At 46.9% G+C, this 115,000-nt stretch overlaps 4 protein-coding genes and 3 pseudogenes across 7 annotated transcripts in view; 3 read left to right on the top strand and 4 right to left on the bottom strand.

Moving 5' to 3' along the window:
- LOC136663685 (myosin-16) overlaps positions 1-8,058 on the bottom strand; it is a 38,930-nt gene extending 30,872 nt beyond the window's left edge. The window contains exons 1-10 of the mRNA XM_066640537.1: positions 7,849-8,058; positions 7,517-7,660; positions 4,977-5,133; positions 3,939-3,966; positions 3,583-3,679; positions 3,355-3,447; positions 3,160-3,223; positions 2,840-2,938; positions 1,653-1,756; positions 401-539 (exon numbers count right to left, since the gene is read on the bottom strand). Of these exons, the coding sequence (XP_066496634.1) occupies positions 401-539; positions 1,653-1,756; positions 2,840-2,938; positions 3,160-3,223; positions 3,355-3,447; positions 3,583-3,679; positions 3,939-3,966; positions 4,977-5,133; positions 7,517-7,660; positions 7,849-8,058 (1,135 nt within the window). The remainder of the gene's footprint in view (positions 1-400; positions 540-1,652; positions 1,757-2,839; positions 2,939-3,159; positions 3,224-3,354; positions 3,448-3,582; positions 3,680-3,938; positions 3,967-4,976; positions 5,134-7,516; positions 7,661-7,848) is intronic.
- LOC136633773 (5S ribosomal RNA) lies at positions 4,806-4,922 on the bottom strand (annotated as a pseudogene).
- A 5,754-nt stretch (positions 8,059-13,812) lies between the features above and the next one.
- On the top strand, positions 13,813-23,563 carry KPNA7 (karyopherin subunit alpha 7). The gene is made up of 10 exons (XM_066640429.1): positions 13,813-13,878; positions 14,499-14,630; positions 15,432-15,517; positions 17,434-17,702; positions 18,552-18,634; positions 19,914-20,177; positions 20,573-20,806; positions 22,362-22,544; positions 22,893-23,042; positions 23,480-23,563. The coding sequence occupies exons 1-10, from the start codon at positions 13,813-13,815 to the stop codon at positions 23,561-23,563; spliced, it is 1,551 nt and encodes a 516-aa protein (XP_066496526.1).
- On the bottom strand, positions 19,567-19,688 carry LOC136634064 (5S ribosomal RNA; annotated as a pseudogene).
- Positions 23,564-43,055: 19,492 nt separating the features above from the next.
- On the top strand, positions 43,056-93,222 carry SMURF1 (SMAD specific E3 ubiquitin protein ligase 1). 4 transcript variants are annotated; one of them, XM_066640522.1, is made up of 19 exons: positions 43,056-43,183; positions 71,269-71,307; positions 71,996-72,104; positions 73,239-73,372; positions 73,488-73,553; positions 75,196-75,271; positions 76,374-76,618; positions 78,563-78,647; positions 78,887-79,033; positions 80,009-80,210; positions 80,745-80,848; positions 83,175-83,289; positions 83,992-84,015; positions 85,387-85,565; positions 86,119-86,256; positions 87,038-87,158; positions 87,939-88,140; positions 88,782-88,857; positions 90,029-93,222. In XM_066640522.1, exons 1-19 carry the CDS (start codon positions 43,129-43,131, stop codon positions 90,126-90,128), a joined length of 2,217 nt encoding a protein of 738 aa, XP_066496619.1. In that variant the 5' UTR covers positions 43,056-43,128; the 3' UTR covers positions 90,129-93,222. The 4 variants fall into 4 exon arrangements, with proteins under 4 accessions (XP_066496619.1, XP_066496618.1, XP_066496621.1 ...); XM_066640521.1 differs by having other exon boundaries at positions 88,773-88,857; XM_066640524.1 differs by lacking the exon at positions 83,992-84,015.
- Positions 69,437-69,559, top strand: LOC136634174 (5S ribosomal RNA; annotated as a pseudogene).
- Positions 93,223-101,297: 8,075 nt separating the features above from the next.
- LOC136663911 (urotensin-2 receptor-like) lies at positions 101,298-102,413 on the bottom strand. The gene has a single exon (XM_066640876.1). The coding sequence runs from the start codon at positions 102,411-102,413 to the stop codon at positions 101,298-101,300; it is 1,116 nt and encodes a 371-aa protein (XP_066496973.1).
- Between the last annotated feature and the right edge of the window lie 12,587 nt (positions 102,414-115,000).

Raw genomic sequence — 115,000 nt, 5'->3', positions numbered from 1 at the left:
GCAGTCCCAGCTGTGATTAACTGAGCTGGAGCTGTTTAACAACGCTTTTTACTGTCATGTCTTCCCTTATCCCAACAATGCATCTTGGAAATTATAGTCCAGTAAAAGGGCTGGGAATTCACTTTTTACCCTGCCCTTCATACTACATCTCCCAAAGTTCTTAGGGAGTAATTATTAAAACAGTTAAACCTTTTCTTGGTCTTGGCCATAACTGAAGTATAAAAAAATCAAGACACAAATAAACCCAGTGGAAAAGGTCCAGATAATGTCATGCTTGGCCAACCAACAACATCTCCTTGTTGTGGGGTCAAGGAAATGATCCTGTGGGAGGGAGTGTAACATTCAATAAGGTGGCCACTTGGTTGGTGCGCAGACTCTACTAGCGCCAAGGAAAGTTTACCCTCGGTGGAGTCCACATCTGCTTGTTCCTCTCTTGGCTTCTGCTTGAATTTCATGTTGCCGAAATGCATGATCCCACCAGTGAGCTTGTAGACGCCGGTCTTCTCTTCATTTGTGAAGCCAAGGACATCAAAGGCCATCTGGTGGAAAGGGAACAGGAATGAAGTGGCCAGCCTAAAGCGCTCATTTTTAAGAAAACGTGATAGCTAGCACAGTGGACTCCAGAAATCCTTGGTTCAAATTCCACCTTCGACCTGAACTTGTTAGGTTGCCGTCAGCAAGCCACTCTGTCCTATCCATGGTCTTTTCCATCTGAAAAATGCGGGTAATAGTGGTCTTTCACCTCCTTCTTCTCCCATCACATACAGTGGGTCCTCATTATCGCGGGCTTTCAGTTCCCAGAATCCCCAAGGATACCAAAATCCACACATTCGGGCACTAAAACCCTCTGAACACAACCGAATCTGTGCTCTGGTCGTGGCTGGAGAGTGTTCTGAGAGCCATGGAGGCTGTGCACAGTCTCCCTGACCCTCAGAATGCATTGTACAGAAATTTTAACGCAACTTCCCGTTTCTTGGTTTTTATGCCCTTATAAAGCATTCTGAGGCTCAGGGAAGCTGCAGAGGGCTTCCCCAACCATCAGAATCCCTTATACGAGCATTAAAAAGTCACCGGAAGTTGAGTTAAAATGCCTGTATATGGCATTCTGAGGGTCAGAGAGGCCGCACACAGCCTCCCTGGCCCTCAGAACACCTTCCAGAAGTGACTGGAGTACAGCTCCAGTTGCATTTGGAGGGTCCAGGTTGGGCCACCCCGTGGTTTCAGAACTTGCAGATAATCAAATCTGCAGGTACCAAATAAATAGATAAAAAGGGCCAACCCATTTAATATATCACACAAAACATCTAACACTGCGATTTTCAACCATTTTCACTGCATGGCACACTGACAAGGCACTCAAATTGTCAAGGCACACCATCAGTGTTTAGACAATTGACAAGGGACACTACACTTGCTGGTGGGAGGTTCACATCCCCCAATAGCCCTACTAAACAATGACCCTCCCCCCAACTCCTGTGGCACACTTGCAGACCATCTGTGGCACACCAATATGTGGTGGAACAGCGGTTGTAAATTGCTGATCTAACACATCAGCTTTAACTATGAGGCTAAACTAAATAGAGACGTAATTGACTTATATTACATTTCATCCTCAAAAGCCTTGATGTCCAAGGTGCAGGATGCATGCTTACGTCTGTCAGCTGCATTTCTTCTCCATCATCCATGTTGTCAACAACCGTCACCCCCTGGCTTGTCCACTGGTACTCCTTGGGATCAGGCACGCAAAGCAAGGATTCTGTTGGAATGAATGTGTGTCAGAATGTGACCGGTGTGGTCTTTTTGCCATCATCCACTCAGCCAACCCATGCCATCAGTGACATCTAGATCACTGATCTAGCCTGAACTTGCGGATCGCGGACCTGGCCACAGTAACCCATGCCCTAGTAACATCTAGATTAGATTATTGCAATGCGCTCTACGTGGGGCTGCCTTTGAAGACGGTCTGGAAATTACAACTAGTACAGAACGTGGCAGCTCGTGTGGTTGCTGCGGCACGTCGGTGTGGCTGCCGGTTCTGTTCCGGGCCCAATTCAAGGTGCTAGTTTTGACTTTTAAAGCCCTTTACGGCTCGGGTCCGGGGTATTTGAGGGACCACCTCCTTCCCTACAATCCTGCCCGTGTTCTTAGATCATCTGGGGGGGCCCTTTTGACTGTGCCGCCACTAAGAGATGTGAGAGGGGCGGCGGCCAGGAAGAGGGCCTTCTCGGTGGTGGCCCCTGAACTGTGGAATACCCTCCCCTTAGAACTGAGAACTGCTCCCTCATTGCTAACGTTTCGGCGTGGACTGAAGACCTTTTTATTTCAAAAAGCTTTTAATTGTTGACAGGCTGGCTGGCGTTCTTGCTTCTTGCTTTTTATATGAAAATCCACAGGGTTTGTTTGTTTTTAGATTTTTTAATTATTGTAAATTGTTTTTTAATGTTGTATTTTTAAGGTGTTGTAAGCCGCCTTGTGTGCCCGTTGGGCAAAAAGGCGGGGTATAAATTAATAAAATAATAATAATAAATAGTTCAAACACCAGTTCACTGACCATGAGAAAAGATGGTCATCGAGTTAATTGTCCCTTCCCCGTTCAGATGGCTGTGTCATGCCTACCAGTGCACACAGGATGTACACCCAATAAGGTACCATCCCCTTGATGTGCGGCCAATTCTATATGTGGCTAACAGTGGAAGAACAATGACCGAGGAGTGTCAGGAGCTGCCAGTCTGGAAACACCCAGGTGAGAAGGGGCCAATTGGATGGACAAGTCCACCTATTGCACGCTGGAGCTGGGACTGAGTGTGCACACACAGGGCATACAGTGGAAGTGCCTTACCAACAAGGTTGCCTATCTTGTTGGAGAGGAGCTGGTAGAAGATGTGATAGCCTCTTTCAGCAGGCTGCTGAGAAATGACCCGAGATTTCTCGAGAAGATCTGGAACACACACAGAAAAAGCCCAGGCTTGGGTGAGAAGGTGGACGTCGATTCAAGGTTATGATGCACTTTAGAAGGCAGCTCCTCTCCAAGCTGGTGCTTATGCCCTAATTACAATCCTGCACTGAACATGGGGCTGGAGTAGATGCTTTCTCCCTCTGTGGTTCCTGCTAAGTTTGGGATTCTGTTCTTGCAGAGATGGACCCAAGGCAGATACTTACAGCTCTCAATGTCGGCCCCAGCCAGCTTTCCTGTGCTGCCAAAATGAATTCGGATGAATTTACCCTGGGCAAGAAGAGAGAGATGAAAAGGTTTGTTGAGCAAGACTGCAACAGGGCCAGCAAAGGGACCAAGAGACAAAAACAGGGACTTGGTTGGAAAACTCATTTCTGCCACTTTCAGAATCCGGGACTTACGAAACGAGAGGAATTGTTGTTCCTGGTCGTCTTGGCGTTCCCAAAGGCTTCTAGAACAGGGTTTGCCTGGATGATTTGATCCTCCAGAGACCCCTGGATAAGAGAGGGGGGAAAAACCACAGTGACCACGGGACATTTCTCGACAGCGAATCATGACCACATCCTTCTGGACAACAACAGCAGGGGACCACGTTCTGATGGTGAGTTTGCCTGACTACAAGCCCTCACCTTCCCATCCGCAGCGACTTTGCCGGTGCCACTGATGTTGGCGAAGTACTGGATGACCTTCTTCGTGTTCTCAGTCTTGCCAGCCCCGGATTCTCCACTGCAGGGGAAGGGGGAGATGAAGCGGAACAGAACTTGGAGGCCATCAACCGCGTCATGTACTTAGCTCAGGCTGCAGTCCTAAGCTCAGTACAACAATTGGCATAAGCTTTCCCGGTCTACTCCTGCCGTCGTCCCCTTACCACCCCTCATGTCAAGATCACTAGACTGTAAGCTCCTTGGGGCAGGTCCCACATTTTCACTCTATGTCAAGTGCCGCGCATGTGAATGATGCTGTATTAAGAAGAAGAGGAACTTACGTGATCAGCATAGACTGGTTCTCACGTTCTGTATGGGGCAGAATAGGACGGAGTATTAATAAAAGGCCTTGATATTCCTTTAGAGCCAAGTCACAGCCTTGGGGTGACTCCAAAGAGCCCCTCTCCTTCCCTTTCCACACAGCATACTCCTTTCTTTGTCTGCTTCCAAATGTGAAAACTAGGGGTTCTGGAAAGTGGCAGTGGTAGGGTTAACCCTAACCCTCAGTTGATGCGCAACCATATGGTTGAGGCACCAGAAAGCAATATTTGGGAGGTGGGGGCACAGAAGGCGCAAAGTGCATTTAGGAGGGGGGCTTTATCCCAAATGTTACATTTCTGACGGAGAAATTATATCTCACATTAGTGGTTCCAACACATTCTTTCTGAACAAAGTCTTACTGATCCGAATGGAATTCACTCCCAAGGAAGTGCAATTGAGACCTTTAGAGACTTCTTTTGATTTCAAGTTCAGGATTCAGCAATGGGGGGCGGATGACAAGCAACCCAGGGTGGGAGGGTGTTGCCCACCCAGGGAATAATCTCTTTGGCCAGGATGACAGATCTAACCCTGGTTGGCAACCTCCAGTCTCGAAAGACTATGGTATAAGCCTACAGCACCTGTTATTCCCATGCAGTCTCCCATCCAAGCATTAACCAGGCCTGACTCTGCTTAGCTTCCGAGATCATGGTATAAGCCTACAGCATCCGGTATTCCCTTGCGGTCTCCCATCCAAGTACTAACCAGGCCTGACCCTGCTTAGCTTCCGAGATCATGGTCTAAGCCTACAGCACCAGGTATTCCCAGGCGGTCTCCCATCCAAGAACTAACCAGGCCTGACTCTGCTTAGCTTCCGAGATCATGGTATAAGCCTACAGCACCCGGTATTCCCAAGCGGTCTCCCATCCAAGTACTAACCAGGCCCGACCCTGCTTAGCTTCCGAGATCAGACGAGATCAGGGATGTGCAGGGTAACAGTTGCTGTCTAACCCTGGGACAAGGCAAACGGTGGAGGTCGAGAAGCCCTTCTCAGCACTCACCCATCAGCATGTCGTGGTAGGCGTTGTCAGAGACGGAGAAGAGGTGAGGAGGCATCTCTGTCCGCTTCTTGCCCTTGTACATCTGGGCCACCCGGGCGCCGTAGATGGGCAGCCATTTATAAGGGTTGACGGTCACACAGAACAAGCCTGAGTAGGTCTGGAAGGAGCACCAAAGACAACAGAATAAGCTTCCTGTGATGTTAGTTAAGGTCTCGCCCTGCCCATGTGTTCCACTAATGAGAGACCCTGGTTGGGACCTAGGAAGACAACTTCACCGTCATGTCCAGGATGTGGGACTCCCTTCCTGGAAAGACCGTTCTGGGTCCGCCCTTGCAGGTCTTCCACCACTTGGTGAAGACCTTTTTCTTCCAGAGAGCTTTGAACTTAACAGAGGTTGTGCTTTACCTGCTTTTAATAATGTGCTCTGCTTTTAATGCAGTCTGTCTTTTGTGCTAATTGCTGACTTGCTACCCTTCTGTTACTGGTTGGTTGCGTATTTTAATATGATTCTATTAAGCTGCCTAGGGCATCACTGTATGACAGGCAGGGTTGAGTTGTCCAGAATAAATAAATGAATGCATATAAAAAATGGTGGGGTAGCCCCCATTGGTGGGGTAGGCCCCCAATTAGTGCGGGCCTAGATTTAGAGCTGAGGGATGAGGGTTCAAATGCCAGTTCTGTCTTTTCACTGTCTGTCTGCAGCAGCTTTGCTCTCTCTCTCTCTCTCTCTCTCTCTCTCTCTCTCTCTGTGTGTGTGTGTGTGTGTGTGTGTGTGTGTGTGTGATGAATGTGTAAACCAGCCTCGAGTTTTCAGTCTATAAGATGGGAACAAGAGCAACCTACCTAATAGGGTTGTTGTAAAAATCCATGACAGAAGAATGGCAAAAAATAAATCCTATGCATTTTTAAAAGCCCAATCATCAAACAAAGGGGTGGCAAAATGTCTTCCCCCCCCCATCTCAAAGAAAATTCAGCAGCATTTTTCTTCCCTGCATCAAAATTGAAAATGAGGGCACAAAAAAAAGTCTTTGCTAATATCAAAGCTGCTGTTTTGGTTCTGAACAGCCCAAATTGGGGACATTTGCCCTCCATACAAACATTCCCAATCAAAACCTGGGAAGAAAAGAAGAACAGTGGACGGTGGTGTAGCTGGAGGTGGGGTGGAGCAGCCAGTCCGGCAGGGAGGCTCAGCGGGGCGGGCAAGCGGCCCCTCCCTTCGGAGCCATTCCCGGAGGGGGGGCAAAACAGCTGTACGGTCCCTGCTTCGGTCTCTTGCCCTTTCAGGATAAGATTCTTCTCCCCCTCCCTTTCTGCAGATGTTTTATTAGCCCTCTAAAGCCTCGTGAATGCTCTTGTCCTTCCACTACATCTCATCCAGCACCTCGAAGAGCCTCAGAGGTATGGATTAAATTTCACAACCCCTGCAGATCAGTGTCACGACCCGATAATCCAGGAAGCTGAGCAGCTACGGGGTCAGTTGTGAAAAGATGGCAAACACAGATGGCAAAAACAAGATGGTTCATATAGCCTTGGTCCTGATCTTGCGGCCAGCTGTTCTCTAGGTGACTTCTTTTCCTCCAGATGAGCCTCAGGTCAGCAGCAGCTCGGGTCAGAAGGCAGCCCAGAACTCTCAGCTATCAGAGAGCCCACTGGGCTGGGTTGGCCCCTGAAGACTCAGTTCTGCCTGGGTGATATAGCCTGAGAATGGATGATGGCCGGATCCCAAAGGATCTCCTCTATGGAGAACTCGCGCAAGGAAAGCGCCCTACAGATAGACCACAGCTGCGATACAAGGACATCTGCAAGAGGGATCTGAAGGCCTTAGGAGTGGATCTCAACAGGTGGGAAACCCTGGCCTCTGAGCGGCCCGCTTGGAGGCAGGCTGTGCAGCATGGCCTTTCCCAGTTTGAAGAGACACTTGGCGAACAGACTGAGGCTAAGAGGCAAAGAAGGAAGGCCCATAGCCAGGGAGACAGACCAGGGACAGACTGCACTTGCTCCCAGTGTGGAGGGGATTGTCACTCCTGAATCGGCCTTTTCAGCCACACTAGACGCTGTGCCAGAACCACCATTCAGAGCGCGATACCATAGTCTTCCGAGACTGAAGGTTGCCAACGTGTGGAGCAACAATATTCTGGCAGTGAAATTGTGCCATTCTATACATGTCTACTCAGAAGCACACGCCACTGAGTTCAATGCTGCCAGGCGTGCCAGAAGGCTGTGTGACAGGTCGTCCCGGCAGATGCGCCTGCCCAGAGTGTCCCTGTTGCCCAAACGAGGAGGACTTCATGTGGAGCCCAGGTGGAACGGAAAGGTCCACTCGTGGGGCAGGTGGATCCACCCAAACCCCAGATCCAACCCCTGGGCCGGGGTTCAAGCGGCCCTGGACTACACAAATGGCAGGACCCCCAGATCCACACCCACCACCATGTGGCTCCAGTTCAGGTTCTTGAAACGAATTCTTTAGATGCCAGAATGTCCACATGCCCCATCCGACTCTGATGCCCGCATCCCCCCCCCTCCCCTGGCATCTCACTCACATAGATCCTCATCAGGATGTAGCGCTGCTTCAGATTGTCCAAGACGCTGGCCTCGTTCAGGAAAGTCATGTCAGCCATATCAGTGGCTTGGTAGAACTTGGGGGGGTTCATCTGCTGGACATCATCCTTCTTGATAGTGACGGTCTGTGGGAGCAAAGCCTTCTCTGTCAGTCCATGTTGGGCTGCACCATCAGCCACACCTTGGCCAAGCCACCACCCATGTCCTTGTAGCTGATGCCCCCTCCCCAGTTTGGAAAACACAGCTGCCTTCCACAGCAAAGGAACAAATTAAGTCTCTCTCAGCCTGGAGAGCACCTCTCCCCTCATGTCACCTGATTGGTCACCGTCTTCACAGTGACTTGGTTATCAGCCTCCGATTGGATCTCCCCAGCCACGAAGCCCTCCTTTTCGTCTTTGATCCAGCACGACCTCTTGATGTCGTACGGCTTGCTCATGGCCTCAATCTTCTCTTTCTCGCTGGGAGCCAGGAAAACCATGGGATCCACGTCGTCCCCACATTCTCCTTTATACGTACCGGGCATCCTGGCTTTGGTTTAGGCACAAGGCAGCACCAGGGAGCAAAAGAGAGGCTCGGAAGGCCTGCTACTCACGAGGCTTCTGCGGGAGGAAGATTGAGCACAAAATCAAGACAAAGGGAATGCACTGTACTCTTTCACGCGGGCATCCATATAATGACATAAGAACACAAGAAGGCCCCCACTGGATCAAAGCACCCACCTAGTCCAGCTTGCTGGATCTCACAGTGACCCACCAGATGCTTCAGGGAGCGTACACGATAACAAGACACCTGCATTCTGTTGCATCTAGCATTCAGAGACAGCCTAGGTTACAAATACCCATTGTGGTTTGTCACCTGAGATGGACCTTTCCTCCATAAAGTTGTCAAACCTTCTTTTAAAAGCATCTAGGCCAGACACCATCCCCACCTCTTGTGGCTGGGGGTTCCACAGATTAATCACATGCTGGGTAAAAAAAAAAAAAATTTCTTTTTGTCTGTTCTAACTCTCCCGACATTCCATTTTAGTGGATTGTCCTCTCATCCCCTGTGCATTCATTGTCCGAAAGAACAACCATCTGGACTTTTCCTGAATATCTCCTTCCAGGATGCGGCATACTTACTGGACAGACTAGATCGGGCGAGACACCTCTTGTTTACAAGGGACTGGCTGGGGCTTTTTATACCTAAGCAATGTGTCTGAGATAGCACCTGCTCCTTCTGAGCACCAAGGGCAGGGTCTAAGGAAATCTGATTGGCTCTCGAGCGGATCCCAGAGGGGAGATCAAGTCATACCCAGTTTCTTGGGGATTTCTTCTTCCTTCAGTTGGCCTTATAGGGCATCTTACAAACTTGGCCGCACGGCTCAAGGGACCAAAGACAGCCAAAATAGAACCGCCCGTGCAAAAGCCCCTTGCAAAGGAATCGTTTCAACCAAGGCTTCAGTTACGTCCCTCGGTAAGAAAAGTCAAGCTGGTAACTGGCAAAGAAGGGGGCAGGATAGATTCTGGTTACTGGGCTCAGTCCTGGCCTTCAGAGCTGTGGGCCCCAACTGGAAACATTTTTTGCAGGACCCACAGGATAAAAATGTGAAAAATAAAATAAATCTTCAATCCAGGAATTTGCTTGTTTGAAGTTATTGAGGGACGAAAACAAATTTAGTGTATTTTTTTAACAACTGGGAATTTTTGTTGATTATCAGGACATGTTGTTGAACTTACCATACAAGCCTATGCATGTCTACTCAGGAGTAAATCCCACTGAGCTCAATGGGATGTACTCCCAGGTAAGTGTGCACAGGATTGCAGCCGCATTGTATTAAAACCGGTGTGGTTTTAAAAACTTGCTGCCTGTTAATCAACCCAAAAGATATGCTTAACATAAGAACAGCCCACACTGGATAAGGGCATCGGCCCATCTAGTCCAGCTTCCTGTATCTCACAGCGGCCCACCAAATGCCCCAGGAAGCACACCAGATAACAAGAAGACCTGCAAGGCCTCCTGGGAATTGTAGTTAAGAACATAAGAACAGCCCCACTGGATCAGGCCATAGGCCTATCTAGTCCAGCTTCCTGCATCTCACAGCGGCTCACCAAATGCCCCAGGAAGCACACCTGATAACAAGAGACCTGCAAGGCCTCCTGGGAATTGTAGTTAAGAACATAAGAACAGCCCCACTGGATCAGGCCATAGGCCCACCTAGTCCAGCTTCCTGTATCTCACAGCGGCCCACCAAATGCCCCAGGAAGCACACCTGATAACAAGAGACCTGCAAGGCCTCCTGGGAATTGTAGTTAAGAACCTAAGAAGAGCCCCACTGGATCAGGCCATAGGCCCATCTAGCCCAGCTTCCTGTATCTCACAGCAGCCCACCAGCTTCTCTCCTACATGTCACCTTGGGCACTCCACACAACCTCAGAAATTCTGGTCCAGGTACCTCCATCAAATGAGGTCAGGAGGATAGCAAGAGGAGCAGGGCCTACTCAGTAGTGGTGCCAGTTTTGTCCCTAGAATAAACCCAGAATAAACCCCAGAGAGTCCTGCCAGGTCCTGACTCTATATACCTTCAGCCACTAGGCTAATACCTTTGCATGCAGAAAGTTCCACATTCGGTCCCCAATCTCTAGCCAGGATTGAGAACAATCCGTCTGACATGCTGCTTCCTATGTGCAACCCGGTTTTCCCCAGAAAGCCTTTGGACTAAGCTGATTCTGATTTTAATCTCCTCTCTGTGGGACTGTTTGTTTCTTTTTTGCTTTTACTGACTGTGTGGATGCAATGTGCTGTTCTCTGACTTCCTGTTTTTGCTTTAATTGTCCTGATATTTTTTACTTCCCAGTGATCATTTTTAGTTGCATTCCTATTTTACATTTTTGCAGGCATGTTTGGGAGGTCTTGAACACACAGAGCTCAATATTTTCAGGCAATTAAGCGAGCCAAGTAAATGTCCCTGTCTTGAAAAGAATCACTTTCATTCAAACAAAACAAAGCAGAAGATGTCAAGCTATTTCCATTCTTTACTGCAGAAAAAAGAGCAAGATAATCTTAACTCAGGCAAGCGGTGGCTGAGTCCTAGTTAATGCATTCCACTGATTAGCAGGTGGGCAAACTTTCAGCTTTAGGGATCTTGGACCTTTAACAATTTTGTCAGACATTTCAGCAGGTGCAGCTTGTCAGCTGGCAGATGTACCTGCTGAAATTCTCTCTTCTACACAATTGTTAAAGCTCCAGGATCCCTAAAGTTGAAAGTTTGCCCACCCCTGCACTAAGGAAGAGAAGCCTCCTTCGGTGACTCAGCTGGATTTGCTCACAGGGAACAGGGCTAATTAGCAGCCCCAAATCAACCAGCAAAGAAGGTCTGTCATGACTTTGCAGAAGGAATGACAGAGGAAGCCCTGCAAGGGAACGAGGAAGGGAGCGTCAGACAGTTATATTAAGTGGTGGGCCAGGCAAGCAGCGCCTGTGTTTGGGGGCTTTCTATTCCTCTCTCAGATATCTATATATAGAGTAATGCTGGTGCATCTGTTTGATGGTGGGCCTCACCTGCATTCTCAGCTGTTGTGTGTCCTCCGACTTGGGAAGGGCTGCTGGGGTATTATTCCCACGGGCGTCCTGCCCACAGTGGAGGCTGGCTCTTGGTCCAAAGAAGGGCACAGCATTCCTTCAGGGTTCTATTTACAGAAGGTGCTTTGGTTCTCCATTAGAGATAAACGGAGGGGTAATGGTGGTAAGTGTCGTGGGTCAGGCCATTGGGGTGTCTGGTGCAGGACACTGACTGGCCGCACTCTCTGGGGTTCAAAACAGGGGTTTTGACACTTTGCCAGCCCTACCTGAAAATGGCAAGGAACAACTGGACAAGTTTCTGGAGGAAAAATCCATTACGGGGTACAAGCCATGATGTGTATGCGCAACCTCCTGATTTTAGAAATGGGCTATGTCAGAATGCCAGATGCAAGGGAGGGCACCAGGATGAGGTCTCTTGTTATCTGGTGTGCTCCCTGGGGCATTTGGTGGGCCGCTGTGAGATACAGAAAGCTGGACTAGATGGGCCTATGGCCTGATCCAGTGGGGCTGTTCTGATGTTCTTATGTTAACTGTCGCATGCAGAAAAGCAGGTGATTGACCATTGAGCTACAACCCCTCCCCAAATCCAAGGGGTGGGAACCCCTCCAATTCTTAGATCCAACTAGATCTAATGGCCACCTCTTGGGAACCACCTCTCTCACTCTTCCCTTTTAAATCCTCCTGTCCACCTAACAACCACCTACTCCTAGACACATCTACTCAAACATAAGGCCCATTGACTTACTCAGGTAAATATTCCTAAGCATACAATCTATGCACGTCAGCTCAAAAGCAACTCAGATGCTCCTTGTAGAGAACTGGAAATCTAAGGGGCCACTTTGGAAATCATTCTCAATAGTTGGTACAGATAAATTTACTGGGTGAAGATGAACTTCCAGGGAACACATAGGTGATGAAAGGATGGGCAGGAGGTCTGGTCTAGAGGATAGAGCCTCCGTCTGCCTGAAGATAACATCCACAAGGTCGCCAGTTCGAGGCCACCGGCACCGTGCGACCTTGAAGCAGCTGACAAGCTGAAGCCGAGCTATTCCATCTGCTCTGAGCGTGGGAGGAGGGAGGCCAGAATGTGCAGCCAGATCAGAATGAAACACCTTGAATGTAGTCGTTCTTGAAAGAAAGAACCTTCTTTCAAATTGTAAAAATCCCTATTTAATAAGGGATTGAAAATAAAGCCTGCCTATGTAAACCACCTTGAATAAAGTCTTGAATAAAGACCAAGAAAGGTGGTATATAAATACCTGTTGTTGTTGTTATTATTATTATTATTATTATTATTATTATTATGAGATGATGCATTGCCTCCAACTCTGAGGTTTTTCAGAAATCGGAATTGCCCTGCAAAGAGCTCCCACAGTTTGCAAGCATGTGTAAATATTGGGAGATAAATGTTGGAGCAACTCCTTCTGGTTAGGATTGCATGTAAATAAGTAAAAATATTTTTAAGTCTTGTAAACTTTAAGTGGGTCCTCACAGAGTGTCATTTTAAAAAGTGGGTCCCAGTGCTATAAAGTTTGGGAATCACTGGCATAGTGGTTCTTTCCTCACTTCACACCTCCTCTACAGAGTATCCTACAACACCTCCCCCAGGAGCCACACCTATACAGCTTCATCACTGCAGTTCACATCTGATCAGCCCCCATGAACGTTTTGCTGCCTTCTAAAGGTCTTTTCCCAAGTCAACACAATGTGGACCAAGAAATTTGGATCAAATGCTAATTTGCCAGGGAGCCAACCAGGGAGGTGGGGTGGGGCTAGGTGATGAAATAGACTAATTTCCCCCAGGAGATTTAAAAGGGACACTTGCAAAGCTTTGGTTGAGGGCAGTTTGTAAAGGGGGTGAAAACAATCTCCTACCAAGAAAGAACTAGTGAGTAGCTGCTGATGTGGTTGCTTGTTGGATATTTAAATAGCATTTACCTTTTATGTGTTCTTGCCTTTAATGTTTTAGAGTTTAATTTAATTGGTGTTGCAACTAGGTAAGCTAGAAGGGGGGATAATTCAATTTTCTTTTTATCTATGTTTACTCAAGCTTTACTGTAGAAAACAGTCTATAGAATTGTAGCCTTCAGGTGGCTTAGATTGGTGTTCTTCAGCCTTGGGGTTGGGCCCCCTGGCTGTGGCAACTTTTGGGAATGAAAAAGGTTGAAGACCATTAGATGAGAGTCTACCAGGAAGAACCTGGTGGACCACTTCAGGTACCAGGAGATGGTGTTCCAGTCCTGCTCAGGTTACTGTGGGGATTTGATGCATTTACAGAGGAAGCAGTCACCACAGATTACAAACCCTGATGGTTATATGCAACCTCCTGGTTCTAGAAATAAGGCTACCTTGGAATGCCAGGTGCAAGAGAGTGGCAATAGGTTTTGTGCTCCCTGAGGAATCTGGTGGGCCACTGTGAGATACAGGAAGCAGGTCTAGGTGGGCCTTCAGCCTGATCCAGCAGGTCTCATGTTCTGAAGTACTATGGCTGAATCATGTTCTCTTTAGCCTGGGTATTTACTACTGACAAGACTGCTATCAATAGAAAGAAACTGGAATTTCAGGACAGTAGAGGATGACAGGGCTGAATTGTCTACCTTGACTAGCTAAGCGGATCAGAGCCAAACTCTGGAGTGAAAACTGTTGTCTGATCACTTAGGTGTACGTGTGCTTCCTGCCAGCAAGTCTCCATACCAGTGTCTAGACAGCTGTGACCATGCCAACCACAGATGAGCAAGAGAAACGGATGAGGCAATTCAAAAACAAAGGCAAAGATCTTGTTGTAAGTACGGGGCTCTTAACCACCAGGCGAGTCTTGAGGAAACCTGGTTTGTTCCAGAGAATGCATCGAGTGTAGCATAAACCTGGTGTCTGGCACTCAGAACCTCCATATTCAAGGGCAGTCTACCTCTGGATGTCTGATGCAAGAAATAAGTGGTGACAAAGAGATGAGAATCCCCACAGATGCCAGGATACAATTTATTTCAGGGCTGCCCTACCTCTTTTTTTTTCAAAAAGACCTGGGCTCCCATTTGACCACCCTCTGGAGCTCTCTTCTAGGTAGGTAGACCTGGGCTCCCATCTGGATTTGGAGCCCAGATCTACCTGCCAGGTAGACCTGGGCTCCCATTCCAACTGGTGCCTGATTTGCTCTGCATCCTGGTGGGTGCCCTTACCCACTGACAAATTAATTTTATCATATGGGGGGGGGGACGACAAAAAATTTATGGACCTCAGGTGTCAAATGACCTAGCTACTCCACTGCCCAGATGTTGCAGGTCTTAGTCCAACTCCCAAACCACTACCCCATCCTGGCTCTCTACAGCAATGCAAGTTGGCTGCTATGGAGTTTACTACCTTAACACTGGACTGTCTTCTTCCCCCTTCTCCACACTCGCACAGGAAATGAGGAGGCAAAGGACAGAGGTTAGTGTTGAACTTCGCAAGGCTAGGAAAGATGAACAGATCTTGAAGAGAAGGAACATTGGCTTCACCATGGAAGGGAGCCTGTCTCCAGAGATAGAAGACGCTGCGGTGTGTATGTGGTGGGCACCCACCCAAACTGTGGGGAGGGCGCATAGCAGCAATGGTTATATTAATTGGTACAAAACAGCGGCCAGGTTGTCTATGGGGTGGGGAGGAAGGGGTCTCATGAGCATGTAGTTCTAATGTTCTGAGACCTGCATTGGTTTTTGTTTTGCCAAATCCCAATCCACTGGGCCTTGTAAACCAGTCCAATCAATCAGAGTTGCCAATCAGCCAAGTTACTGTCCAAAGTCAGGTTCCAGGTAGGTCAGTCCTATCCGTCAGGGTATCCAAATCAAAGTCCAAAGCCAAAGTCCAGTCACAATCCAGTCTGATTCCCAATTCCATAAACCCAGTCAATCAGTCTCCTCTCCTACCTCCAACCTGCACTCCTTCAAAACCCACCAAACCCTTTCTGCCTCAGGTGCTCCCTATATACCCGAGAGATCTCCTTATGCTGTAGTGGCTGCAGCTGTGCAGCACCCCTCCAGCTACCACCTGGGCTTTATTCCTGCATTTACTCAGAGCAAGGGGCACTGTGGACACCACACCCTGTCTCCTCGGTAATATCTTCCGCAATTCCAATACAGTTTTCTACTTGTTTTCAGGTTCAGTTCAATGGTGCTTGTGGTTTAATGCCTCATAGAGTGTGCAATTAAGTATCAAGATGGCGTTTGAGGATCTTCTGTCTCTGTAAAGCTACTTCTGACCAAGATGTTAATGGAGGGGGGATCTGGCTTGACCATATACTTCTGTGATTGGTGATTTCTATTGGGGTGGATTAGGAATCCCCTCTTCTCCTTGATGCAGGTGGCTCTGCTTTCTCTGGAGGAAATTGTCGTTGTGCTGCAGTCCGATGACCCTCGCCTTCACTTGAAAGCCGCCCAGGCAGCCAGGTGTGTTAAATAATAATAATAATCATACATACATACAGGTATTTCTATACCATCTTTCTTGGTCCTCAGATTTCTCCTTAGACTTTATTCAAGGCGGTTTACATAGGCAGGCAATTTAAATCCCCGTAGGGGTTTTTACAATTTGAAAGAAGGTTTCTATCTTTCAAGAAACCACAACATTCAGATGTTTCTTTCTTGATCTGGCCGCAACATTCTGGCCTCCATCCTCCCACGCTCAGAGCAGATGGAATAGCTCGGCTCAGCTTGTCAGCTGCTTCAAGGTCTTGCGTTTGTGGTGCCGCTGGCCTCGAACTGGCGACCTTCGGATGTTATCTTCAGGCAAATGGAGGCTCAACCCTCTAGACCAGACCTCCTGCCCAGACCAGACCTCCTAAACCAGCTTCCCTTTCAGGTATTATCTTCCCAAAGCCATTGAAGGGGCTAAGAACTAAATGCCCCGCTTGCCTTGTTGCATGCTGCTGGCTCTTGGAAAATAAGCCCCGGCTGGATCAGGTCAAAGGCACATCTAGTCCAGCTTCCTGGATCTCACAGTGGCCCACCAGGGGAGCACGCAAGAGACCTGCATCCTGTTGCCACTCCCTTGCATCTGTCACGTTGTGGATAGTCCCCCTCCAAAACCAGGAGAGTGTGTACGCCCATCATGGCGTGCGGCCTGCGATGGTCTTTTCCTCCATCAAACTGTCCAGTCTCCTTTCAAAGGACTCTTGGCCAAACGCCATCACCATATTCTGTGGCAAGGAGTTCCACAGGTCAATTGCACACAGGGTAAAAGAAATGCGTCCTTTTGCCTGTTCCCGTTCTCCTGCCACTCAATTGTAGTGGATGTCCCCTGGTATTGGGGTTGAACAAGAAGGGAAATGGGTGGACATGAGAGTGAGAAAGGGAAAATGAGGGATCCATCCACGACTGGCTATAATGTCCACTAGAGGGTCTAGGGGACTACCAGCTTGTTCAAATCATGTGGGGGAGATGCTTTGTACACAGTCTCTTTGCCCACTGAGTGGGGAGTCACATAGCAGTTGGCTTGACCGGGGTCAACACGAAGCTGGCTATGGTCATTTCTTTGGGTGGACTGGCATTGGGCTTCCCTGCTTGGAGACAGCATGGCACCCATTCCTTGATTCAGAGGGGAGATGGTGAAAAAAGTGTGGAGGAAAGGACGATGGTGGGATCTTCAACACTGTAGCGCCCCACAATCCCCTTCATCTCCGTTTCCTTGTTTTTTTGGATCTAAGGAGCAAGAGAGGCAGAAGCTGGCATGCCATCGGCTAAAGGGGGGCACAGCATTTAGCTCACCAGCTTGGGTACAAAGAGCGTGGGGGCCAGTCTAAGCTTTTGGCTTATTAGCAAATGTTTGGTTGGTTCTTGTAGCGTTTATGTACGCAGGCGCTAGGCTTTGGGATGCTTTAGCAGTGTTTGGCAACAATGACCGCGGGCACTCCTGCGGCTGCGCAAGAGCAAACTCTTGGCCTGGAATACGCTAAGTGTCTGAAGCCCAGTAGCCTGTCAACAACAGGATCATATCTAGGAATGTGTATTGTGGATAACCTCTAGAGCAAGCTGGTCACCTACCCTTCAGTAACTCTCATCGTATTGCAACGCATGTTTAAGAAAGAATAAAGCTTAGCAGAGGCGGGGCAAAGAGATCAGATCAGTCCCAGCTTCAAGGCAGGTCTGTTCCAGCTCTTAGCCTTCTTTCTGCATCTCGCTTCCACACACGTCTGTCGTTTCATTCTTTGCTCTGGCCTCTATGCCACACCAAGCAGCCCTTGGCTCCCGAGGTCTCGGGCTGCTTCCCGAGTAGCATTGCTACGCTGCTACAGGTTCTGTGGGTGCTGTGTGCCCACCAGGCACCCCATTGAGAGAGTCTCTGCCTGTGTTCCCTCTGTCCACAGGAAACTGCTGTCAAGGCAGAAGAACCCACCAATAAATGAAGTCATTGAAGCTGGCATCATCCCGCAACTGGTGGCGTTCTTGGACCAACATGATGCCCCGGAGCTGCAATTTGAGGCTGCTTGGGCACTCACTAACATCGCCTCTGGGACCTCTGATCAGACGAGAGCTGTGGTAGAGGCAAATGCAATCCAGGCCTTTGTGCTCCTTTTGTCTTCTCCATGTTTGCATATCTGTGAGCAGGCGGTCTGGGCTCTGGGTAACATAGCAGGTAAGCAAGGTGTGCTTTCTGACTCCAAAATGGCTGCCAATGGATGGCCAAGTCTTAGCCCAGAGTTCTGTGGAATCAAACCTTTTTTTTTTAAAAGCTTTTTGCATAGGACATATAACTTGGAGGGCTGATGAAGGAGATGGCCATTGGCAGCCAGAGCTTAGGGAGAAGATGGTCCCCTGCTGTTGTTGGCAACCTTCAGTCTCGAAAGACTCTGGTATCGCGCTCTGAAAGGTGCTTCTGGCACAGCATCTAGTGTGGCTGAAAAGGACAAACCGGGAGTGAAAATCCCTTCCACACTGGGAGCAAGTGCAGTCTGTCCCTGGTCTGTCTCCCTGGCTATGGGCCTTCCTCCTTTGCCTCTTTGCCTCAGTCTGTTGGCCAAGTGTCTCTTCAAACTGGGAAAGGCCATGCTGCACAGCCTGCCTCCAAGCGGGCCGCTCAGAGGCCAGGGTTTCCCACCTGTTGAGGTCCATCCCTAAGGCCTTCAGATCCCTCTTGCAGATGTCCTTGTATCGCAGCTGTGGTCTACCTGTAGGGCGCTTTCCTTGCACGAGTTCTCCATAGAGGAGATCCTTTGGGATCCGGCCATCATCCATTCTCACGACATGACCGAGCCAACGCAGGCGTCTCTGTTTCAGCAGTGCATAGATGCTGGGGATTCCAGCACGTTCCAGGACGTTCCATCCCCTGCTGTATGTAGGCCTGACGTCCCCTGCTGTATGTAGGCTTTAAGCATCTTAACTAGACAGTTTCAGCTGGCTTAAAGCTACAACATGGTATAACCTCTTGCATTTCTGTTGATGACCAAAGAATAACTTTCTGCTGAAAGTGTTGTGTTCCTCACAGGGGATGGGCCTATGTACCGAGATGCTATCATCGGGGTCAACGCAATCCCTCCCCTTCTGTCTCTGGTGGCTCCCAGTACTCCGGTATGTATGTTTTGGCTCAGCTCGGTCTGGTTGTCTTGAGCAGGACCAACCAGTTTGCTTCCAGTGCCATGAAATGAACCTCATATGTTCAGATAATGACACAGCCTGGTGTCATTCAGCTGTAACAGTGATTTTTTTTTCATCCAGTGTGCCATGAATGGCCCACAGGTGTCCCATGGGAGTTTGCAGGAGGGTTGGTTAGTAGGGCCCTTGGGACATGTGAGCCCCCCGTTGGCAGCACAGTGCACCTTGTCAATTGTCCAAAAACTGATGGTGTACCTGGACGATTTTAGCACCTTGTCAGTGTGGCTGTGAGATGAAAAGGTTGAAAACGGTCGCACTGTAAGTTGGGTACAGAATGTTCCAAGAGCTACAAGTGAAGCTGTTTAGGAGATGTGGCTAGGTGATAAAGCACCTGATTTCCCTGTCCCGGGTTCAATCCTTGGCATCATCAGGCAGGGCTGGGAAGAAACTCGGGTGGGGGGGAGAGCTGCCATTGTCTTCTGAGTGACCCATTGCGTTGCCACTCTGTGGTGAAACCAGACAGACTCGCAACATTATGCAGCACCAGGTTAAAAACATATAAAGGAGGTATTATTTTGTGCCAACCCTTGTTATAACCTCCATAACTGGTTGGCTGGCAACCTTCAGTCTCGAAGGACTATGGTATAAGCCTACAGCACCCGGTATTCCCAGGCGGTCTCCCATCCAAGTACTAACCAGGCCTGACCCTGCTTAGCTTCCGAGATCATGGTATAAGCCTACAGCCCCCGGTATTCCCAGGCGGTCTCCCATCCAAGTACTAACCAGGCCTGACCCTGCTTAGCTTCCGAGATCATGGTATAAGCCTACAGAACCCGATATTCCCAGGCGGTCTCCCATCCAAGTACTAACCAGGCCTGACCCTGCTTAGCTTCCGAGATCATGGTATAAGCCTACAGAACCCGATATTCCCAGGCGGTCTCCCATCCAAGTACTAACCAGGCCTGACCCTGCTTAGCTTCTGAGATCAGACGAGATCAGGCATGTGCAAAGTAACAGTTCTTTCCTAAAAGTAACTCAAGGGCTGAGGATCAATGGGCCTTAACTGTGTGCTGTTGGAGAGACTAGGAAACTTTAATATGCTTGGAACCTTGCTGCTTTCAGGTTCTGAGGGGGTTAGGATTGTCATATGGGATTGCACTGCCTGTTAGCAAACGCCCTACTGTCCAGTTCTTAAAAACCTGGCTTCTTCTAGGAAATCTGATTGGCTGAACACATTGTCATCTTCTGCTTTCAGGTTGGCTTCTTGAAAAATATCACATGGACGCTGTCCAACCTCTGCAGGAACAAAAACCCCTGCCCGCCCCTGGAGGCTGTGAAGCAGATACTTCCCAGCCTAATCTGCCTCCTCCAACACAACGAGAAGGACATCCTTTCCGATGCCTGCTGGGCCATCTCTTACCTGACGGACGGGTCCAATGATCGCATTGATGTCGTGGTGGAGACGGGAATCCTGCCCCGGCTGGTGCAGCTAATGGCCTGCTCAGACTTGCCCATTCTGGTAGGGAGAGGGGCATTTTGGGAACGCCATGCTGGGTGACCTTGTCTGGTCAGCCAAGGAAAAATCTTTGCCCTCTGACACGGGTTGGCAGTTGAGATGGGTTGCAGGTGAATTTAAATTGGATGCCAATTCCAGAGTCCCAATCTGAACTACAGATAGGACCCTGTTTGTGGATGGCAATAGGAGAAAAAGATTGTAATGGGTGGCAAGCATTTTATGGGTCATCTGGGAACACTTTCCAAATGCTCTGGTGGCCACCAGTGACTGAAAGACATGTGCCCCCAGAACAGAAGTTACTTCCTCAGCCCACAGATGAGATTATTGTCAGGTGACCTAATCATCCTTTTTTGGGAGGGCTGTCCCATTGGTCAAATGTCTCACTTCCCTGCTTCTAGAGTCCGGCTCTGCGGGCCATTGGCAATGTTGTCACTGGGACGGATAAGCAGACGCAGATGGCCATTGATGCGGGGGTCTTGTCGGTCCTGCCCCACCTTTTGCGGCACCATAAGCCGGCCATACAGAAGGAAGCTGCCTGGGCCCTGAGCAACATTGCAGCTGGGACTTGCAGTCAGATCCAGCAGATTATCACATGTGGGCTGCTCCCTCCTCTGGTGCACCTGCTGGACAAGGTAAGGTTGGGAGCTGCTGGGCCTCTGTGACCGGACTTGGGGTGCCTGCTGATTAGCGCCGTGCTGGTGTGCCACAGAAAAGATGCTAAACAGGGTTTGCTTTCTTTAGCTGGAGTCTTGAGGACTAGGAAGCTGCTTCATTCGAAGTGTGTCTGGGCAATGCAGATTAAAATCCCAGAAGCTGGATGCTTGCATAGACTTCTGGGGTGGGGCTACAGTGTCCTTGATTGATCCTTATCCCTTCCCATGCATACCAAGATAGCAATAAATTGTCGCATTATGCAGGCTGGCTGCGCTTTTGCATAATGTAAACAGTTGGCAAACTTTACCTGCTTCTGGTATAGCATCTCCACTTACTGCAGAGTAGCTGCAGCCCCGCCTATGATTGCTGACTGCAGGTACAAAAGCCTGCTAGAACTGCTGCTGATTTGAAGCCATTTTTCATGTGCCCCGAGAGCTGGTGTAGCCGAAAAGGCACAAATGAAGTTGTCAACCGGGACTTCCTTTTGTTGGCAACCTTGTCTCTGCTGTGAACCTGCTAGGTGCCCTGGGACAAGTTGCTCTCCCCTTAGCCTTGGTCTTTCAATCTGTAATATGGGGCTAGGAACATAGGAGGCTGCCTTCAGTGGCCTGACTCTGTAGGTGTAGGCCACTCTTCAGTGGCCACTCTAGGAGGTGGCACCTCTTCAGTGGCCTGACTCTAGGTCAGTATTGTTAACATGGAATGGCAGCAAGACTCTTTCCCATCCTGATCATATCTGGAGATGCTAAGATTTGAACCTTTGACTAAAAGCGCCATGCTCTACCATTAATAGGTGGTAGGGACTATCTTGAGGTAATGCTTTTGAGTGTACAAAAGTGCTAGACAATTGTTAAGTAATGACACTTAGTATTTCACATATAATTCAAACACAAATACTGGTGGGTAGTTTGATGTTTTATTAATACAGTTCAGAGGTGTAGATTTCAACAGTAATCTTGGTTTACATCAACAGTTGTCTTAAATTTTGTATCCTATTGCCTAATGCAGGAGTGTCTAAGGTCTGTGGGCAGGATGCAGCCCCTGGAAGCTCTTTATCAGGCTCTCAGTACTACTATCGGCTGCTGAGCTGGGTTGAGGTGTCACTGCTGAATGGGCAAGCCATATAATAATTGGGCTCTCCCATATCTTGAAAATATGATCAAGACTTGCATATTTTCTCTTCTATTTGCAGCTCCTTAGTAAGTGCTTATTTCTGGCCATGACCAGCTTTATGACATCACTTCTGGCACTCAGCAGGCATCATAAATGCCATCCAGCCCACTATATGAAATGAATTTGACACCCCTGGTCTACTGTATTATATAATACACACCATCTACTACAACTACATAGTGTAAATTGTGGCTAAACTAGGTCAAAAACAGCAGCGTTTTTGAAATCTTTGATATACATTTATTACTAGTTCAATATATATATATAATAATAAACATTGAACTAATAAACATTGAACTAGTCAAACTTTGAACAATTGTGTGTTACACAGTGTGTAATTTTAAAAATTGCCTTCTCCAGGGTGACTTTAAAGCCCAAAAAGAGGCTGTCTGGGCAGTTGCCAATTTCACCACCGGGGGCACCATAGAGCAGGTTGTAGAGTTGATCCAGGCAGGTGTTCTTAAGCCCTTGCTCAACTTGTTGGCCATCAAAGACGGCAAGACCATCCTGGTGATCCTAGATGCCATCTCCAACTTTTTTGCGGTAAGATCCCTTTTGTTTAGTTCTGGGTTTGGCTTCCACTTCTAATGGCCTGCCTTGACTGCCTCTCTGATAGAGGCATGAATAATAGGGTTGTCTACCCAGCTTTCTTTGATGGAATTGTGAAGCCGTGTGGGCACAAAGGCCAATGGGTTGGTTAGAAGTGCACCTGCCGACCCAATGCCTTGAATAGACTTGGTCCCTGATTGGTACAGGGGACTGAATCCATGGGACAAAATGGGTTCCATAGATGTGCTATTGCTGAGTGGGCAAAGCAATGTTGGGGTGGTGGCAGCAGTGTTGGGTGCAGAATGCAGTCGTTGCATGCTGTCTTCCTTCTCCCCTTCCCAGTCGGCTGAGAAGCTAGGAGACACAGATAAACTGTGTCTCCTGATGGAAGAGCTTGGAGGCCTGGAGAAGATCGAGGTGCTGCAGAATCATGAGAATCCTTTAGTTTACCAAGCTTCTCTGCGCCTCATTGAGAAGTATTTTTCTGATGAGGTGAGTTGTGGCTGGCAGGAGAGGTCTAGCAGTGCCCTGATGGGGGAATTCTCTCCCTTAGCAAATCAGTCTGAAATTATCACAACTATCTGAATAGGCACCACCCACATCCTGTTTTTGGTTGCTGCCTGCTTAGTGTGTTTGTCAACTGACTGCCTTGAGAACGTTTGGGGGGGCAGGGTACAGTGGGGCTTCAGTATCCACAGGGGATCTGATCCAGGACAGATCCATGGCTGGAGGGCCTAGGGGTTGCATCCAGGAAGTCCTGAGGCCCAAACGTGGATTTAATTATCTGTGGAATTTAGTGTGTGTGTGTGGGGGGGTGGAGTTCTGGAACAGATCCCCCATAGATACTGAAAGCATCTACGTTGCGTTGTGTTGATGGAGACTAACTCAAATTCTCATCTCTTATGTCCCTTCTGTGCATCTGTTGCTAGGATGAGAACCTGCATCCAGAAGTAGACCAAAAAAGGAGAACTTTTCCTTTCTCAGTAGAAGATGAAGAGTTCTACAACTTCTGAAGGACGGTCCGGACTGCCACACATCTCACTCACCCGGTGGGGGGCTACCAAAGCACTATGGGGAAGTACCAAAGCTCTTGTTCTGTAATTCTGTCTGTGGTGATAAAACGGTTCATGATTTGTACTACTGGTCTGGAGTCTCCTCTTTGCATCCAGATGCGAGAGAGCCTCGCCACACAAATCCTCTCCACTATTCTTTGCGGGGAGTTGGATAAGATTGGCTGCACCACGTGCGCTAAGAGAGCGAGGCAGACAATTCCAGCTTGTCGTAAGGGGAACTTTCTCGTGCTCTGCTGCTTTTGGTGGAGGTACGCTCAAAGCTTTAGGAGTTAAGCTTCTAAACAGTTGGGAATTAAGTTGCAATTGGATTCTTGTAATGAGAGATTTCCCGGGTTAAGTAGTCAAGAAAAAGTACACGTGCCCCGCAGTTGCGTGTTAAGTGTGATCTCTGGCACCGTTGCTTAGCCAAAAAGCAGTTGCAGGAGACCACAATCTGGGGGAGCTGGAGAAAAGGAAGAGTAAAAAAAGAGTGACTTCACTCTTCCCTCCATTGCTGTCCCATTCAAAATTACCTATGCATGCAGATTCTTCAGCTGTGTGGGCAGGAGGGAAGAATATATCTTGGATTTAGGTACTATACTACTGATGCAATTGGGGCCTGTTTTAAGTCGGTTGGGCCCTGCACCTAAGGGTCCCCTGCGCTAGGGTAATCTACTGTAGCCTTGTCAAACACACACACACACACACACACACACAGGAGCAGCAACCATTTTAATTTTCATCTGAATTCTTAAAGTCAATAGTATTTGTACTTTGAAATGCTAATTATAGAATCTACAATGTGGACCCCTGCAAAAGTTTCCAGTTGGGCCCTGCAGTTCCTGTGAATATGTGCAGCTGTGGTTTGCAAGCCAGGATATGGAACTAGGAGGTGTAGGCAGGCCAGAGGGGGGACAAGACACCCCTCGCCACATAAATAGCATGATCTTTTACTTGCCCTGTTGGTAGATCTCTGTATTTGAAAGAAAAGTATGTTTCATCATGCGGTGATGATGATAAAAACATGTGCACATCTATCAGGTGCAACAGAGCTTACTCTTCTGAAATATACTCCCCCCCCATGTGGACTACAATTTTAGATTAAAGAGGAAAGGTAAGGAGGGACTGACCAGAGTGAGGCTCGTAGGTGTTGTGGATGTCTATTTAAACAGCATCTGAAAGGTTTTACCCAACGGCGGAAACTGAGCAGGGATGGGAAATAAGGACTGTCCTTGCTGAACAAAGGCCATCAAAGCATATGATGGGGTGGGGGAACAGGGTTGTGTGTATGAGAGAGAACTGCCGCTGGATTGCATCAATGCAGCACAATGTCACCCTCTTGCCTCCCTTGTTTTAATTGCTGCAGCATTTAAACACAGCAGACAGTCTGTGTACACTGTCTGGCCTGGCGCTTTAAGTAGTCTTAATGACAGACAGGAGACAGAAGGATCTTTCTGCCAGGGCTGGCTATTAAAGAGCTGGAGCTGTGACATGACCAATGTGTCCCTGATTGGCTACTCTTCAGAAAACAGGTGCGGGCTAGAGATCTTGCTTGAGCCAGGGCTCTGAACTAACATTCTAAAGGTTGTATGGGGCAGACTTGCAAATGTGGCATAACTTTCCTCTAGCGTGGAGTTCTGAAAGAGGGGGAAAAAAGCTCTGCAAATCTGTAGCAGAAGTCAGTCAGGGAGATTGGTCAGTACCTGTGGTGTTGTAACAGCACTCTCCCACTTCCTACAGATGTTTTGCATGGGCTAGCAAATCAACAGATAAATACTTGAGCCCTGTAAGCAGACCAAGCAGGGAGCAGTGGGTGGGACAATATCTGCTGGTTGTCCCCATGCGACTGCTAAAGTAGATTGGACCCTCAACCCGTGACTAAGCTGCTGGATCTCTGAGCTTGCTAAGGAGGAAGTACTGGATGTAGTGACTTGATAACTGGTTCAAGTCAGTACATGGTTGGCAACTTTCAGTCTTGAAAGACTATGGTATAAAGCCTACAGCACCTGGTATTCCAAGGTGGTCTCCCATCCAAGTACTAACCTGGCCTGACCTTGCTTAGCTTCTGAGATCAGACAAGATTAGGCATGTGCAGGGTAACAGTTGCTACATCTTTCATTCAAACAGCAATACCATTTGGACACTAGTAAAGCAGGCCATTTTTGTCTCTTGGGCTGTTTTTGCCCTCTGATTGGTGCCTTGGTACCTTAATGGATCTTGCTGCTGTCTTATTGGTAGAGGTGGAGGGAAATGGTGATAACAGACAAAAAAATATCACCCCTTTCTGCACTTTTTAAAAACTGAAATCTACACAACAAACATTTAATGGGGGGTGCATGGGTAATGACTGTAGCTGCATCGGCTGGTACTATAATACCTATATCACCTACCCAGTACACTCCTAAACCAATTATAATGTAAATTTTGACTAAAAACAAACTGAAAGTCATGGGAAAAAATAAAACTATTTTCTCTTACTACTTATTGCTCCTCCAAGGAAAGCTTCACCTGTGGCACAGGTGAAAAAAAATTGCCGCTTTCCCCTTCCATTATTCAGTTTGCTGGCCTCCTGACTTCTCCTGGGAAGCACCAGTCTGTCTCTGTACTGTAATCCAACTCCACCAGTTTCACGTTGCACCTGGGGCCGCGGGCAGGAATGCCTCAATTGTGTCAAACAGCTCTTAGTGCTCTCCCACCTCCTCCATCGTCACCTTGCATCAGGCCCAAAACCTCATCAGAGGGGTGTGGGAAGGAGTTTAGGGAATGAAAAGAAATCAGCCCAAAGCGAAGGAACAGTGGCAGGAACTGCATAGCATCTATTTAGGTGGGGCTGCCGAAGAATTCTTAGTCCTAGGCAGTTTGTCCCGTTGAAAAGACTATACTGCAAAGAGGAAGGATTGATTTTATTTCACATTTCTATAGCGCCTTTACCTCCAAGGAGCTCAGGGTTGCATCCATAGTTCCTGCCTTCCTTTTGCCCTCACAACAACCCTGTGAGGTTGGAGAGGCTGAGAGAGAATGACTGGCCCAGGGTCACCCTGGCCAAGCAAGGACTGGGCTCTTCAGGGGTGTTTTCCAGAGGTGGGAGGGGCACACACAGGGCCTATGAGAGGAATTTTATCAGGGGGTACAAAGTTTCTTTTGGGCCTCTTCCCCAAGGAGGAGGAGCACAGTGGAGGCAGGTAGAATGGAGAGAAAATAAGGGAAGGGGAGGATGCCTACAGCCAGAATAGTCTTTGGAGTCCAGGTGCACCAGGTCCACCTGACCATGTGGCACTGGCATTTAAATAAAGTAGTATGGAAAACCAAGCACACTCCCAAGTCTCTCTGAAATATAGAAAATCCATTGCAGAAATTAGCATCACTGTATTTAGGCTCACACTAAGATGGAAAGTGTCCTGTGTGCACCAAAATGAACTTCTGTAGCCCTGCAGCTGGGTCCCTGAGCTCCTAGCCACTACTTCATGGTTACTGTATCCACAACCTGAAGAGCTGCTGCATGAGGCCAGTTTCCTCCCAGATTTGCCACTGTGTTAAGGAGGGTCATGGATACTTTCCTGGGCCTGGTGTGTATGGATTGCAGCAGCAGTTAACACTGCATGCACATGGTTGTGCCCCAGCATGATGCGCTGGCAGTTAGTGCAGGTAAGATAGGAAAATGTCAGGTCCCAGGAAATTTCTGGACCCCCTCCTTTGGCTTCTGGGCCCCCTTTCTGAACCTGGGTCCAGGTACAAATTACCCCCTTTACCCCCCCTCTCCAAGGTCCTGAACACACACACAGCTTCATGTCTGAGTAGGGACTTGAACCTGGATCTTCCAGGCCTAAGTCCAACTCCGGAACCACTGCACCAGCCTGGCTCTCATAAATTTCCATTTTTAGGAGTGTCACTTGAAAGAAACAAAGCAGCTTCATAAAGATTAATAAAATCACTCGCACTCAGGTTTATACATGCACCCAGGTGGTAAAATATACTTTATTATATATTTTGTATAGCTATAAATATATTGTAAACAAGCGCATCGGTTTACCGAGCTAAACAAGCGCATCGGTAAAGCAGCTACCACGTTTTCCAGACTCACAAAGAGAGTCTGGTCCAACAAGAAGCTGACGGAACATACCAGGATCCAGGTCTACAGAGCTTGCGTCCTGAGTACACTTCTGTACTGCAGCGAGTCATGGACTCTTCGCTCACAACAGGAGAGGAAACTGAGCGCTTTCCACATGCGCTGCCTCCGACGCATCCTCGGCATCACCTGGCAGGACAAAGTTCCAAACAACACAGTCCTGGAACGTGCTGGAATCCCTAGCATGTATTCACTGCTGAAACAGAGACGCCTGCGTTGGCTTGGTCATGTCGTGAGAATGGATGATGGCCGGATCCCAAAGGATCTCCTCTATGGAGAACTCGTGCAAGGAAAGCGCTCTACAGGTAGACCACAGCTGCGATACAAGGACATCTGCAAGAGGGTTCTGAAGGCCTTATGGATGGACCTCAACAAGTGGGAAACCCTGGCCTCTGAGCGGCCCGCTTGGAGGCAGGCTGTGCAGCATGGCCTTTCCCAGTTTGGAGACACTTGGCCAACAGTCTGAGGCTAAGAGGCAAAGAAGGAAGGCCCATAGCCAGGGAGACAGACCAGGGACAGACTGCACTTGCTCCCAGTGTGGAAGGGATTGTTACTCCTGGATTGGCCTTTTCAGCCACACTAGACGCTGTGCCAGAACCACCTTTCAGAGCGCGATACCATAGTCTTTCGAGACTGAAGGTTGCCAATACAATACAAATATATTGTATCTATACTTGGTATTTCTCTCTCTATCGGTTATTTTATATGGTTTTCTGAACTTCCAAGCTGACTTGAGCTTCCTCTTCCAGGACTGGAATGGCAGGGCATTATTAAACCTTTAAAATAAAACATAACTCTTTGGCTGTTTGGTTTTGAATTTCCAGGTGGTACATGGTAAAAAAAATGCAGTCGTTGATATACAGCAGGGGTGTCCAAAGTTTTTGGCAGGAGGGCCACATCAGCTCTCTGACACTACTTCGGGGGCCGGGGATAAAACGAATTAATTTACATTCAAAATTTGAATAAATTTACATAAGTTTACATAAGTGAATATATTAAAGATGAACTTATATGAATGAATGAAGGTCTTGCAATAGCTCAGGCTGGCCTTTTCTTTGCCTCCGCTACTGCATCACAGACATGAAAAAGCAAGCAGTGGAGGGAGCCCTCATCCCACAGCTCACGCGAGAGGTCAAACAGTCGCCCTCACACTGAGAGCAGTTGCTTCGGGCCAGTGCGGGCTCCAACAAATCTCCAGAGGGCCAGAGGCTCATTGGAGACTGGGGGTTCCCTGAGGGCTGCATTGAGAGGCCTCGAGGGCTGCAAGTGGCCCCAAGGCCGGGGTTTGGGCACCCCTGATATACAGACCCAAAGACCAGAGAGATGGGGTGTAGTAGGAACTAAGAGACTGGGCTGCAGCTCAGGAGTTCCCTGGATCAAACTTGCCTCCACCACAAACTAACTGAGTGGCCATGAGCAAGTCTCTCCATCCCAGGCTCAGCTACAAAAAGGAGATAACAGCACTTAGTATACAGGGCTTGTGTAAGGATAACATGTGCAAAGCACTTCACACACTCAGTAAGTGCTATACAAATACTAAATAGTATCAAGGATGACTGTTAGGAGCATACAAATCTGGAAGGGGAACTAAAGGGCTTTTCCCTTGTCTCCAGCTGCTTTAATTGCTCTATCTCGTCATTAGAGGTTGTCACTCTGTTCCAGAACCACCATTCAGAGCATGACACCATAGTCTTCTGAGACTGAAGGATGCCAACAAGAAGAAGACTGGGTCTGAGCAGTAGTAGGTCCTGACACAAGCCTGTTGCCCCAGTTTTAAAGAGAGCATCCCTTAGAACAGGGATGTCCAAAGTTTTTGGCAGGAGGGCCACATCATCTCTCTGATGGGGCTGGGGGAGGGGGAAGAATTAATTTACATTTAAAATTTGAATAAATTTACATGAGTTTACATAAATGAATATATTAAAGATGAATTTATATGAATGAATGAAGGTCTTGCAGTAGCTCAATGCCTATAAAAGGCATTGCACAAAGCCAGGCTGGCCTTTCCTTTGCTGCCACTACTGCATCACAGACGTGAAACTGCAAGCAGTGGAGGGAGCCCTCATCCCACAGCTCACGCAAGATGTCAAACACAGTTTTGAGAGCAGTTGTGTCGGGCCAGTGTGGGCTCTAACAAATCTCCAGAGGGTCAGAGGCTCATTGGAGACCGGGGGGGGGGAGGGGGCTCCTTGCTGGCCACATTGAGAGGCCTCGAGGGCTGCAAGTGGCCCCAGGGCCGGGGTTTGGGCACCCCTGCCTTAGAATATGCTCAATGCTCTCCTTTGTATTCACCTTGCAGGAGGAAAATCAGAAGGGCTGGGTGAGGAGACATTCAGATGAGCTTGTCTGCTGCTCCTGATCTTATTAGCCATTTAATTATTTGATTGTGTTTGTAAACTGCTTTGTGAACCTCCTTTTGAAAAGTAGTCTGCTGGGCCCTCCTTGTCTGTGGTCAGCATCCACAGATTTCAGTATCCGCAGGTGCCAAGCCTACAGTTGGAGGGCCTCAGAGGATGTCCTGGCCAGATCCCAATTTGGCCCCATGCCTAAGGGCACACCAGGCTATGGTAAGTTACTCTAGTCCTGTCAAATATACACAACAATACATTGCAACTGACACCTAACACCACAATTTTAGGTTCTATAGAGAAAAGCAACCGTTGTAATTTTTTCCTGAATGCAGAGAATGCTCCCCTCCCCTGCGAACCTAACTGACAGCCAGGGGTCCAGATGGACGGGGCAAGGCTCTGAGTTCAACTGAGAACAGGCAGGCTAAGAGTGAAAACACAAAAAAGTTTATTAAGGAAAATGTATGGGGGGAAAAAAGAAAGGAACAATGGGAGCGCAATCATGACACTGGTCAAAACTAAATCCACCCCTCCACGTTTCTCCTGCAGCAAGACAGGGAGGAAATCAGCTTCAAGGAACCCCCACCTTCTGGCTCTCCCTGTTACATCAGGTGTGGTGACTTGATGTCTGGAAAGCATCTCGTTCAGAATGGGAGCTGCTGGAGGCAACTGGTTTTGCTTTCATTAGGTGCCTGCAATATCATGCAAGCATCTCAGAATGGTAATGAATGACGGGAAACAGAAAGCTGGGCAAGCTAGCCAAGGCTGGATGAACCAAATGGGAGAATGGATGGTCGTGCCAAAGTTTCAAGGAGGAAGCAGACATAACCTTGAACTTTTGAGAAGCTCTTACATTCCTCCAGTTCTAATTAATTTTGCCCTGTTGGCCAAACAATTTTTTTAAGGTGTTTTTTCCATTTTTTCCCCCCTACTTGCTCACAGCAATCCAGTTATGCAGGTCATCCCATTTTATTGATGATGAGGGTCTGAGGCCTCCAGCTAGGCAGTGAAGGAATTGAAAATGGGGCCTTCCAAGTTTTGGTTCATATCTTCATTGCTTAAGCTACAGGAGGGGAGATCTTGGGTGGATTTCAGGAAGGATTTCTTAAGAGTAAGAGCAGTAACAGAGGAGCCAATTACTAAGTGGTGGGCTCTCGCTCACCGGGGGTCTTCAAGCAGAGAGTTGAGAAGCACCTTTTGGAGATGCTCATTATTTTTCCTGAATCAGGTGTGGGGAGTGGACTTTATGGCCTTTGAAGGACCTCCAACTCCAAATGAACCTCCATAGAAGAGGACCTCCACAGAAACCTCCAAATGGTTCTATGATTTATATGCAGTGGTTCCCAAACTTATTAGCATCTGAAAAAAGTTTCCCTTGACCAGCAGCTCAAGCTTCTTCAGTTATAATGGTGATTGGGCAGCAGTGCTCTCCCAAAGCAGCAGATTGTTTAACCCTTGATGCACAGAGCCCAGTGGTTCTCAAACATTTTAGCACCAGGACCTTAAAAAAAAAGTTTCACTTTATCAGCCGCTCAAGCCTCTGTGGTTATGGTGACTGGGCAGCAGTGCTTTCCTTCCACCCCACCCCCCCCCCCAAGAAGCAGCTTGTTTAACTCTTGATGCACATATCCTAATCAACCATGTCAGTTTCACAAACCACCCAAAATTGGGCTGTGACCTACTGGTGTGGGCCACAGACCCACAGTCTGAGAGCCACCGACATAGCCTAATCGACCCTGTCGGTTTTACAAATCACCAAACCGTGGGTTGTGACCCATTGGTGGGCCTGGATCTACAGTTTAGGATTTATAGCATTTCTGCCCCACAAACCTACTTGGCTTGGGAATCTCAGGGTCAAAAACTAGACATGGCTTCAGTTAAGCTCGTGGGGTATTTTTTCCTCTGTAAATATCACATCTGCAGGGTGGAGCTCAGACGTGAACCATGGCAGGGAGATGATGGTTGAGGGCTCTTGAAACACGTTTCTGATCTGCCGTGTACACTCTCTGCCCTAGTGGGAAACATTCCCTCGGGAGCCAAGGTCAGTTTCTCCACTTGAAAATGAAATATCAAAAATGCTTAAAGCCCTCCGTACAGCAATGGATGTCTTCCAGCTTTCCTCCTCAGACTTTGCCCTTTCTCCAACGGCACCGGCAGACTTCCATGAGCCTTATTTACAGTCTGCTAAACAAATAGGAATTAATTTTCCCTTCAAACCCGCCCCCCCCCAGTGTAATCTGCAGTCTCTCTGGTTCTTGTTCATGCAGTGTCACCATCTCCCCCCTGACGGAACTGTCTTGGATAGGATCACAGATGATCTTGCATTATGTTTCGTGAAGCCACTGCCATCCCTTCCTCAGCAAACAGATGTCTGCAGCTCTTGATACTGATAACAAGAGACTGACAATATGGGAGACAAATACAAACCAGGAGGGGGGAAAAAGTAAACAAGACTGCTGCAAGATTAGTACAGCCGACTGCCATTAGGCATTGATTAGCCAAACGCCTCTGGGCTTCGGAGCTGGGTAATTTTGCAAGTCCCTGGACACAAGGGGCAACCCTTCTTCTTTTTTGCCCTTGCCCGGGAAAGTCTCCATCCAGATGAATCTCATGCTTGTATGCAATCTTACAACCATGTCCACAAATAAGTCCTGTTCCTTGCTTCTCTCCTGCAGGGGTTCTACCATGTTCTTGAGATCCTTGTATCCTTAGAGCAGGGTTTCTTAACCTGGGGTCCATGGATAGGCTCTTGGGGGGGGGAGTGTCCTGCACCTAAGGGCCCCTGCACTAATCTACTCTAGTCTTGTATGCAATTTTATATTAAAATATGCTTACTGGTAGATCCATTTGGTCCATTATTGAGATGGCTTTCCATCCTGCTATAGAGATATCAAGTCTCAAATGAATGTTATTTCTACATCTCAGATTCTTTAGGCCTTGGGGGTGAGCCTGGGGCCCTGCAAAAAAAGGTTTCCAATTGGGCTCCACAGCTCCTAAGGCTCCACAGCTTCTATGCCAATATGGGCATCTGGAAAAGACAGCAAACTTTGGAGCAGAATAAGAAGCTAATACCTTTGTACTGTTAGACACGGCTGGCCCAAGACCTCCTGGTGCTTGACAGGCCATACCAAATGCTGCCCCTCCCTGATGTGGTGATGCACCAGTCTCTGCTCCTTCCACTTCCTGAAGAAGCTCTAGCCCACCAATCTGCTCTCCTCCACACTTTCTCTTCCACTTTGACCCTTTTTTCCTCTCCGAGGAGCAGAGGGGGGAATAGGTGGCCAGAGGTGGGCACACCTCATCAATATGCTGAGGCTTCAGTCACCCTCATGGGCAGGCTGGTCCTGTCTAGGGTGGAAGCACCTTAAGATCCAGTCCTGATTCCATCATGGTGATGACTGGAGGTACAGCCAGAGCTGAAGCCTGCAACCGCTGCGCAAAGCAGAAGCCCGAGCGCTGAACCGCTGCCCCGTCAGCCACATTTGTTGAACCGTACTTTGAAAGAAAAATCTATACGTCGGTTTGGTTTGGTTGGAAAGAGAACGTTTGTAAAAATACCCTCTCGCAGCCTATCCGAGGAGCCTGGCCTGCCAGTTTCATCTACGGTCAGCGGTTGATGATCTGAGCTGAAGCGCTCTCCGGAGTGTGGTGTAATCCAACTGCACATCAGCCGGCTTCTCGCTTCCAGTTCGATAAATCAACGGGATTGGGTAACTAGGTCACTTGCTTGCCTGTAGGAAAATGCGGGGCCGTGCGCTGCTCGAGACGGCGTATTCGTTCTCTCTCTGGGTATCCGTAGCCTTGGCTGGCCTTCTCCCCCGCAGCCAGGGACAACAAGGCAGCCGTGCTAACAATGATCTTGTAACCAGATTTTTTTTATTTAACAAGTTCATACCCTGCCCTTCCTCTAAGTGTGCTTGGGGAGAGGGTTGCCCTATATTTATCCTTCCAACAATGTTGTAAATTAGGGTTACTGAGGGATTGTGACTCTCCCCAATCACTGAGTAATCTTAAACAAATTGGGATTTAAATCTGGATCCCTTTGAACCAAGTGGGTGCACTTTACACCCACACTGCTCTTGTTTTGCATGAATTCTACCCACCCACCCCCTTGCCACCAGTCTGAGACAGCAATCCTATGTACACTCACCTAGGAGTAAGCCCTGCTGAACACAGTAGGACCTACTTCTAAGTAAACATGTTTAGGATCGCATTGTGCAATTATTGTTATGCAGTGATTTGCAACAGACTTTGACTCTGCTCTGGGCAGAGGGGGTTATTCATTTCATCCTCTTCTTTGCAACCCTGCAATGTAGGCCAGACTGAGAAACAACAGCTGGCAAAAGGGTTTCCAGCAAGTTCACTACATGAGCAAGGATCACAACATGGCACTTGTCACCAATCCATCTTCAGGTAGACCCAACACATCTCCACCTGGCCTTGGAAACGTGCAAAGCATCTTCACAGGAACCCTGTGAGGTAGGTTGGAATTACTCTCATTCTGCCAGTGGTAGGCTGCCTCATCTTGCAACAGTAAAGTCCATAAATTAAGTCATGCTTTGAGATTTGCTTTGGTCTGTCCTGAATCACCTGCTGCTCAATTTCATTGGATGATTCCTGAATTTTAACCATGGTTGACACCATCTCTGCTTGGGATCCCTACCAGTTACTGGTACTTCTCTGGTACATCCAAAACTAAACTCCAAAATTTAGCCACACCCCTGCCCCAGATGCAGGGGCTTTCTCCCCATGGAGGCTGTACATTGTTACAGACGCAGCCCAAAACTGCCTTTACGAATGTCTGGTTTGGGCTGGTGTCTTCCTACATCATGTCTGAGCCCGTGCACCCACTGGTCAGAGGCCAAACACTTTTGTTTCAGGATGTCCTTGGGATCAAAGGCACTGCAAGATTCAAAGAAGGATCAGACATTGGTATGACAAGTATGTCGAGGGCGATGACAGTGAGCGTTAAGATAAAAGACGAGCTTCGGAAGCAATGTAGAAGTCACGTTTCTGGAGCAAAAGCCAACAATGGGATAGTGAGCTTGTCAGTGGGGCCCTTTTGCTCTGCTGTGATGCTTAAAAATGCAAAACTGAGAAATCCTTGCCTTGCATGGCCAGCAATGATGATTTATGACATTTAGAGCCCAACGTTTTGGGGGTGATGGAGCTCAAGGTGGCAGAGGCAGTGCTAGGCCTTGACTGGGTCGGATGCTGGCTGGAGGCCCATGACCACCCATGAACCCTCCTCAAATCTACCATCCTTTCATTCTTCCCCACCTCTCCCTTCTCACATTTTCTCCACTGCCCTTATTTGCTCTGTCCTATTGTTCACCAAGATAAGAATGCAGAAGCTGCTTTCTACTGAGCAGTAATAATCAAAGATGGTGGCTGGGGGGGCCTTGACCCCCAGTGCCAGGCTGCAGAGGGGTGTCCACGAGGCCGTCCCATGCCCTTGGTACACCACTGCTACTGAGTGAGACCCTGGCCCAGCAAGTGACTGACAGCTGCTCAGTAGCTGTTAGCTGTGCCAGTCTATGGGACCAGATCTCTAAGTACCAGTCACTAAGGAACAGAGTCTGAGGAAGGCTGTTGCCTCCATTGCGCTGTGTGGGGGCTTCCTAAAGATGACTGGACTGGACAGACTTGTGGTTGGATGTGGTAGGGCTCAGCTGAGCTGCAATGGCTAAATGGAGCCTCTAGTGATAGTCTACTGCACAATGTCAGTTGCTTTGGGGAAAAATAACCAAGAAGGACTGTTGCCTCCATGGCCCACTTGTGGGTTTCTCAGGGGCGTCTGGTTTGGCTGCTTATGGGAAACAGGACTAGATAGTTTGATCCAGCAGGGAGTCTCTTGATGTTCTCAGAAACTCATTTTTCCCAGACAAAAAGTAGGGGGGAAAGAAACAAAAAAAGGAAGAGAACTTGTCCAGATTGTTTGCTTTCTCTGGCTGTTTCTGTGTGTGGACTTTGGTTGGCTGGTTTGTCCAGTTTCAAGACTGATGCTTCCCTTGCCATTTATATAATCTGTCATTTTCTTTCCAGCACTTTGAAGTTCCATTTGTCGGTGTGGGAAGCTGCAAGCCTGCGGTTACAGTCGCCGACGGTTATGAAATGCAGGCAAGTGGGAATATGAAAACCGCATGTTTATCCGGAAAACTAAACAGTTTCTCTTTAGAAGGAGCACTGCCCTCTGATGGGAAAATCCGGTCAAACCTGTTCCTGGTTCCTCCAGTGTGAGATGGATAAGAAAGGGGTGGAAAAACATGGCCGAAATGCTCTTTCTGGTCCTAAACACACCATAATGAATCATCGTAGGTACAAAGAGTTGTTGGATGTATCTCAAAAGAATGTTCCTCTACAGCAAAGGTTCTGGAATTTTTAGGAAGTGTTGACTCTCATTCTGGCTGTGAAGCCCTTATAACAAATCCTTGCATCTGGCCTTGTGAGGTAGCCAACTTTGAAAACCAGGAGGCTGCGCAAACCCATCACGGCTTGTTACCTGTGATGGACTTCTAGAAATCTGTCCAATCCCCTTTTAAAGGCATCTAGGCCAGGTGTCATCACCACATCCTACGGCAAGGAGTTCCACAGACTAATTAGTAGTAGTAGTTGGCAACCTTCAGTCTCGAAAGACTATGGTATCGCGCTCTGAAAGGTGGTTCTGGAACAGCATCTAGTGTGGCTGAAAAGGCCGATTCAGGAGTGACAATCCCTTCCACACTGGGAGCAAGTGCAGTCTGTCCCTGGTCTGTCTCCCTGGCTATGGGCCTTCCTTCTTTGCCTCTTAGCCTCAGACTGTTGGCAAAGTGTCTCTTCAAACTGGGAAAGGCCATGCTGCACAGCCTGCCTCCAAGCGGGCCGCTCAGAGGCCAGGGTTTCCCACTTGTTGAGGTCCACTCCTAAGGCCTTCAGATCCCTCTTGCAGATGTCCTTGTATCGCAGCTGTGGTCTAATAATAATAATAACTTTATTTCTACCCCGCCTTTCTCCCCGAAGGGACTCAAGGCGGCTTACAACATATTAAAAACAATTTAAAAGCAAATAAAAACATATTAACACATACTAAAAACAGCAGTCAGAGTAAAAATAGGTAAAAAGAGCATAGAGCAGCAGCAAGTCATAAAAGAATCAGGCCTGTAAAAAAAATATTAAAAGATGTTAAAAAATGTTAAAATGTTAAAAGGCCAAGAACTCAGAAGGCTTGCTTAAACAAAAGGGTCTTCAGGCCTTGCCGAAAGGTCTCAAGAGAGGGAGCCATTCTTAAGTCAAGGGGAAGGGAGTTCCATAGCGTTGGTGCCACTACTGAGAAGGCCCTATTTCTTGCAGCCGCCCCACGTACCTCCCTAGGCGGCGGCACTTGTAAAAAGGCCTTCTCTGATGACCTGAGAGGGCGAGCCGGATTGTACGGGAGCAGGCGATCTCTAAGATACCCTGGTCCAGAGCAGTATAGGGCTTTAAAGGTCAATACCAGCATCTTGAATTGGGCCCGGAAACGAATGGGCAGCCAGTGCAGCCGCTGGAGAAGCGGACTGACAGGGTCGAACCGCCTACCTCCAGTAACCACACGGGCCGCCGCATTCTGCACTAGTTGCAATTTCCGAACCGTCTTCAAGGGCAGCCCCACATAGAGTGCGTTACAGTAATCTAATCTCGATGTCACTGAGGCATGGATCACCGTGGCCAGGTCTGCACGATCCAAGTACGGCCGCAGCTGGCGCACCAGCCGAAGCTGAGCGAAGGCCCCCCTAGCCACAGCCGCCACCTGGGAATCCAGGAGCAGCTGCGAGTCCAGGTGGACCCCCAAGCTGCGGACCTGCTCCTTCAGAGGGAGTGCAACCCCATTCAGGGCAAGCCGATAGTCCAGCACCTGCATCGAGGATTTCCTAACCAGGAGAGCCTCTGTCTTATCCGGATTTAATTTCAGCTTGTTAGCCCCCATCCAGATCCTCACTGCCTCCAGACAGCGCTCTAGGTCCTCAACCGCCACCCTGGAGTCTGGAGGAAAGGAGAGATAGAGTTGGGTGTCATCAGCATATTGATGGCACCCCACTCCAAACCCCCGGATGACCTCTCCCAGCGGTTTCATGTAGATGTTAAATAGCATGGGGGACAGAATTGAGCCCTGTGGCACCCCGCATCTCAAGGGCCAGGGTGTCGAACAGGCATCCCCCAGCACCACCATCTGGGACCGACCCTCCAAGTAGGAGCGGAACCACCGCAAAACAGTGCCTCCAGCTCCCAACTCGGCCAATCGGCCCAGAAGGATACCATGGTCGATGGTATCGAAAGCCGCTGAGAGGTCCAGCAGGACCAACAGGGACGCACTCCCCCTGTCCAGTCCCCGGCGTAGGTCATCCACCAAGGCGACCAAGGCGGTTTCCGTCCCAAAGCCCGGCCTGAAGCCAGATTGAAAAGGATCCAGATAATCCGCTTCATCCAAGACCCTCTGGAGTTGGGATGCCACCACCCGCTCAATTACCTTGCCCAGAAACGGGATGTTGGAGACTGGCCGGTAGTTATCCAACACAGTGGAATCCAGGGAGGGCTTCTTCAGGAGGGGGCGAACCACCGCCCGTTTCAAAGCGAGTGGTAACGTCCCCTCCATCAAGGAAGAGTTGACCACCCTCCCTGTCCACTCAGCCAGCCCACCCCGGGCAGCTCTTATCAACCAAGCTGGGCAAGGGTCGAGCAGGCAGGCAGATGGCCTCACACTCCAAAGGAGTCTGTCCACATCCTCAGGCTGTACAAACTGAAAAGAATCCCACAACACAGGACAAGCAGTTGCCAAGGGGACATCGTCAGACACTGTCAATGTGGCATCCAAGTTGTGACGAATACGATCGATTTTATCTGCAAAATGTTGCGCAAACACGTCACAGCGGCTGACCGTGTATTCCTCCTGGTCTACTGGGGGGGCCTGATGGAGGAGGCCCCGCACCACACGGAACAGCTCTGCCGGACGGTTGTCAGCAGACGCAATGGTAGCAGAGAAGAACGATCTCTTCGCTGCTACCACCGCCACGGAATAGGCTCTGTAATGGGCTCTACTCCGTGTCCGGTCGGATTCATCCCGAGTTTTCTGCCACCGTCGCTCTAGACGCCTGCCCTGCCGCTTCATCCTTCGCAGCTCCTCAGTGAACCAAGGAGCCGCTCCGAGTCTGCGACGTGGCAGAGGTCGCTCCGGAGCAATCTCATCCACTGCCCTGGTCATTTCCCCATTCCAGAGGTCAACCAGGGCCTCAGATGAGACGCCAGTCTTGGCAGTGGGGAAATCCCCCAGAGCCCTCAGGAAACCTTCAGGATCCATTAGCCTCCGGGGGCGGACCATAGAAAACGGTCCCCCGCCTCTGCGGAGGTAGGAAGTCGCAACAAGCCTAAACCTTACCAGGAAGTGATCTGTCCATGACAACGGAGTGATCTTGATCTCCTCTACGTCCAGATCACTGCCCCCATGCCCAGCTGTAAACACCAGGTCCAGCACGTGTCCTGCAGTATGTGTTGGGGCCAAGATCTTCTGGGACAGGCCCATGGTTGTCATGGCGGCCATGAAATCCTGAGCTGCACCTGACGCAGGTGCCTCGGCATGCACATTGAAGTCCCCCAGCACTAATAGGCGGGGGGCCTCCAATGCCACCCCCGAGATCACCCCAGTCAGCTCAGGCAGGGAGACTGTTGGGCAGCAGGGCGGACGGTACACCAACAGAATCCCAATCCTGTCCGGTCCTCTCAACACAACATGCAGGCACTCGAACCCAGCAAACTGCTGGACAGGGCACCTGGCAAGGGAGATGGACTCACGATAGACCATTGCAACTCCCCCTCCCCGTCCCTGCAATCTTGGCTGCTGCAACACCTGGAAACCTGGAGGACAGAGTTCAGAGAGACTAACTCCTCCTGCCATGTCCAACCAGGTCTCCGTAATACATACCAGGTCGGCTTTCTCATCCAGGATTAAATCCCGGATGATGCAGGTTTTATTATTCACCGACCTGGCATTCAAAAGCAGCAGCTTCAGATCCAGGGACTCACCGCCAAGACCACCAGGCATCCGAGAATTAGGGGAAGGACCAGAAGGAGAGATGATCTGCCTATGATGAACTCTCCTTCTCCTGTAACGGCCTGTCCAACTCCCACCGCCATATCTCCCGTGGCCCGTCACTCTCTTGATAGTGGTCTACCTGTAGGGCGCTTTCCTTGCACAAGTTCTTCATAGAGGAGATCCTTTGGGATCCGGCCATCATCCATTCTCACGACATGACCGAGCCAACGCAGGCGTCTCTGTTTCAGTAGTGCATACATGCTAGGGATTCCAGCACGTTCCAGGACTGTTTTGTTTGGAACTTTGTCCTGCCAGGTGATGCTGAGAATACGTCGGAGGCAGCGCATGTGGAAAGCATTCAGTTTCCTCTCCTGTTGTGAGTGAAGAGTCCATGACTCGCTGCAGTACAGAAGTGTACCCAGGACGCAAGCTCTGTAGACCTGGATCTTGGTATGTTCCGTCAGCTTCTTGTTGGACCAGACTCTCTTTGTGAGTCTGGAAAACGTGGTAGCTGCTTTACCGATGCGTTTGTTTAGCTCGGTATTGAGTGTCGGAGATCGTTGAGCCAAGGTACACAAAGTCATGGACAACCTCCAGTTCATGTGCAGAGATTGTAATGCAGGGAGGTGAGTCCACATCCTGAACCATGACCTGTGTTTTCTTCAGGCTGATTGTCAGTCCAAAATCTTGGCAGGCCTTGCTAAAACGATCCATGAGCTGCTGGAGATCTTTGGCAGAGTGGGTAGTGATAGCTGCATCGTCGGCAAAGAGGCATCGTCATCGTCATGCAGACAGCATTGTCGTCTGCATCGCAGACATTTCAGCTGGACTTTGGACTTTGCTCTCAGTCTGGAGAGGTTGAAGAGCTTTCCATCTGATCTGGTCCGGAGATAGATGCCTTCTGTTGTAGTTCCAAAGGCCTGCTTCAGCAGGACAGCGAAGAAGATCCCAAACAAGGTTGGTGCAAGAACACAGCCCTGCTTCACACTGCTTCGGATGTCAAAGGGGTCTGATGTGGAGCCATCAAAGACAACAGTGCCCTTCATGTCCTTGTGGAAGGATCTGATGATGCTGAGGAGCCTGGGTGGACATCCAATCTTGGGGAGAATCTTGAAGAGGCCATCCCTGCTGACCAGGTCGAAAGCCTTCGTGAGATCTATGAAGGCTATAAAGAGTGGCTGTCGTTGTTCCTTGCATTTCTCTTGCAGTTATTATACAGTTATTATTATACAGTTATTATACAGTTATTATATTATTATGTTATACAGTTATTACGTTATTATACAGTTATTATATTATTATTATATTATTATGTATATTATTATACAGTTATTATACAGTTATTATACAGACTAATTATAAGCTGGGCAAAGAAATTTTTTTTTTCCTCGGAGCTGGGGTCCAAGTCCCCCAACCAGGCCTGATCGAAGCTCACTGTGCTAGCCATGTTGGAGTTGTCACTCTCTCTTTCAGCCCCGCTATCTCATGTTGTGGAAGAGAACATGCATGCTGAGTTCCTTGCAAAAAGGGCATGATATATAAATGGGTGCATGAAAATAAAGTAAGTAAGTGAGGGTCCAATCCTATCTAATTTTCCAGTGCCAGTGCAGCTGTGCCAATGGGGTCTGCACTCATCCAGGGGGGGCAGTCACTGGGGCCTTTTCAAGGTATGGGAACATTTATTCTCTTATCTTGGGGCTGCATTGTGGCTGCAGCAGTGCTACAAAGTTGGATATTTAAAATGTGGATAGGATTGCAGCCTTTGGTATGTTAGAGGAATTAAAAAAAAAAAAAAGAAACAGGTCAGCAACTGCTTCAGAAGGTTAGGAGGGTTCTTCTTTATTCTAAATAAAATTTTAAACTTATTGTAAACTTTTAATTTAGTTACTCAGGGCCCAATCCTATCCAACTTCCCAGCGCCAAATCAACTGTTCCAATGGGGTGTGAGCTGCTTCCTGCAGTGGGCGGACAGTCACAGAAGCCTCCTCAAGGCAAGGGAACATTTGTTCCCTTATTTTAGGGTTGCCTTGCGGTTGCATTGGTGCTGGAAAGTTGTACAGGATTGGGCCTTCAGTTAATTAATTGACTTAATAAAATATTTTGTTATAGGAGGGTTCAAAAATTTTTTCCTGCTTGATGACGTCACACCTGGGACATGACATCATTCCCACATTAGTGACATCACTTCCAACAGGTCATTCCAAAAAGTGGGTCCCGGTGGATGGTACTAAAATGTTTGAGAACCGCTGTTCTAAAAATTTTCATGCTGGATGATGTCATCCTGCTTGATGACGTCAAACCGGGGGCATGACATCACTCCCAGGCTGGTGACATCACTTCCGGCGGGTCATTCCAAAAAGTGGGTCCCGGTGGCACCAAAATGTTTGAGAACCGCAGTTATAAAAATGTTCCTGCTTGATGACATCATCCTGCTTGATGACGTGACAGCTGGGGCATGACATTACTCCCAGGCTGGTGACATCACTGCTGGCGGGTCACAAAAAGTGGGTCCCGGTGGGTGGTGCTAAAACGTTTGAGAACCTCCGCTCTAAAAATGTTCCTGCGTGATGTCATCCTTCCCGATGACGTCACAGCTGGGCATGACGTCACTCCCAGGCTAAGGCCCAAGAAAGGCGCTGCAATGCCCGGCCCCTCCACCAGGGGCGCGCGCGGGCGCCTCGCAGACGGGCTGGCAGAGCTGGAGAAAGCCCCGCCCGCGAGCACTGCGGGCAGGGACGGAGCTCCCGACCTTCCCAAGATGGCGCCGGCGGGGCGCTCTGACGTCACGTCCCCTCCCCGCGGAGGCCGCCCCGCCCGAGGCATGACGGGAGAGGCGGCGCGAGCGCGGCTGAGCGCCTGGCTGACCGAGGCGGCGGTGGCGGCGCGAGCTCGCGCAGTCGTCGTTCGCGTCCGGCGGGCGCCGCCGCTGAGGGGAGCGGAGGGCCGGCGGGGGTCGGGTGGGGGCGCGCGGCTGACCCGCCCCGCCGCCCGTCCCCGCCCGAGGGGAGCGATGTCGAACGCGGGCACGCGCAGGACCGGCTCCAGCATCAAAGTCCGCCTCACAGGTACGGCCTGGCGCCGCGCGGGCCCCGCGGGGGGCGGCCGAGCCTCGGCGCGCGCTGATTGGCCCGTCGCCGCGCGCCCCTGGAGCGGCTGTTCCCTGCGCGCGCCCCTCCCGCCCCGTCCCGGGCTCGCCTGCAGGAGTCCCGGCGGGGGCGCCCCGCCCCAGGCGTCTCCTCGGAAGCAAGCCCCGTTGCGGCCCGTGGGGCTTGCTCCCAGGTAAGGCTGGACAGGGTGGCAGCCCCAGTCCAGCCCTATGCAGGTCTACTCACAAGTAAGCCTCATCATAGTCCATGGGGCTTACTCCCAGGCAAGGGTGGACAGGGTGGCAGCCCCATAGCCGAGCGCTAGGCACGTCTACTCAGAAGTGAGTCTCATTATAGTCCATGGGGCTTACTCCCAGGTAAGAGTGGAATAGACTGGCAGCTCCTGAGTCCAGTCCTTTGCATGTATGCTCACAACTTACTCCCTTTAAATTCAGTGGGATCTCCTCCCAGGTAAGGGTGGCTAGGATTGCAAACTCCTATGCATTGGGCAGAAGGAGGTGAGTCTCACTGTAGTCCATGGGGCTTGATCCCAGGTAAGGGTGGACAGGGTGGCAGCTCCAGAGCCAACCCTATGCATGTCTGCTCGCTGGTTACTCCCATTAAGTTCAGTGTGATCTGCACCCAGGTAGGGGTTGATAGAATGGCAGCCATACTTCTGAGTAGACATGCATAAGCTTGGGCTGTAACTCTCATAGTCCTTGGTTGACTGCCAGGTAAGGGGGAATAGGATAGCAGCCTCGGAGTCCAATTCTATGCTTGTCTCCTTAGAAGTAGGTCTCATTTTAATCAATAGGACTTACTTCTGGGTAAGTGTGGATAGGATTGCAACCCTGTACTTACTTCCCCCTGTAGAGGGAGGGAGAGGTAGGCAGAGAGCCCCCAGGTGGGCTGTCACTCCCTCCTTTACATTTGGGGTGTGTGGCCCCCCTCCTCCTCCTGAACTGAAATGGGGGGGGGGGAAGATCTAGTGTTGCCCTTAGGGATTCAGTTGTTCCACTTAGTGCCACCCCCTCCCCCCAGCTGTCTTAATTTACTAAATCTGGAGTGCTAACTACCTCTTTCCTCCCCTCTCCACTCCCACTTGGGGGGGTGGGTGATGATGATGATGATATCACCATCAGTGTTTGAGCATCCCTTATCAATCTTTCCAAAAGAGGGAACTTCTTTGGGCACCAACATGACTGTGTGTGTCTGTATGTGTTTACTTTTTGTCCTAAAGAAATAAAATCACAAGCTGTGTTTCATGCACAAAGTTATTTTAAAATGTTGTATAAAAATTACCTTCAGGCTATGTATATAAGGGGGTATATGAAACATAAATGGACTTTGTGTTTAGGCTTGGGCTCCATCACCAAGATCTCTCGTTATGTATGTGCAAATATTCTGAAATACAGAAAAAAATCTGGTATCCAAAATGCTTCTGGTGCCAAGCACTTTGGAGAAGGGATACCCAAACTTATATACCGCTTTTCAACAAAACAAGTTCAAAAAGTGGTTTACAGAAAAAAAAATCAAATAATTAAATGACTCTCAGTCTAAAAATGATGTAGAAGAAACACTAACAAACAACCATGAGAAAAGACCCTGTGCTGGCATGAAAAGGGACAGTTACTCTCCCCCTAAGAGGAGCACAGCTTGAAAAAGTAATTCTTGCCCAGTTAGCAGGGGAAGTAGGTTAGGTGTTACCCCTTTTCTTCCTCTCTTCCCTTCTCCATTTCCTGTTGGAAGGAAGGAAAGGTGTGTGTGTGTGTATAAGTAAAGGGGTTTAACTGTTTTAATTCCTCCCCCTTCCTCATTTGAGTTCTGCTGTTCCAGCTTTGCAAGAAAATTCTCTTCAGCTGGACGGAATGTGCCTCTCCCCCTTTGCTTTTCCTCTCTCTCTCTCCCCCCCCCTTCTGTTAGAGTCTCAGGGGATGGATCTTAAAGGGGGAAGTGGGATTTGCTCTTTTCTTCCTGCTGGTTTATAGGAAATGTAGGGTCTCTTCTGTTTCTCTTGGGGCAGTAAAGCTTGTTAAGGATTTGGTGGTTTTCTTTGGTGTTGTATAGAACTGGGGCTTTCCAGACTTGTTTCTTCTCCAAAGGACAACTTGTGTAAGCTGTGCTGAATGGGGGTCTCATTTTTTTCTCCAGGGTGCTCCTGTTTCTTAATGTCTGACAGAGTAAATCCATACGCAGCGACTGTGTGCAGACACCATAGTGTATCTCTTTGAAAATGGGTTCTGGCCAGCCAGACTTTTGGGGGCCTGAAGCCTGTGTTTCATTAGAGACTTGTTGGAATGGGCTGCTGGAGGAGTGTAAGTTGAAAGCTTTGAGGTGATTCTTAATGTGGCAGGGGATTTAAACTATGGGTTTCCCCACCGAGGACTGCTTTATATGTTGGAGCAGGGGGAGACACAGATGTCTATTTCAGAAGAAGTATATATGTGGTGGGGAACTTCCTCCTGTCACAGTTCTCCCTCACCCAAGTGTTCCTGTTTTTGAAGAGAAGAATTTTGCTTCCATATGGCTTATTCTTAAGACACCTTACAAATTCCCTTGCTAACTGGGCAAAGAGACACATTATGAAGTGGTGCTCTCTCTCCTGCTAAATGTTAGAGGACAACTGTCCCTCCTCACCCCACCATGGTGTCTCTTCCAGTGGCATGATGATGATGTTTGAAGCAGCCCAAAGTAGTAAGTGATTCAGTGGCAGAGAAATTACACAGATGGAAGTGACACAAGCTGGAAACATATGCCCTTTCTCCTGCTCTCAATTTTATCCAACTCTTGCTTACCAACCATCTTCATTCCAGTCTGCGCATTTTGTTATCCCCATGTACAACTTGCATTTTTCTTTCAAGCTACTCATAGGTCAGGTGAATGACATAGAATCACTTCATGCACAAAGAATTTCATGCAAGGAGATAACTTCATTAGAGGAAGTGGAGTGATGAGTGTACATGTGTGCTCTATGAGTATCTCCAGTCTTGTATTGTTACATGGGCCTATTTTGAATGCTGGTGTAGCGGCAAAGAGCTGTGAGCCAGGAAATCCCTGGTTCAAATCTTATTTCAGCCATGAATTTGCAGGTACCCTTACCAGCCCATAGGCGTACACCTTTGATCCCTCTTGTGTATATGTAACGCTGGGCAGAAACGACTTAAGCAAACAACTGTGTTTCAGCCGATGCCCCTGTTTGCAGTATGGCAGGCAGTAATGCTAGATGGTTTTGCTGGGTTTTTGCAAAGGATTATGGAGATTATAAAGTGCTTTGCACACTCAAGTGCTATTTGTGCATATTCTTTTGCTGCATATGCTCATTGTAGGGTGTATGGATGATGTGTACATTGCAGAGCATGTGCTGTTTTTCTCAGTGAAGAAGATATTTCATCCATGAAATTCACTGGTGAAGTGGTCAGTGGAATCCAGACAATGCTTAACTTCCTGTCTGTCTCACACACACACACACACACCCCAATTCTGAATGAAGCTTAACTGCCCCAGGGGGGTGTCTGCTGATCCCATAAAAGATGACTGGCAAAGGCCTTGATAGATTGTTCCTGCGGGAAAGTGCCTGCCTCGAAGCCCAAAACGTCTCTCATCCTACTGCCTCTTGCCAAATGTAATTCAGTAGCCAGCCTCTCCCTTCAGGGCATGAGTGTGTTCTGCTTCATCGTGAATTCATTCCTATCAGAAAATTAATGTTCCCATTTACTAGTGTACATGCTGAAGAAAATTGTTCAGCACCTGGCAATGATTAATCATAGTTTTTTTGTCTATTTTGCTTTCTTTTCAGTTAGTTGCAAGTTAACCATTGCATTCTTCTCATGAAGGAGATATTGACTGGAGATGCGTTTGATCTCCCCTTGTACTTTCCTGTTGTGTCAGCTTTTTCATATTTCCCTGCTCTTCTTTGATTCCTTGATTAATCCAATGGCATTTTAATAAATCTTTCTTCAAGCATGACAACATATTCCAAAGGCAAATGTTTGCTCTGAATAGAAACAGAAATACTGATGCTTTCAAAAGTTTCACGTAGAAGTCATTGTGTTTTGACTTTCTTCTACTTTGGTCCTACTATTTTGTATTGTTGTAGAGTTTTTTTGGATATTATATGTTAGTACAGGTTAGTACAGGCACCCACCCACACTGGTACACGTGGGGATAGGTTTCTGCTGCTACCACAGATAACCAAAACCATGGATACCAGAGAACCCTACTCAAATTCCCCCCCCCCCAGGTTTGCCAAAGGAAATTTTTTTTTGTTTTGCTTTGGAACTGGAAGCAGACAGTGAGAACCTAGACTAGCAATCTGCTAGCTAGAAGAATGCTATAGGAGATGATTGTGAGAATGCCAACAGGAAATCTACCACAGTCCACTTCCTGTTAGTATTTTTCTAGCAGCTATAAATCTGGGTTCTTGCTGTTTGCTTCCTGCTCCAAAGTTAAAAGAAGAAAAAGCTGCCTTTTGCAAAATGTTTGCAAATGAAAAGAAGTGAGTCCTGAGCACGATGGGGGCAGGGGAATTTGAGAACCATGGATATGGGACCTGCAGACATGGGAGGGGGTCCCCTATGTATGTCGGGCCAAGCAAATGTGAGCCTTGTTGTCTCCAGATCAGTGCATGACTTTGTTATTTCAAAGCCAATGACTTCTTAGCATTAATAGAGTGCTGCTTTATAATGCCCACAGCACGTTGTTATCTTAGAAATCCTTAAAACAGCCCTGTATGATGGTTGGTATTATCCCCATATTGTAAACCATGGGGTTAGAATAACTACTTAATATCGACTTGGCTAAAACTGACTTGTGAATTTGTCACTGAGGCAAAATTTGACTTGGGAATTTCTCAGCTTAGCCACTGTGCAACACTACTGAATTAATGTTTGGCAATAACATTTGTATCTTTAAATGTTACTGTGGCCCTGTGTAGCTTGCAAGCTGACTAAACTCACAGTTGCGTGAAAAGGTAATCCGATTAATTTTCTTGAAACTTATTTTCAAGCACTGTGCTTTTTATAGCATTAATTATGTTTCATCGCATATATCTGAGAGGATTTGCTGTCGTCAGTCTCTTTCTAGTGATGACAACTGTTTGAATTATTGATTTCGCTCACACCAGGTTCTGAAAGGCAACAGGTGTATATCTGAGAAAGTGTTACTGCTATTTCAGGATATAATTTGTTAAGCATCTCAAATGCGTCTTTCTGGATGTAGAAATGCCTTGAATGTGGAACTAGTCTTTAAGTCTGTTTAGTTTAATGGGATTTCAAATTAGTGTAAGGAATATGCTCAGTTTTAAGAACAAATATGGTTAGAGCTGATATATGTGAAACTTTTACAGAGCTGCATAAATGAAGGTCTGCCAAAAGGAGGTGTTTAATGGGGTACTTTGTCCTGTTGTTCTGCAAGGGAACTTCTAAGAGTTGATTCAGACATTCATATTTACCATATTCTGTAAATTTTAAAGATCTGTCTATATTAAAACAAAGCAAATACTGTATTGTTGTAGTTGTGGACGGCCTGTGTTGGCAGTAGGTTGGACTTGATGATCTTGTAGGTCCATTTCAACTCTATAATTCTGCGTGCAAGGGCTTCTTCATATTTATGGTATTGGGACTGAAGAATCACTCTGCAAATGAGAGGTGATTTTTCTCTAATTTTTGTTTTTGTGTGTAACTGATATTTCATTTTTTTCCTACATATTTTCCTGTTCAGCGGATCAGACATAATAGGTAAAGGTACTTTGCCATTTTGTGCTGAAATAATAATAATAGCTAGGTATTTATATACCGCCTTTCTGATCATCGGATTACTCCTCTGACTTTATTCAAGGCGGTTTACATAGGCAGGCGTTTCTAAATCCCTCCAGGGGATTTTTACAATCATAGAGGTTCTCTCTTTCAAGAACCAACAACATTTCAGAATGGATCTTCCTGGTTTGGTCTCACTTCTGGCCTCCCACGCCGGCTGACAAGCAGCTGCATCTCTTTCATGGAGGGCAACCAAGATGCTTCTTGCTCACACCAAGAGCAGGTGGAATCACTCAGCTGGGCTTGCCAGCTGCTTCAAGGTCTCACCATTCTCAGCTGGTGTCCTCGAACTGGCGACCTTCTGATGTTATCTTCGGCCTAACAGAGGCTCTACCCTCTAGACCAGACCTCCTGCTAGAAATGAGAGGCTAGCAGAGCAGTGAATGATAAAACGTGAAGATTTGCCATTGGAAAGACTAGAAGTAGTTGGGAAGGCAGATTAAAAATAACTACATTAGTAGTATATGCAAAAATAGGGTGATGTGGTGCTTCTCAAACTTCTAAAATTCTTGTGTGGGCTTCTACTCAGTCTTACCTTCTCAGTCTATTTCATAGTTGAGTATGTGGAGATTCTCACATGGGCCAAGTGAGACACCTCTGTTGGGAGTGAATGATTCCCTGAATCTCAGAACTCTTATGGGGGGATGGAAAACCTACAGTTTGAGAACCTGGAGGGTTATGTGTTTGTGTCCAAAGCAAGAATCTTTAATTTATGATGGGTAAGGAACAGAGTAAAACAATTTCAGAAGGAATGGTGGTGTGATGAAAATATTAGTGAAATGCTTATGGCATAATTGCTAATATGTGTGGTTTGAAGCATGGAATGAGTGTGTGGAAGATTGGGATGAGCATGTATGTAAGATATAGTTGATCGGAAATTGTAGATTTTGGACTATACGAAGAAACAAATATTCTATATTCTTATCCCCTGGGGGCTGGGGATAAGAATAGGCCCTCAGTTTGGCTGTACTTGTCGTAAGAGGCGACTAAACAGCCACTGGGTAGATGGGACTCGTCAGCCTGGGAAGGCAGCTCATCTGAGAGAAGGAAAACTCTGATCCCAAACCTCCACTGCCTTGTGGCTACATCCAGTTACGGAAAAGGCTTCAGGAGTCAACCTCGAGGCAAAATCTGGAGCCAGAGTCCCTGAGGCAGTTCCTGGCTAAACACAGTCATGTTCTGGCAATTCTTGCGACGCCGCTGGAACCAACCATATTGGCCTCTGCCTTTCCATTGGACCATTTCAGCGACGTGGAGAGGGGGGATTTGCTGCATGGGTAACAGCCTATCCTCCATACCTACTTTACCCAGGCTTCGCGCACTGGAGAGGACGCTCTGTTCCAGAACCACCATTCAGAGCATGACACCATAGTCTTCCGAGACTGAAGGATGCTAACAACAAAAGAAGAAACAAGCAATAACGTGGATCAAGTTTTTTTTTAATTGTCCTCTTGAATGGTGTGTTTTATTAGTGACACAAGAATGATGATGCATCAAAACTTGCTATTGTGTGAAATTCAGTTTTGGATAGTTTTGTACTTCATTTGTTTTGTAATTCCTTCTGCGTAAATCCGAAACCTACAGAAACCGTCTGGCTTCTTCAAAGTAGCATAGCTCTTATGTTTTAAAAGTGGTTTGTTTATGGTTGACTTATAAAAAGAGAAGCAAGAGGTGGCAGCCAGACTTTTGGCATCTCTTGCTTAATTTTCATGATGAATGCAGCATTGACTGAGGCAGCCAAGTTAACTGCCTGATCAGTGACACTGATATTGATTGACCCAGACAATTTTGTTTGTCCCTTTCAAGAATCGTGAATAACAAGAAAGGGTTCTTTCTTGTCAGAAATGAAGCTTGTGTGACATGTTTGTTTCTGGAGTTTTTCACAAAACTGTGGTTCTATAACCATTGTATTCTTGTTCAGAGATTTTAGATTTTTAATTCTAGAACAGATGCAGTTGGACTCTGGCTCCTTGGACAAGTTGTGTTATTTCTGTAGTTCCATTTGTACAATGAGAATAATTTGTCTAATCTTTTAGTATTATATTCCTTTAGATGAATGTCTTATAGCTGTTATAGAGCACATAGCTTCTTATCTCCTTTCTGTTTTTTTTTAAACGCAGCCTTAATTGCTGTACTGATATTTTATTGAGAGAGGTCAGTTGCCTCTGTTTAAAATTTTGCTTTACTTTCTTCCTGAAATAGAAAAAATAAGTATGTGGGTTTTTACTCTTTAAAACATAGCAGCTTCTGAATATCAAAGCACTTAATGGTGAGATACTTTCCTTCTTTTTTATGTAACTTCCATATGTAGAACTAATAATAATAAAGTAATAATACAGGTATTTCTATACCGCCTTTATTGGTCCTCAGATTTCTCCTTAGACTTTATTCAAGGCAGTTTACATAGGCAGGCAATTTAAATCCCCGTAGGGATTTTTAAAATTTGAAAGAAGGTTTCTATCTTTCAGGAAACCACAACATTCAGATGTTTCTTTCTTGATCTGGCCGCACATTCTGGCCTCTATCCTCCCACGCTTGTCAGCTGCTTCAAGGTCGCTCGGTGCCGGTGGCCTCGAACTGGCAACTTTCGGATGTTATCTTCAGGCAAATGGAGGCTCAACCCTCTAGACCAGACCTCCTGCCCTAATGAGGACCTGTTTTAAATATATCATTGTGTCTGTGTGTTTGGAATATGGCAAGAGAATAGAGGTTTGAGTAATTTTAGGAACTATCTATCAGTTGATGGTGTTAGGTAGGTTATAGTTTTTCTCTCTTGTGTGAGAGAAATTATCTTAAATTCTAGAACAGAACAGTTACCTTGATCAGCCACACTTAATCGTTTAAAGCCAGAATTCACATTGACTTCTATCAAGGTCACTGGTTGTCCAGCAGATACAAATCCCTCTGGCCATCCGCTTTAGAGCTGAATGAGTGACATTAAAATAAAATCTCTTGGTGTTTTTTGTTTTTTTTAAAGATACTGGTTGGAATCCAAATAACTGTGGATCAACTCAACATGACTGAGGAGACATCTGTTTCTTAGGGATGTGGATTTTTCAAACAGCAGCCTCTGTCTCCCACCACTTAAAAAACTGCTTTTGAAAGTAAGGGAACTTTCAAAAGTAGCTTGTGATATGGCATTATTGTGTCTGCTATGCAGAGGGTAAAACAAGTCAAAAATCCCCAGGGGCATGCCTAAAGTACTGCTTTGGATCCCTGCCACTGGTTTTACTAACACAGTTAATACAATTTAAGTGTTTATTTTGCATTTCTGTACATTGTTTATAGGCACAACAATGTGTGATTGTTCAAGAAACTGCAATGATACATAAAGGGTGTGGTGGTGCTTAAATCCAGCTGTGTTCACCTGTGTTATAGTTGAGAGGAAATCTAGCTGGATCAAGCATGTCTATAGCATCTGTTTCACAAACTAGAAATAACTTTTGTTGTGTGGTGGTGGTTCTGATGAGGGGCCTGTTGCACTAAAGCTATGAAGACTCGTGATGTTTGATGTGATAATCTCCTACACTTTTGGATGTCAAATTGCTATAAAGTGCAAGTTTGCGCTTGTGTTAATGTTCTAGTAAACTATCATGGAAACTAATGTGTGAATTTTCACAACTTTATTTTATCTTTGTATGCATTCCTTCATGAGTCTGTCAGAGCTTCATGCAAATAGGAGTTGTGTGCTGTATAAAATATATGTAAGCTATGTATTTTAAATATTATAGTTCCCTTTAGTAAGTGCCCTGTACAGAATTTATGAAGAGAGAAAGCTGATATACTTGATAATCTTTGTATGCAAGGAAAATGTGGCCTGTGATGTTTGGCACATTAGAAAATAATTCTGGTGGTACCCATTTTATTACAATCAACTAAAACACTTGTTGAAAAACAGTTTAGAAATACAGTATTCTTAATAATAATAATTTCTGTGATTTAACTTCTTATGTGGAGTTAATTTAAAATACAGTGATGCCTCGCAAGACGAATGCCTCGCGCAATGAAAAACTCGCAAGACGAAAGCGTTTTGCAATTTTTTTGGTGACTCGCAAGACGAATTTTTCTATGGTCGTGCTTCGCAAGACAAATTTTTTTGCATTTTTTTTGTTTTGGTTTGTTTTAAATCTCACAACCGTTAATACCCAGGATGCATTTAGGTTTTGTGCTTGAAATTTTTGAAATCCTCTGTACAGTATGTATGCCTTTAAAGAGCACTTAATAAACACTTTGTAAACCAAATTTGACTTTGTTCTGACTTTTTTTGCTCATAGGAACGCATTAATTAAATTTCAATGCATTCCTATGGGAAACCGCACTCCGCAAGACGAAATTTTCGCAATACGAAACGACTCGCGGAACGAATTAATTTTGTGTTGCGAGGCATCACTGTATTGGACTATGCTGCATTTGAGATGCCTGATTGAATTTTATGTCCTCATACTTCGAGCTGTAGTGTATTTGCTGAACAGGTTATTTTGTCTAAAACTGACTGTTATGGTTGAAGACAACTGGTAGTTTAGCTCAATTTGCCCCAAATCAGGCTGCGCAAGTATGCATTCTGTTAACCTTTTGGGCAATCAGGTTTACTACTGTGCAATTAGGTAGTTTGTTTTCACCCTAAAATTTCATGTTTAAGCAGTGAGGAAAAATGTTGAGGCTGGGCAGCTGAGAAGTGCTGGTATATTTCCACCATGTATATATCTTAACATTGCCAGACATCTGGTTTCAAATCAAGCTAGCACAATATTTAATAATTTGTAGATGGGTAGGCTTTGTAAGTAAGACTCTTGATGAGGTTTCTAGTTTCTCTGGTACAACCAGAACTTTAAATACTTCAAATGTTATGCTGTAGGACTTTAGTTGTAGCACTATATTATACAGTATTACTTCCATTCATTCCAGATAGGCAAAATTCTCACTCTGTTAATATATACTGGAATGATGTCTGATAAGGAGCTATTTTACACTAACTTTGTGTTTTGTTTTGTTTTTAAATAATTAAGAATATGGAGAAAGGGGCACAGCTTCAATTAAAATTTTAATTCTGGGATTCTGAGTTGTTTGTAAGATTTATCACATTTGTTAACAAAATTCAGACCATGTCACATCTCTGTATTCCTGAGAGTTTCAGCAGGAGCGTTTCAGTTGTGCTGTATCTTTGTGGAACACCTGTCTGCTTTTTAAATTGCTTTTTGTTTCAGGGAAGAATAGCCTTCTATAGCCTTTCCAGGTTTCATTCCAGGATGTAGCCTAATAGCCTTAAATGGCCTCTTACAGTCTTTGGTGAGAAGAGCAAGAGTCTGCAGCTTATGCTTGGGTTTCAAGCCAGGAAATTGTCATGTCTCATAATGGATGAGCTGAGAGCAAGCATTAAATATTTTAGGATTTCTGGGCGATACAAGTCCAAGCTCTCATCTGTATCAGTGTTGTTTATTTATGGCTGAATTCACTAGCCTTGCAGTTTGGTTGGGCATGAATGTTGGAAACAGCCTGGTCAAACCAGTAAGCAGAGACTTGCAGACAAACGGTCAAGCCTGATAGACAGTTAAATGGGTAGTGGTCTGAATATCCTGAGCACAATCTGTTTTTGATAACTCCTGTGTGTTTTCATCTACTAGAGCTCAGATGGCAACTTTTTCATATTTAAGCTTGTTTTGTCTGTCAGCCCTGGTGACTGTTAGTGTTGGCCTGTGTAAACGGCACATATTTGGATAGGAAGACATTATCTTGGCTGTTGAAATAAATGCTGTCATATTTGAAGAACAAAAGAGCAGCACATAGGCTGATACAGCTTTCGTTTGGAATAAAAGTCCCCTTTCAGAATGGCATGTGCCTTTAATTGGGCTGCCTTATGTTGTGTGCAATTGGCTAAGATTTCAGACTTCTTTAGAAGTACAGGATCCTTCATTTGTAGGGAAAGTAGCTAAAATGCTGGCTTACTAAGGAATTGCTATGTAATAGCCCAATCCTATGCTTCCCAGTGACCAGGGCTGCAGCAGGGCTGAAATGGCTACCTCTGCATCCACCTGGGCTGAGGAGCAGCACTGGGGTTGACTCGGGGCAAGGGAGCTTGTGCTCTCTTACATCGTGTAAGCCCTTGGTGGCCCCAAGGGGTTTCCGCAGATCTGCGCCTGCTACTGAGCCAGCGCAGATTCAAGGTGTCCCGTGTCTAGTCTCCCAGACCAGACAGGGAGTTAGGATATGGCGGCAGAGCCTGTCCCCCCATCTCCGTCCCCTCCTACCCAGCCCCTGCCCAGACTTACCTCTCCGCTTGTCTGGAGCTCTGGGTGGCAGTCGCCATCCTCTGCCTGGCGCTAGCCCAGTGTGGGCTTGCACTGAGCCTGCTCCAACACTGGACCAGCGTAGACTGTCACGGATGTGCCTTATGACCAGCGCAGCCTGCATTGAATTGGGCCCTCAGGCTGCAATCCCATCCTCACTTACCTGGGAGTAAGCCCCATTGACTGTAATGGGGCCTTCTTCTGAGAAGACATGGAGAGGATTGGGCTCTTAATATGGGCAACTCTTTTTTTCCCTTCTGAATGCTAATTGTTTTAACATGGAGTTTGTTAGTGCACTTTGGGAGCTGTTAAACTCAGTTTTCCGGGTTGCCCAGTGAAGCCATTGGAGTTATTAACAGAACTCATCACCTTGGCATGCACTCATCACCTTCTTAACACATTTTGACTTCCTACCTCTCTGGCTGAATGAATTAACCCCCACCCCCAGCAGTTTCAAACTGCTGAGTATAAATACAAGCATTTCAGTGGTGCTATATCTTTGTGGAACACCTGGCTGCTTTTTTAATTGCTTTTTTGTTTTAGGGAAGAATTTAGTACCTTGGAAGGGTTTTCCATCACAATGGATTCTTTGGATTTCTCTGTGTTAAATTAAAGGGAGCTGTGCTAGATTAGCATAGCTGTTGATCATTCTTTGCAATAGCCTCATTTGTGCTCTGTCTGCGCCCTGCAAACAGCAGTGTGTTCCTAGGTTACAGTGTTGCTAGTCTCCTTGGAGCCTGCCAGGTCAGCATAAACAAACCAGGTTTCATTCTCACATTTGGATTACCATAACCAGTGTACTTCAGTGGAAGAAGCACTTGTATGAGTAGCATGTGATAAACCAGAATATGGAGTGCGTATATCATGTTTGACTAGCAGCATTGTCGCACAGATATTTTCATGTAAATGTGACAACTAACTCTTGAAGTAGATTGAAGCTGATCTTTATGAGCAGGAACCTGTTTGCCAGCCCTAAAAGCTGACAGACCTCATGATTATGGTCCAGAGGTGTGTAGATGATGTGGTGCTCTCTAATGTGCTGGCTTTATAGACATGACCATAAAGAACTAATAATGGTTGGCAACCTTCAGTCTTGAAAGACTATGGTATAAGCCTACAGCACCCAGGTTTCCCAGGCGGTCTCCCATCCAAGTACTAACCAGGCCTGACTTTGCTTAGCTTCTGAGATCAGATGAGATCTGGCATGCGCAGGGTAACAGTTGCTGTAATTAGGTCAGTGCTTACATTGTGGGGGTGAAGGCAGGTCTTCAAAACATACTCTCCCTTTTACCCCAACCAAGTACTTATTCCACAAATAAACACGTAGAGATTCTAATCCTAGCCCAGGCTACTCTGCAGAACCTTTTCCAATGGTTGTCATTAGCAGTTGGTGCTGCTATTGGGAAGGAAGAGCTTTCCAAGTGCTGGGCAAACTCCATTGCACCCAGAACTGAGCTGTGAGCTCTTCTCCACCCCCCTTCATTTTTAAAACTTAGTTTAATGTCACTTTTTAGTTTGTTTGGCGTTCTTAAGTAAGGGTACAGTCACCCCGACAAAACCGATGTGGAGTAGTGAGCCTGCCAGAGGATGTTTGGTCAGCTGAGGTAAGACTCGTAAAAACAAAAGCACTGCCTTGATTTTATCCTTTCATGTGCCCCATCCCAGTGTTTCACAGTTTTGAGAATAGCTGAATTACTTCTGATTACTTCTGAATTGATTACTTTGAATAGTCTTATGGTTCTGCTAATCCTCTCTTATTTAGTAGGGGGAGAGTAACTGGCCCTCCTCACCCCAGTAGTGTCTTTTCTAGTGGCTGTCTGCTGGTGTTCTTTTGCATCCTTTTGGATTGTGAGCTCATTTGGGACAGGGAGTCATTAGATATTTGATTTTCTCTGTAAACCATTTTGTGAACTTTTCATTTAATAGCAGAATATTAATATTGTATAATAATAATAATAATAATAATAATTAATAATTAATAATAAATTCATTGCTGGTTTTGTTTATTATTATTATTATCTCTGTTTTGGCAGTCTTCAACTGCTTCCTTCTCAAATGCAAACAGTCTACCCTTGAGGAATCTGTTTCTTGAAAGGGAAAGTCGTTACAATATATTGCACAAGTCTGACAGTTGTACATTCTTGACAGTTAAAAACTGCTTGGAACTTTGCACTGGCTTACTTGATCTTGAATGTTGAAGTATTGGTTCAATACTGAATAGGCTGATGGGTTCTGAGATAGGCTGATGGGTTCTGAGCTGTCTGTGACAGATCAGGAGAGAGATCTTGGGGTGGTGGTGCACAGGTCGATGAAAGTGTTGACCCAATGTGCGGCGGCAGTGAAGAAGGCCAATTCTATGCTTGGGATCATTAGGAAGGGTATTGAGAACAAAACGGCTACTATTATAATGCTGTTGTACAAATCTATGGTAAGGCCACACCTGGAGTATTGTGTCCAGTTCTGGTCGCCGCATCTCAAAAAAGACATAGTGGAAATGGAAAAGGTGCAAAAGAGAGCGACTAAGCTGATTACGGGGCTGGGGCACCTTCCTTATGAGGAAAGGCTACGGCGTTTGGGCCTCTTCAGCCTAGAAAAGAGGCGCCTGAGGGGGGACATGATTGAGACATACAAAATTATGCAGGGGATGGACAGAGTGGATAGGGCGATGCTCTTTACACTCTCACATAATACCAGAACCAGGGGACATCCACTAAAATTGAGTGTTGGGCGGGTTAGGACAGACAAAAGAAAATATTTCTTTACTCAGCGTGGTCTGTGGAACTCCTTGCCACAGGATGTGGTGCTGGCGTCTAGCCTAGACGCCTTTAAAAGGGGATTGGACAAGTTTCTGGAGGAAAAATCCATTACGGGGTACAAGCCATGATGTGTATGCGCAACCTCCTGATTTTAGAAATGGGTTATGTCAGAATGCCAGATGCAAGGGAGGGCACCAGGATGAGGTCTCCTGTTATCTGGTGTGCTCCCTGGGGCCTTTGGTGGGCCGCTGTGAGATACAGGAAGCTGGACTAGATGGGCCTATGGCCTGATCCAGTGGGGCTGCTCTTATGTTCTTATGCTCCCTGGGGCATTTGTTGGGCCGCTGTGAGATACAGGAAGCTGGACTAGATAGGCCTATGGCCTGATCCAGTGGGGCTGTTCTTATGTTCTTATGGTTATCTTTTAGTAAGAATAGCATAGTGTTTTAGAATTTATGTTAATAAGGTACTTAACTCACCTCAATGCTTAGGCCAGGTAAAACATTGGTATGCTTGCTTTTCAAGAAAGTAGTCATGGTTGTTATGAACTAACTTGTGTGAAAATTCTTAATTTTCCCTTAATTTTAAAAATTAATCTTTAATTTTTTTAAAATGGAAGTTATATGATTTGAGGCAAACCACCTTTACTCTGTTCAGCTCTTTCAAATGAGGGCAGGGTTGTCAAATGTTCTGCACTAATTGCCATAGCAAGGAGGTAGTCCCTAAACCTTGGTTGCTTTATAGATCAAATTGGCGAACTGTGCTCAAAAGTCTGTTAGAAGTTTGTGCAATGTTTCAGAGTACTGCTTTGTGTTCCTCGCTTCTCAAGGCTCTTGAGTTGCGAAGTGCCACACATCTTCCATCTGTAGTCTCTGAACAGTCTTCAAGCCATTCTTTGAATTCTAAAGCACCCTCCAAAGTTAGTGATTTGGTAAACTGAGCAAAGAATTAGGCTTGGGAAGCAATCAGATTTCAACTTCGACCAAGATTGTGTCTGTGACCTTGGGCAGTGCATGCCAATCCTTAATTTCATCAGCCCATATGGATGTTTGTTCAGCACTATGCTGAATTGCATCTTTAGGTGATCTGAAAGTGTTAAACATGCAAAATATTTTTGGCAGGTGAAATTCAGTTTGGAATCTTGAGTTATGCGTGCCAGTGGGAGGAAGAATATGATTCTCCTGTACGTGGACATTTTTTAAAATTATGCAAGCAGTAAGCATTAAAAACAGTTTGGGTTGTTTTTTTAAAAAACTATATACTGTGGATCTTTTCCTCAGACATAGAATAACATTGGGGCTGTTCTCAGGCAGTTGAAGAAAGTGTATAATTAACAAAGATGACCCTAGTTCAGTGTGCAATAGACATTCAATGGGGATTTGACTTTCCCTTCTCCTTTCTGAGGATCCCCTAGGGAGCATGGTTGAGAGCTTGGGTTCAGTTTAGATTTGACACACTACTTTGTTTTACTCTAAATTTATCCTTTTTTGAAAAATGATTAGAGATCATAGGATACAAATAACCAATGCACAATTAACAGACTTTTGCTTTATTTTTGTCATCCTGGAGGAGAAAACAGTGTACGTAATGTGGGCAGACATGTGGGTTTAGACCAGAGTTTTTCAACCTGTGCATGTAAAACACTGCTTTTCTCAAGTATCGCTTCCTCTAGGGATAGGTACTGGGTAAGAGAGTGAGCAACTCAACACGTAATTATTTCTACAGCAATAGAATAGTGCCGCTGACTCCCTGTCCCTTTCCTGACCTGCAGCTCTTTTGAAGGGCATGATCTGGAGTGCTGCCCCACACTTTGCACTGTTGGCACGCTGGGCATCTCCATCCCTGGTAGGGTTAGGGCAGGCAGAACAGTGCTATGCACTGGCAACAGTGGCACTTCACTTACTGTATATAATCAACATCACCGTATTGCACCCACCATCCTATGAAATGACTGCCAGTGCGACCGCCAGTGGTTCTTGTACCGCTGGTTGAAAGGCACTGGTTTCAAGCAGCTTGTTTGCTTTTGTTTCCCATTTGGCCTCAAGATGTGACTTCTAAGTTCATGGTTATCTCCATGGTACAGCATGGGGCAGCAGTAATCATAACCATAGTGTGGTGTTAATCTGTGGATTCAAACAGCTGTGAACCACAATTCGTGCTATCTGTGATTTCAGATTCCAGTTTAGCCCCACATGAATCAGGGCATGTGGGCATGCTTGGATGCAGTTGTTAAAGCAAGCCCTTGTTTTTTATTCTGTCTAGACCCAGTCACTGTGGCATTGGTAACTGATAAAAATTTGAGGAGTGCAAAATATTTGAAAGTCAGGGCTGGAAAAGCCTTGTATACCTGGATACCGAGGCACTTAAACTTAGTTCTTGTGCCTAAGAATATTGACCAAATTTGGCTGTTCATGCCAAGGTCTGTTACCTAAAATGTGTATTTTAGGAATTTGAAACAATAACAATAATCAGTGAGACACACTAGAATTCAGTCCCCTTCAGTGGTTTTGCACAAAATCTATTGACATTTGATGCCCCCAGTTTTGTATTTGTGTGAGTTGCCTGAGACCAATGTTTAACCGTCAGTTATGAGCAAAGGAGAAGCAGGAATGAAAGCCAAGGCCTTGGCTAGCTCTGTAGGGTGAATTTTATGGCAGTAATTTGTAAAGCGATATTAAACGAGATAAAAAATACTCTTAGCCTGAAATTATTTTAGGCAGTTCCTTGTTCTCCTGGAGGAAGGGAGCTTTATAAAAAAAACAAAAGGAAATAAAAAAGCCTTTTCCTCATGTCTAGTAGCAAATGGACAGTACCTGCAATAGAATGTCACATAAACGCATGAATTGGGGATAGAAATAAACTCTGCTGCTTCAGAGAATGAGGCTGCTAGGTAATTCAGGATATATACCATGCAAAGCATTAAGTTCATTTGGATGAGAAGCAACTATTTACCAGGTATCTGCTAAAGCTTAATCCCAGACCAGTGTGCCATGGAACTTAATGCGTGTAGGTCAGACAGTGCTTCTGTCTTCAGGTTTTCTTTAACTGTTTAGGGAGGTTGCTTAGTCTTGCCTACTGGCTGTGCTGTGTCCACGGGAGTAATTTTTCTCTCTTCAGACTGTGAAGAAACTGCCGTTTGGAAAATTAGCTTTTTAAAGTCAGAACACAGAAATAGCTCTGGGAATACAGTGTCCTGTTATGTGTAGCAGTGACAGAAAAGATTTTCCCTTCTAAATAGGTCACAGATGATCCCTGAGTTTAGGGAATTGCATGTTTATGCAGATTTGAAAGCCATTAAAGGAAGTTCTCATGCACTAAGATAGCTTCAGCTGAGGTTCTGAAGTAAGAGTCATATAGAAAACTAAAAATAAGCATTTCTTGGAATGCTGTGAGGAAATGCTGCATGTAAAAGGTGTGTGTGTCTTGTGAAAGAGTGCAGAGATCCCAAAAACAGCTTGAATGTCTTCCAGTGAGTTTTCCCCTCTAGAATCGAGATGTGATCTTTTTGTTGAGTCCTTAGTGTACTACTTTTGTGCAGTACTTCAAGAATAGTTGTCCAAACCCTCCATTATGGAAGCTTCACCTAGGCGTGATAAGTTAAAGATGGTAAGTACATTTATGCCATCACAGCTGCCAAATGCTTTCCAGTTCTTGGATCAGGACCCTTTTCTTGCCTCAGCATTGAAATGCATTCACAGAACTTACTAGCCCACTTGGAGTGGTCCCTCGCAGCCTACCCAAACTTGTTTGGTACCTTGATGGCTGGGAAGGAAATAAAACAAATGCTTCTCTGCAAAGCTGTTTGTAGGCAGTCCTTGTCAAAAGAGGCTCCGAGACTCCTGTAAAAACGGCCAATGTTGGCCTTCTTTTTTTCTTGTCATGTCAGACAGCCATTTCCCTTTGCAAACCCCTGAACCAGCTGAATGTAAACTTCCTCTTGACTAGTCTGCTGACAATGAGAATGCGGGAGCCTCATGGCATCCTGTGCGTTGCAGAGGATTCTTGGGTGCATTCCCTGGAATACAGTCATTTCACATGTAGTGCTGGCCACACCTCTTGAACTCCATAGTTTCCTCTCATTGAATGGAGAGCGCAGCCTGGAATGCACCAAGCACCCATGGAGAAATGTTTGGTAAGCTATCAAGGTACCTCTCAGAATTCTACTTGTCTTTTCCCTACCAAGATGGCAAGGGCAGGGTTGGACTGCTGGGGTGTGTGTTAAGCTGGACTGCTGGGGTGTGTGAGTGTTTATGTTGAATCACATTTGGATAACTGGGGCACTGAAATATTACTCAAGACACGTACCACCAGTGAAGGACATCTTTTCTTCAGGTTCAGGCTTCTTTCCATCTCTTGCTCATCCCTCTACCACTGCCCAAATATTTTATTAAACAAGAATTTCCCAGCATGCATGGGCCAGAGTTTTGTTTAGAACCAGCTCCTTTATTTGCTAATATGGCTAGATCATTTTGGTGGAGGCAGTAGTTCTCTATAATAAAATAAACCTTCTTTCTGGGAGTTTGTTAACAAGAGAACATTTGTCTCTAAACCTCTCTCATTTTAGTTCATCATTTGATGACTCCCAAATACTGTTGCATGTTTGGGTTGTGAGAACTTAAAATTTTTTAAATCGGGAACTAGCAGTTGCTCCAGACAGAAACTAGTCTGTTTGGTCAGTTTCTGTTTTGCAGTGACTATATCCTGTGTGCTGCTGGCTTAATGCTGTTTCTGATCTTTTTGCCTTTCTACAACCATTCTCTCTACTTCCTCATTGGAGTCTCTGAGCTCTTTTGTGTGGAAAAGTTCCCAAGGAGCTGATTGCCACTAGTCCTAATGGAACTGTGCCAAACCTTGTTTGAGACTGGGTCCAACTCCACTGTTTTCCTTGTACTCCAAGCAGTGCTGCTGACTTTTGTGCTCCTCTACTCTGCTGTCAACTGTTCTGCCTTGGCTTGCAGTACTCTCTTGTTTCTGCATTGGTATTGGGGAAGCCACACATAACCATGTTTCATTCCAGGGAGAATTTGGGGGGGGGGGGGGAATACCAGGCAGCTGTCTGACTGGGACCTATCTAAGTGCTGTTTAACTACTTGACCTCACAGTACTTTTGAGCAGGGATACCACCTACTCAGTAACAGGGGAATCAATGCATTTTAATGCAGCTTTCCTGTGAAATTTATTATGTGAATATAGTAATAAAGTGTGGAGTACACAGGTTCTCCCCAGAAACCAAGGAAGGTTGTCTATTTTGTCTAGAAATTAGTCTATGTTAGAGTGAATGTGCATAACCCAGATGTTGCTGTGGGATGTTGGCACACTCATGGGGAGGACTGTAGCTCAGTGGACTGTAGCTCAAAAACTCAGTGCTTTGCAAGTGTCAGGAGAATTGACTGCTGACTCACTGTTGAGAGAATCTGAACGATAGAGTTAGAACATAAGAACATAAGAACATAAGAACAGCCCCACTGGATCAGGCCATAGGCCCATCTAGTCCAGCTTCCTGTATCTCACAGCGGCCCACCAAATGCCCCAGGGAGCACACCAGATAACAAGAGACCTCATCCTGGTGCTCTCCCCTACATCTGGCATTCTGACTTAACCCATTCCTAAAATCAGGAGGTTGCGCATACACATCATGGCTTGTACCCCATAATGGATTTTTCCTCCAGAAACTCGTCCAATCCCCTTTTAAAGGCGTCTAGGCTAGACGCCATCACCACATCCTGTGGCAAGGAGTTCCACAGACCGACCACGCGCTGAGTAAAGAAATATTTTCTTTTGTCTGTCCTAACCCGCCCAACACTCAATTTTAGTGGATGTCCCCTGGTTCTGGTATTATGTGAGAGTGTAAAGAGCATCTCCCTATCCACTCTGTCCATCCCCTGCATAATTTTGTATGTCTCAATCATGTCCCCCCTCAAGCGTCTCTTTTCTAGGCTGAAGAGGCCCAAACGCCGTAGCCTTTCCTCATAAGGAAGGTGCCCCAGCCCCGTAATCATCTTAGTCGCTCTCTTTTGCACCTTTTCCATTTCCACTATGTCTTTTTTGAGATGCGGCGACCAGAACTGGACACAATACTCCAGGTGTGGCCTTACCATCGATTTGTACAACGGCATTATAATACTAACCGTTTTGTTCTCAATACCCTTCCTAATGATCCCAAGCATAGAATTGGCCTTCTTCACTGCCGCCGCACATTGTGTCGACACTTTCATCGACCTGTCCACCACCACCCCAAGATCTCTCTCCTGATCTGTCACAGACAGCTCAGAACCCATCAGCCTATATCTAAAGTTTTGATTTTTTGCCCCAATGTGCATGACTTTACACTTACTGACATTGAAGCGCATCTGCCATTTTGCTGCCCATTCTGCCAGTCTGGAGAGATCCTTCTGGAGCTCCTCACAATCACTTCTGGTCTTTACCACTCGGAAAAGTTTGGTGTCGTCTGCAAACTTAGCCACTTCACTGCTCAACCCTGTCTCCAGGTCATTTATGAAGAGGTTGAAAAGCACCGGTCCCAGGACAGATCCTTGGGGCACACCGCTTTTCACCTCTCTCCATTGTGAAAATTGCCCATTGACACCCACTCTCTGCTTCCTGGCCTCCAACCAGTTCTCAATCCACGAGAGGACCTGTCCTCTAATTCCCTGACTGTGGAGTTTTTTCAGTAGCCTTTGGTGAGGGACCGTGTCAAACGCCTTCTGAAAGTCCAGATATATAATGTCCACGGGTTCTCCCGCATCCACATGCCTGTTGACCTTTTCAAAGAATTCTATAAGGTTCGTGAGGCAAGACTTACCCTTACAGAAGCCATGCTGACTCTCCCTCAGCAAGGCCTGTTTGTCTATGTGTTTTGAGATCCTATCTTTGATGAGGCATTCCACCATCTTACCCGGTATAGATGTTAGGCTGACCGGCCTATAGTTTCCCGGGTCCCCCCTCTTTCCCTTTTTAAAAATAGGTGTGACATTTGCTATCCTCCAATCTTCTGGCACTGTGGCCGTTTTGAGGGACAAGTTGCATACCTTAGTCAAGAGATCTGCAACTTCATTCTTCAATTCCTTAATAACCCTTGGGTGTATGCCATCAGGGCCCGGTGACTTATTGATCTTTAATTTATCAATGAGGTCTGAAACATCTTCTCTTTTAACCTCTATCTGACTTAACTCCTCGGTCAGGAGGGGCCGTTCGGGCAGCGGTATCTGCCCGAGGTCTTCTGCCGTGAAGACAGATGCAAAGAACTCATTTAATTTCTCTGCCATCTCTAAGTCTCCTTTTATCTCCCCTTTCCCTCCCTCACCATCCAGAGGGCCAACCGCTTCTCTGGCGGGTTTCCTGCTTCTAACATATTTGAAGAAGCTTTTATTATTCCCCTTAATGTTGCTGGCCATGCGTTCCTCATAGTCTCGCTTGGCCTCCCCTATCACCTTCTTACATTTCTTTTGCCACAGTTTATGTTCCTTTTTATTCTCTTCATCAGGGCAAGACTTCCATTTACGGAAGGAAGCTTCCTTGCCCTTCACAGCCTCTCTAACTTGGCTGGTTAGCCATGCGGGCACTCTCCTGGATTTAGTGGAACCCTTCTTTCTTTGCGGTATACACCTCTGCTGGGCCTCTATTACTGTTGTTTTAAGCAGCCTCCATGCATTCTGGAGAGACTGGACTCTTTTTACCCTCCCTTTCAACCTCCTTCTAACCAGCCTCCTCATTTGAGGGAAGTCCGCCCGTCGGAAGTCAAGGGTTTTTGTTAGAGATTTGCCTGGTATTCTTCCCCCAACGTGCACGTCAAAACGGATCGCAGCATGATCACTGTTCCCCAATGGCTCAGTAACGTTTACATCTCTAACCAGGTCCTGCGTACCGCACAAAATTAAATCCAGAGTCACCTGTCCTCTGGTGGGCTCCGTGACTAGCTGATCTAAGCCACAGTCATTCAGCACGTCAAGAAATCCGGTTTCCTTATCGTGACCAGAACACAAATTGACCCAGTCAATATGAGGATAATTGAAGTCCCCCATGATTACAACCCTGTCCTTCCTTGTCACCTCCCTGATCTGTTTCCTCATTTCAAGGTCCCCATCAGATTTCTGGTCTGGAGGACGATAGCACGCCCCCAGTATTACATTGCTGCACAAGCCTGGTAATTTAACCCACAGAGATTCTACGGTGGAGTCGGACCCACCTTCAATCTCTACTTTGCTGGATTCTATCCCTTCCTTAACATAAAGGGCCACCCCACCTCCAACACGCCCCTGCCTGTCCCTCCTGTAGAGTTTATAGCCCGGGATTGCGGTATCCCACTGATTCTCCGCATTCCACCAGGTTTCCGTTATGCCCACTATGTCAATATTTTCCCTTGTCACCAGACATTCCAGTTCTCCCACCTTTGCTCGTAGACTTCGGGCATTCGCATAAAAGCATTTATACACGGAATGCCCCAGGATGGGCTGCTTATTCGCTCCTTTGTCCCCGCATCCTCTCATTGTGCCAAACCGTCTATCACATCCCATCTCCCTAACTTTCCCAATTTCTTCTCCTACCCTGCCTTTGTCTTGTTGTTCTCTAACCTCCCCATCCTCGTCCCATAGGGATGAGGAGTCCCGAACCGGATGCCCCTCGGCTCCTGTCGGCCTTCCCCCAGGGATCAGTTTAAAAGCTGCTCTGCCACCTTTTTAATGTTCTGCGCCAGCAGTCTGGTTCCATTCTGGTTCAAATGGAGCCCGTCCCTCTTGTACAGGCCCCGCTTGTCCCAAAACGTTCCCCAGTGCCTAACGAATCTAAACCCCTCCTCCCTACACCACCGTCTCATCCACGCATTGAGACCCCTGATCTCCGCCTGCCTAGCTGGCCCTGCGCGTGGAACAGGTAGCACTTCAGAGAACGCTACCTTTGATGTAGTGACTACCAGAATTGGGCCCAAGGAAAGTTGTTGGAAACTGATGTTCCTTTGTCTGGCTGCTTCTGCCAAAAGAAGAAACAGGGAAAAGACACCAGATTATGTGTTGAGAAAAGGCACTCTTCTTAAGACTTCTTGAGATCTAATGGTGACTGAACCATAGGTCTATCCCAGTTGCATATACAATAGAGGGAAGGATGATTCTGATTTTTTAAAGAGCAAATAACATACATGGGTATAGGATACAAAAATCATCCGTGATTTGGCTCCTATGGGCTTGCTTGCGCTAATCATTTGGGAGATTGAACATTTGAGTGGGAGATTACAAGGAAGTAAGTAGAAGGCTGGGGTGAGAGTTCCGCTCTTCTCTCACTTGTGTGCCTGTGTGACTTTTTTTTTAAGAGCATATGATGGGGAAAACCCAAGTTTAAATGAGTAGGCCTGCCTCCACCATGACTAGTTGGGCCCTGAGTGTGTCTTCAATGCACGTTCTCCTATATTTTACTGCAGCCTTTGTGAAATGAATTTGTTGTCCGATTACAATAGAATGGTTTGAGCTTCAGGTGGAAACAGATACAGAGGCTTAATAACATTGATGCTGCAGCAGCTAGCTTACAACTCATCTGAATGTGCTGATCTTGGAAGTTGCTTGCTTGTCTGCGTATGCATCTTAAATATATATTGGCCATAATTGGTGGCGTAGCTGGAGGGGGGCGGCGCAGCCAGCCTGGTGGGGGGAACAAAATGGAGCCTTACGGCTCCGTTTTGCTCCCCCCACCAGGAATGGCTCCAAAGGGAGGGGCCACTTGCCCCCCGCCAGGCTGGCTGCGCCCCCCTCCAGCTACGCCACTGGCCATAATACCTAAATGAAACTTATGATTTCAGAATGTACCTTTGAATACCAGATACTGGGAAGAAGTAGAGAGGCTATAAGCTCCCCTGCTGGAAACAAAATAGTAAATCCTTGATCTGATCAAACAGGGCGGTTCTTGTGTTCTCTTTGCCTGTATGCTGGCAGGGTGATAGAGAACTCTGAACTTCGTATTATTAACAGAATGATTATGAATCAAAGTTAAAGTTGTACCAGATTCAAAACAGACAAGGGATAGAAAAAAGTAGTGTATATCACACTTAGCAGATAAGAGACTAATATAGTTCTTAGTGTCTGTTACTAACTTAGAAATTGCCTCTTGAAATGTGGTGAGAGAGTTCTTCAACAAGGGCAGATGTCTACCTTGGTATTCTCAAGTTGTTCTAAGCCTTATTGGACACTGTTTTTAAAACTAGAGGAATGGTGTACAATTTACTGGATCAGCAGTTGTGTGCAGTGTCTTGTTGCTGTGACACAGTGTGTGTTGTATGCTTTTAATGCACAGCTTAAAAAGAATGGAATAAACACAGTAAAGGACAGCCGTATTTACATTTCTTTCTGCGTGAACACCCTTAAATTGTGCTCTTCGATTTCTGTCTGTCCCTGGAATGACTGCAGCCTGCGCTTATTGCAGTCCCTGAGAAATGTTCTGCCTCTTGGTTCTTTCTCATCTGAAACGAACCTTTCTGTTTCTGCATATATTCCTTGTGGTGATTCTCTTTGTCCCATCCCTCCTATTTCATTACCAGTCTTGCCTTTAACCACACTGTAAATTGTATGTATGAGTGAGTGAGCAGGGGCATTGAATGGACACTGTGGAGAACACTAGCTTTTGTGATAACTTGTCAAATACAGTGTGCACCCAAATGAACAACATCAGCAGAGTAGTTTCTGTATTGCCCAATCAGTGTACATTTGCTGGTCAGCCTGTGGAATATTTGCCTCCCTTATCACTTGGAAGTCATGCTTGTGGACTGGACAGTGTACACCATTCCCTATTCATGCTGTCTGTAACAAAGGGCATTAGGCACATTCTCCTTTCTGTTCACACTGGTCCCAACTTATGCTAATTTATACAATTCACTTATCCTTCATACTTGCCTAATTTCTTGTGTGTTAATCTTTTGTCCATTCCAGCTTGAGTCTTGCAATTCATCTGCCTCACTACTTTCGTCCCACACTCTGGCCACTCACATATATTTAACCTATCTTTGTACAAATATATATATCACAGTTACTGTATGTATGGATTGACTTTTTAGTGCAGTTGCATCATCTTGGTTTGATTTTTAGAGTGGAAAAAGAATATCAGAGCCTGTAATTCCAAGGAAGTAAATTCTGTACAGGGATGGTATGAGAACTTGGATATAGAGGGACAGGATGGAAATAAAACAAGGAAAATGGGAGATGCTTGTACGTTTTCTCTCCTTATCTTTCCTCACTGCCATCAGCTGGGGATGCCATTAGGAGTTGCTGCTTTAAATGTTTATAACAAGTGTTTGGGTCAGATATGTTTGGAAACCATTTTGGATTTTGCTTGAAAGGCACTCACAGCCTACCCTACCTCACAGGGTTGTTGTGAGGACAAAAGAAGGGAAGGAACTATGTATGCCACGGCAGCAACTGTTATCCTGCACATGCCTGATCTCATCTGATCTCGGAAGCTAAGCAGGGTCAGGCCTGGTTAGTACTTGGATGGGAGACCACCTGGAAATACTGGGTGCTGTGGGCTTATATCATGTCTTTAGAGACTGAAGGTTGCCAACCATGTATGCCACCCTGCACTCCTTGGAGGAAGGGTAGTATAAACATGTGAAGAATAAATCCTTGAGGGTAACCTTGCTGTGGTCTGTAAAATTCTGGAGCACTAAAGGATAATGTGTTTTAAAGAGAGTTCTGTGTGTACTTTGCTTTTGTGGCCTTAATTCTAGGAGTTGTTCTGCCTCATTAGTCAGAGACGAGGAGGTACAATAATCCTATAATATTTTATATAGCACTTTCTGGTTGTGCAGAGTCGGGTGTGTTGTCTGGGTGTGCTTACAACAACACTATAAGCTTAGTAAGTACAGTATTATCCCTGGTTGCAGCTGAGACTGAGAGGGAGTGGCTTGCCTGGGGCCACAACCTGAGCATTCAGGTGAGATTTGAACTGAGCAGGTCCTAGTTCACAGCTCTGACTCTTGTCCACTCTGCTACACCACCTCTTGCCCTACTATAGACCACTGAATTCAGCAATATTTTTTGCAGCTGTTCCTGTTGAAGATTGTGCAGACAGTGTGCTGCTCTTAAGTTCTCAGCATGCCAAAATGAAGGCTACCTTTCCAGCAGCACTTCTGTTGAAGGTGTGGAAATCTAATTAAACTAGTCAAGCAGAAACTATGGAAGCATGAATGTTAAGCTATTTCAGGATCTGGAGGGAAAATGATGGCATTACAAGAGAAGTATGTTTCCGTACATCTGCAAAACAAAGCTGCTTTGGTGGATGCAGCCTTCATGCCACCTCGCATGTGCTTGAGCATGCATTCGCATTGTGGCCCTAACCCATTAGGCAGGGTCACTTTGGTGCTGTACTAAATATCGACCTACAATGGCGCATGATATGGCCTTGTGGGACTGTACCAAATGCAGGTATAGAGACTGAACAACATTTCACTCAATCCCTCTGTCAAAAATCCCATGTTCCTTGCGGCTGAAGCCATCTTCCTGATATGTTAACTTTCTATGGGCAGAGGGCACTTAACCTGGGAATGGGTGGGTGGGATTCCGTTTTTTGTCTGTATGCACACATCTGCATTCTAAAGTAGTGTCAGTGTCCAGCCTGCTTTCTGGAGATCTTTCTACCAGCTTGATATCTGCGTAGATCAGTGGTTCTCAAACCTTTTTTGGACTGGGACCCACTTTTTAGAATGGCAGTCTGATTGGACCCACTGGAAGTGATGTCATGGCCAGAAGTGACATCATTACTTTAGAATGCAAACCTAAGCCACGATCAGCCAAAGGTCCCATTATACAGTGTGCTCATGTTATTTTGCATAGCTCAGAATTCAAATATTCCAGCTCGGAAGTCAAAGCAGAACCCAGACTTGGATCCTTCTCCAACCACAGAGCCCTCCCCCCTTTCCAGCATCCCATCTTCCCACCTATTCAGGGCAAAGCACAAGTTCCTACCAGGAACTTGCTCTGCCCAGCAGTTCTGTCCTCTGAATTTTCTGCTATGTATTTTCAGTGGCAGCTGAGATGGGTGCTACACAGTCCACTTGAAATTAGCTCATGTACTGAGTTCAGAACAGAAAAATCTTCACACGTATTATTGCAAATCCAGTTGCATCTTTTTTTCCTTCATTTTCTAAACGTTGTAAACTTTCTTTCTGCTTCAGCTGCTTGTAGCCAGATGTGGGTGGAGTCTGATAACCTTTATTTTTTCCCCCTTTTTTTCCGCAGTACTTTGTGCCAAGAACCTTGCAAAAAAAGATTTCTTCAGTAAGTAGCTGGCAAATGTCTGAACATTCCTTGCTTTTCCCCCCCTGATGTGCATTTTTAAGCTATTATACTAACGATAGTCCTTTTCTTGCATGTTTTGTTGGGAGCATGTAAGGATAGGTTCTTGAGAGCAGGCCATTTAACTGTGAAATCACTGTCAGACCAAGTAGTAGGGGGCTGTGCTTCATCCTGTTGGCAGAATCCTTAAAACCACATCCACGCTGACAGCCATGGGCAAGTAATTAATTTCTGTCTGCCCTATTGCTCTCAATCCAGAATGGTAATATAAGACATAACTACCGCCTCTCATGACATGGCAATATCAAGGCATGGTGATTTTTGTCAAGCTGAGAATCAGTCCTCATTCAGAAGCAAACTTGAGCAAACCTCATTATGAGCAGCTAAAAAATCAGGCAAAAGAGACTTAGAAAAATGTATATTCTAAGGAACATTCAGTTTTTCTATATTATGCAGTTATTTACATGTCCTGCACTCTGGGAGTGGGCTAAACCAATTGTGGGGAGGAATCTCTGTGTTCCTAACAACATCCTCCATATAACTAAATGCTATTGCCGGCTTTCTGTTTTTTTCTGCTGGTTGATTGAAAACAGAACTAGCATTAGATGACATTCATTTTCACTAATGAGTGACGTGGCTTTTGGTAATGATGTCTCTTGATTCCCTGAAGGGCTTCCTGACCCATTTGCAAAGGTGGTCGTGGACGGGTCTGGTCAGTGCCATTCAACTGACACTGTAAAGAACACGTTAGATCCCAAGTGGAACCAACACTATGATTTGTGAGTTACCTGTTTTGCTAAGAGTTGTTCATGACCATTGGCAAAGGGGATCCAGTTAGCAAATATTACTTGTATGTGACCAACATGGGCACACCTTGAGGGGTGCCACCCCCTGTGCCCATTGCCTCTCCTCAGAGGCCTTCTGAGGGCTGGGAGGGCTGTGTGCGGTCTATCCAGCCCTCAGGATGTCTCCAGGGGGAAGCAGCCGACTTGGGGGGCAGCAAATGCTGCACCACCCGTCTGTTGCCCAGAACACGTGTTCCCCTGCCCTGCCAGATATGCCAATGTTTTTTAGCATAGGCTCCTGCCTGATACTGAGTTAGACCCACTGTCTGTCTGGCTTAGTATTTTCTACTGGCAGCAGCTCTCTGGGATTTCACACGCAGAGATCTTTCCCAGGCTGTGACTTGTTGAGTAAGAAACTTGTGTACTTTCACTAAGTGTGACACTGGCTCTTATCTCTTGTGTATTAGCTATGATTGCTGGGGAAACACAGCTGTGCAATAATGTTCAAGTTTTTTCACTTTTCAGATGGGAATTTCAAACATTCAGGTATGGGGTGCACTAGCCAAATACTTTAACAAGGATCCAAAGAGTTTCTAGGGGTGTGGCTAAGGGCTTGGGCTTGCCCAGTGGTTTTTTTTTAAACTTTTCTTTGCAGATCAGACTCGCATGTAATAGAGCAGTCTGTGTTTCAAAGTCCCCACTTTGTGGTTTATTCCATGTTGTTGGGGCTTGCTTTTGAGGAACTCAGACCCAAATTCCCCCTGGGGACCTTCAGAACTAGACATGCAATTCTCCGAGTCCCATCTGTAGACTGTAAGTTTTGCTACTCCTTTTCTACTGAGGCTAAAGCACCATGTACCAGAGGAATAATTCAGAATCTCGATACCCTAATGAGTTCGACTCTCCACAGTTTATAATAAGGCTCTCTATAATTAACAGGGGCTGCTACATTATCAATTTAACACACTGTGTAAAATTATAGTGATCTAATGATTAATTACATGTTCCTATATTTGATAAAGCTGTAGCATGACCAAAGCATTATTGTAATGAATTTAGTTCTCATATAAATGTAAATGTTGTGCATAGCAGTGGATGAACCTCAGCTAAGTGTCTTTCCCATTCTAGATACGTTGGGAAGTCAGATTCTATCACCATCAGTGTCTGGAACCACAAGAAGATTCACAAAAAACAGGGAGCTGGCTTCCTGGGATGTGTCAGGCTCCTTTCCAATGCCATCAGCAGGCTAAAAGATACTGGATGTGAGTGTGCAGTACTTAGGAAATGTTTGCTGTGGGCAACCGTGATCTGTGTCTTGAGTATTGCTTGCTAGTTGAGTACATTCATGAATTAAGACTTTTTCTTAATTGTTTGCAGACCAGCGTTTAGATCTATGCAGACTAAATCCCACAGATACCGATGCAGTCCGAGGCCAGATAGTAGGTAAGAAGAAAAGAATTCCTATGTCTGTACAAAACAAAAACCTGTAGGTTTGTTTTTCCTTCAGCTCTTTGGACATAGAGAAGTGCAAATAACTTTCAAAAAGACAGTGTGAAAGCACAAGCATAGAGTTGTATTGCTGTAGCTATAATATTCCCCGGGTGCCCATTAACAGTCCCCGAAGACTGGGCACTTACTCCAGCTCAGAATGTGGCTGTTCTATAAATTTGAGGTTAACTGCTTGATGCACAACATCCATGTTTTGAATCACTGGTTACCAGTTTCTGGGTAAAATTCAAGTGTTGATGCTATCCAGGTGGTTGAGGGCTTTAAAGACTATATCTGAGAGTGCCTTTCCCATGTGGACGTCCCCATTTGTTAAGATATCCTTGGTTGAGTCACCCTCTGTGTGCCTTCTCTGCCAAAGATTTGGCTTTTGTCTATCGTACTGTGGCCTCCTTCTGGAATTTACTCCCATAGGAGGCCTACAAGCTAGTTAACTTGCTTCTGAAAACTGCAACTGAACCTTTAAGTGTCTTTTTAAAGACTGTCTTGGGGGATAGCAGAGATCGGTTGTAGCAAGCTTGTGAAGTTTGGCAGCAGCTACAAAGCAAAACATGAACAAAACAGCATGTAGTATAAGTTCTAAGAACAAATATTTCTCTACTATAAATAGAGAGAAAATAGTATAAATAGTAGAGAATAGCTTTGGAAGAGACTTCCCTTTTAGTTTTGCTTCATAAAGTTGGCAGACATCAGCCTTATCCTTAGCTGTTTGCCTAGGGTGGCTAGGTATTCTTTCCAGATGAGTAGCTCAAGCTGCCTGGTGACAGTGAAATTTGGGAGCAGGATTCATAGGCAACGACCTCTAGCAGCTAGATAGGATTTTATTTTTTGCTTGTGCTACTGTACAGTATTTACGTGGCTGTCCTGTCAATTAAGGTGCTGAATTGTGACTTATTTTAAAATGGATCAGCATATTCAGCCTTCAGCTGAGCATTGCTCTATCTTGCTGTCTAGAAAATGTGTTTGAAATGCAGTGGAAGTCAGATCTTCGGGTGCTCTCCAGAGATGCATGGCATAAACGGCAGTCTGCTTGCGAGCGCCACCCTGTGGCAAGTGTTCTGGTTTTGGGCTTTCTTGAGAGCAATCCCTGCAAATGTCTGTTTCCAAGAACGCTTTGGATTTTTAATGTTTTTAAGCAAGACAGTGGAATTGACTAGAAAAAGATCTAAAGCCCATGTTTGATTTGTGTTTCTAAAATTAACTGTAGAGCCAAATGCAGCCTAAATATCAATTTTGAATCGCTTCTGAAGCAGTGCAAGCTAAAGCTGTTATCTTCCGTTCATCCCCTTTGTACTCAAGTCTTCAGTGCAGGCACACAATGCACGTGGGCCTCAACAGTGCACCAAACAAAAATCCTCTAATCCTCAAGCTCCATTAAGGGGGAAATAAATTTTGCGGTGCATGTGGGTTGCAGCCAGATATCCAGTATGACAAAGTGTTCTGAAAACGCTTGCCAGATTGAACTTGGCTTCTAGGAGTTCTGGCGCTTTTAATGGGCTTGGAGAAATTTTTGCAAATTGAGACTTGTGCTGCTTTGAAATTTTGTTGAGTCTTTCCTTCCTTTTTTCTCTTATTCTAGTCAGCTTACAGACACGGGACAGGATAGGCACAGGAGGGTCCGTGGTAGATTGCAGGGGGCTGCTGGAGAACGAAGGGTAGGTATTGCATCTTTTGGCGATTCGTTCCTGGATCTCTTCGTTTTCTTTAATAATGCATAATGAGTTAACAAGATTTCTCTCTGTTCTGGTGTATGTTGGTTGCCGAGTGAAACGCTAAACAAACTTTTGAATGGGATTAAAATCCTGGGGAGCTTGAACAAGATTTCTCTCTATTCTTGTAGCTAAATTTTGAGAATTGCATTGAGTAGACGGTGCAGTGAATCTTTTAGGAATTTGCTCCAGGACTTTGTAAGTGAAACCCAAGAGGCAGTGGCGATCATGCTAAACTAATACAACTGACTTATACAAGTATAAAATGGGCATTTATTCTCTCTCACTTTGGGATCCATGCCTTAGCCATGGCGGAATTCAGCTGATGTACTGCGAAGAAGCCATTCCAGCACAGTCGGGCCATTTTAAGGCCTGTTTCCTCACAGTGCCAACGTGGTCCCAGTATTGAGGCAACGTGTTTGTGTTGTATTATGGAAGCCTCTCATAGATCACTCCCACTCCTGCTTAATTATGAATTCTAGCACAGAGGTTCTGTGGGACTTAGTAGGGAGGAGCTTGCTTTAAGTTGACTTTTCTATTGTAAGGATATGGTTACGAAAAAATACCCTTTTTCTCCTCCAGCTTTTTTTGCACTGCTGTAAAGTCCAACAGAGAAGAGGCTTAATGCCTCTTTGTTCTTGCAGCTCAAGAAGTGCCTCAAGCATCCGTGACTGGCACCTCCTTGAGAGACCTTAGATCAATTCACTTAGGGAAATTATTGACTAGGCTTAACAGTGAACTCTTCCCACCCCTTCATGCTGAAGTGAGCTGGAGCCATCTATGAGAGAATGTTGCTTTTGTATCATTCGGACTGGCTGCTCTTCGACTGAAGATGTACCCTTTAGAAGTTTGACCTTATTCCCTAAAGCAGCGCTTCTCAGTGTGTGTTGCTCACAGCCCTGGGGCTCTTGGAGAGCAGTGTTGGAATTGGAAAGGGCTCCAGAGACCAAAATGTTTGAGAATCACTGTCCTAAAGGAAGTTACTTTCCCAAGTGCTTCTGTAGATGTGTGTGAAGTTCTCTAACCATGTGGACTTCCCTGCTTTCAGAACGGTTTACGAGGACTCAGCACCGGGAAGGCCTCTGAGCTGCTACATGGAGGAGCCAGCGCCATACACAGACAGCACTGGTGCTGCTGGAGGAGGGAACTGTAGATTTGTAGAATCCTCTGGCCATGACCAGACGCTGCAGGCACAGCGATTACGAACGCCTGATGTGAGAGGTCATGTACAGACACCCCAGAACAGGCCTCACGGGCATCAGTCTCCATCCCCTGACCTGCCCGAAGGCTACGGTAAGAGGATATTGTTTTGCTAAATATGGCTGGAAGCGCATTCTGTCTTTGTTACAATGAAAAATCTCATGGCTTCAAAGAGCGACTGTAGTTGTTTCCAAACAGTCGGTATATGGAGGGCAGTTCCCATGGCTGTGGGGTGAGGATGTTTGGTGTCCTGCATGCTCCTGTGTGCCCCAGTCCTTGTTTTCATTTACCTGCGCTGTGCTTGGATGCAGGGTATCTCTCTCCAGTGCCTTCCTAGTCTGCATGACCCATTTCCGGTGCAGAGTTTCTGGTTTCTTTGTCTGAGGAATTCAAATTCTTTGTAATGTGCACATGGTTGTGGTGGTATGTTTGTATTGTATATTGTATTGGCAACCTTCAGTCTCGAAAGACTATGGTATCGCGCTCTGAAAGGTGGTTCTGGCACAGCGTCTAGTGTGGCTGAAAAGGCCAATCCGGGAGTGACAATCCCTTCCACACCAGGAGCAAGTGCAGTCTGTCCCTGGCCTGTCTCTCTGTCTATGGGCCTTCCTTCTTTGCCTCTTTGCCTCAGACTGCTGGCCAAGTGTCTCTTCAAACTGGGAAAGGCCATGCTGCACAGCCTGCCTCCAAGCAGGCCGCTCAGTACTTCTGAACTGCAGCGAGTCATGGACTCTCCGCTCACAACAGGAGAGGAAACTGAAACTGGTGGTATGTTTATGCATAAGAAATCTCAGGAGAAAAACCGCCAAACCTGAATCCTTGTGCAATTCCTTCTTGATAGTATATAGTAATTAATACCCTTTCGCACACTGAAGGGAATAGGAGTATGTGGTTCCCAAGAAAGAGATGAAAAGGTTGCTAACATTTTTCCCTCTTGAAACTTTGTTATACCATAGGGGTGTGTCAGTTCATAACAGTGGGACCCATTTCTTGCTAGGCCTGACTAATCTAATTCTGTAAAGGTTCTGAATAAAATACTTTCTCCTTTTTATATACATGTTGCTCATTAAGGACTACTTTGGATAGCTTCTTAGCAATATATTTCAGATTTTTAAATCATGGGAGGCCAGCTTATTGTATGGGTGGAGCAGAAGTTGGTGGCACTTCTAGGTACCCACAATTGGAAATTAAAATCAGTATTATAGTGTGTGCTCGGGTGGCAGTAATCTTGGACTTGGACTTTCCTTGTCACAACCTTCCCAGCAAAGTTGCCCTGTTACCAGTTTACAACTGTCCTGTTTATTATGGTCAGTCTTTTTACTCGGACCCTTTCTGTTCTTCTTTCCTAGTTTTAACTTCGCTGTATAATGAATTATTCTTTGTTTTCTGAACAATGTTGCAGGAGCTCTGCAGAGCACCGATTCCATAAACAGGGCCTCCAAACCCCATTCCCAGACTGTCGGAGCTTAACTCTTCTTTTTTCAGCTTCAGTGTGAAAGCAAATGGCAGTGTAGAAAAGTGATAATTACCTGAAAACCCCCTACCAGGAAAGTGTTGCATAAGGAGTTGCTACATCCATGTTCTACTCATAATTACTCAGCCAAAGTTTATGAAAATAATTCATCCAGACCACAGATGGATCCATTTTGATTCACCAGGGGTGGTAGCAGTGAAATGAATTTGAACAATGGGCAGCTTTAGTCATAAGAACATAAGACGAGCCCCGCTGCGTCAGGCGAAAGGCCCATCTAGTCCAACTTCCTATAACTCACAGTGGCCCACTAGATGCCTCATGGAGGAAGTTACAACTGGCTGACGACTAGGCATTACATGCATGTGATGTTTCTACCTGCCATGAGACGATGAGAATAGAATGAGTAACAATTTGGGAAAGCTGGTTTCACAAATGTAAAGCTTTATGAAGTGTGATGCAAGACTTGGAATTTTAAACTTGAGTTGTAGATTGCTAGGTACATCTGTGGGAAGTTATAAGATCTTTTTCTGTTCTCTTCTCTCCTCCCCCCCCCCCCCATGTAGAACAAAGGACAACTGTACAGGGACAGGTTTACTTTCTACACACACAGACTGGTGTTAGCACGTGGCACGACCCCAGGATACCAAGGTATGTATAAAGATACCTGTGTGTTTTTGAAAGACGTTTTGCATTCCCCTCTCCTACTTCGTTAAAATGTGACGTGGGGGATGGGGTGGTGCTTTGTTTTTTAAATGTTAGGCCTCGTTACACAAGCTCCCATCTCAGACTCTTTCCAAGCACCTAAAACTTGCTTCAATAATTCTTTTCAGAATGTGGTGTTAATCAGAACCAGTGTGTTTTAATTGGGCCTCTTCTGTTTTCTGTAGAGACCTTAACAGTGTGAATTGTGATGAACTTGGACCTCTGCCGTCAGGTTGGGAAGTCAGAAGTACAGTGTCAGGAAGAATATATTTTGTAGATCATAACAACAGAACCACTCAGTTCACTGACCCAAGACTGCATCACATCATGAAGTAAGAAACCATTTCAGTGCTATTTGATCCTAAGAATCATAGCCCCTGACCGGGTCCTACAAAGCAGAAATGGAGCTAGTGACATAACTAAATTTTGTTTGAAAAGAAGGGTGTTGTAGCCCCTCATTTCCCCCCCCCCCCCATGTAGAAGGATGATTCTCTTGTGGTCTGTTAGACTATTTCTTTGTATGTTAGAGTATCAGTAAGAAGAACAAGAGTCCTGTGGTGCTTTAAAGATGGCAGGGAGCTCCTTGTTCAGGTGCAAAAGGAGTGTGGGTTTTCCATTCCTGAAATTCAACTTGGATAATCACATCCCAAGGCTTGTTGGAGGTTGTTGCCACAAAAATAAAAAGCACAGATCTCTTCCCCCCCCCCTCCAAAAAAATACTTTGCAAGTTTAAAGCAACCAGTTTGTTTCAGCATCATCTTTTGTGGCCTGCAGACTGCTGCATCTAAGGTATCCTTTGTGTGGTCTGGGTATGGGTGAAGTCCTTTAAAGTCTACCTTGAAAAAAGACTTAGAGCGCAATCCTAACCAACTTTCCAGCACTGACATAGCTGTGCCAATGTGGCGTGCAGTGCAACCTGCAGTGGGAAGCGGTCAAGGGAAGCCTCCTCAAGGTAAGGGTATGCTTGTTACCTTACCTTGGGTCTGCATTGCTGCTAGATCAGTGCTGGAATATTGGTTAGGATTGCCCCCTTAATTTTTCAAGGTGCTCCAAGGCTCTTTGTTTTTGCTGCAACAGACTAACATAGCAACCCTTTGGAACCTGCAGTGGTGCAATGCCCCTGGGTCATCATCCGAATCTGTTTGTATGACTGAAGGTTTGAAAAGTCTGTCTAATCCTTTTTTCTTCAAATATTGGTGTAAAGTGATAAATGGGGAAAGGCTATTTCAGCACATGCCTGTAGCGCCCCGTTTTCCTGTCCTCCTGTCCTTTGAGAGTAACCTCTACCCTCCTTTTTCTTCCTGAAGTCACCAGTGCCAGCTAAAAGAACCGAACCAGCCTTTGCCAGTGCCAAATGAGGGGTCCTTGGAAGACAGTGAGGAGTTACCTGCCCAGAGATATGAGCGAGACCTGGTGCAGAAGCTGAAGATCCTTCGGCACGAGCTCTCTCTCCAGCAGCCCCAAGCCGGTCATTGCCGCATTGAAGTATCAAGGGAAGAAATATTTGAGGTATCAAAATTTGTGGCTAAAAAGATGTGGTTATAGGATATACGTCGTCTCTGTGGTTTCCTAAGGATGCAATGAAGCAGTAGTAGACTGTAAATCTTACCCAGGAACAGAGTATTGGTGCCACTTGCAAGCAAATGGTAATCAATTTCTTATTTTACTATTTCTTTTATTTCTTTTTCTGTTTTTCCTTCCAAGGCTCCCCCCCATCAATAACTTTGTGTGCTGTCAAAACCCCTGGTTTTATCTTGGATAAAATTTGAAATGTATTGGTCTAAATTTAGATTTGGCTACAATATACTGAATTGAACTCTATTGGAGATAATTTACTAGTTTGCTGAGATTTATTAGACAGTGTTGCTTATTCGTGATGTAAATACTTAACTTCTTACAAAGGTTTGAAACAGGCACTATCTGAACAATTTAAGCAGTGGCTCAAGAAATGTATCTTTTAAATATGCAAATAGTCAAAAGGCTACTAAGAGGGAGAAGTGCTTGATTTTTAATTAGTGTTGAAATAAATTGTTTTTAATATAGGAATCCTACCGTCAGATAATGAAGATGAGACCGAAAGATCTGAAAAAGAGGCTGATGGTGAAATTTCGGGGAGAAGAGGGCTTGGATTATGGTGGAGTGGCAAGGTAAAAATGGAATTCCTAAAACTGCACCTGACAGGAAGCCACAAATGATCTAGACCAGTGTTTCCCAAACTGTGGGTCAGGACCCCACCAGTGGGTCACAAGACTGACAAGCTGATAGCCAAATGTATTGAGCCCTACAGAAAGCAAAACTGAGCCACTGTGCCTTGGTTCACTGTGAAAAGGAATGCAAGGCCACCACAATAGTCCTGATCTTATAAGGTGGAGCTCAACAAGATCTCCAGAAGGGGATCCCCCCATAGTAAAAAAAGATAAAAACACAGGCTTGAGTGGCTGGTAAAGTGAAACTTTTTTAGTCTCATAAAGCTAGGTGGGTCCTGATACAGCGTCATTTTAAAAAGTGGGTCCCAGTGCCAGAAAGTTTGGGAACCACTATTCTAAACACCAATTTAGGGAAATTCTCTTTAGTGAACCAACTACTATTAGTGAGAAAGTATTAAAGCCTTTGTGTTTCACAGAACTGTCTGGCAGAATAAAAATGTTGGACTTGAAAAATGCCTGTTTTTCTACATTAAAGTTCTCAGGTCTTGAGAACTCACACATCTAACTGCTCTTGTTGCCCCTTCTCCAGTCATCTTTTAAACACCGTCCCCCTTTCAGCATGAAACTAAATTTGTCCTGCAGCACCTAAAGACAAGCATGTATTTGATTGTACCACAATCATGGGCTGAGGCCCATGGCAGCTTTAGTCTTAAAGGTGCCACAGAACTCTTTGTTGTATTAGCTGTGTTAGTTTGTAGCAGTAATCTGTCTAGGAGGTGACTGTTGGAGTTACTGATGGTTTTGGAGAACATTGCATGCTGTCTTATTCCACCTACCTTGACCCTTGCTGTGCATTCCATTTCTTCCAGTGGTAAGATCCTGGAATCTTATCCTAATACTGTCTTGCATCATAGTTTTCATTTCCTGGGTTTGGCAACTCTTCCAAGGGCTTGAATGCATCAGTGACTGAAATCATCCCGAGTAAGACTCTTTTGTCTGACTCCACTGATACATTCTCTAATCTTAAATTCTCTAGACAAAATTCTTGTTGTCTTAGAGCTCTTCCCTTTTGACCTCTCCCTTGTCATCACCGGCATGTTGCAAGAGTCTCTTTATCTTGTCTGTGCTTTAAATCTGTCTAGACAATTGCTGAATCCTGTAGTGTGGCTTATCCAGATGTCTGTTTAGCTTCAGGGGGATCTGCACTGTGTTATTAAGCTTTCTCTGTTAACCCAGGTAGCAGAATTCACCATCTTCCCTCCCCCAAGTACTTTCTAAGAATACGTGTCAATTGCCAGAGCTTTTTCAGAAATGAACTTAAATTGGTTTGTTCTCCTACTTTTTTCGTAACTTTGTCCTTGCCAGTCAAATTTCAACACTGTCTGAATAGTTTTCTTTTGTATGATGGCATTTGTAGGAACAAAAAATGGATACGCGAAAGCAAACAATTACTCACATAAATCAGCTGAATGTTACAGAATGTATTAGAATCTGCTGGGGGGGTGGCATCAATTTCCACATAGTTATAAAAAACCACTATGTCAGAGATTCTCCCCCTTCTCCAGCTCAGTTCAAGCCTGTTGGCTTAGCCAATCTTGTTTTAACAACTCATCATCTTTGGTGGACAGACCTTGCAATTTCCTTTTTGAAGTCTACTCTCTCGTATTTCTATTTAAAGCTATATAAACAAGCAGTAAGGGGGAGGAGCTTGTAATCAATTTTTTCCTGCATCCTTATACAGTTTTCTACGTAGCGGTTACTAAGGAAGCTGCTTACAGTAATACCTTTTAACTCCATCTCCAGTATACTTTGAATAATCCCAGAATATAATGGCAGCCATTTTTAAGGTCCAAGTGCAAGACTCTGGTTCATAATGGAAAGTGACCGTTGGCTATAGTTGCATTTGGGTGGTAGCCAAAGAACGCTGGTATTCCAGGAGGATGAGCAAAGAAATATATGAGGAAAATACTGAGTCTGTATGGATTTTTTTGTGGGAAAGGGAGTGTTGGTTAAAGTTTTCATCAGCACCCAATTAAAAAATTTTTTTGCTTTACACCTTCTGAGTGTGAGAGTGCTTTATATGTACCGTCTTGATTTAGTCTCTTTACAGTAGCCTTGTAAGGTGAGTTGTACGTTATATGCAGTTGGAAAACTGAGGCTGAACGATAGTGGCTTGCCTAGAACCATTGAGTGAGAATTCATGGCAGAGGCAAGATTCAAACTGGGGAAGGCCTGATTTGCATCTTGCACTCCTGGCCACAGTGCTATACCAGTTCTCTGTTGGAACTGTTATTTCTTCATTAACGAGCGGTCTCTTGTCTGGCAGGGAATGGCTGTACCTGCTGTGCCATGAGATGCTGAACCCCTACTATGGACTCTTCCAGTACTCCACGGATAACATTTACATGCTGCAAATAAATCCAGACTCTTCTATCAATCCTGTAAGTATTCTGTGAAGGCTCACCAAGAGGACTATTGCGAGTCGCTTGATGGTGATGTGTTGGAGTAAAACAATGCAAATGATACAGGCCAAGGTCCAAAAAGCAGCTTAGCAGATTTAGTCAGCCCAGTGTGGCCTCAGCTCAGTGTGCCTAACCAGCAGCTCTGCATGCCTCATGGGAAATTGCTTTGGAAGCAAGGGAGATTCTAAAGCAGTTAGCAGGACGGCATGGGGTAGGTGAGTCTTCTTGCTCACAAGGGCAGAGAGATGGGAAGAGTTAATTTGGAAATACATTTTGATGTGTGCAAGTTTTTGGATGCAGTTGAGTAGTTCTTTGGATCTGAGCCACAATTTGCAAGGTGTTCAAGACAGTTGGTTGTGGAGACTGACATCTCACAAAGCTACCTCCTTATGCCGTTTGCACATTTGTCTTCCACGTGTAGAGGGCAGCAGATGTGGGTCTTGTCTATGCATCTCAGTATTGTGATGGGCAGGTTGGTCCTTCATGTGCTGGGCTCTGTGTTTGCACAGCAGCCAACATTCATTAAGTTGAAACTTGAAAGGGGCAGATACGGTAGGCTGGGCATACCATGGAGAGGACCATAGGAGAGTCTGCCCAGGGTTGTCGCTTTGGCCAAGTGTGAGGTCTGAGCTGTGTGTATCTACATTATGCAAGTCTTCCTTGTTTCTATTGCTTTTCCAGTTGCCATCAAATACTCAAGTGAAGGTAAATATACAGAGTGACTGAGGAAGTTACCACATCAGCTATTCATAATGAACTAACTTTGTAGAGCATCCATGTCAACAATTAAGGAATAGCTGTTTCTGTTTAATTGCCTTGTCAGTTTCACACTAAACATTCATTGCCTAGTTAGCTGCTTCTGCATTTGTCCCTTGTAACATCTACTGCATGTTAACAAACGGGGGACAAAAATCTCTTGTTGCAGCCATTCTTGGACTTCTCCATAAAGTCCAGCACCACATTTTATGTCTCACAAAAGTTCAGAGTTGTGCTTGGTGCAAGAGGGGAAGCGGAATCCCTGATGACACTATGTTGTCATGTTACCCATGTTTGTTTTGTAACTCCAGTAGAGGAGATTGTGGACTTAGATTGTATTTCACCCTGATAAAAATGTTAGAAGTGTCGCATTCTGTATTGAGGAGCACTGGCGTAATTCTGTTTTTTGATAGCATATCATCATCTTGGCCCTGTGTGTTGTGCCTGAGATTATGTCCCCTCCCCTTCCCTTAATCTTAATTGCACCTACTCCCAGCTAAATAAGATTTTGACACGAACAGCTGCATTTGTACCTAAACACTTTAATGGCAACAACCCTGATGTGCCAAAATATGGGATGGGTTCAGGATTGACAGGGGGACTGGGAGACTCTACTGAATAATAGTTCCCACTTAAATAATGAAAGCTTGAATCCACCCACTAGTTCGCACGTCTGTAGAATCTGCAGTTAGCTGCAAAGTTTGGCCCTATTAGATCCTTTCCAGACCGGTCCCTCTGTATCCGTGCCTCACTTATCCGCTGTTCTCAAATTCCTTTCTGTCGCACTCATGACTCACTTTGCTTTGCAAATGCTTTGCAAAAGGAAGATTTTAATTCCTTTTGCCTTGGAACAGGAAATAGATAGTGAGACAGCTAACAGGAAATCTCTGCTGTTCACTTCCTGTTAGTATTCTCACTGTTGCCTCCTGTCGTGTTCCTCTGGCATCTATGAGTCTGGGGTTCTTGCAGTCTACTTCCTGTTCCAAAGCAAAAAGAAGAAAAAGTTCTCTTTTGCAAACAGAGGTGAGTCATGAGAGCAGTGGGGGGGATTTGATAGGGTTTGCTGCTTTCTATGAGTTGGGGTATCTGTAGTAACAGCAGGAACCTATCCCCTGCAGATACCAGGGGTGTTTGTGCCTGTTTTTGTAACTTTGAATTCTTTATACTGAGTTGATGAATTTTCCATTCAGCAGGCCAGAGATCAGTAAGTGAAGCTTCCATCGCACTATGGAAAGATTAAACACCTAATTCTAACCACAAGGTGTCAGCCTTCGCCTGTGTTTGCATTGAATGAGCATTGCTCTTTGGCATCTCTTGCAGGATCATCTGTCTTACTTCCACTTTGTTGGTCGGATAATGGGTCTGGCTGTGTTCCATGGACACTACATCAATGGGGGCTTCACAGTTCCCTTCTACAAACAGCTGCTGGGCAAACCCATCCAGTTATCTGATCTAGAATCAGTAGACCCAGAACTCCACAAGAGTTTAGTTTGGATTCTGTAAGTATGTACTGTAAGGCTTCCAGCCACTTGGATTGGAATGTTGGGGCTGTGACCCTTGGATGCATGAATGGCAGTGTCACCTTTCAGCCCATTTTGGGTTGCTATTTAATTGCTTAAAGTAGAATTTATTCTGATATTCAGTTGATCTGAAATGAGAAAGCCTTTTAGAACCTTCAAACAAACTTAGCAATTTCAGTTTGGCATAATCTTTCATGGACGCCAGTCCAGAAAAACTTGTGCTGAAATAAATCCATTGACTTTGGAGGCGCTACAGATGCTGTGCTGATCAGACTTGTATTGCGTGCCCTTGGAAAGAATCAACCTTGTTGTTGCTGTTAGTGGGGAAAGGGAAAATTTGCCAGGTGTGGGGTCTTGCTGAATTGAGTGGCCATGTTTTGGGGAGAGAGGCAGAACTTGTTTGAGCAGACAGGAAGACCAAGTACTGTGCAGCTGCTCCTTTGGTTCCTGCTGTCGGAACCTAGCTAGGGCCAGTGTGCGTATGCTGGTAGGTGCCGAAATCAGCTTGTGTTCTCCCACCTCTTGTTGACAGAGAAAATGATATCACGCCGGTGCTGGACCACACTTTCTGCGTGGAGCACAACGCCTTCGGCAGGATTCTGCAGCACGAGCTCAAACCAAATGGCAGAAATGTTTCCGTTACCGAGGAGAACAAGAAAGAATACGTCAGGTATTTCCAGAGGACAAGACACTTTCCCCTCGGATCATGGCATGGTGCCAATTGGCAGTACTCTTCCCTTGCATGCCAGGGACTTTGGGATCCTGGATTTCAACTGTGGGGTTAAAAGCAGTCTGGTGATCCCTCCTAATAGCTGTGCCTGCTGCCAGTGGTATCCTGCCAGCTTGATTTTGCCACAAGGTCTGTGTGTTGCTGTGTAGGGAAAGTGGCCTTTTTTGTGTGTTGGAGAATGTCATTTCAAGTGCTCATGATGGCTACAGTAGCCTCAGATTAAGCTGTGTTTGCTCACAGCTTCTGCTGGAAGCCTCAAAATAGAGAAGGTTTACATTTTGTGCTACGTTTTGTGGGAGAGGGTTCTCGGACATCTTGCTGTCTCACTGCTCCAAGTTATTTGCGTCTCATCCTTTCAGTCATCTGTATCCTCAGGAAGGCCAGATTGGGCCCTTGTGCCTGGTGGGAACTGACTGCGTGGTCTGGGCCTGTGCCCTTTTGGAATCTGACTCATGCGTGCCTTTAAAAACTTCATCCCTGCACAGGCACGTCTGGTGGCCTCTGAGGGCGGAACAGGTGTGGTGGATGGGGAAGCTGAAGCACCCACTTGCTCACCCCCACACATAAGGGTCAGGTTCAGGCAAAAGGTATCATCCAATCCAAAGCAGAGTCTTCCATGTTTCTAAGTCAGTAGAAAAACCTACAGCATCTTGAGTGGATACCTATTTTGTGGATTTTTATTTTACTTTCAGAGTAAAGTTTTCGTGTATTTTCCCCCCAGGTTGTATGTGAACTGGCGGTTCATGAGAGGAATTGAAGCCCAGTTCCTGGCTCTTCAGAAAGGTTTTAATGAACTAATTCCTCAACACCTACTGAAGCCTTTTGACCAGAAGGAGCTTGAGGTACCGTGTGAGTTCTTGATTCAGACAAATTCATCTGGTGGCTGATCAAGTGAAAAAATAGCCTTTGAGAAACCTCAGTGGTGTTAGGTTTGCCTTTAGGATCTGTAGAAGGTGTTCTTCATCAGGACCCCATCAGCATGGGGCTTGAACCTGTAGCAATTTTAGCAGTAATGCGGGTTCTTTAACAAAGAAGTCAATCTGTTCCCCTCTGAAAATCTGCCTTGTGCCTACTTTTGCACACAGTCTCTTACGAACTTTCAGAGGCAGATGGCAAAACCAAGTACAGTAGGCCCTCCTTATACAAGGGTTTGGCATCCATGGATTTCAGTATCTGCAGGTGGCAAGCCCCTGCTGGAGGGCCTCATAGAACTGATGCTACTAGAAGTGGCTGAATTCTGTATCTACAGTGGGCCCAGGAACAGTTCCCCCATGAATACCAAGAGCCCACTGTATAGAAGAGCAATTTCCAATCTTTTTCATCTCATGACACGCTGACAAGGTGATAAAATTGTCAAGGCACACCATCAGTTTTTTGACAGTTGACAAGGCACATCACACTGCTGGCAAGGGGCTCACATCCCCCAATAGCCCTACTAATAAATGACCCCCCCAGACTCCCCTGCAGCACTTCTGCAGACCATTTGTGGCACACCAAGGTTGCCGCAGCACAGTGTTTGGAAATCGCTGGTATAGAACTTGGAGCTGCCTTTTGCTCCTTCCTTCAAAGTGTCGCCCCCTAAGTGTCGCACATATACAACATGCATTTTCTCATTTTGTTAGCTTATAATAGGAGGCTTGGATAAGATTGACTTGAACGATTGGAAGTCCAACACGCGTTTAAAGCACTGCTTGGCGGACAGCAACATTGTCAAGTGGTTCTGGCAAGCTGTGGAAGCCTTTGATGAAGAGAGAAGAGCACGGCTGCTGCAGTTTGTGACGGGCTCCACGCGGGTTCCACTCCAGGGCTTCAAGGCTTTGCAAGGTGACTGATAGGGAGGCTGAGTTAGTGCACTTGTGGAAAGGTTGAAGTGGTAAACCAGTGGTTCCCAACCTTCGGTCCGCAGACCACAGGTGACCCTGCGAAGTGGTCCGTGAGGTTGGGGGTGGGGGGTGGCAGAAGATTTGGTTCATAATTCTGCAATGAAAATATCCATTTGTATGGAGTTGGGCCAGCAGTGACTCTCCAGGGTCTGAAGTAGAGTGCTCTCCTCTTTGCTACATGAGATGCTTTTTTAACTGTGCATGAAAAAGATGTATCCTGCCACGGAAATATTCAATGGTAAACTGGGGAGTCGCACAGTGAACATGTTATTGGGCCTTGCATGCCTCTGTAGTGTGTGGGGCTTTGTTATAAGCGGCATCCATGGAGCAGGAAGGCTGGCTTGGAACCATGGCAGAGCTAAAGAGTTGCATTCCCCTCCAAGTGCTTTAGTTCAGTCCAGATCTCTCCATGAGGTTGGGGATAAGAGAGTACAAAGGCCAATAATGTGACATTAACATGTAGCTTGGTGCTAGTGCTTGCTCATTTGTAAGATTGTTTGGGGGGGGGTGTCTGGCTGGTATTGCGTCTTGCTGCGTTTGTGAAGGGCCTTAACTAGAATGTCTGTTTGCAAGGTTCTACAGGCGCGGCAGGCCCCAGGCTCTTCACCATCCACCTGATAGATGCAAACACAGACAACCTTCCGAAAGCTCACACTTGGTAAGCCTGTCCTTTTTTGTTCATTGCAATGGGGAAGGGAGCATGTTTGTCAGTATGTATAAACTAAAATGTAGTGCCACCTATAGAACATCAAACCGCCACAGGCAGCAAATGTTTGTTTTTTGAATTTATATCCCAACTTTCTGTGGTTGGGAATTGCCAATTTTTCTTCTGTTTTTCTGTATATTTTCTTCTTGGATCTCTATCTGCTGGGTACCCCCTCTGTGGTGAATCAAAATCCTCCAGGGGCTGTTGAGTTATTAAACCTGCAGTTGTCCTTTTTGCCCTGTTGCTTGCTTGCTTCCATTGAGGGGATCTGAAATACCAGGTGGATTTGATATGTGATGATATTGGGTAACTCCTGACTCTTTTCTCCTGAATGGTGACCGTGATAGAAAGGGATAATGTCACAAGAAGCCCAAAGAGTGGTGCAGAGTTGTGTGGACCTGCCATGGAGCTGTGAGGCCAGAGGTGCAGGTGCTTTGTTAGCTGGTTGCAAAACAGTGGGGCAGGTTCAGCTGCAGAGGAATCAGTCCCAATAATGAGGGTGGAGAGAGCTTGTATTTTAAAGTGTTTTGTGCTGCTTTCAGGCTCTCTGTGGTATAGATAAGAAGTGAGAGCTTTGGCTTGTGCACATAAAGAGAGGGCCTGGCAAGTGGACGGTAGCTGTGTTTTTTAGAAATGTTCCCTTTTACAAGGGCACGATGTTTGTATTCCATCTGTATTCCTTGGTGATTTCCTAGTGAATGTCACTGCTTCAGCACACAGTCTGTTTCAGTCTGCCAATGTGGTAGTTTGGTGTTCTATGTAAAAGCTTTAAATTTCTCCCAGCAGAGGAATTCTAAGGATCACTTTTGAAAGCAAAATGGTGGCGGGAGAAAGCTGCGTATCAGAACTACTACTGGAATGCTTTGATTGCCTCTTAATTTTGTTCCGTTCCCTTGTTGCTTTTGTCCCTCCCGATCAATGCTTCACGTGAACTTTTGTTGAGTAAACTAGCGATGTGTTTGCTGGCCACTTAAAATGGGTTTTGTTTTAATAAATATGTGCCTGTGTGTGTGTGTGTGTGTGTGTGTGTGTGTGTGTGTGTGTGTGTGTGATGTGTGTGTAAGTGGAATCCTTGATCAGAAACAGCAGCCTGCTAACGCTCTTTGTGTTTGGTCTTCTGCAGCTTTAACCGAATTGACATTCCGCCTTATGAATCCTATGAGAAGCTTTATGAAAAGCTACTGACAGCTGTGGAAGAGACTTGTGGGTTTGCAGTGGAGTGAATGAGCAACCAAAGGAAACAGATACTAGCTCATGGACCACCAAATCAAAAGCTGTAAGAAGAAGCTTGCTGTGAACTTCTTTTTTCCGAAGCAGTGGGATGCTCAACAACTGGGGGAGCTGACAGCGTTTCCCCTCCTGTGGTGCTTTTGGGTAGGGGGGCTTTTGTTGGTGGTTCCCAACCATATTTTTTTCTCATTTTTTGTTGAAATAATTCCCTTTTTCCTCTCCCGTTTCCCTCAAAGAAAAGACTGCCAGGTTTGGCATTTGGTTTTGGTTACCCAAGATATTCTGCTAGATTCGTAACACATATTGTGATCAGGAAAATGACCAGTGGTCTTTTTATATAGGAGCATCAAATGGTAGTTGAGTATCTGGAGATTGGTGTGCTGAGGACTTGTTCCTGGATGTTTTGTCTTAACGCAGTCCTGAGCCCTTGTAGAGTCCAGAAACTATGGAAACAAGACTAGCACTGAAATTCCAAATTGCACATTTCAGAATGCCCTTTTAAAGCAAGGTTAGCGCACAACTCCTCAGGCATGCGCAGCTGAGGTTCTCCCTTGACAGACAGATCTCAGTGCGAGTGTGATGGCTTGGCTCTTAAGGCAAATCAAATCAAAAACCCAGAGGAATCCGAGCCATCTTGAACATCTTGAAACTTACCTAAGTTTCATTTGGAAAGCTTTGCATACAAGGCGAATCTGATCTGTCACCCTCCTTCCCTTCTGTATGTGCCGACTGGTAGAGGATGCACAAAGTGGCACCAGCCGAACGATCAGTAGCTTGGAAGGATCTCTCCTTTGGTTGTTTTCTCAGACCTGCTTTGACTTGAAATGGCAGAAGTCCTTTTCAGAGGAAATAGCGTAAAAGCAAAGGGAACAGGACAGAGAACAGAGTTCCGTCATCGACTGGAGAATGGCACTAGTGAGAGAGGAGTTTATGGTGAATAAAGATCTCATGTACTGGATGTAGTTCAGAGAGAAACCCCAAATGTTTCTTTTTACCTCTTTCCATTTTCATATATCTGACGCTGTTCCAGGTTGATGCTGAGTCTCTTGCTTCGTGTGGTTTATGAGAGGGAAGAGAATGAAAGCAGTCAGATTGCCCACGTCAGACTTTTTGTGTGTGTATGTTTTTTTAATTTGCACAAGAAGACGAAGCAGTATTTTTAACAGCATAACATTTCTTGGCAAAAAAAAGACCCACAAATCATCGAGTGTGTCTTGAATCTTTTTTTCCTCTTTTCTAATAAAACGATAGAGAAGCGTATTTAACAGATGTGACGTTGGATAAGTGGTGCATTGGAATTCGGTTGTGGGACAGATCATTCTTTGGTCTACAAGGAGATTTCTATTGTCAGGTTTTGTTTTTTTTAAATTGAATTTGATAATAGCTTTAAACTGTGATAGGACAAACTAAAGTTAGATGCTTGTCAGAATGCTGAAATCTTTCTTTCCTGTTTGTTCAATGGACCATAACTTTTGTGATTTGGTGTTGGGGGGAATATGAGGAGTATATTTGAGAGAGGAAATCGTATCGTTTTGTGATATTTGCACCACGTGTCTAAAGTACTGGATTTTATGGGTGGATTAAGACCTAAGTGGGGGGGACACCTTTGGAATCCAGCTGCACTTAAGGGACCAGATAACTGCGTTGTGGGTTACGTGGGGGAGGGCACTGGGGTCAAGGGAGACGGAGGGATCTGGGCATTTTGTTTAGCATCTTTGCAGTCCACTGGACTGCAATCTAGTGAGCCTGACTTTCCGAATATCCATAGATGCTGTCAGACGTGATTGATCCCATCAGTAGATTTGACCATAGTGATGCAAACACCATGTGAAACAGTTTGTCCAGGCTGTTCCTTGCATGTTTTGAGGTGGAGGAGGAGTAAATGAAGCACTGAGCTGCCGTTGTACAGTGCAGAGAACCAAGCGTAAGATTCGCAAAAGTAACACCAGTGACGGAACATGCGTAGGGTCCATTTGTGACACTGCTGCAGTGGTTGCAGTTTTCATATAAAGGATGGATCCCCTTCTGCACCAGTAATGTCTGGGATGGAGGACACATGGGATTAACAGGTTAACATCCTTCCTTTGGGCATTGTGGAAATAGTGGCCACTCTTCAAAGGTAGTCTGAGAATTGGCCTTTGATTTATATTTTCTCTTCCGCAGCCTCTTCGCAGACAGGTTCCATCCAGAGCAGTGTTCCTATGAGCCTCTTAAGACTGGCTTGTGTGGTGGGAGGGAGTAGGAAGTCGGAGTAGCTTATGCTGTCTTGTCCTCCGTAACTGTGTCTTCCCCACAGTCCAGCATTCTGCATCCCTCTTGCCCAGGAGATGCAAAAGTGCTCTTTAAGATGGAGGTGGTGGAGGACAGAAAGCGAGAGGCACTCACCCTTCCCATTCTCAGCCCAAGAGTAAGGGATGGTACCCGTTGTCTTTACGGGCTCTGAAATGCATCATCCTGCATTAGTGCACTCAGGGATGTAGGAAATCACCACTCCTTCTGTGTTATCTATTGGCAAGACGTTAACAGCTCTGCACGGTGAACCCAAACACATTGGACCAGCATTTGTTTTCACAGAGACAGCTTGCCATCCAGCTGGGCTTGCATCCAGTGCATCCCCACAGTGGATATTGTGGCTTGTGAAATCTTGATGATCTATTCAGATGCCCCCCTCCCCAGCCCTCTTAGCCAGTACCCAGATTCTACACTGTAGAGCACAGAAAGTTTTCCAGAAATACAGGATGTATTTGTTCTGACTCTTTTGTTTTAATCTTGTTTTGTTCCTCAACCACTTTATAATGTATTTTTTAATTTATTATTTTTTAATGTCTTGTTTTGAAGTATTGCTGCTATCCCCTTGTTACTCTTCTCACCATTTTTATTGCAGATTTTATGTTGTGGAAAATGTTGTACACTAATTTTTTTTTTCATTCTATGTCTAAATCAAAATATTTAAATAAATACTAGTTCTATTTAACGTGGTTATGGAGCCAGCTGGAATTAACGGTGATTGTACAGTAGGCTGGACCCAGGAGGTCATGTTCATTTTTTTTTTTTTGTTACATATGCAATAAACTCTCACAACTTTAAGTTCGGGTGTTTTACGACTCTTGCGTTCACATGTGAAAAATGTTTATTGGGTTTATACATTTGACTGGTGCAGCAAAATGTCCTCAAGGCAACCTTTAAACAGTCAAAATGCAATCGGCGATATAAATAACTCCAAGGATGGAAACAGATAAAAATAATTAAGATGTTTAAACTACATTTAAAAGCACAAGCTGAGGAGGAAGACTCTGCCAGTTTGAAGACTCTGCACCTTAAGACTGGCAGAGATGGCATCAGGCAAGTGCATCAGGGGAGTTCCACAGTTCAGATGCCACCACAGAGAAGGCCTGAACAGTAAAGACAGTAGGATTCATGTTCCCAATGTTGGTAAATCCATTATAAAATGCACTGAATTTTTGTTGTACTCCAGTCTGTGTACTAGCAGCTGTCTGAACAGGAGCCTTTCTTAATTCAGAGAAGAATTTTAACCAGATGTCATGTGTAGCTACAGAGGGCTGTGAAATCCTGGCTGTTGGCAATTCTGGTAGGCATCCCCATGTTCACCGAGAAGATTTGGGTATTGTGAATGCAAGGAGAGGCCTTCTTAAAAATAGAACAACATGCATAGCAATCCTGTCATCAGATGATTCAAGCTGAATTTAACATGTTCTCTTTGCCCAAGTTTACTTGGCAAAACGGTAGAGAAACACCCACCAAATTCTGGGTCTTGCGCTCCTGGATAGGGTGCATGGAGCTATACGGGGGTACAAGAGCTCTTCCCTTGGGGATGCAACAGTATTCCTAAAAAGGTGAGATGAACATATAAAGCTCCCATCTGCTTTTGATCTCTAAAGGCTTTTGATCTCTCCAGATCAAGATTGCCAGACACTGGTTGGCAGCAGTGCTCCCAAGTTTCAGATGGGGGTGTCCTTTGCAACGCTACCTGGTGATGCTAGGGATTGTATCGGGACCTTCTGTATGCAATTTACCACTGAGCTACTGTCTTCCTTATGCAAATGAAATATGAAATGCAGCTGAGAAGATGTAATGGGGGGGAATGGGGTCTTTGGTGCTGGAAGAGGGACCTGTTCATATCAGCCCAGCTAACAGGTATTTCTGTTTGTGTGCTCTTTGTCTCTGTCCTTGAGCCTGGGCTCAAGGTGAGAAGGGAGAGTGGGACCTTATGTATGCTGAAGTAGTAGGCTCCAATTTATCAAGCAGTCCACCAGGAGCAGAGCAGAACCGACCTTACATTTTGAACTCTTAATTGTTTCTGACACTTGGCTAATTCTAATTGGGATTTGCAATCCCAGGCAGCTTGGTGGTTGGATGCGGAGGAGGCAGAGAAATGGATTCTAGGTCTCCAAGTTAGGAAGAAAGCCAAGCAGCTGAGAACAGCAGGAGAAGCGTTCATTCAAATTCCTGGCACCTGTTTTTGTGAGATGTTGCGCTCCCAAGAAGCATTGGCTTCTTCCAAGTGTGCCAAAGGCTGTGTGTGACCCCCTGCTTTATATATCCTATGGGCACTAACCAGATTTCACCCTATGGCACTGGGTACTGAGCTAGGAGGGAGGCATTCAGGTTCCTGAATTTCCTGCTCTTGCAAATCAACTGGGCCGCAGGGCACCATGAACAGGCTCAGAGCCAGAATCTTTGAGTACAGGTCAGTTGGGGAAGAAGATGCTCAGATAGGCTAATGGCTACACTGTATGACTCGGTCACCGCTTAAGGCAGCTGTGATAGCAAAAGTCTGGGGTACTCAGAATGGGGAAATCCAGGCTTTTCAGTACTTGCATAGGGGACTTAGGTAGTAGAGGGTAGTAGACTTGAAAGCATAAAGGTCCACATCAGTCTTTACAGACAAGTTTGGAAAATATGAAGGAGCGCCAAGTATAGAGTTACCACAGACCTGGAAGATGCAAGTTCAAATCCATATTCAGTCATGAAGCTTCCGGGATGACCATGTGGGCCAGTCACACTTTCAGCCTCACCTACCTCCCAGGGTTGTGGGGACAAGAGGAGGGAGGAACTATGAACACCACCCTGATGTCCCTGGAGAAAGGGCTGTAGGGATAGTATATTTTTCACATTTTCAGATGTTCTAAAAAGCAGTGTGGAAATGGGGTGCTGTGGATTTGTTTACTTTTGTACTTAAAATTTTGAACCCTCCCCCTGCTTTCAGCTGATGACGGCCTTGGAGCCCCTTATGTAAAATTAAAAACAAAAAATGATTAAAGCAGTGAGTCGTAGTGGGATTTATTTTGGCTCCTTTCCCTTTGCTTCAGGTTCACGGAGCTGTTGGAATATGAACTTTGAAATGCAAAATATTCCCCTCTCAACACCTTGGAGGGACCTGGTCTTTGATCCAAACAGCAGGTGCAAATGCGCAATTGGACCAAAAACCTCTTTTGTTTCTAACACCTGTGTGCTTGTTGCTGCATCCCCCAATCTGGGGCCTAATCCTGGCTGTAAACAAGCAGGGGAAGAGACTGCCTCTGTGGGTCACCACGTGCTCACTTATCTGATGGACGTTCTCAAAGGCAACTCCAAAGACCTTCTGCTCCTGGGCCACGTGCAGTTCGAAAGCGTTCCCAGAGCGAACGAGGAGTGTGTGTAACTTCTTGAATAGCAGAGTCCTTGATTGACCTACCAAGCCTCCTGTGTGGCTTTTTCTTTTAGCTTTTGAGGAACAAAACAGCCCACCCTCTTACCAGCAGGTCTTCCTCCTTCCTTGGGTAGAACAAAAGTACTATTGTTCCAGCAAGAAACGGTGCGGATACTGGCAGAGGAGAGGTGGAAAGGCTGCCAAACTTAGGTTTTCAACAAAGCCATCCTGTTGAGCCCTTTAGCCAGCGCCTCCCTAGGTCTGGTTTTAGGAAGGTTGCACAGTGGAGATGTGAGCTGGGGGCAACTTTGTCTCTTTAATCTGTGTGTGCACATCCATCCCTCTCTTTTTTGAGCAGTGCTGTTTCAACCTTCTGGTTTTAGGAAGGCTGTACTGAAATCACTTCATGCTCCCAGACCTCTGTGTTGCAAAAGATTTTAAGAGTCAAAGATGGAATTCTAGGGACGCCATCCCTGTGGAGCTTTATTTTACTCACAACAACGCTGTGAGGTAGGCAAGGCAGAGAGAGAGAAATGGTCGGCAACCTTCAGTCTCGAAAGACTATGGTACAAGCCTACAGCACCCAATATTCCCAGGCGGTCTCCCATCCAAGTACTAACCAGGCCTCACCCTGCTTAGCTTCTGAGATTAGATGAGATCAGGGATGTGCAGGGTGAGAGAGAGGGACTGGCCCAAGGTTACCCAGGGAGCTTCATAGCTGAGCAGGGATTTGAACTTGGCTCTTCCACGTCCAACTCCAGAACCACTATAGGATTCTGGCTTACTGGCTAACTAGGTCATTTGCAGGCTCTGTGCTACTGGAGCTTGGCTCCTCATTGCAATAAGAGACCACAGCTCAACGGTGTCTTGCAGGCTTTGTACGGAGAAAGTTCCAGGTTTGGTTCTTGGCGCTACTAGGCAGAACTGGGAAAGACCCGTACCTGAAACCATGGAAGTTTCTCCCAATTAGTGCAGCCAGCACTGAGCTAGATGGACCAATGAGAAAATGTATTAGGAAGCTTCATATATACATATGGGGGCAGCAGGCACAAAAAACACTTTAGCGGCGCCAAGAGGGGCAGCAGGTTATGGGTGGACAGTCAGTGGTGGTGCTGGGTCAGGCTCACTCCCCTTGGAGGGCCTACCTCACTGCGTCACTTCCTTGAGCTTTAGTACCACTGACAATGGCATCCAGTTTGCCTTCAAGAGACAGGCAGGGTGCCATGCAAAGTCTGGTGCAGGGCTATTTCCCAGGTCTCCCACTAACCTGCCTCTGGCACTGTGCATAGGAAAGACTGGGATATTGACTCTGAACTGTCAAGCGGGAATCTGTGCAGCAAGTACCAGAATACAGCCAGCTCCTAAGGCCGTGAGGGACTACCTGGGAAGCCGGGACTCATAGGAATGCTTACCAGGCAATTGTGCTCTTCTTGGCAGCGCTGCCCAGGATTGAATCTGGGACCATCTGCAGGCAAAGCAGGGTCAATACCACTGTGCTACAGCCCCTTCCCCAGAGGACCATCATTGTTGTATTATTCAACCCTCCCCCCCGTGCAATTTTACAATCCCCAAATGTCCTCCCCCCAATATTCCACCAAAAGCCTGGGCATTGAGGAATTGGGAAGGGGGGGTCCCCTGCTTGTGGCTCCCCACCACCACCACCTGTGAAGTCTCTCCTATTGTTCCAGGCAGGCGTTCAGTTTGAGATCCATAATCTGCAGTCTGCTCAGGTACGAGTCAATTTCCAAGGGCAAAGACTGGCAAGGAGAGGTCAACAGCCCTGGAGGCAGTTCGCCTAGCAAGGGAGAGGTGAAGAACCGAAGACCTGGTGGAAGGGGGTCAGGAAGGGGGATGCAGCCGACTCCCAGCTTGTCTGGTCACGTATGCATTGGATGGTGGAAGTAAAGCTCTCTCGTCTTCCCTTCCCATGATCTTATGTGAAGCTACATTCAGCAGTCCAACAGCCCCCAACTCAAATCAGATTGTGTCGAACTGTAAAAGATGTAAAGAAGAGCAGCTGAAGAGGTGAAGGAGCTGGAGCATTTCTCAAACAGGAAAAAAAGCAAAGGGATCTGGGGTCTCCAAAATTTTAAGGAGGAGGGCCAAATCATATGTTTTACAAGTTTCCGCAGGCTGAAAAAAATTGGTTTTCTATAGGGTGGAGGCGAGTGATGCAAGGCACACTGTCTCTGCCCATTGTGGAAACCTAGTATGTCATGATTTGTTTGCAGTGTTGGCAACCTTCAGTCTCGAAAGACTCTGGTATCGCGCTCTGAATGGTGGTTCTGGAACAGCGTCTAGTGCGGCTGAAAAGGCCAATTCAGGAGTGACAATCCCTTCCACACTGGGAGCAAGTGCAGTCTGTCCCTGGTCTGTCTCCCTGGCTGTGGGCCTTCCTTCTTTGCCTCAGACTGTTGGCCAAGTGTCTCTTCAAACTGGGAGAGGCCATGCTGCACAGCCTGCCTCCAAGCGGGCCGCTCAGAGGCCAGGGTTTCCCACTTGTTGAGGTCCATCCCTAAGGCCTTCAGATCCCTCTTGCAGATGCCCTTGTATCGCAGCTGTGGTCTACCTGTAGGGCGCTTTCCTTGCACGAGTTCTCTATAGAGGAGATCCTTTGGGATCCGGCCATCATCCATTCTCACGACATGACCAAGCCAACGCAGGCGTCTCTGTTTCAGCAGTGCACACATGCTAGGGATTCCAGCACATTCCAGGACTGTGTTGTTAGGAACTTTGTCCTGCCAGGTGATGCCGAGAATGCGTCGGAGGCAGCGCATGTGGAAAGCGTTCAGTTTCCTCTCCTGTTGTGAGCAAAGAGTCCATGACTCGCTGCAGTACAGAAGTGTACTCAGGACGCAAGCTCTGTGGACCTGGATCTTGGTATGTTCTGTCAGCATGTCATATCATGTCATGTCATCATCATGACAGAACATGATTTGTTTATGCATGTGCAAAAATGGTGGTACTTCCTCACTATGATCGTTTTAAGGCATTGTTGAATAGTCAACATGTGGAAACTTGATTTGTTTCATCGGCGGGGTGAGGTCAACATTAAATTGCTGTGGGTCAGATGAGACCCCTGAGCTGTAGTTTGGAGACCTCTGGTTTAGAAGAATGGTGTTAGGGCTGGTGGAATTGGATGGGGTGACATGGGGCCAGGGCACACGGTGTGTAGAGTGGCAAAAGTGGGTTGGGGTGTTTCTCTGCAATAGGGCCAGACCTTGGGATTGCCCAGTGACATTAAGTGGCCAGGGGATTCAGGGCAGGGGAGAGAAGGGGCTTAGGCACCTTTACAGCACAATCCAATTTGGATGGAGATTTGGAACATCCAGGTTCAAATCCCCACTTGGCCACAAAGCTTCCTGGGTGGCCTTTGGCCAGTCCCCTCCCCCTCTTGTTCTATCTCTCTCTCAGCATTGCCCTAACTCAGAGGGTTGTTGTGAGAACAAAAGGAGGGAAGGAACCACATACACCACCCTGAGCTCCTTGGAGAAAGGGCGGTATAAACATGTGGAAAATAAAGTAAATAAAACAATGGGGTTGATGCTAAGGTAAAAAGGCATAGGATTTCTTCCTTAATTTATGGGCTCTGCTACCGCAAGGAGCAGTGATGGCCACTGGTGTGCATGCCTTTAAAATGAATGGAGGAGGAAATGTATATTTGTACCTATTAAGCCAGTGATTTTCAACCTTTTTCATCTCAGGGCACACTGACAAGGCACTGAAATGGTCAAGGCACACCACCAGGTTTTTGACACTTGACAAGGCACACCATGCTGCCAGTGGGGGCTCACATCTCCCATTGGCCCTATTAATAAATGACCTTCCCCCAAATTCCTGTGGCACACCTGTGGACCACTCACGGCACACCAGTTGAAAATGGCTGTATTAACCAGCAGCATGGCTGGAGGGGATGCGAAGCATGAAGTTTTGCAGGGAGCTTCACCAGGGTGTGCCCCTCCCCTTCCCCTTTGGAGCCATTCTGGGCCTTGAGAGCAAAACAGAGGTGTGCACCTGGCTCTGAAAGGGGGGGGGGCCGCTTGCACAGCATGGTGAGGCTCCCTGCAAAACTTAGTACTTTGCACCCCCTCTAGCTACACCACTGCTCTTAAGCATGATCAGTCCTGTACAGCTTCTGGATACCAGTTCCTGGGAGGCAAGAGAAAGGGGAGGGCTGAGGTCTTCCTGTTTCGCTCGGGGCCTTCTTGCAGACATGTGGGGCTGGCCACTTGAGGAAGCAGAATGTGAGACCAAATATAGCCTCACCCACAGTAGATCTTTTGTTCTTCACTTGGAGGCACGTGGGAAATGAAATAGATGTGCATGTATTGGCAGGCTTAGCTTTTACTAAGGGGGTGGGGGGGGTGGGGAGCATTAATTCTGCCCTTAAGGAGAATGCGTTCAAAGGGAAGTTCTGCAGCTTTTTTTTTTCCAGATGAGGATGTGATGTTGGAATCGGACAGCCTGCTTAGAGGAGCGGGTCTGCTCCAAGGATACCCTGAAGCATCACTCAGTGGCGTAGCTGGGGGGGCTCAAGCAACGTCTCCCCCTCCCTTTCGGAGCCATTCCAGGGGACGGGAACAAAACGGAGGCATTCAGCCTCTTCCCCTGCCAACGCACTTGTGAGACTCTTGTGACCATTGGTCACGGTTGACAAGGGCGGCTCATTCATGCAGCAGGTTGAGGCTCTTGCTTCAGGGAGCAGCCGCCTTCTCTGTCCGTCCATTGGAGCGGCTTCAGCCCACCACAATCCTCTCCTTCCTGCTTGAGAAACTATGCAGGCCTGCACACAGTGCAAATGCTAGTTTTCACACAACATGGTGGTTGGCAACCTTCAGACTTGAAAGACTATGGTATAAGCCTACAGCACCCGGTATTCCCAGGAGGTCTCCCATCCAAGCACTAACCAGGCCTGACCCTGCTTAGCTTCCAAGATCAGACGAGATCGGGCATGGAAAGACTATGGTATAAGCCTACAGCACCCGGTATTCCCAGGCGGTCTCCCATCCAAGTACTAACCAGGCCTGACTCTGCTTAGCTTCTGAGATCAGACGAGATTGGGCATGGAAAGACTATGGTATAAGCCTACAGCACCTGGTATTCCCAGGAGGTCTCCCATCCAAGCACTAACCAGGCCTGAGCCTGCTTAGCTTCCGAGATCATGGTATAAGCCTACAGCACCCGGTATTCCCAGGCAGTCTCCCATCCAAGTACTAACCAGGCCTGACTCTGCTTAGCTTCTGAGAATCAGACAAGATTGGGCATGTGCAGGGTAACAGTTCATTTTCAGAGCTCCCAGGAAATTCCCAGGCCCCCTCTTTTGGATCCCCTTTATGGACCCCCTGCACCCCCTCTCACGGGCCTTGTGAGATCAGAAAATGCCAGTTCCCAGGAAATTTTCAGGTCCCTTCCTTTGGCTCCTGGGTCCCCTTTTTGAGCCTGGGCCTGGGTACAAATTACCCCCAGCACCCCCTTCTCGTTGGCCCTGCCCTGCCTATTTCTACTCACCTGCTCACAAGTCAAAGATGCCCTCCGGGTGGATGTCCTCTAGCTGTGCAATGGCCACACTCTCCGTGCACGCCTGGCTGCCGGACAATGTGGACCTCCCTGAGGAGCCCTTCTTTGCCTTCAGCTGGGAAAGGATGAGGCCGTTCTTCTGCTGGCTCCGTAAATACTCCTTGTAGTTCTTGGAGAGCAACGTGTAGAGAAAAGGGTTGATGCAGCTGTTGCTGTAAGCCAAGCAGGTCACCAGGAAATTGATGCAGACTGCCACGTGGCCTTCCAGGTCGCCCGACTGGTGGCGATAGACGCTGAGAAGCTGCCACAGCCAGAAAGGGATGAAGCAGGTCCAGTAGGCAAGGATGATGCTGAAGATCATGTACAAGACCTTCTGCCTGGGGCAACGTTTCATCTCCTTGGTGCAGGCGATGGACTTCTGAGATCTCCAGTAGGTCCTTGCCAGCTTGACGTACAAACAGCAGATGACCAATCCAGGAGCCAAGATGCTGGTGTTGAAGAGGACAGTGAGATAGATCTTGTAGGCCCTCATCTGCCAGGTGGGGTGACACATGCGTTTGGTCACCCCATTTTGGTGGCTTGTCCGGAGGTCAATGAGAATCATGGTTGGCAAGGCCAGGAGAAAGGACACCAGCCACACCAAGCAGGTGAGAGCCCTTCTGTAGTCCCTTGGCCTTCTGATGCTGTCCAAGGGCTTGACAATCGCCAGGTAGCGCTCGGTGCTCATGATGGTGAGGATGAAGATGCTGGCGTGCATGGTGAGCAGGTCGAGGCTGAAGAGGACTCTGCAGCCCACCTCTCCGAAGTACCAGTCCTTCGCGAAGTAGGTGCAGACCACAAACGGGATGGTGGAGAGATACAGGAGATCTGCCAAGGCCAGGTTGATGATGTAAACGTACATGGAGCCGCTCAACCTCACAGAGAGGTTGACCACCACCAACGTGTAGATGTTGCCAGCCATTCCCACAAGGCACATGATGGCCAGGATGCACCCCAAGAAGGAAGTCACCAAGACGTCACTAGAGCTGTTGAGGGCCTCGGACGTCACGTTGGCCTGATCGGTGTGGTTCTGAAGGTGGCAGGGCAGGGCAGTGCCTTGTCCCCACTCCATTATGTCTGCATCTTGCACTGGTTCAACATGCTGAGCCTTGCTGCGAAAGATGCCCAGGACTCCAGCCACGTTCCCCGAGGATCTTCTAACCTACCTCTTGCATGCTGTGACGTACAAATGCCTTTGTTGACCGGTCAGCCTCGCTGCCTTTAAAACACTTCTGCATGATTTGATTTTGGCTCCTAAGTTTGCCATGCGTAAAATATACCCTCTGAAAGGCAACGGCAAAGCAAAGTGGAATTAAAGGCCACTTGTGGATTTCACAGCTCCCCTGTTCAAATCCTTCTCACATTCCGGCAGGCAGGGAAACAGGAAAGAGTTTCTCGCTCAGAAGTCCTGCTCGGTCTTGATGCTTTTAAGCCCTCGAGGCAAAATCTAATTCCAAGACGCTGGAGCGCAAGTCGCTTTTGCGCATCAGACCCAGTAGCGTTGCGAGTGTCGGGCTGCAAGGCGCAGCTGAGCATCTCCGGACCTCCCAGAAGTTTGGCTCCTCAGCTGCTGGTGTGCTGTAGGAGAGCTATTGATTTGGTCCGGGAGAGCACTGCACATTCGCAGCCCCCCCAGAAATGATCTTTCCTTGCAGATGCTAAAACACCACCGATAAGCAGTGAGGTTTTAAGATTGAGGCTGCCCCGGTGAGATCGTGGCGTTGGTGGAGCCTGTGCCAGGTGCCAATCTTGGAGTGAAGAGATGATGAATTGCAGCAGGAACGCCTCTCTCTGCCTCTGCCTCTCCCTCTGTCATGCTCTGGTTTCTCTCTCTGGGCTAGAAAACCCATGCACTTCTCCGCAAGGAGGAGGGGGAATCTGAGAGTCCCACTGAAGTGGGCTTTCCCTCTGTGCAACTGGGGAGAAAAGGTGGCCCCAGCAGCAGCTCCAGCTTCAGGCTGAAAGGGAGCTCATGGTTGCCACCCACAGCTTGCTGGCCTTTCACCTCTGCCAGGTGCATTTGCGATTGCCTTTGCGCAATCGGTTTTTCTTTTTGCTGCTTTTGTCTTCCGGGCTGCAATTTTCTCTCCATTCCCCTGCAGAGTCTGCCAGCTTTAAGGCAGGGCAGAGAAGAGGGTCAGAGCTCATGGACAACCAGCTCCAGCAGCCCACGCAAGCAGTGACTGCGGCTCATGGTTTAAGCGGATGCTTTAACTGCTCAAAACGCAGACAGGCTGAACTCGTCCGCAAGCAAAACCAACCCCCCACCTGTGAGGAAGGTCTTGGGGTGACTGTGTGCTCGCTCAAGAGCCACTTGGCTTCAGCTCCATCCCTGTTGGGAAGCAAGTTTTCATTGGGGGAATCCAGGTCTGACAATCCCCACTCTCAGTGCAACATGCTCAAGGCTCTTCCATTGAAACCTCCTGCCACAGCCACCCCTGAGCGCATATATTGGCAGTTCTCTGTGCTGCTCAACAAAGGCAGTCAGTGAGCTGCAGGTCCCGGTAGCATCAGCTCTTCGCAGTTCCTGGTGTGGTTCATGCCATGTGTCTTTCCGGAGCTGGACCTATTTCCCAGCCTCCTCCTCTCCTCTGCAGTGTCCCAGGATGCTATGAAATCCTCTGATCCCCTAACCTGTTTGGCCGAGACCGACATCTTTGGCAGGGACAAGGACAGTGGGGGATGGAGAGGCAGCTGCTTGGTGTGGCTTCCCAGATTGGAATTGGGATCGTTGTGCCTGTTGCCACTTTTGTACACCCCCCTCTCTGTCTTCTGCAGACTCACAAAGTAGCAGAGAGCACCCATTCCTGTGATATTTGTGTAATGGAAGATCAGAAGATCATCAGGTGGAATGATGTGGTGTTGACAGTGATCCCATGTTTTGACAGCTGTTTGACAGCTCTGGGAAGGGCAGGGCTGTCTCCACAGCTGTAATCAATCAAGGCCAACGGAGACCTGGATGGACACCTGAGTTTCATTCGACCTTGATGGGACTTTGAATGGACATGGACTGAAGGGATGGCTCACCTGAGCCTAATTTGGAGCTAACGAGGTAGCTCACAGCTGAGCTGCAGTAGGACTTAACAAGGGGCTGCAGGATATAAGGCAGCTTCAGAAGGAGCAAAGGGCTGGCCAGAAGCAGGACGCTGACCAAGAGGGCTACCTGACCCAGACCTACAGGAAGAGAGGACTGCCAGGACCCTGCTGGAGGAGACACACTGCTGGAGAGGAGGAACTCTACTGCAGAAGACTGGACTGTGTTTTGGAGACTGGATTGGACATGGACTGGAGGCTTCAGACGTTACCCCCAGAGTTAAGTGGAGTTTTGGGGAGGGAAAGCCTCTGGGCAAGAGGACTTGCAGGGAGTGTCTGTGTTTGTAGCAATAAATTCTTGTTAATTGCTATAGATAAGAAGTTCTGTGTTTATTCCTTTGCACACCACAGCTGTGCTTCTTGGAAAAGGGGGGTGTTAATTAGCCGAAAAGCGGGCATTAAAAGGGAGTTGGGATATTTGGCAGAACAATTTGTTGTTAGGGCGATGGCTGGCAAGGGAGCCCTTAAAGTACAGTGAGTCAGTTGCTCACTCATTCCGCCTCTGATGCACTTTCTGCTTTGTTGCTCTGGCAGGGCTATTTTCACAGTGTGACTCATGGTTAAAAAAGACGGGGGGGGGGGGGAGAAAAAGATTGTTTCATTCTGCTCAGGTGTCGTGGACAAAATCGACCATCTCTGCAGATCTGGGCAGCTGGTTATAAAAACAGGTAAACATGGGGTGAAATGAACCCTGGGTAGCTGGAAGAGAGGGACACCTGCGGGACACCTGGGTGCCACCACAGCCATGACCCTTACACCACACTGGAAGTCAGACTCTCCAAATCCATAAAAACAGAGTCTCTTCAGCATGCTGATTTTAGCTTCTTGGGGGTGCAAATTGCAATGTCTTCATGGGGGTGGGGGGTGGGGTGGAGAATAGATGGCAAGCCATGAAGAAACACGTGCACTGGTAATCCATCGCACACAGAATGCATTGTGCCCAAGAACACTGTGCACCGGAGAGGATTAAAACAGATTGTCCTCTTTCTTCCCTGATTTGGCTTTCTCTGTCTGCTGACCTCCATTCGCTGTGGGAGAATCAACTCTCCAAGCAACACGGGATGGAGAATAAAAGGGCCTGATGTTTTCTACCACATCTTTAAGAAGCAAGCCCACAAGGCCTCAGGCTGAGAAAGGGCACGTGAGAGAGGGACAGTATCGGTTTTGCAGCTGACGCTGAAAATCCTAGCCCAGGCAGTTTAGCTTGGTGCTGTTCTTGTGGAGGAATTAAGGTGACAAAGGGCACAATCCGAGTCAGGTCTACTCAGAAGTATGTCCTATTTTGTTCAATGGGGCTTACTCTCAGGAAAATGTGGTTGGGATTGCAGCCAAAGACACTCGCCTTAGGTTATGGGGACCTGAAGTGTTTCTCATTCGTACCTACGTTACACAGGCTGACAGTGGCTTCCCGGAGTTTCAGAAAGGGGTCATTCCTGGCCAAATGCAGGTCCTGAGGCACACCTGCAAGACCATTCATGGCACACCAATGTGCCATGACACATTTTCCTCTCCTCCACACTTCCTCACCATTCCCATCTTTCTTTTCAAACCCAGGTAGTGGTGGAGGCAGGTGGACTTCCAAGCAAGCTCTTCCCAGCATGCCGCCCCCTGAGACGCCTGCCTCAGTAGGCCTCATGGATGGGCCGGCCCTGGAACCAAACGGCTACTTAGAGTAACTCAGAGCTTCTAGAACAGTTTGGTGGCTCCTTGTCAGTCACTCACTGCACATACATACATATTGACCCAGGCTGCCATTCTAACCACACTTTCCTGAGAGTAAGCCCCATTGAACAAAATAGGACTTGCTGCTGAGTAGATCTGGTTAGGATTGTGCCCCCAGTTACTCAGTCTGAAAAATGAAACTGCTTTGAGAACTTTTACTGAATACACTCATTAAGTGGCAATTATTGTGGTGGATGCAAGGGGGTGTGGGGGGGGGCAGAATCTGAGGTCTTGGCAAACTGTCTTTTGACATCTTTGTGCAAGGCAGCCCTCCTTTCCTGGCTATTGCAGCCAATTCCGATAAACAGAACTGGTCTCACAGCCCCACCTGGTGGATACATGACAGACACCACTGCGATGCTATGGGGACACACACACACCAAAAGACGGTCAACACCCACAAACATTGAAATATGATGGAGTTGGATCGTGCTTCCTCAAAAGCAAGTCTGCTGAATTCAGTGGGACTTTACTTCTTCTACAATTATAATTTTGATTAATATTCCACTATATCCCATGGGCATAGATGGGAAAAACAGTTGTATTTTTTTGCAGATTTCAGAGTTTTCCAAAGTCAGAAGTGCAGAAAAGCTGTGTCATTATTACTACAGGTGTGTGCACTTCACCTTGAGTTACCTTCTCTGATCCCTGTTGTTATGTGATCAGGTTGTTAAGCAAACATTCAGCCCAATCTAGTGCCTCTGTTGTGTAAACAGACACTCCCTGCCAGACAGGAGCTGGCTGTGCAGACTGGCAGAGACAGAGCTGCACGAAGAGCCTCCTTGTTGGGTGAACAGACACAGTGGTGCAGGCGATGGAAGAGGTGCAAGGGAGGGCACCAGGGCGCAGGGTTCCTGTGGTCTTGTGTGGTCCCTGAGGCTTCTGGTGCCCTCCTTTTACCCTGTTAGCGACACAATCCTGGGGATTGTGTTGTGGTCTTGTCGCCATCCCTTAAAGGGACCAGGGAGCTTTACACAAGCTGGTGGGTCGCGACCCACCAGTTTGAGAACCACTGGCTCCGCTGTCGCCCCCTCCAGCTATGCCACTAGAGGACCACAGCCCAAGGCCACCACCCATCACTCCCCCCCCAACTGCTGTGCAGCCCCCCCTCTGGCACCCTGGATGAAGATCCAGCTCTCCAGACTGCAGGCTCCTTGGGGCAGGGACCTGGCACTGCCCTGGGAGCAAGTGCCCTGCATGCAATCAAGGGGCTTACTCCTGAGTAGCCAGGGAGAGGCTGGTGCTGCAAAGAGTGCCCCAACAGTGCCCACCCAGGCCTGAACCCTCAGCACTGAGTAGTCCCATTGCACTCAATGGGTTTACTTCCAGGAAAGAGAGAGTTGGCATCTTCAACTCAACCAGCACCTGGGGAAGAAAGCGAGCCTCCTAGCCACGCCCCGCGCTGCGAGTCACGCGCTCCCAGCTCGCCCTCCCCTCCCAGGCCTGCCAGCTCTGGCTGTGTCACGTGGTGGGGAGTCCTCCGGCCGTCTCTACGGTCCGAGGCCGCGGAAAGAGCGGCCAGTCTGTCGGGTCACGTGGCGAGGCGTGGACCGGAAGTGGGTGTGCGCCAGCCAATGGCCACCCCGAGCGGTGTGGAGGGGCGGGGCCTATTGCGGAAGGGAGGGAGGGAGGAAGCAGGAACCGCCGCCGAAGAGGTCGGGCCGGAGCGGAGAGGCCAGGCCGAGGCTGAGGCCGGAGCGGGCGCGAGGAGGGGGCGGCGGAGCCGAGCCGGGGCTGGTGAGTGCCCGTTCCCTCCCCCGGCGCCGAGAGGGGCCTCCCTCGCAGGGCCGCCCGCTTAACTCCTTGCTCTCCGGGCCCCTGTCAGCACCCCCTCTGCCCGTCGTTGCCTGGCAACCGCCCCCTGACCCGTCCCTCTTTGTGACGTCATCACCACCTGGGACCCTCCCCTGGCTGCAGGGCCCTCGAGGGCAGAGACCTGTCTGCTCCCCCCACCGCTGCCCGCTCCCCGCTCCAGACTGTAGGCTCTTCGGGGGTAGGGACCTGCTTGTTCACCCCCCTCCGGCACCCTCCACTAAGACCCCTCGCCTCCTTCCAGCTCTCCAGATTGCAGGCTCCTCGAGGGCAGGGACCTCCTTTCCCCCTTCCCCAGATGTCATTCCTCCTTATCTGCTTCCCTCTCCAGATTGTAGGGTCCTCCAGGGCTGGGACCTGGAGACTGTAGGCCACTCGGGGCAGGCATCTACTGACGCATCCTTCCTCCTCTCCCCACTGCCGTGCAGCCCCTCTTTTGGCACCCTCCATTAAGACGCTTTGCCTCCTTCCAGCTCTCCAGATTGTAGGCTCTTCAGGGTCAGGGACCTATAGATTGTAGGCTACTCAGGGACCTCCTTCTTCACTTTCCCCCATATTTCTCTGCAGTCCCTACTTTGGCAGCTTCCTCCTCATCTGCTCATTTTTCCAGATTGTAGGCTCCTCAAAGCCAAAGACCTATAGTTTATAGGCTCCTCAGGGCAGGGACTTACTTTTTCACCCTTCCCCCCCCCAGCCCCTTTGCTATCCAACTCCTGCTTTGGCACCTTCCTCCTCTGCTCACCTCTCCAGATTGGAGGCTCAAGGGCAGAGACCTGACTTTTTTCACTCTTTTGGCCCTTGCCCCCTTCCTTGTAGCAGGGGATTCAGCACCCTCTCCTTCTCCCAAGTCTCCAGATTGTAGGCTCCTCAGGGGCAGGATCTTGGCTTTTTCACACTCTCTCTGCCCCTTTATTGCAGTGTGATCCCTACTTCAGCACCCTCATTTAAGATCCTTCGCCTTCTTTCAGCTCTCCAGATTGTAGGCTCCTTAGGGGCAGGAACCTGGCTTTTCACCCTTCTCTGTCTTTCTCTCTCCTCCTTTGTTGCATTGCAGTCCCCACTTTGACACTCTTCCTGTCACCTGTCACCTCCCCAGAATGTAGGCTTCTCAAGGGCAGGAACCTGGCTTTTCACCCTTCTCCCCTCCCCCTCTATTTCAGCACAATCGCTACTTCAGCACCCTCATCTTGAATTCTCATCCTTACTTCTTTACACATAGTGAAAAGACAGATCCCTGCCCTGAGGGGCTTACCATCATGGGAGGTTAAGAGGAGCAAAGGACAGGGGAAGTATAGAGGAAGTTCCTGAGGGAGGAAGGAGCAATGGGAGGCAAGGCCAGGGAGGAGAGGCAGAGAGACAGGTGGCGGAGCTGGGTGGAAAAGGCTGATCTCTGGCTACTGAATAACAGGTGCTGGGGAACAAACAGGAGAATTATTGTAAGTTCTGCTTGTCGCCTTCCTGCAGCCTCTGACCAGATGCTGTTGGAAACGGGATACTGGGCTAAACAGAGCTCTGGTCTGGTGCATCATGTGTTGTGTTACTCTTCTTGCATTGGTAAAACTAGATGCAGGCAAAAGCATGCGCAGTGTGGAATGAGAGTGTTCATAGAATGCTGAATGTTCGTAGGTTGGGTAGCTGATCTGTGTGCAGGAACATGTGTCTTGGATGAAGTAAGCTTCAAGATGGGGGGGTGAGTGCATGCACACGTGTTCCAGAACAGGCAGACTTATTATTCTAATATACTTTATTCTGTTACAAACCATATACACTTGCAACGTGTTCTGCTGAGTGAATCGGGATGTGTGTATTGAGCACTTCAACTTCTTTTAGTGTGGTTGTCTCATTCTCGCTTCCTGCAGACCTCCTTCCTCTCTCAGGTGTTCTTCCTCCTCCTCACTGTTCCTCCTCTAGTCTGAGTCTCTTAAGATCAGGATGTCAGGGAACGCAGAGGCTTTTATAGTTATCTGCTTGGTTGGGTCCATTGTTGCTTCTCCCTCTACGTATGGCTGGCAAATGGGGCCCGCATTTCTGGAAACTTGGTTTCTTTCTTTTTTTCCAGGCCTCTGGCTGTTTTGCAGTTGTGTACATGAAGCTCACTGAGAACCCCAGTTCTTTTATATCTATTGTGAAACCATCAGTGCTTGAGCATTCTTTCAGTTTTAGTTTCTATACAGAGCAAGTATATTATCCAGTGGGGGCAGGCACGGAATATCTTCTCATGCATGAAGGAGTCGATGATCCAGTGGTTGGAATTCCTCCCGCATGTCTTGGGCCACTAAGCTGTCAGCAGTGGTGGTTTTTGCTGTTTCATCAGTGAAGTTTCACTTCTGTGTCGGTTAATGGATGGTTTTGTTGGCGTTTGCTGGGATTGTGCAGTGGCTAAGATACTAGCCTCTGCTCACCGAATGAAATGAATCCCTTTTGGCTATAGGTTTAACAGTAACTTGAAAATGGAAAAGCAGCACAGTTGGTGTATGGCTGAGCGAGACCTGTTATCACAGAAAGTTGCCTTTTTCAGAGTCAGGTCCCTGGTCAGTCTCGCTCAGGAGTGTTGGCAGAGACTAGTAGAGTTTGAGACAGGACTTGTTCCTTTGGCTTGGTTGGAGATCCCTGGGCTTGAACCTGGGTCCTTTTGGCTGCAAAGCAGGGGTTCTGAGCTGTGGACCAGAGTTCCAGGTTCAGATCTCATCACTGCCTTTGTGGGGCATAAGCAAGCTGCTTTCTCCTAAGTCCCCCTCCTGTCTTCAGTTGTGGGACAGATCTCCGTCCGCTGTTCCAGACTCAATGAATGATCTTTATGCAAAGGCTCTTCAGTGGGATCCAGGAAGGGAGGAAGGGTAGAGAGAGAGAGTATGGAGAGAAAATAAGGCAAATATCCATCTCCTCACCCCATGCTGCTTGTGGATCTTGAAGGTCCCTCCCGCAATTCCTGTTTTATTGGGGATCAAATTTCATCAGTTGATTGCAAGAACATGTGGGTATTGGAGTCAAATGTGGTAATGCTTATTTTATTCTTGACCTGGGTCTTTGCGATGGTACGGACAACAAATCCGAAGCATTTTAATTTGTTTACTGTATTTCATCCCACCTTTCCCCCCACTGAGTACAAGTTTAAGTTGTGAGAGAGGGTATGTTTGTGCTGCTGCTGTTTTTTTGTGCAATGGTTGGGCCTGCTCATGAAATTTCAGAGATTCTTTGGCAAAAGGGAAGCTGTGTGGGGAAGTTTAACTGGCTTAGGCAGGGTTGCCCTGCTGGATGTGTGTGAAATGTTGTTTGGCATGTCGAGAGCGAGTGAGAACTTGAGAGAGCTGGTGCATTTCTCAAAACTGTTATGGGCAGGAGATCCTTCCTGTAAATGCCTTAGACCAGATGGGATTCTCTGTCTCTCTGTGAAATTACCCGGAATCATTTCAGCTGTAGCAAAAATTTGGAAGGATCAGAGCGGTTTAACGCAAGGAGCTTAAAATTCTCTTGCTAGAGAAATGTTTTGAATACATAGTCACATGGGCACTTGACTCCTGGGTGTCTTTCCCAGTCCTGACTGTTACTGATAAGAAATGGGTGGTTTTTTTTGTTTGTTTGTGTTCAACACACACAACTTCCCCTGCCCCTATTGATCCGTTCTTGAAGACGATCCCCCCCCTTTTCAGTTCTGTGGCTGCACAGTTGTTGTTAGATGGGGGCAGAACCTAGGGGCACTGGGATTTTGATGAATATGAGGCTTCAAGGGGAAGGGTCCCTTTAAATTATATTTAAATTACATTGAATAAAGTAAGTTTTGACCAGTTCTGATCCTTTGGCACAGGGCAGGATGGAAATGGAGAACAAGTCTCTTGTGGCATTTCATCTAGGAAGCTGCCTGCCGTTGGTCTGTCTCATCCTGTGCTTGCTTTGTACGAGGTCAGCCCTTTGGGGACTCGTTGTGTGTTCATTCCCTGGCATCTCCAGCCAGTCTTCTTCATGCAGAGCATGCGCTCTGCCCCAAGCAGTGTCCCCACCATCCCCAGTTTTTCAAATTAGCCCACAAAAACTGACTGCCTTCCTTCTCAGACCGACAGATCTTATGCTGCAATCCTATATGCTCTTTCCTGGGAGGAAGCCTCACTGAACACAGTGGGGGTTACTTCTCGGTGGACATGCATTGAACAAATTCTTGCTCGTCTTGAGGCAACCGTGCCTAGAGGCTACTGAAAAGTTTGCTTGTACTGAAGGTCACTAGCCCTCACTTGTGTGTCTAGAATTTCTCCGTTCCTCATCCCCAAATCCTCTACATGCCAGCAGGATTGATCGCACATGAGTGTGCAGAATGGGTTCCAGCACTCCAGAATGGTTGCGTGAATGAGAGAGCAGGCTATGACACCATTGCAGTCGTGGGGTGCTTTTTTTAATGAATGGGTCCTGCTTGGTTTATACTTGCAGAAGAATTGAGCAAGTGCCTGACCGCTCCTTGCTTTCGTTCTTGGGGTGTGACAAGAGCTCTCCAGCCCCAGTGGACAGCAGCCTTCAGGTAGTTGGCAAAGAGCGATGCCCCACACTTTGGGTATTGCCTTTTGCTCCTGCTTGCAGATTCCCCAGAGGGCACCTGGTTGGCCACTGTGGGGAAGGAGGGTGCTTTATTAAATGAAACTTTGACCCCCCTCCTTTGCAGTTTGCCATTTTATTGGCTTGGTAGGCACCTGGCGCGGCAAGTTTTGCCTCTGGCAGTCTCGTAAAACACCTTCCGGTGCTAGTTTCTTGCCCGGCAGGTCTGAAAACATTCAGTTTCAGTTCTCCAGCGGTCTCTGTCGACGGTTTTTTCTTGTGTAACTTCTGCAGCCGGGATCTGGCTGAGGCTCCAAGACTGTAATGTAAGCAAGCGCTTGCTGTCGTCTTTAGCCAAAGAATTTGCTTCCCTGTTTCTCAGTACAGACGTGTTGCATTTAGGTGGCATGACTTTTCTGTGTGCAGCTGTTCAGAGGGTATTGTTTATGCCAGAAGAGGTGAATGCGCAGGGTTGTGTCCAGTGCAAGCAGGAATGTATAGTGCTAAGCAATGAAAATGTTGACCCAGTGTGCAGCAGCTGTGAAAATGGCAAATTCCATGCTGGGGTGATGGGGAAAGGGGTCCACTGAAATTGAGTGTTGGGCGGGTTAGGACATACAAAAGAAAGTATTTCTTTACTCAGCGTGTGGTCGGTCTGTGGAACTCCTTGCCGCAGGATGTGATGCTGGCGTCTAGCCTAGACACCTTTAAAAGGGGAATGGACAAGTTTCTGGAGGAAAAATCCATTACGGGTACAAGCCATGATGTGTATGCGCAATCTCCTGATTTTAGAAATGGGTTATGTCAGAATGCCAGATGCAAGGGAGGGCACCAGGATGCAGGTCTCTTGTTATCTGGTGTGCTCCCTGGGGCACTTGGTGGGCCGCTATGAGATACAGGAAGCTGGACTAGATGGGCCATGGCCTGAACCAGTGGGGCTGTTCTTATGTTCTTAACTACAATTCCCAGGAGGTCTTGCAGGTCTTCTTGTTATCAGGTGTGCTCCCTGGGGCATTTGGAGGGCCGCTGTGAGATACAGGAAGCTGGACTAGATGGGCCTATGGTCTGATCCAGTGGGGCTGTTCTTATGTTCTTAAACTACAATTCCCAGGAGGTCTTGCAGGTCTTCTTGTTATCAGGTGTGCTCCCTGGGGCATTTGGTGGGCCGCTGTGAGATACAGGAAGCTGGACTAGATGGGCCTGTGGCCTGATCCAGTACGGCTGTTCTTATGTTCTGAACTACAATTCCCGGGAAGCCTTGCAGGTCTCTTGTTCTCTGGTGTGCTCCCTGGGGCATTTGGTGAGCCGCTGTGAGATACAGGAAGCTGGACTAGATGGGCCTATGGTCTGATCCAGTGGGGCTGTTCTTATGTTCTTAACTACAATTCCCAGGAAGCCTTGCAGGTCTTCTTGTTATCAGGTGTGCTCCCTGGGGCATTTGGTGGGCCGCTGTGAGATACAGGAAGCTGGACTAGATGGGCCTGTGGCCTGATCCAGTGGGGCTGTTCTTATGTTCCTAACTACAATTCCCAGGAAGCCTTGCAGGTCTTCTTGTTATCAGGTGTGCTCCCTGGGGCGTTTGGTGGGCCGCTGTGAGATACAGGAAGCTGGACTAGATGGGCCTGTGGCCTGATCCAGTGGGCTGTTCTTATGTTCTTAACTACAATTCCCAGGAAGCCTTTCAGGTCTTCTTGTTATCTGGTGTACTCCCTGGGGCATTTGGTGGGCCGCTGTGAGATACAGGAAGCTGGACTAGATGGGCCTGTGGCCTGATCCAGCGGGGCTGTTCTTATGTTCTTAACTACAATTCCCAGGAGGCCTTGCAGGTCTCTTGTTATCTGGTGTGCTCCTTGGGGCATTTGGTGGGCCGCTGTGAGATACAGGAAGCTGGACTAGATGGGCCTATGGCCTGATCCAGTGGGGCTGTTCTTATGTTCTTATGTCATGCCCTTATACAAATCTATATGCCTGTGCTCAGAATACTATGGACAGTTCTGGTTGTCTCACCTCAAGCAAAATATTATAGAACTGCAAAAGCTGAAGGAAAGGGCAGCTGAAGCCCGTTGGCTCTTGGGACTGGGGTTGTATTCAGAGTACACCCTCTCACAACTTAAGCATGCATGAAACTTGCTTAACACCAGCAGATTCCACACCTTGTGCTAGATTTTGTGTTTGCTTGACGGCTCTTCAGGCAGGAGCTGTGCTTGTGGGTAACGTCATGACTGTAGGAGTTTATCACGTCTTTGGTTAAGGGTTTTCTGGGCTTCCCTGACTACCTCTCAACCAAAACCATAATTGTAAAGAGAGAAATCAATCCTCAACTAGCTGCTTGTTGTAATGAGATAGAAAGCAAACGTCATATGTATTTTGCCCGAAGTGGCTTCTGCTAAGGGCCTGTTGTGTTAGCCTTTTGTCGTTTTCAGGTACTCTTGAAGGAGCGAGTGCCATGCTTGGGTACTGGTCCTTAGGCGCATAGCTTTTTAACATGGCAGAAGGAGGTGGAAACGAAGA

The sequence above is a fragment of the Tiliqua scincoides genome, chromosome 13 (assembly GCF_035046505.1).
Source record: "Tiliqua scincoides isolate rTilSci1 chromosome 13, rTilSci1.hap2, whole genome shotgun sequence".
Taxonomy (NCBI): domain Eukaryota; kingdom Metazoa; phylum Chordata; class Lepidosauria; order Squamata; family Scincidae; genus Tiliqua; species Tiliqua scincoides.
This window is presented reverse-complemented; position numbering and strand designations above follow the sequence as displayed.

What these genes read in the sequence shown, in the direction of transcription:
- KPNA7 (XM_066640429.1), top strand. Translation starts at nt 13,813, where the DNA reads ATGCCAACCACAGATGAGCAAGAGAAACGGATGAGGCAATTCAAAAAC. An exon ending in AAAGCCGCCCAGGCAGCCAG is followed by an intron (nt 15,518 to 17,433) that starts GTGTGTTAAATA and finishes CTCTGTCCACAG; the next exon opens with GAAACTGCTGTCAAGGCAGA. An exon ending in CCATCTCCAACTTTTTTGCG is followed by an intron (nt 22,545 to 22,892) that starts GTAAGATCCCTT and finishes TCCCCTTCCCAG; the next exon opens with TCGGCTGAGAAGCTAGGAGA.
- SMURF1 (XM_066640521.1), top strand. Translation starts at nt 43,129, where the DNA reads ATGTCGAACGCGGGCACGCGCAGGACCGGCTCCAGCATCAAAGTCCGC. An exon ending in TGACCTGCCCGAAGGCTACG is followed by an intron (nt 76,619 to 78,562) that starts GTAAGAGGATAT and finishes CCCCCCATGTAG; the next exon opens with AACAAAGGACAACTGTACAG. An exon ending in CACGACCCCAGGATACCAAG is followed by an intron (nt 78,648 to 78,886) that starts GTATGTATAAAG and finishes TGTTTTCTGTAG; the next exon opens with AGACCTTAACAGTGTGAATT.
- LOC136663911 (XM_066640876.1), bottom strand. Translation starts at nt 102,413, where the DNA reads ATGGAGTGGGGACAAGGCACTGCCCTGCCCTGCCACCTTCAGAACCAC.